The following is a 144,179-nucleotide window of genomic DNA, read 5'->3' as shown; positions in this document are numbered from 1 at the left end:
GCAAGTTATTTCTTCCTTTGCGAAACACTTACCGTCCATAGTCTGGCAGCACGGTTTGATGATCGTACAGGAGCAAGTCTTTAATCTGGGTCATGATAGCAAATTTCCAGTTGTCCAGAACATTGGTGAGGTTTGCACACCCTCGTATATTCACTTTCTTGGCTATTGATTAAAAGCACAATGTAATTAGAGTTTCATTATTTCTCATAAGGTCACCAAGGTAGCATCCACTCATTCCAGTCTCCCATTCACTTAATGCAGAATCAAAGAACAGTTCTGTGATTTAAAGCCTATTATTATATGTAGAAAATATGATCAAAAAGAGAGACTCTGACAAGCCAGATAGATAATGTTGGGGAAAGGAAGAAAAATCCTGGTATGTTAGAGAAAATTTTAAATTATTGGACATTTAAGACACTGACAGAACTCCCAGCATTAAGGTAAATGACAATAAGCTAACAAGGGAGCAGTTTGCACACATGTGAAATGCAGTAAGAAATTTAAACAAGAGGTAATGATTTAAAACATATATGTTGATATTTTGAATGTATTAAATGACTTTCTAAATGTATTTTATAAAAGTCACTGTTCACTTCAGCCAAAGGCAGATTGTGGCGAGACATGATGGTAAAGGGCATAAGGACAAGCACCACATTCTAAGAGAACAATGAAAAACCTTAAAAATGTGCAAGCTTTATCAATAAAGTTTCTAAAGGCAGAACATTCAAGGCAATTTCATGAATAGGATCAATTCACTGCCCAGATAAGATGGACGCGGGATGATGTATTAGTCTGGTGTGGCAATGACCGAGAGGGGAACTTTTGGGAATGTTAACTTTGAACTTAGTGGCCAGGCGTCTGGTTGCCAAGTAATACAGGGGGTTGAGTTAGCCAAAAGGGAAGGACTAATTATGGACTAATGAAATACCTTCATACCAGAGGGTAAGATGCAATTGGCTAGAGTATGTGCCAGGTTATTTTAATGATTTATGTATATTGAAGATGATTGATTCAAAAGGTAATGAAAAGGTGAGAGAATTTGATAAGAGAAGTGTATAATTTTTCTATCTTGAACTGTATACATTGGAATTTATTGGAGATGTCTGGCTGCTCTATGCCTGGAGGGTCCAAGATGCTTCAATAATTTCTTCCAGTGATCGCTGGTCAAATAAAAGATACTTCTTTGAAGTGGGACATTGGCTTTTGAGAGTTTCATATTGCCTGAAGTTTCGGTGATACCCAGCCATACCTCACTACAGATAATCTGGTGCCAGCTCTCCTGCTACAATCCTGTAGGTTAGCTGCTTGGTGGTCACAAAGAGAAGTCATCTTTCTCTCCCTGAGGAGCAATTTGGGATTGTGTGTCGAGCTTTCCAATATTCTGATCTAGAACAGGACTATAATCCATTTGACCAACCGGGCTTGGAGTTCAAAACCAGAATAAATCCCTGCTACCTGAATCACTCAACTGATTTGCTCATTAATGCCTGCCTAACTCTTTCTTGTTATTGGCCTCAATTACTCCCCTAGATAGTCATAGAATCACAGAATCCTTACAATGTAGAAGGAGGCCATTCACTCCATTGAGTCTGCACTGACTCTCCAATAGAACATTTTACCCAGGCCCTATTCTCGTATCGCCATATACTTACCCAGCTAATCCCCCTAATCTATATATCTTGGGACAATAAGGGGCAATTTAGCATGGACAATCAACCTAACCAGCACGTCTTTTACTTTTAGAATAGACCTACCATATATTAAGCTGATCTTTCTCTACACCTTAACTGTGACTGCAATGCTATATTCTGCACCCTGTCCACCCCATGTACTCTAGAACAGTATGTTCTGTCTATATAGCGAGCAAGAAACAATACTTTTCATTGTTCCCCAATACATGACAATAATAAATCGAGTCAAAAATCAAAATCTTTGCATGTGGGAGGAAACTGGAGCACCCAAAGGAAATCCGTACATACATGGGGTGAGCGTGCAAACTCCACACAGTCATCCGAGGCTGGAATTGAACTCGAGTCCCCCATGTTAGAAATGGGTTAACTGCAACCTTCCACCTTGGACCTAATTTGTATGTTAATTGTTTAATAATACTCATCAGGATATATAAAGGGGGCATTGGGTGTTGGGTTTGGAGTTGTAAAAGAGAGTAAAGTGAGTTTGTGAAGAATCTGGACTTGCAGCATCTTTTATTACTGGACTGCAACTGAGAAACTTAAAACCTGATGCTGTGAGGCAGCAGTGCTAACCACTGTGCTGCTCTACTAAATGTTCATTCCAAACGTCCAACCCACTTTGTGTGAAATAATTATCTGGTTCAATTCAGTAGTCAATCCTCCTGAAGCTCCATTTCAGAGTCCCTTTGCTGTCATTCTGCGAAAATCTCAGGGTTCCGTTATGCAGAACAAGTAGGGTAGATAGAGACTAAGTATTACCACTGTCAGGGAAGTCTAGAACAAAGGGAGCAAAATCTAAAAATTAGAACCAGACCTTGCAGGGGTGTAAGTCTGAAACCGGTCTGCACACCCAGGTAGCTTAAAGTTTGCAACTCCCTTCCACAAATGGCGATTGATGTTCAGTCGATAAGTTCAATCTGAAATTGATAGGCTTTTGTTATCCAACGTTACCGATGATGTGGAAATGCTGGTGTCGGACTGGGGTGGGCACAGTAAGAAGTCTCACAACACCAGATTGAAGTCCAACAGGTTTATTTGGAATTACAAGCTTTCAGAGTGCTGCTCCTTCATCAGGTGAGTCCACACATTGGCTCCAAAAGCTTGTGATTCCAAATAAACCTGTTGGACTTTAACCTGGTGTTGTGAGACTTCTTACTGTGTCCAACATTACCGAGGGATAAGACCAAATGTGATTATGTAACAACTCAAGATAGATATACTTGGTCTTTTTTGAAAAAGAAATCACCTGCTTCTTGCATGAAACTGCTTATTATTCATCAAAATACTTCCATTTGAATCTGGGAACACAATATACCTCTGCTACTGTTGACCTGATTATCTGAGATTGAAGGCAGGGAGGAAGCTTTCAGGAAGAAAAGGAAAAGCCTTTTTGGGGGGGATAGAATGAAAATCAAACAAGGTATTTAGCCTCCTGGATTTTCCATGACACAGAGGAATGTAAGATGGATGTGATTACAAAGTGTAGGTGCAGTGAATGGGTTAGAGCTTGCTTCAAGGATTCAACTTTTTTTGAAACAGATGTTGAAGAATGATGGTTGACTTCAGACAAAGCACAATCTTCCAGCTGCACTATATTAAAAGCAGAGGCAACTTGGCCCAAACGAACAGTTTATGCATCAACCTGTCCCAGAAAAAGATCAGCAAATGCAACCTGAAATGAGATTAAATTCCAGCGAGCTGCTGGACTCCTTTTCAGGAATGTGATGTTCTGTTTAGCCAATAAGTCCATCTTCCTTCTTTAAAAACTAAAAACAACCCAGGTAGAAATTGACAGCATTCCCCTCGTGCACTTTAACCTTTTCAACTATTCAAGCCATCTGGAACTTGCATTGCCTACTATTAACTAAAGCAAAAAGCAAGAGCAAGCTTTGTCAGTCAGACTGTGGGATACTGCGAGCCCTGGCGTAGACATTTTCACTTTCAAAGCATTCACCTCTCATCTGTTTGGGAAGATATTAGCCTTTCTGAAAGGAGCAGGAATCAATCGGAGCTAGTGCAAAGTGTGGAGAAGTTTATAGAAAAAGGTTCCACACAGAGGGTGAGATTCCCTCTCTCTCTTCCCCCACCAGCAGCATGTATTCTCATGGTGGAGGCAGCTCACCATGGATGCTGGTGGGATCTTCCCATTCATTGAACATAGAATAAATGATCATAGCATCCCAGCAGTGCAGAAGGAGGCCATTCGGCCCATCAAGCCTACACCATCAACAATCCCACCTAGCCCCTATCCCTGTGACCCCACAAATTTACCCTGCTAGTCCCCCTGACACTAAGGAGCAATTTAGCACAGCCAATCAACCTAACCAGCACATCTTTCAGACCGTGGAAGGAAACAGACACAGGGAGAAAGTGAAAACTCCACACAGTGACCCAAGCCAGGAATTGAACCTGGGTCCCTGGCGCTGTGATGCAGCAATGCTAACCACTGTGCCACCATGCTTTTATGTTTTATTTCTGTGCTTTCTCTGCTCTAACCATTTAAGGGCTCCATTGATGTTAACGCCATTTTGTGTGGCTCGCCTGGCCCACCACCAGCCCCAGAGAGATTGTCTTTAATAGGACCTGAACAGCGTCAAGGGCTGGGAAATGCCACCCTAAATGTTTACGTCTTTCAGATTCTGGCTAATTTGTTGTCTATTTCTACGTTTGACTATGAGGGGGGGAAATCATTGTAGAATAACGAGTTAATAGTGATGTTAATAAGGTCATGATGATATTCATAAAATTATGGAATTCCTACAGCCCATCAAGCCTGCATTGACTCTCTGACAACCTCTTACCCAGGCCCACTCTCACCCTATCTATCTCTCTAACGCCATACATTTACCCTGCTAATCCCCCAACCTATACTTCTTAGGACATTATGGGGCAATTTATCATGGCCAATCCACCTAAGCTACACATTTTTGGACTGTGGGAGGAAACCAGAGCACCCATAGGAAAACCATGAAGACACGGGCAGAATGTGCAAACTCCACACATACAGTAACCCAAGACCAGAATCAAACCCTGACCCTGGTGTTGTGAGACAGCACTGCTAACCACAGAGCCACTCCTTTAACAATGTAACTGTGACATCAGGGCCATGATTTTACAAGCCCTTTTACCCAGTGGGATATTACAGACCCCCTGAAGTAACAGAAATTTAAATGGCCCAGCCCATTTGCCTGAGAGAGACACACCATTGCAGGGCCAAAAGATCCTGGCTCCAGGATTCATGTGACTAAGAGGCTCAAAGAGAGATAAGCACAGAACAGTCTGTGTCCTGAAGACTATGTCTTTGTAAATTGTTCTTAATAAACCATTTGCAGTTAAACTATAGCGACAATCTCAAGTGTGTCATAGCAGAAGCAAAGCCTCATCAAGACACAGTAAGCCAAGAGAACATGATTACAGTAAAACCTCACTCAAGCTCAGCAGCAACACTGAAACTAAGATTTTACTCCTATCTGTAGAAAAATATTAAAGAGTTATGATCATACTCCAAGTGTCAGAAGATGAAGCAGTTTATCTCGCTATCAGCACGGGTTTACAAACCAGGCAATAACAAAGGTGAGGTTGCTTGTTTTAAAAAAAAAGCAAGTGCTCAAACTTGGCCACTCTTAAACTGAATTTATTTGTTCTTTTGAAGCAAAGTCACAAAGACACTAGAATCTTGAATCAGAATTGATTATTGTTTCAGTGGAATGGTAATCAATTAAAATGATTTAAATTTGAACCCAATTTAGTGGCATGGGGTCGATACTCATCAGGTCCAATTGAATATCCAAGTTAATGACAGACTGGTTCTTCCTTACTGGAATAATGTCACCTCAGCTTTAAACTAATTGTTAAGTTTTAGACTTACAGTGCTCTGATAAACCATGGCAGAGTTCTTCTGCGGTTTCAGAGATACTAATAGAATTGTCCCTTCAACCCTCAAGGTCCTGGCCAGAACCACCTCAATCCAGGAGACCACAATGCTTTCTCTCACATTGTAACAGCCTCCAACCATGCACTGCTGCAACACTAAAGCCACAGGATAAGAAGCCCCTACCATGGATTTGTTAATCCCTGCTGAAATTTTACTTTGTTTTGCGGAAGCCTCTGCAAAACTGGAGTTCTGGAGTATTCAGATCCTGGTTTAGCTTGTGGCTGTCGCAATCGACTGCTGTTGAATTTAAGTTGTGTTGTGCTAAATACAAGAGGAATTTTGGTGTCAACATTGTTTGGTGCTTTTCTTCTAATTATATTGGTGAAATAGAGGTTGCACTCTGCAGATTAAGCAAATGGACATTTTCTTCTAGGGACTACATTGTTTTTTTTAAGATCAGGATTGTTGGTTTAAGTGATGCTTTATGTTAATGGACCAGGCCATTAAGGTCCGACATGTGTCAACCTATACTTGTGGTACTCTTATACCTGCCATTGGTTTCATTTCATTCACAAGCAGTGGGGACAAAATTGCTCAGTTACCTGGCTACAGATGGGGTTTGCCCCATCATGAAGTAAAGTATTGGATTCTTCATGTGGTGGACTCTAAACTGATGATGCCAAGGTAACCTGTGAAACTTTCACATTATGTTATATTGTTTTACAATTTGATTTTAAAGATTGATTGAGCCACTTCCTCTGCTTTAACATCATGACATGACCCCAGGGGTTTTCCTGTTTTACACACACATGTCAAACCATTAAGATAAAACTTGAAAACTGTGAAACTACTCATATTGGTCTTTATACATTTTTCCTCGAATAATCACATGAAGAATCACAATTATGGTTTGACTTTTCCTGCATGGGTTGCACATGGAATACTTCTGGAAGTAAGAAAGATTTGAATTGGTTTCTGTAGCTTGTTTGAGAGCCTCAGGTTTACAGACAGAGGTATCACACTCATCTTTGAGTTAGCAGAAACCCCATTTTCAAAACCTAAGCGCATAATCCATGCCAACAATGCAGTGTAGTACAGTAACATTTTGTTATCCATCTTTCTCTATTAACTGGTATTTTGAGGTCAGATCTGTTCTTTGACTGGTTTTGTGAAACTCACTGACTGGAAATCTTATCACCGTTCATGCCAGCGGGATTTTCCCATCCCGCTGCAGTGAACAGAGATTTGGCTGGCCACCAAATGTGCTGACGTTGTGGTTGCCAGAGTGTGGCATGAACAGCAGCTAAGATTGCGCCCACTGGTAATGGTTATGAGCGGCCTGTCCTGGTGCCCCAGTCTCAGCCTCCCATTGTTCTACAGTACAAATCTCCCCTCAGCACCACTCACTAAATTTATATGTTCATGCACCTCTTGAGGCCTCAATTGCTACATCCTGGAGCTTTCTCACTGAATGAAAACAGGGAAGTCACTTCACATTTCAGTTAGCCAAAATATTTTGATTACCCTGCTCCCCCGCATTCCCAGAGCATGCTGGATAACAGAGGTTTTTCTGCATGGGGGGAGTGATGCAGTCTCGGAGGTGTCATTTCGCAGATGAGATGTTAGACTGAGTCTGCCCTCTCAGATATTGTAAAAGATCCTGTGGCATCATTTGAAAATGAAAAGGGGATTTCTTCTTGTCTTCACCAATGATTATCCTCCAACCAACACCCAAAATGGCGATCATGCCAGCCAGTGATCTCCTCTCAGGCAGTATAAATTGTTGCTTCCTTTCTCACCATGGGCAGCACAGTGGTTAGCATTGCTGCCTCACAGTGCCAGGGACCCAGGTTTAATTCTGACCTTGGGTCACTGTCTGTGCAAAGTTTTCTCCCTATGTCTGCGTGTGTTTCCTCCCATACGCCACAGATGTGAAGGTTAAGTGGATTGGCCATGATAAATTGCCCCTTAGCATCAGGGGGAGTAGCAGGGTAAATACATGGGACTGTGGGGATAGGTTCTGGGTGGGACTCTAATGGGTGCAGGCTTGATGGGCCAAATGACTTCCTTCTGCACTGTAGAGTTTCTACGATTCTTTGAGATTTGGTATTCTTGCAAATTTGTCCTGATGAGTACAAAATTGAAAGCTTTGACAGCACGTCTCATATCAGAAAATTTCAAATGCTTTTTAGGGATGGAGCAAACTATAATTGAAATGTATTTTTTATTACTGAAAATTTCCCTGAGTTCAGGATGTAGAGGGGTGCAAAATTAGCATTGGATCTGCTGCCCGATAAATAGAGCACAAGATTAAAAATTAATGTCATAATATTTCGCACACCGTGCCATTATATGTCAACTCTTAGCTCCTAAAGCTTTGAGAATTCTAATCAAAACAAATCAATTTAAAAAAAACAAACCTGTTTTTCATTCTGTACATGTTAGACAACTTTCTAGCCAGTTGGTTGCTGGGTCTTAACTCTCTACAGAATAAATATTTAAACACACACTTAAGAAAAACAAATTATGCAGCCATAACAAGTAAATCCAAAACAAATTTAAATGTTAGCTGGTGATTGAAAGGTTTCTAATAAACGCTGCAACTATTACATTTTAGGCAGTGATGTGATCAACTCAAAAAAGGTGATTTTAACAGGAATAACTTTAACAAAACCACATGGACTTTTAAGTGTAAAGTTTTGTTCAACATTAAAATACCAGGAAAACCATAATAATACTGTTGATACAACCAGCTTGGCTCAAAGTTTATTAGTCACAAGTAAGCTTACATTAACACTGCAATGGAGCTACTGTGAAAATCCCCTAGTCACCACACTCTGGCACCTGTTCAGGTACACTGAGGGAGAACTTAGCCTGGCCATTGCACCTAACCAGCACGTCTTTCGGACTGTGGGAGGAAACCCTCGCAGACTCGGGGAGAACATGCAGACTCCACAAGGACAGTGACCCAAACAGGGAACCAAACCCAGGTCCCTAGTGCTGCAAGGCAATAGCTCAGATAATATGAATTAAAATAAAGTCTAATTGTAACGATTTATTTTGAAGTAAATTCTCTGCCAAATATAACTCATTGGAATGCTTATCTAACAAATCTACTCTCCCAGTTCGGTTAAAGAAGATCCTCACCTCCACTTGATACCTCTTAAATTCAGTTTGTGGGCAATCAGAGGGGAGAACCCAGCCTGACATTCTGCTTAATCATATTGATGTTGCATTAGTCTATGTATGGCATACTATGGGGGTTACCCTATTAAGTCCTAAATATGTAGCAAATTGGAACTATAAATGATTTTTCACTTCTAATTAGCATCACAGTTGGCAATGAGACTGGCATTCACCCCTCAAGGAATAAATGAGCAGAAACATGGTGCTTTTTCTTCAATGTGTGAACTCCCTCCTGTTTTAAAAGGAATCAGCATTAAACTATGAAAATTATGCAGATCTGGATATTGAGATTTTAAAGATACCTAATTTATTTTAATCCTTATCATAAGTGCCCAATCCCTATCAAATAGCATTGGGAGTGCAGAACAGTAGTCTGCTAAGACACACTTGCTCTATCCTCCTCAATGCTTATGCCAATAGATCTGTGTTCAATGTTCCCATTACATAAAATACATTACGTTTTGATTCATTTTCTTGGTATTCCAAAACAGATTTGGCGCATGACCGCCCCCCCTCCACCTTTAATGTTTCTTTAACCCTGTTTTGAAATTGACCCACAGGAGGAGTCCTTACATTAAAGGATTTTGGTGATACCAATGTTACCAATTTCCAGTTCCCTCCCACATCGCAGCGGTGTGAGGGTGAAGTTATTCAATTGCTCGTGTCTTTTTGTTCTGGGACTAACATTTCCACTGCACAGAGTCAGAGGATAATGCGCCCGCCCCCCCACAAGGCACTGAGCACTGCCACTGCTCTGTAAAAGTTGACAGTGAGGTCTCTTACCATCTGATCTGTAGTCCCATTCTCGGCTCCTTCGGGCGGAGGCGACTATGGCCAACAGCAGCAGCAGGAATAGCAACTTTTCCATCTGTCCCTGTGTGTGTGAGAGAGGGGGGAACAGCTCGGTTCAAACTGTGTCTGATCTCTCTCTCTCAATCGCTTCGCCACACTCATACAGGGTCGCCAGTCAGCAAATTAACATTAACTAAAACCGAGCGCCTCCCCACACCGTGAACCGAACTCAATCACCTTTACCTTTCACAACTCCCCCGAAAGTCTGCCCTGTAATTATTCCTCCTTTGATTTTTGTTTTAAAAAAGGAAGGGAACTTATTTGAATAGCACGGTTCTGCTCTATAATTGTTCTCTCACCACCACTAAACTTTTTTTAAAAAACAAAATAGCTGGCAAATAATGACAGCCCCCTACAAGTAAATCACAAACAAACCCCGGCTCCCATTGAGAAGATGTCAGGGAGATAATTGCAGATCTCTTTCCCTGGGGCTTCTGTGAGCTGCACCAGTCCCGGCTCCTCTCTGCCCGAGTCAGGCACTCCCCCTGCTTTGTTTCCTCGATTCAGATGGAGGGTCGCCAATGTTAATATACCCACTGGAAAAGAGATGAAACACGTGTCTCCAAAGGGCCAAGTACCGAGGCAATGTTTCTTGCAGCTCTTTGGAAATTAATTCTAACATTAATAAACCCTATAAACCAAGAGGGAAAATATAACTTGAGCTTGGTCAACAGATCTGAAACATGCTGCGAGGTAGCGTTAAATTTGAGTTTATTTGTTAGTGTCACAAATAGGCTTACATAAACACTGCAATGAAGTTACTGTGAAAATCTTGGAGTAGCCACACTCTGGCACCTGTTTGGGGACATTGAGGGAGAATTTAGCTTGGCCGGTGCACCTAACCAGCACATCTTTCAGACTGTGGGAGGAAACCGAAGCACCCAGAGAAACCCACGCGGACACAGGGAGAACCTGCAGACTCCGCACAGGCAGTGACCTAAGTTGGAAATTGAACCTGGGTCCCTGGTGCTGTGAGGCAGCAGTAATAACCACTGTGCCACCATGCCACTCCTTACTATTAATAAAATTCTCATGACTCAGAATATTCAATATAATAGGAATAACATCAAACTCATCAATCTGTTGCTTTTGTTACCTTTAGACTTGACTATTCCAACATACTACTTGCTGATCTTATTCAGCCTGCCCTGTCGAAAACTAAAGTCAACCCAACACTCTGCTGCCCCTGTCCTCACACCATTCTCACCATTCACTGCTGTGCTCACTTATTCCTATTGCTTCCCACTTAAGCAGTACCTCAATTATGAAATCATCATCCTTATTTTCCAATTCCTCAATGGCCACATCCCTCCCTATCTCTGCAACCTCCTCCAACCTCCAATTCTGATCCACATCCTGAATCCACTATTGGTGATTTTGTCTCGACTTGTTATTTGTGATACCCCAAGCACTGGAATTCCCTCCCTCTATCTCTCTTTCCTCCTTTAAGATGCTCCTAAAATCCTGCCCCCTCTGTCTGCACTTTTGATCATCCACCCTATCATCCCTTTACATGGCTTGGTGTTAAATTTTGCTTTATAATGTTGCTGTAAAGTACCTTGGAATGATTTATGTTAAAGATGCTTTAAATGAGAATGCGGTGATCCTGTTGGACTTGGGGAAAATCCCCCTGAAGTAACTTTTTGGAAATCTCTTTTGATAAGAATTTGTGATTTGATTTTGCTTGATTTAGCCTCATAGTTCCTGTGTTCCTGGAGAATATAGAAAAGAATCCTCACACACTGCAGCCAAGGAAAATATGCGTTAAAGGCATTATTGTTAAGGTTTGCACTTGCAACTAATGCTCTTTTCCTTCAATTCATAGTGAGTTGCATCTCCTGTGCTCAGAAACTTACAACGCTATGACTTTGGCACATTGAAAACAATTACTGCTCTTCACTTTTTCATTTAGTTTTGAGTAGTGGAAATCCAGCTGTACTTCTCACCATGTGCTCCTAATTTTTCTGAAGGATAGAAAACATGAAGAGAACATGCTCTTCAGGCTAAAACTGTCAATTGTGTTGATATAAATTTATAGAGAAGCAAAGAATAAGAACATAAGAACATAAGAAATAGGAGCAGGAGTAGGCCATCCAGCCCTTCAAGCCTGCCCCACCATTCAATAAGATCATGGCTGATCTGTCGTGGCTCAGTTCCACATTCCCGCCCTCTCCCCATAACCTTTAATCCCCTCTCTTATCAAAAACCCATCAACCCGCATCTTAAAAATATTTAGCGAGGCAGCCTCCACCACCTCAATGGGCAGAGAATTCCAGAGATTCACCACCCTTTGAGTGAAGAAGTTCCTCCTCAACTCCGTTCTAAACCGCCCCCCCTTTATCTTGAGGCTGTGCCACCTAGTCCTACTGTCCTTTCTGAGCGGGAAGAGTCTCTCCACCTCTATCCTATCCATCCCATTCATCATCTTATACGTCTCAATGAGATCTCCCCTCATTCTTCTAAACTCTAACGAGTACAAGCCTAGTTTATTCAGCCTCTCCTCATAGCTCAACCCCCTCAACTCCGGTATCAGCCTAGTAAACCTCCTCTGCACTCCCTCTAAGGCCAGAATATCCTTGCTTAAGTACGGCGACCAAAACTGCACACAGTACTCCAGCTGCGGCCTCACCAATGCCTTATACAGCCGCAGCAAGACCTCCCTACTTTTATATTCAATCCCCCTCGCTATGAAGGCCAACATCCCATTAGCCTTCCTGACCACCTGCTGCACCTGCAGGCTGGGTTTTTGCGACTCATGCACAAGGACCCCGAGGTCCCTCTGCACCGTTGCCTGCTGCAGTTTTTCGCCCCGTAAGTAATAGTCCTTCCTACCATCATTCCTACCAAAGTGGACCACCTCGCACTTGCCAACATTAAATTCCATTTGCCATTTCCTGGCCCATTCGCCCAGCCTATCTAGATCCTTCTGCAGACTCTCCACACCCTCCGCGCAATTTGCCGTTCCACCAGTCTTGGTGTCATCAGCAAATTTCGACACCATACACTCGGTTCCCTCCTCCAGATCATCTATATAATACAAATGTATAACCTGTTGTCAGCTATTTGACTTACACAATACTTGCATAATAAGGAAAGTCCAAAACCTTTAACAGTCTCTTTATGAAGTGAAGTCAAGGGTTATGAAGGGCAGAGAGCAGAGTGAAATTGAGGTCACAACCAGATTAACCATGATCTTATTGAAATGTGGAGCAGGCTTGAATGGCCCACTCCTGCTCCTAATTCCTATATTCCTATGAACATAATGCAGGTAAATTCAGGGATAAATTTTAAAAATCTCCCATTGCCACAGCACACGTACTGGCAATGAGATGGGGAACTGGAGAGCAGGGATAATTATCACCACTTGCACTAATCCAAGAAGGCTGGAACATGTCACATTCAAAGCAGTTTGTTCTCTAGACAAGAAATGTTCTTGTGATTATTAATCAGTTAAACCATTAATCAATGCGGCAGATTTCTGGTCATCTCGGTGGGCTGATTGCATTTGACATCTGATTTGGATCCAACAAGACCCTGGAATGTCTGACAGACATCTGGAAGATTTACACGCTCTAATATTTCAAGATATGAGCATATTGCTGAAGCGATTAACAAGTAAGTATATCTAATGACTTCCCTCCGTGCCACTGGCTAATCACTTCCTTTAAAACAGGTAGCCATCTGTCGGCAGATTTGTCTGATGATTTACATTCCTCACATAAAGTTAATAACATAAAGCTCATAGAAGTCCAAGCATAAGCTCAATAAGTTGACACATTTTAAATGTCATATGAAAGAGAGAATGTGTATTAAGTTTGTATCTTTCACAGCCTCAGACCATCCCAGAGCACTTCACAGTCAATGGAATATATTGCATGTATTGTCGCCGGCAGTCAACTTGCACTTAGTGGTGAAGTACCACAAGCCACAATGTGATAATGTCCACATAATCTGTTTTTGTGATATTGGGGATAAATATGGATCAGGAGAACTCCCCTGGTTTCCATCAAAATCGTGTCATGGGATCTTTTACACCCACCTGAAAAAACAGATAATGTCTCAATTTAAGATCCCACCTGAAAGATGATACATCTGACAGCACCACACCCCTTCATTAGTACATTGACATGGCAGCCTAGATTCTGCTTCATATTATTTGAAAGAGTTATAATGCACAGAGTTATCTGGTTTTGTTATTCATTTCAGGATACTTGAATTAACTTCCTTACCATACTGTATAAACTCTTGCCCTGAGGATATTTCCATAGTTCTTGCTTTCAAGGAGAAATGATAGCAACTGTAATAACATGAAATAATCTAGATCATATTTCAAAAAAATCTAATGCCTGCAGCATGCCTTGTCATTTTTGTCTGCAATGGCATCACCAATGGAAGTGTGTAATTACAGAATTACATGTTTGTATAGGTGGTTCTTCAAAAAATAAAATATGCACATAGTAATTTGTAACAACAATGTACAAATAAGGGCAGAATGTATGACTTTAAAATGGGTACTAAATTATTTCCATGTGTTGTGGGCCAATTATCCCCTCTCTTTTAATATTACTTCACCTGAAGACAACACTTAATCATAACTTTCCAAAGCCAATTTCCATTTCCTTGCCTGCTCAGTTAGCATAAACAGGACATTAGTGAGACATACATTTTCCAAGACCATGTCAACTTTCTGCACGATATATGTCCAATTCACCATAAGACAGTCGATACTTCCACTCAGAGCCTGGTGGCTGCCCAGTAAATGTGTTCAACTGAGGTCCTATGACATTGTGAAGATCCAAATGCTATTTTTGTGTCAACCAGCTCTTCTTCCTCAACTCATTCACAAATCATGTGTGGTACGGAATAAGCCTTAATTAATCTCTAAATACCCACCAACTATTTATAGCTCAGAAACAGGCCACTGAACCCAACAAGTACATGCTTATGTTTATGCTTCAGATGGACCTCCCCATATTCATCATTCTTTCTATATAGTTGTAAGGAGAGGCTGGATGGGCTGGGACTTTTTTTCTCTGGAGTGTGAAAGCCTTAGGGTGATCTTATAGAAGTCTGTAAAATTATGAGAAACATAGATCAGTTAGTCAATATCCTTACCCAAAGGTAGGGGAGTCTAAAACTAGAAAGCATGGGTTTAAGGTGAGAGAGGAGAGATACAAAAGGGTCCAGAGGGGCAATTTTTTCACACAGTGGGTAGCGAGTGTCTGGAACAAACTGCCACAGGTAACAGTAGAGGCCAAACGTGGGCAATTGGGACTAGCTTAGTTGTTAAAAAAAAGGTGGCACGGAGAAGTTGTGCCGAAGGACCTGTTTCCATGCTGGAAACATCTATGACTATTTCCATGCTGTAAACTTTTATGACTCCAACCCTAACACCATATCCTTCTATTCCATTCTCCTTCTTGTGTTTTATCTTGCACTGCCTTAAATGCTTCCAATATTCACCTCAACTACTCCTTGTGATAGCAAGTTCTACATGCTAACCAAGCTCAAGTTAATGTGGTTTTTCTTGAATTCTTTTTGGAATTTGTTAATGATTATCTCATGTTTCTGGCCTCTCATTCTGGTTTCCCCAAAAGTGGAAACAACTAATACATTATTGATCCCATCAAACCATTCCATAGTCTTTAAGACATTGGATCACCCCCGTCCTTCAGTGTCTCTGAATATCGTGGGTACCCTACCTAGCACTTGGCATTCTTTACTTCCCATGCAGCAGTTTGTTTCACTCTCTATACATTAGCCATTGCACAGGAACCAGCTGAAGAAAACACTGTTTACTGTAATGGTACATATGCCTGAACATGATGCTTCAACAGCCCAAATTCTCCACCTCACCCATAGCTGGGATTCTCCAGTCCCATTGCAGTGAATGGAGATTCAGCTGAGCGCCAAATTCTCCATTCTTACCGGCAGCAGTGGCAACATCAGAAATTTCCAGCCAATATCTATTTCTACACAGTGATTTTTAAAAAAAACCTTATTTCCTTTAGTCAGTCTGCATGTAACAGTAAGGGAAAAATAATGTGGATATGAGGTAACCACAAGAGACTGAGTGGGCGTAGGCATTATTTTAGGCACGCAGGATTGGAGTTTCATTTTCAGCCCAGTAAGGTCCCAAATTTGGAGTTGCTTCAGAAGTCAGTCCAACAACGTGAGGTGAATCTCTGCAAACTCACACCTGGCTCATATATTCAATATTTCAGAAGGATGGATTCATATAAAGGCCTTTCAGTCTGATGCTAATTTGGAATATTAAATTCATCAGGAACGCCATTCCTCCCCACACAATGTACATAATTATAGGAAATGACAAATCTGGAGAGCAAGGGCAGATTATCAAGTAACAGAGTGAAAGGAAGAATGTTTTAAATTAACCTTTGCAGTGATGAGTGAGATGTTTAAATGCAATTTGCATCAACATATAGACCTTTTCTGAAGGAAGTTAAAATATAGACTTGATAGTTCCATCTGGGCAAAGTCCATTCATTAGTCACTTACATATTTCTATTATTGTTTTGTAACTGTCTCCTTTCCAGGTGCTTTGGTATGTTTCCAAACTTTTTGGCATCCATTCTTCATAGAATCCTTACAGAACAGAAGGAGGCCATTCAGCCCATTGAATCTACACCGATCACATCCCACCCAGGGCCTATTCCCGTAACCCCACTTGTTTACTCTGCTAATCCCCCTGACACCAGGATCAATTTAGCGTAGCCAATCAACCTAATTTGCACATCTTTGTACTGTGGGAGCACCTGGAGGAAACCCACGCAAGCACAGGGAAAAATGCAAACTTCACACAGATATAGTGACCCAAGCCAGGAATTGAACCCAGGTCCCTGGCACTGTGAGGCAGCAGTGCTAACTACTGTGCCACCTTGCTGCCCCATGTGTATGCTTAGATGCCGAGTGGAGGTAGATTATTTAACCATGAGGACACCACAGCTAAACTGTATTTTGTCCTCATACGTGTATACGAGCAGACTCACTGGATTGTGATCAGGGTGGGGATGATTATCCAGTATAGAACTGGAGATACAAGTTCAAATCCCACAGGAGAATCATTTGAACTTCGATTTTATTTATTCTGTTTGTTAAGGCAAATTTAAATTTGGTTCATTAAATAAATTGGGATCATGCAGCTATTTTTTCAAAATTCATTCATGGGGTGTCACTGGCTGGGCCAGCATTTATTGCCCATCCCTCATTGCTCATGAACTGAGTTGCTTGCGAAGCCATTTCAGGGGCATTTAAAACTCAACCACATTGTTGTGGATCTGGAGTCACACATAGACCAGACCAGGTAAGGATGATAGATTTCATAAGACCATAAGACATAGGAGCAGAATTAGGCCACTCAATCCATTGAGTTTGCTCTGCCATTCAATCATGGCTGATATTTTTCTCATCCCCATTCTTCTGCTTTTTCTCCATAACCCCTGTTCCTCTTATTAATTAAGAACCTATCTATCTCTGTCTTAAAGACACTCAATAACCTGGCCTCCACAGCCTTCTGCAGCAAACAGTTCCACAAATTCACCACTCTCTGGCTGAAGAAATTCCTCCTCATCCTGGTTTTCAAGGATCGTCCCTTTAGCCCGAGGTTGTTCGCTCTGGTTCTAGTTGTTCCTACTCATAGAAACATTCTCTCCACACGTCCATTCTATCAAGGCCTCACATTTTCCTGTACGTTTCAATGAGATGAATTCACATTAGTGAACCAGATGTGTTTTTATGACAATTGACAATAGCTTCATGGTCATAATTAGTCTATGAATCCTAGATTTTTTAAAAATTCAGTTGGCGGGATTCAAACCCAGGTCACCAGAGCATTACCCTGGGTCCTGGATTACTGGTCCGGTGACAATAACACCACACCACTGCTTCCCCTATACTGGATGATTATTAAAATACCCTATCCTATTGGGAATAGATTTCTGCTGTCCTTATCAGGCCTAAATATGGTTCCAAAGCACGTAGAGAAGACTGTTCACTGTGATATCCTCGAGGGAAATTAAGAATGAGCACTAAATACTGGCTTTGCCAGCAACACTCACATCCCATGAATGAAAATATAACAAACCTAGCTAAGGTGTTTGGAGGCTAATTCCAGCTCCCAACTATTACTTCAGCTAGGATTAACTGATCTAGAATAGACCAGTGAATTTGGGATGTTCTGATGGAAATGACTGATGGCATCTACTTGGCCTTTATGCACTAGGCATGGCATGCTGTAACTTTTCAAACTATTTTAGTATTGTGTCTTCAGATTTCATTTCTAGCTCTTTCCCACAGAATGGATGGAAATGCTTTTCCAAACCCAGTGATATGTCAATATTGTGTCCAAGCTGGGAATAATGATAGGTTATATTCTACTTTCTGGAAATATGTTTAAAAGATAGTCTAAGAGGAGCATTTGGAAAGACATTGACTCTCAAAATCTCATGTGACAGATGGGGAGACAGTTCCAAATATCAAATTACTTGGAAGGAACTGTGCCAGGGGTAGGAAGAAAGGATGAGGTCAATTCACTTTGCTCAGGAACAAGAAGCTGCAGGAACACTGGGAGCCAGGCCAGGCTCACTGTTGACTAAAAGAATCTTAGGCAAAATGAGTTTAGGAAATGGTTTAGAATAATTCATAGAAGCCTACAGACCAGAAGGAGGTCATTCTGCCTATCAAGTCTGCACTGACAACAATCCCATCGAGACCCTATTCCCAGAACCCCTCACACCCCACTAATCCCTCTGACCTACACATCCTGGGACACTAAGGGCCAATTTAGCATGGTCAATAAACCTAACAAGCACATCTTTGGACTGTGGGAGGGAACCAGAGCACATGGACAAAACCCACACAGACATGGGGAGAACGTGTCAATTCCACACAGACATTCCTCCCCTAAAATGGCAGAGTCTCTATGTTCAAAGTTTTCTGCAGGCACTGTTTGGCTTGAAGTGCCATCCACCTCACAGTATGCCTGGCAATAGATGGAGTTTCAGTAAACTGTTTCACCATGCAGGCAACATAGATCAACCCAATCTTGTTCTCACCTGAACAACCACACAAGGTATTTTTCAGCAGAATGCCACTGAATTGCAACTGGGAGCAATGACTCAAATTAATTGTCATTCTACCCTAGCTAGGAGATGCTAACGTTAGTCATAATATCCTGCCAGCTTAGTTGCACGCAGGCACCTGGGATGTTCAGTAGCTTTGGCACTACAATGGACAACGAATGCTTTTAGTCACAGAGGACATTCAATTTTTAAGAAAAATGTTGAAGAGCTAAAAATGTTGCTGTTTTTAAAGCAATTTCTCTTTTTTTTAAGCTTTGAAATTCCTTATAGACAATGAGTAAACTCTCTTGTTTAGCCCACCTTTCTCCATGAACTCTCATTTACAGATTAACAGGGAGACATGACAGCAAACCTGTTGCTGGAAATATGGCCAGGTTATAGCTGGCAGAAACAAGTGGCTCAGCCTCCATGTCCTAGAACAGCATGAGGTACTCATCCTCAAAATATTTCCTTTGTGAAACTCATGACCAGGCATGTAACATGTACAAGTGCTGCTGCTGTTTTATATATACCATGAATAAAAAAGAGTCGAAATTGACCTACTCATTCAGGCGACGATCTGAATTATACATTTGTTTTTGGCCCTTGGCTGGATAGGTCAATAAAACTGGAGCACTACAATAACTTCAAAATTAAATCAAGATGTTGATCATTGAGAAAACATACAAGTTTAAAAATAAAAGAATGATACTTGTGCATGTTATTGTAATATAACGTGCCTGTTTTATGTGGTGAAAAACACATTCTTGAACTTAATCGTCACAAACTTCTGCCCATCTGCTTGTTGCATGATCTACATACTCCACTTGGCTCAGTTGCTAACATTCATTCCCTGAAGCAGAGGTTTTGCATTTAAGGCCCACCCCAGATTTGAATATATAATCTGATGCTGCCATTTGTGCAATAATGAACAATGAGCTACATAGTCTTCAATGCTGTAATTCAGGAGATTTCAAACAAACACCAATTCAGCTAGACTTTAAAGATCCCATCACACTGCAAACAGCACAGAGTTCTTCTGTTCTGACTAACATCCTTCCAAAATCAATTTGTTCTTCATTCAAACATCCCTGCCATTTGTTGAATCTTTACACACAATTTCTATGTAAGGAGGGAAGACAGTGGCATTGTTGTCACTGGACTAGCAATCCAGAGACCCAGGGTAATGCTCTGGGAACCCGGGTTCGAATCCCACCATGGTGGATAATGAAATTTGAATTCAATAAAAATGTGGAATTAAGTCTACTGATGGCCACAAAACCATTGTCAGTTGCCATAAAAACCCATCTGACTCACTAATGTCCTATAGGGAAGGAAATCTGTTTTCCTTACCTGGTCAGGCCTACATGTGACTCCAGACCCACAGCAATGTGATTGACTCTTAAATGCCCTCACAGATGGGCAATAAATGCTGTAATAAATAGACATCCACATCCCATGAATGAATAAAAAAACCCCACAATGTAGGGGGTACTTCAAAAACAATGATATAATTGACCTTAGCTGAAGAAAGTTAATAGGCCTATATGACTCATTCCAATTGTTGCTGGATCACATACTCATGCACCAACTTTTGCCTTCCCCAGCTCCTGGGAGGGATGAAAAAAGATCTTTTGAAACGATAAAACATTAAAAACCTTTCCCTTAAAAAGTTGGGTCTCTTATGGGCAATAACCAGAACCTCTTGCATAACTATTTTAACCAGATTAGTTCAGAGAATGCAGCCAAGACCAGTTCCTTTTAAAAAATTACTGCATTGTTTGAATAAGCATAAAAGTAGTTTTTTGGGGCAGCCAGTATCTAAAAGAACTGAGCAGCAATTGCAATACTGCATGGTTAAAATTGAGGGCAATTTTTTCAGAGCTAAAAATCTGCATACACAACAGCTCATCAAATCAGTCAGGGTATTGAAAAATACTTCACACCAGTTTAATAAATTATTTTCTGAAATAACTTTACATGAATTAGACGAACGAGGCATCCATTTTGCAGAGTAACATTTCACAAAGAAATTTAATGATGAGATAGGTGATCTCCCTCCTTCTCTTCAAATCGCGTCTATTCACATTTTATATCCTTCTAACAATGCTGCACTCTCTCATTGTGCACTGACATGCACGTAGAGGTCATGTGCGTAAGCCCAGAAGGCCAGTTTAAACGCAGACTGGTAACACATGGACTAAGAGTTATGTCATCAAGAGCAACAATTAAGAAGAACAGAACATTACTTAGCAGCCACGTTACACTCCTTTTTGGGATGTAAACATAAACATTCATGTTTAGTTTAGAAAGAAAATGACACTGAGCATGGCACCGGTCTATCTCTTAGCAGTTCAATGATTGTCGCATTATTTCCAATCGTCGTGAAGGAATATCAAAACGATTCTCGGTAAAAGGTATATTTCAGGCAATAGTTTCCGCTTGCTTCTGCTGCGTTCTTAAGTTCCATTCTTGGGCCCTGATTGCTCAACGATACAGTGCTTCCCTGGCAACGTTGTCACTAAGTATGAAGCTGTTAAGCATAGACGTGCTAACGACAGCTGGTTTTACCTTTCCAACACCACTCAGTTGGGATTGCTGTAGTCCTGTCTTAAATCGAGGATGAGTTAATACCATCTTCCATTAAACACTGGGAAGTCTGAAGCCATTTTATTCATCTCATACTATAATCGTACAGGAGTGCTTAAACTCCTTCCACGTTTCACACTCGAGCTAAATCCGGCTCTGCATTACCTTAGTGTCCTAAATTAAACTTTAAAGCCAATATCCTGTCACCAAAGCCGCCCGTTTTCCGTATCATTAAATTGCTTCTTCTGTCTCTACCTCGTGCCAATCATTTCAACCTCAGCCACATTTCCATCACCTCAAAACTTGGTAACTGGCGAGTATGATGTTTGACCCAATATAAGGGCACTAAAAGAGATTCAAGTAGCTCCTTAATCCTCTCCACAGAAAGATCATCCTATTGTAGACCTCTACATAATAACCCAAACTGCCCAAATTTACCCGAGGTTGTTGGGTGCAGGATCAGTCAGGGATTCAAAAGTTCATCTCTCGCCCATTATCGTACGTCTTTAAACGTTACTGAGGCACGGATAAATTAATGTTATAATAAACATAATATCCCCGTGCGTTTTGAGCACTGCTGCCAAGGACAAGACGACTGCAGCTGACCAGGCCACATTAATGGCAAAATCTTTACATCCTGCAAATCTCATTTAATAAATGAAACCGGCATTTGAGGCTATTTTCAATATTTCTAATGTGGTCACCCATCTCTAAATGGTGTAATAGTGTAGCGCAACCACGGCAGGGACTTGTGCAGGCAAGGAATAACACGTAGTAACCTGTAAGGCAATGGACCAAGAGTTGGAAAATGGGGTCAGGTTGAAGGCTTGCTTAGTTGGTCTAAATGTCATCCGTCTGCGCAATGAATTTGCTGTTTCTACGTACAGGATTTATAATGTAACTATACATTTTATAATTGTTATTTATATATTCATTAGCAATGAGGAGACAGACTGGGAAAGTGAAGAGCATAGGGAACACAAGGAAGAGTTAAATATTACATGTGCATTAAGGTACAACTATTAGAAGCCACTTTATGGTGTCATTTACATTAGCTTTAGCATTACTGGAAAAAAAATGGTGGTCCCATGCAAATTGATGGCATATATCCCATGGCATTATTTCAGAGTAGAGCATTTCTCTCTAGTAGCCTGGTCAATACTTATCTCAATCTAACTTCACTGAAATAAAGTATTTAGGCATCACCTCATTGCTGTTGGTGGGGCTTTGCTTGTGCGTGGGACTTCGCTGTGCAGAAATTGGCTGCTATCTTTCCTATTACAAGTGACTATTCTGCAAATATATACCTCTGGCTGTAAACCACTTGGGATGTTTTACAGGCTGTGAAAAATGTTATTTAAGTGCAATTTTTTTCAACCAATTGGCAATCTAAAGTGTAATAAAGACAGAAACCATCGAAGGGAAACTTCATACTGATTTTTTTATTACTTTGTTTTACACTCAGCCACTGCAGAAGCACAACTTCAGATGGCAGTGTTAAATACACCTGGGTGCAAAGTGAGAATGTCCCCACATTTAATTAGAGAATAGCAGTGTCCAACTTTACAGGATTTTATGCTTCAGATCATGTTGTTTTGACACTTTCGCTAGTTGAGAGATCGCTTTAATTTTTATTGCGCATACCCAATATTTTAACTGCATAATATAACACTCTTCACTCCAACCCTACAGTTGTTACTCGGAAGCAGTCACAATTTATTGCACCCTTAAACATGCTCAGAGGGTTAATAGCAGAAATCCATTCTGGGTCCTTGACAATCCCCCATACTGCCTTCTCCTACTGAAGGTTCTTGACACTGCGCAACTGCCTTTGTTTGGCAGGACGAGTAACATCATTCAATCCTCAGGAGATGAGGGCAAATATTTAACTGGACATTCAAGTCAACACCATCCATTCACAAGTAAACTTTTGAGATCCATATCCTGGATGAGATTTTGCAGGGCAAAATTGGGTTAAAATACATGACTAGACAACTTGTATCCTCGGCAGCACTGGTATCTGTGTAAGCACCTAAACATTTAAGTTGATCTTAGAAAACTAGCTGAACTCCAATGTTACTCACAGGGACTGGAGGTAGCAAGATGCCAACATGTTGGTGCTTGTCTCTGGCTGCAAGGACCTTTATCTGCAGAGGGTTTAAAGATCATGAACAGGGAAGGGGACCAGGAGATCCCACATACGAAGATAGATTAATAGGAGCTCTATGATCGAGAAAAAAATCCAAGGGTAGAACTTCTAAGAAAGGGGATGGAAATGAATTAATTGTCAGATGTAATGAAAAACTGCACTGGCAAGTTGTGCAGAGCTAAAATGTTACATGCATTTACCATGTTTCATTATTATTTGTGGAGTTACTGTCTATTCCATTTCAGTCAAAATTGCTAAGCTCAAATGAGGCTAATTTAGATGGAAATTGTACAAAAATGCCCACCACACTATTCAATTAAAAGTGCTTAAATTGTACATCTGGTTAATGCTCAATTGTCATGGAAAAGATAACCTTGAATAGGAATAGAACATCCAATAACATGGATAAGCAACATGCCTAGTGGTAATTTTTCCAACACCTTCAAGCAAATGAGTTATCTGGAAATGCGTCATATTTTTGGATCACAGATATGCCTGGAGTGCAATGAATGCAAAGCTTGTAATTATATAGGCTGATGAGCAATTTATACTTAATTTTCTAATTATGCATAGAGATCCCTCTAAATTGCACTGCAATTAGAATAAGGAGAAAGACATCTATGAAACTAAAGTTGTTATAAGGGGAGGGGGTGTGGTTACGAAGATTAACTTCAAATTGGCATTATTTGAATCAAATGAAACTTCTACCTCCAGGATATAGGTACCAAGTGTACAGTCGTCAAATAAAACAATGACACAGTGCACTATTATAAAATGGATACTAGTTAAATCGAATGCTGACCTCTTTTAACTGTTAAAGTCCTGTTCTTTTTCTAAGAGTCAAAGTTTCAGCTGCACACACTGATAATGGAGTGAGGGCTGATTTATTACTCTTGTAAATGATGGGCATTACTTTTTCAATAGATGGGAAGCTCTGAAATACTGAACTTATCTCTAAAAGACTGTGTACAATGGAAAACTTCCAAAACAAAACGGGAAACACACCTGCCATCAACTTTATTTGAATTCTTAGTTTCAATTTGTTGTTCTACTCGATGTCTTATACCTGCAAGCAAGTGAAATTACCTAGTTAGAGGGTGTTACTGAAAAAAATATACAAACTAGCCGTCAACTATCACTGCAACAGATACCATCTATTGTTCCAGTTTTGTTCACAAACAAGGAACTCCCAGAAAACACAGGCAAATCTCCCATTTCTTTCCACATATTAATTATTGCAGCCTGAAATCATTTTAAACACTGCATACTGCACCCACCTCTTCTTACTGGTCTCAAATAGTACTGAAAGTTGAGGAGTGACCGAAGGGAATTTCAATCAGCATTAGAATGGAGTCTGGAGGTAGCCAATGTATTTAACATTTTAACATACATGTATTTATTGAGCCTGCTAGAGGCTGTACCAATTTGGAAAAAAAAGGCTAAAATACATTTCCTCTGCATATTACCTATCAATGCTGGGGAGGGCAGGAGAGAGAAGTGATCTTTCTCTCCCTGCCCCCCCACCGCAGCCCCCCAAAAAAAACCTTCCATTTACCTCTCACCCAAGAGATCTGACCTAATTTGGATCAGTACTGATTTTGAAAATCAAATAATAATCCTCTGGGAAAACTGCCTGAGCACTGAAACTGTCAGACCGCTAAATACAGCAAAGTTTGGGAATTGATTTTACCCTCATGTGTCCATCTATCCATTTCACTCTGCCTTTAAAAAGATATTCTGGTTAACCTTTTTCGGCAATCAGTAAGGAATGCAGGTGAGAAAGGTTTCAATGTGAATGCCACAATATCTCAACTGACAGGCACCCTGGTCAAAAAGTGGCAAATGATGGCTCTTGAACTGTAAGGCAAATATTTTGTATCCTGAAATGCAAAACAAACTAACACAAGGATAGAATCTTACCTTATGCAAGGTGGCCCCAAGTCTGACATGGAATATCCTCCCTTTCTATGTCAGTGGGAAACATGCACCGTAGGACATCAAGTTTTACTCCTCTGGAGATTTTGCTATACGTGAGTCTTCCTGTTTGAAAACTCTCACAAATCATGTGGAAAATGGATTGAAGTGGCAGACACAGTCAGGGGTCTATGGCATCAGGGCTGTGTATAGGGAGAATCTTATTTACCACTTTACTGGGCCAGATCATTAAAAATAATTTTTATCCTGCTGGGATATTAAAGCAGCATCACACTTTTTTTTGACATCATGCTCAGATACAGAATTGAAAATAAATAAATAAAATGAAGTGCAGGTTCATATCACAGCTTTAAAAAGCTGTAGTCTCTATGAAACAACTAATTGTTACAAACCCCTTAAAAGAAAGCCAACACTGAAGCTAATTTATAAAGCATGCTTTGGCAAAGTGAAAGTGTAGGGAAATACAAGTCATATGGCTGAATTGAAATCTGCAATGATACATTTGTACCATTATTTGCTGATGTGCAGTCTAGTTGTAACAAACAATATTCAAACTTTTCTTGTACTTGAAGTTGTATCCCAACACACTCAGGTCACCGGTACAGTATAAAAATGGATATGCATCAGAAGGCAATTGGACAGATTACTTTAAAGCAATGCAAACTAGTTTGGAAGGGCATAGTACTAGTTAAATATGTCATATTTAAATGACACATCTTTGTATGTTCTATTCCACAGAAATACATTTATCTGCACATACTCTCAGACAGCCATTTCTTTCTTAAAACGTTGGTTCTGATATTTTTCATGGGAAAATGGAAGGAAAAGGCATGGTCACAAAACTAATTATTGGATTTCAAGTTGCTTTAAAATTCATTGTCTGCTCCAAACACCGTGGTTATCTCAAAATCATAAAGGCCAACATTCAATTGCACGACAGTTTTAAAACCTTCAATGAAAGGTGCTAATGTGAAGACTGGGGAACATGTCACGGATTAGCAAAGTAACACATACGAAGTAAATATGTTCAATGTTTAACCTATCTTGCCACTGCCTGAAAGGACAGCCGTAACATGTTCACACAGCACTGAATCTTCAGCATGGCGGGCTTTATGCTCATAGATAACATCTGACACAGCGTAAAGCAAAACCTGCCAAACTCAGCAACTTTTTTTTTGGTACTGTTTTTGGGGGGCTATCACAGTTTTACATCACATATTTGAGCAATGCAGGTGACTGGCTAAATTCAACTCATTTGAATCCCTTCACATTTAGTGAAAGCTAATAATAACCAGTTGTTCCCAAGCTGGATGCTAGATTTTGCTCTCCAGGATGAACAAGACAACTGTTTCATTATTACCCCACCCCCCATAGAATTTGTTTTGTACAGAGTGAAATTTTCTCAAAAACCATTCAATTAAAACATGGAAGAAATTAAAAGTCCTTGAAAATAAAAGTTGTATTTAGTAATTTTTTCATTTTAATCTCAATTAATAAAGTCCAGGCAGATCTCAAGAGGACAAGTTCACTTGTAGAATGTTCTTGCTGCATCCAGAGTGCCCTGGCAGCCTCGTCTTCCCAAATGGACATAGGGTCAAATGGTATGGCCAAATCCGGCTTTCCTTTGCTGCTGGCTAGGTTCTAGGAAGGTTGCACATCTCACATTGGTCAGTGCCTGGATGGTTCATAAAGGTGCAGTGTCTACAGGACCACATAGCAGTGGGAGCAGACTGCTGAGATCCCCCCAATGCACCATATTCTGAAGTACTATGTGGCTGAACACCCACTGTACCTGTAAACAGAGAGCAAACTGATCAGTATGTAGGCCTTAAAGAATAAAAACACAACAAGTGTACATGAATAGGTCCACTCAACATACAAGTTCATTTCGGTGAAGTTAAGCATGAGTAAGATGGTTACGATGAGTGACAGTGTGACACAGAAGCACACCAACCTCCAGAGTTATTCATCAGCAAGCCATGCTACATTAACATTGCTTTCACAATCAGATTCTGTTCTCTTGTTTACTTTGTTACCAAGCAGCAGTACAGAATCTATGAGGAGAGTTATTGTTCCATATTCAGTAAAACAGGACATGATTGGACATCTATATAAATCTAATCAAATGGCACCTATTTTAGCTTTGTGTAAACCGAATGTAATGTAAATCTTAAGGGAAGTAGTGTGTTTAAAGTTTGGTTAGGTAAAACAATATTTAGACTTTTGGGTATATTCATCATATTCTAACTTATGTGGAGAAGACATTAGCACTTAGAAAGTGAGGCAAAGTTTATACAGAAAATTCCTGCATGATCAGCTTTGCAAGACTTCCATCAATATCAGACTTAGAAATATATCTGTGCTTCAAACGATTTACTCTTGGGATGAAGTAATTCTGCATTGGAAGAACATATCCACCTCACATCACACCTACAAACTAGTTCACAGATATATTAAGAATTGATAAGTTGTTGATCTGCCATCTCAGTTATAGAAAGTATGTAACGTGAAGCCCACAAAAGAAGTTAATTACAAATGCTAATAACCACTGGTCATTCTCTCTAACTAGCAATTTCCCCTGTTATCAAAACTCTAACCCTATGTTAATGAGATTAAAAATAATTTAAACGTGGTAACAATGGCAAGGTTTCTATGTTACAAGTGTTCCTGCAAGGTGAGCATCGCTGGCAAGACCAACATTTGTGGCTCATCCCTAAATGCCTTTTTCAACCACGGTACTCCACATGATGTAGGGACATCCACAAAGGGAGTTCCGGGATTTTGATCCAATGGCAGTGAAGAGACAGCAATATAGTTCCAAGTGCGCAGCTTATAAAATACTTCATTGGTTGTAAACAGCTTTAGAAGATGTTGTAAAAGGCACTACATCAATGCAAGTTCTTTCCTTCTCTTTTATCATTTATTGCCCTTCCCTAGTTGCCTTGATAATTAGCAGCAATTATTTTTAAACCGTGTGGGCATTCAGCATCAATTATGAAATGTGGGCCAAGAGACAGGTGTATGTATGACAGGCTGGGTAACAGCGGCAAGTTCATTTTCTCTAAGCAACACTAATGAACCAGCTTTTCTAGCAATTATTTACTTACAGGCTGCAAGTTAAAAAGAATTGGTGAATTCAAGTTCACAACTTCTGATTGTGGAATTTGAGGATCTAACTTTTGGACTGCTAGTTGGGTACTGTAACCACTATACTACCTTTTCACACCTTCCCTTATCTGAAGGCATTCATTCTTTTGTGAAACTCTCTGACATCTTTGCCTGGCATATATTATTTAAGTTTGAGTCTCACCACTGGGAGAAAACATTCTGATTGAGTTAGGTATGGCTCTCAGTGGATTGTCACATTCAGCAGTGACAACAGAATTATTTTTCTGTTTCTCCTTCAAATGTGTCAACTGAGATCAGGCTTTTAAGCTGAGACCAAGGATCAAGCCTATTAGATATTTGCTTCCAACTACTCAATGTCCAACTCACTAGTGACATGCTTTTTTTAAAAAAACGCCTATCGTTTAAAATTAGGATTCAATTGCTAAAACATCAAGTTGCTACAACACACGTTATATTCACAAACTATTACTTACAGGCCTATTTTAAATGCAGTATGTCAGGTGCTAAGACCTCACTCTATTTTTTTTATAAAAAAATACAAATTATGGCTAATTTATACATTTTAAAAACTGGACAAAAGACTTGAAGGCGACTGAAGCCATGGCTAGCCCTAACTCAAAACAAAAGGAAATTTCTGACATTCAGAGAAGCTGATGCCTCGTTACCTTTGAAGTGGCACTAATGACCCTGTGACTACAGAGATCAAATTCAAAGGGAGTAACACAAGGGCCATTTACATTTCCTGGGCCAAACCTAGCCCAGTAAGAAGTCTCATAAAACCAGGTTAAAGTCCAACAGGTTTATTTGGTAGCAAAAGCCACTAGCTTTTGGAACGCTTGCTGCTCCTTCGTCAGGTGAGTGGGAGCTCTATTCACAAACAGGGCATGTAAAGACACAAACTCAATATACAAAATAATGGTTGGAATGCGAGTCTTTACAGGTAATCAAGTTTCAAAGGTGTAGACAATGTGAGTGGAGAGAGCATTAAGCCCAAGTTAAAGATGTGTATTGTCTCCAGACAGGACAGTTAGTGAGATTTTGCAAGCCTAGGCAAGTCATGGTGGTTACAGATAGTGTGACATGAATCCAAGATCCCGACTGAAGCTGTCCTCATGAATGGAACTTGGCTATCAGCCTCTGCTCAGCGACTCTGCGCTGTCGTGTGTCGTGAAGGTTGCCTTGGAGAATGCTTACCCGAAGGTCAGAGGCTGAATGCCCGTGACCGCTGAAATGCAAAGTTTTGTAAACTGAGTTTGTGAATTTATATGCCCTGTTTGTGAATAGAACTCCCACTCACCTGACAAAGGAGCAAACACTTGGAAAGCTAGTGGCTTTTGCTACCAAATAAACCTGTTGCACTTTAGCCTAGTGTTGTGAGACTTCTTACTATGTTTACCCCAGTCCAATGCCAGCATCTCCACATCATGACCAAGCCTGGCCAACAGAGATGGCCAACTTGCTAGGACGAAGGACTCTGAAAGTTCTTTTGCAATTCTTAATAGTTGAAATATTAACATCCTTAGGAATCGAGACCCAGGAATATATATCCTTTGTTAGAATAGCAGGAGTCATGCCACACCCAACCACCCCACCCGGGGAGCCAGTTATCCTGTCTTGCTGTACTGCCCTTTGGTTTACCATGTTCCACCTAGTGAGCAACAATTTAGAATCAGAGCACTGTCCAAGTTTAAACACCTGACCCCAGTGACACTCTTTCTACTGGAACCTCTGAATTTCTACACAGAATTTTTATGCAACAAGACTAATTCATTTCTTTGTGCCTATCCCATTGTGTGAGTCTCAACTGGAATAGTGAACTATCCAGCAGTCTTCTGCCTGCTGACTCTGTGAAAGACTACATCATTGGACTTTGATTCTAGACTCAGGTGAAACAATAATTCTTTATTTTGTGATTTTTGCCCAGTAAATCAACATTTTTTGATTCGCTCTCTCATTGTACATGTGAAAAAAGGATGCCAAGTTGTATGGTTGAGCGAGTGTGAATAAATCACCAATCTCTAACGTGTTTCTGCAAATCTGGTGTCAGATGTTTGGATCACATCAAAATTGAAGGGTTGAAAAAATATACCACCTATAAATGAGGAAATCAAAATTCTGCTTATGGATGGGTGATTAACCTCCCTCCTGTCCATAACAATTGCTCAATGTGAAGATCGGGCAACAATACCAGTAAAGACCGCTGTGTAACTGAAAGTATTCAAGAAATTGGCGTTCTATATGATGTCTACAAACATAATAACAGATGTCTAGCTACAATGTCTGAATGTTAACTTTAAGGTCTATTATTGGTTAGCAATAGCTAGACAATTCATATATTTTACATTACTGTTTAGTTGCCATCCCCTCTTTTACCCATCCCCTCTTTTTCTCCTTACTGCAGAGCTGTTCAATGGTAGCCCATTGCTCCGATCTCTTCCAGGTCTGGGCAAGTTCCTCATTCCGTGTTTTCACTGCTTCCAACAACAAGTTGATACTATCCTGTTAGAGATAAGCAGTGAAGGTTACATGAGAAGATACATAGAATTGTCATTTTACAGATCATTTGGATGCAACCTATTGCACAAGAATGAACACCTTTGAACAAGAGATGAGAGAGGACTTTAATTAGGCTGTTCATAACAGCTTCAACAGAATCCATTTACTTCAAAGCCAACTTTAAATAACCAGTGCAAACTAGCTTTTAATTCCAAAGTGTCATTTGAATGTTATTTTTGAACAGAAGATTTGATCCAGCTGATGTGTTCATGAGGTAATAGATAAAAAAAACAACTTGGGACTAAGATAAAGCACTTAAATAACAGCACTGAGTCATCTATTTGTCACCTTCATGCCAGAAATTCTAGTTTACACACGTATTCATTGAGATTCGAGCACAATCTCTGCTCAGACTCTTACATAACCATCCCTCAGACTTGTAGCAATGGGACCCACTTCATATTTATCAAAAAAATAATTTTTTTGAAAAAATACAAAGGAATATTTGTGATTTGAAGAGTTTTATGAATGCATATATAAACATAAGAACTGTACAAAATAGATATGTCCCAGTCAGAATAATAATTATTTTAAGAAAGGTGCTGTACCCATTTCTCTGTAAAGGGCAGACTTTGAAGAAAATATAACAACTTGACACTTCTGACATAATGGCTCAGTTACTGAAACGTTAGTTAAATGTAATTCACATTAAATAAAAAGATATAAATATTTCATTTGAACATCAAGAGTTTTTCAATACGACAAATACACTTTGTAAGTACCTCACAGTCCAGGTAGATGTGCTTGGGCTAAGACATCAATGTTTGGATATTTTGCCAAACACTCAGTAGAGTGCAGGATTATGGAAAACAATTTTGTTTTTAGATAGCAAAAACTATAAATTCATCAAGACCACCAAAATAATATTAATCTAAATGTAAGAAAAAAAAACACATGATTAACCCTTTCATTCTTAGGAATGAATAGTTAGATGACGAGGCATAATGGTTTTTTAAAAATGACACCAGATTTGCAGAAATAAATATCCATACTCAAGAAATATAATTCCATGATTTGGCAGTAGTGAATAGCAACTCGCATTACATCCATGTTTTCCCAGTATATTTTGGAATACTGATGTGTTAATCTTTTACTAGGTACAATTTGCATCTCCTTGCATCTGGCTTTCTGTGGTGGATACCTAGCTGTAAAAGGCTTGTTACAAGGGTTGCATAATGTGCAACTAATATGTAACTAAACGCATTAGGATACTATAGCCCAATGATTTGTGAAGTATCAGTGGTTAAGAAAGACATGTCAGCCCTGCTCCCAAAATTAGGGAATCTCTCAGTGGTCCAAAAGCAGTCTTATCTAGAATTGCACCAGGTGCCAGTTAAGGGAATTTCTTGCTTCAAGTATGATTTATTGTGTTCTGATAAGTTTCTTCATGGTATCTTACTTCCTTAGGGGAAATTTACTTGTGGCTGGCAGATGCTGGTCATAGTACATTTTGAACAAAACCCTTGATTATGCCAATATACAACTGACATCTTTTCATAATGAGAATTAGTTTTCTTTTTTGCTTTAAACACATCTGCCTTCAATTAGAAGATATTACTTCCAGATATTTTGAATGTTTAACACTAATACAAAAGGAACTTCCTGTATTCCTTCATTCATTGTAGTCTCTCAATAAATGAAAACGATTTTTATCTTCAAATGTGCAATAGTTACACTTTTATGCAAACCCAGACGTGAACATAGTTCTGAGATCTTTATAAAGGGATTTATTCTACTGTTGTCCAATTTGGATGACAGGTTTTAAAAACAAATAGATTTAACTGCTGCACAAGATATATGCTCAATCTTAAAATAATTATTCGACACAGCATTCCCCTTATCTTGGTGATTCAGAATATTAGTTGCATCATTTTACTAAATTTCAAGAATGCTCTGCATGAAAAAATAAATCTGTTAACAATATTCCAAACTATTGATAGCTTTCCAAAAATCAATGGTAATTTAAGTTTGGCAAAATCATAATAAGGCAAAATTTACAATCTATATTGAGAACATTAAATTCAATCCCAAATGGGATATGATACATCTTAAAATATCTTGTATTGTGGCATTTATTGATATGCAATTGCACCGTTCAGTGTGCCTGTCAAGGTTAATATTTTAAAATGTGATTCGTATTTTTATTGCTAAAGGTGAAAATTAATATTAATTGTAATATTCATCACTAGATAGAACACATCGATGACTGATTATTTGAAAAGGAAGACAAGTATTGAGCCCTAATCAAATGTATGACAAGACGATGCTCCAAGTTTCAAGCAGGTCAATATTTTGATTGATCCTGATCTCCAGTTGATCACTGCCAACCAAACTATTCTACACACACACGCACACATTGTGCTTGCTGCTGAGCTAAAAGGTAAGGCCTGGAAATGGTCTGAGCAGATATTCATTTGATAATATGCCAAGATAGCAAGCTGCTTCTGACTCAAAATCAACACAGGGGCTGCTGCCCTGCCAAAAATATGCACACAAACAATATACTAAGAGTGTTGTATCATAACTAGGTTGCAAAGCAATTCATTACAGTAAATATTTGAAGTACCGAGGAACATTAAACCCCCCTCAAAAAGAAAATGCAAATTATTATTGGTGGTCAAGTAATCCAAAAACTACAATAAGATTTCGGGAATAATTTTTTCTTGGAGAATACACAACAGTGTACAGGAGGCAAAGTTTTCTAAAGGAAGATGAACGTAATAGTGAACAGCAATATCAGAGGACAGGGTAGCTTTCTACATATTGCTCACAATGTTAGTGTGCACTTAATTTATTCCCTTTTGCAGCTTATTTGTGTAACACATTCAAGTAGTAAATATATTTTTCATGGGTGTTGCAAAACAAATTATGCAGGCAATTTTTCTATCATACTGAAATTGACAGAACGGCCACTCAGAAATTTGCCCTGTCCACGTCCAATCCCAGATATTATTACACTCTGGCTTTCATTTGTTTTCATTGGATTTCCTTATTCCAATCCAACATCTTGATTAAACAAATAATAAGGCTGCTTCTAGATGTGGGCACAATGTCAGACAACATAGGCACTTTTAAGTGGGGATTCCAAACTGTTAAAGTATGTTCAGGGGCTGTTAAATGATACTCACCCTGAGTGGCATAACATCATTGGTTACCAGGAACAGAAGTAGATGGAAATCGGAGATGACATCAAGAAAAACAGAAGACTGATTCTGCGATAAGTAGGTGGCCAAAGTATGAAAATCCTACAGAAAACAAAATAAATTACTGTGTAACCATATAAAAGGATAAGAATAAAACTTGTATTGAACGGTACTTATTTTCTGAAACTGAGAAAAAAAATCAGTGTGCAGTGGGTAACTGGTGTTATACAGGCCAGAGTGGTTGGAGGTTTATACAAGTGTCTGAATGAGTTAGCTGTTCTGAACCAGGGAACAAGAATACTACGATAATAATCGTTCCTCTGCTCACCATATCATGGCAAAGAAGCAGCCAGCAAGGATTTCTATTCCCTACTGCTTTTGAATGGTTTGTTCTGGCAAGTGCACATGCTTAGAGAGTGGGTGAGGGCAAAAAGGACTCTGCCACAATGCACTCCATGGATGAATATATGGAGTCAGACATTTAACCTACCTGGGAACATTCCTCAGCAAGTCAACACCTTCAGGAAGGGAACAAAAGATTGAAGGTTCCACTCTTTAGTCAAGAAAATTAGGCTGACAGAAATTCTAATTTACATGATAGAAGGTGGTGGTTCTACTGGGATTATTCAGCTTCACTCAAAGGTCTAGTTAAATATCACAAACACCAATGCAGACTGTGCAATTAAGATGCTTATATCATAGCACACCCTGAATAATCATCATTTAAACCTGACATTTTCTACTAGAATTCTGTTAATATTTTATTTCAATATAAACTTGGATCACGCTTTTATAAACTTCGATCACGCTTTTATAAACTGCTTACGCAAACTCAATTTAAATTAGACCATCAGTTCAAATGATCATTTTTAAATGAGACATTAAAACCAAAAGAAATTCTAAACATTTAAATTTGATCCCAATTAGCAGCCTCAAGGAGAATTCATTCCCATGCAGGATACTATGCAGCTTAAAGAAACACAAGAGAGAGTATTTTCTAGCAAGATTTATTCAGGTGAACCATATCATCAAACACCACTGCAATCCTTAGGACAATAAGCACGGTATAAATTCGTGGTATGGGGATTAAATCCCACTGAGTCAAGCTGAAGTAGCTTGAGGGAGTTTATAACATCAGAAAGCAGGACATAAAAATCCAATAGATTTTTATGAAGGGGGAGGGGGAATAAAAATGAGAAGATGAGATGTTCATATTGTTGTGAAGCTGCAGAGCATTATGCACTAAAATTCATGCATAACAGTTCTCTATGACATTATTAAAATAGGATTGGTAGTTAGAGTTTGGATCATCAATAAACCCTGTTTTTTTTTGCCAGAGCTTTGCATTAGTTTTTGTTATACTGCAATTATTCCCTAATTTATATGTGACCACTAATTGGCTGCATCCATGTGCCTTTGCCATTTCCTACCACCTTTTTGGCAGAGGAGTTTGTGTTCTAAAGTCAAACACATCAACATCAAAAGCAAGTGAACTGAGGAAATGCAAGAAACAAATCAGTTACAGTGGTTGAGGCAGTTTATGTTATACAGAAATTGTTCTACAAAATACTACTAATTGTTCTTGGAAGAACGTCAGCCAGTTTCTCGCCAACAGCTCAATAATCCTGTAATAAAAGTCAGCGGCATAGCAAATAAAAATTGAAAAGAATTTACTCGTCAGTAAAACTTCAACCCACGTGTTGGCGTTGCATTTTGTGCTCATTCATCTCAATCGCATACAATTCAAATTTTAATGTAATGCTAAACTGTTCATTACAGCAGCAAGGCATTTACCTGTGTTTCTCCGACAACATCTCTGTTCACAACAGAAAAAGGGTGTGGAGATGAAGCAAAAGTGTAAACAGGATCCTTTGGAAAAGTTGTGGGAATCTATATTTGAAAGAGTAGATCAGATTTATGATTATAAAAATAGAAAATTGAAGAAACATCTAGAGAGAGAAATGCAGACTGGTGTTTCAGGTATAGACCATTTGTCAGAACAGTTCCATCTTAGTCTACACACAAAACATCACATCACCTTGCAGTCATTGAAGCACAAGAGGAGGCCATTTATTTGACCTCTGTAGAGCAAGCCAGTCAGTACTATTGCCCCACTCTTGCCCTGTAGGCCTGCACAGTTTATTGTCAAGTGACTATCCAATTTCCTTTTGAAATCAGGTATCGCGTCTGTTTTTAACCATCTTTGCTACAGATTCTTCTGCTCTACCTTTGTTCCAGAGTCCAAAATTTTTACTTAGTTATTTTTACAGATAAATTTGTTTCCATATTTCAAACAATCTTGTAGAAAATGATCTTTAAGAATGAGACAGACCAAATTTTCTACAAGACAATAATAACTTGCACATTTATAGCACTTTCAACATGGAAAAGGTGCCCTAAGGTGTTTCATATGAGCGCAAAAGAAAAGGATGCCAAGGGAAAGAAGTTAAGGGTAACTAAAGCTTTCATCAATAGATGGGTTTCAAGGAGCATCTTATAAGGAGGAGAGATGGATGGATTTAGCACAGAACTTTTAGAATGTGAAACCTTAATGGCTGAAGACAATAGCTGCCACCAATGTGTCAAACATAAGTGGGATGCACCAAATGTCAGTGACAGAGGAGTGGAATTTTGGCCAACATGTGAGGGCTTTCAAGCTGGGGAAGGCTGCAAGGGTAAGGGAAGGCACAGGGAAACGCTGGATTTAGCCTAAGGGAGAAAATTTTAAGTTGAAGGCAACAACGGATCAAGAATTAATAAAGGTGAGCAAAGCAGGGGTGATGAACGAGTAAGATACAGGCAGTGGAATTCTGGATGAGTTCAAGTTTACAGATTGTAGAGGATAGGAGGCCAATCAACTGCATATTGGAAAACTGAACCTGGAAATGATAAAGGCACAGACAAAGTTTACATAGGAATAGGAGGCCTTTGTGTTTTGAGCCTGTTCCACCAATTGGGCTGAGGCACAGCAGAGAGCAGACTGTTCCAGAAGTGGAAGTAGGTGGTTTTTGAAAGAGAGATGAAAAATAACTTCCATTAATATAGCAGTTTTTAATGACCATCAGATGTCCTGAAGTACTTTACAATCAATGAATTTATTAAGTATAGCTAGTATATAGTATATAGGAAACAAAACAGCCATTTTACAACAACAAGCTTCCAGAAACAGTTAACGTGATAAAGCCCAGATAATCTGTTTCTGTGATGTTGATTCAGGGATAAATATTATTCAGAACATTGAGGATAATTCCCTAGCAGGTCCTCAAAATAATGACATTATTATGTCTACCTGAAAAAGCATATGGAGACTCAGTTTAATGTTTCATTCAATAGTGCAGCACGTCCTCAGTACTTCACTAGAATGTTAGCCTTGATTTTTGTTCTGAAATCCTAGAATGGGACTTGAACCCACAACTTTGTGTCTCAGGAGTGTCACCAACTGAGCTAAGGCTGACACCCATGGGGCTAGAAGGTCAGCCTGGAATCAAATAGCACACCAAAGGTGTGAAAGGTTGGGTTTTAAGGAGATACCAGCTGTGAAAAGGGAAGAAATTAGTAGTGAAGAAATGGATTTCATTGCGGTGGGGGTAGGTGAGTAAAGATAATGGTTAGTCTTTCCAGTGCTTAACTGGAGAAAATTGTAGCTCATCCAGTGCCTCCACTGCCCCCACCCATCCCCCCGTATCCTTTGATCCATTTAGCTCCAGATGTATTGGTGTAGGTCTGATCACACTCAAAATCCTGTTGTTAGTATAGGGGATATCTGAAAAGCAGTCTGACAACATTCAGGCAGTGGAAGGTTCAAGAAAGGTGGTGAAGATGTAGAGCTATGTGCCATTAGTGTGCTGCTGAAAGCTAATCCCATGTCTGTGGATGATGTTGCCAAGGGCAGCATGTAGTGGAGGATAGCCATACTGTGATTGCTGGGATTTGATATGGTAATCCCCAAGGTGCTGTACTAAGGCCTCAGCTTTTCATTATATTTAATCACTGTAAAATGGATTTTAATTGCTCCACTGGCTGCTGTGCTGTCAGCTGCGTAAGCCCTGGAATTCCCTCTGTAAACCTCTCTGCCTCTCCCTGTCCTTTAACATGCTCTAAAAACCAACCTCTGAGCAAGTTTGTGCTCATCTCTCTTCATATTGCCTGAAACAGCTCGATGTCAAACTCTGTTTGATAATGCTCCTATGAAATATGCTATACAAAGACAAGTATCACATTTATCAATGACATGAATGAAGGAATAGAGAACTGTGCCATATATCCAAGTTTGCAGCACTGGGAGGCACAATAGCTAATAAAGCAGCTAGTAGGAGTCACACAAGAACATAGGCAGATGATGAGTGAACAACATGTAGTAAATGAAGCTCAGTCTAAATTGTAATATTTACAATTTACAATGTAAATTGTAATATTTTCTCAAGGTGAGAAACTAAGCAGTGTGGAGGAACCAAGAAATTTGGATGTCCCACATACACCAAAGGTTCATTGACAATTACATAATTTACACCAAATGTTGTAAATGCCAAGAAAGGCAATATTACTTCCCTCAAAACAAAGGTAACAGGAATGGAGCAAGCATTATTAAGCAGCAAGTATAAATTGTGAAATGCTGCTTGTAATGAAATCATAAACACTGTCATTAGTTGTTTATGCTGACAAATTCTGAACTACTGCCAATCATAAAACTCTGCATGCTCAGAAGAGTGACTAATCTGGAGTTTATACCGGCAGCATTATTTTACATGTGATCAGACCTACATCAAAACATATGGGGGCAAATCCAAAATAGGTTACTGAGTCGGATGATCAGCCACGATCATAACAAATGGTGCAGCAGGCTCAAAAGGTCTAATGGCTTACTCCTGCTACTATTTTCTATGTTTACAAATGACAAAAACTAAATTGAAGGGCAAATAACCTTGGAATGGTTTTACTGAATTCAAATTAAGCTGATTTAAACTGTAATTTTGTAAGCCACCATGCCTTTTATTCCACAAAGGGAAGCTCCACAAGCCATATATAAAGTACTAAGCAAGAGCAAAAAATTGCATGTTCCAAATAAAACATTCAATTGGAAATTTTGGCTTGCCCTAAATTATTACATTAAATGGATCTGTTGCCAGTTGCCAGAATCACTGCTTGCTGTTGTCCGACTAGTTATATACAGAATTCTCACGTGGATGAAAAATAACTATTAATAGAAAAGATTATTCATGTCCATTTTTATACCTGAGTTAACATAAAGGGTGTAACTGCAATCTACTTTTCATTAGAAAAGGCTCACAGAAAAGGGCCACAAAAATTTAACTTAAAACTCAAGAGCATTGCTCTCCATGGCAATCTTTACTAAAAGGCAAAAGATTTAGACAATCTGAAGAGAAATCATAATTTTAATAAATGCTCCTTCTAGTCTGTGGACAAACCCAGAAGGAACTGCACAGGACATTCACAAGTCATACTCTTTAAAATACTGTGCCTTTGCAGGTGCACAAAAAAAATTTAAATCATCAAGCATTGAAAATAACAGGCTATTCAAAATGACAAAAAATGAGAAAGCACATGAACCATAATTATTTTAAACCATTGTTTGCATGGATGAAAGGCTTTCAGAAAGTTGCAAGCAACTATTGGGGCACACTATTGCTAACACAAACCAGCATTTTCAACACCTGCACAGGAAGCAGTTTTACATTCTAAATATTTCCATGAACTGGCAGATGCTGGGCTGTCTATCCATCCTGTTTCATTTAGATTTTACTGCAGTTCATTGCCTTGGCTACTGTATTCATAACACTGCTGACACATTGTATGACTCTTTATCTGTCACTTCTCAAGAGATTAATCAACTTGTTGGGTTGGTTACCAAGAAGTGGAATATAATTTTAGGTTTAAAAATAGACATCCTTGATCATTTGACATCTGTATATTCTTTACAATTGACGTTCAGACAGAAGGCTAGAACTGTGTTAGACTATAAACATTTCTAACAACACCTAATCACCTCTCAAATGATATACAATGGCATTTGCACTACCAAGCCCCCCACATCAACAGTCAGGGATGGGGGTGGGGGTGAGGGGTGGTAGCTTCACCGTTGCCTAGAAATTCAATGAGCCTGCTACTTTTCTCCCTTCTGTTCTTTCCCAAGAACACTGACTCATTGTTTGGGTGAGAGTGTATAATTGCTGGGTTCCCCAACAGCCATTTTCACCTGTGACCCTGCCAACAGTGAGTATTAGTCAGCATGTTCAAGCACACAGCGCATCATTAACAAGCCTAATCATGTCCCAGGAGCTGGGAATCTAGTCAAATTTCTCCTTCTCTAAATAGCCTGAAATGCTGAAACTAAGTGTAGTACTTCAACTGCCACTTGGCTGGCAGTAACCTATTCAGCACAATTGGCAAACTGGGAGGAATAGTTTCCTAGTTTGTGTGGCTCAGCTACTCAGCATCTTAAGTAAGCTTCAGCCAGAAACTTTCCTAACCTAATTTTTTAAAAAAACTTTTTAAAACCAGACACAAGAATTGGTACATCATATTGCTTGAGTACAAGAATTGCAAATCATGTTGCAGCTATATTACACCTTGGTTAGGCTGCATTTGGAGTATTGCATGCAGTTCTGGTCACCACACTATCAGGAGGATAAGGAAGCTTTGGAGAGTGCAAAGAAGGCTCATCCGGATTTCGCCTGGTCTTGAGGGCATTGACAGTGAGAAGAGGTTGAATAAACTAGGATTGTTTTCATTGGAAGAATGGAGGCTAAGGGGGTATGTTATAGAGGTCTACAAAATTATAGACAGGGTGGCTAGTTAGAGGCTTTTTCTCAGGGTGGAAGCGTCAATTACAAGAGGACACAGGCTCAAGATGAGAGGAGGAAAGTTTAAGGGAGGTGTGCAGGACAGACTTTTCATACAAGTGGTGGGTGTTTCAAATGCATTGCCAGATGAGGTGATGAAATCAGGCACATTAGCAACAATTAAGAGGCACCTGGATGGGTACATGACTAGGAAAAGAAAAGAGGGATACAGTCTGAGTAAGGACACTTTTTTTTAGTTTAGTTAGGGCATCATGATCGGCATGGGCTTGGAGGGCTGAAGGGCCTGCTCCTGTTGTTTGTTTTTTTTCAGACACACAGATGTTTGGTAAAAGTGCTTTATTAAAAAAAGCAATACGGATTCAGAGTAAATTAAGTATACTTTATTTTTGAACGACTTAGCATTGAAGGGGAGTGGGGTGATACCCACTCTCACATATCCCTGGCCTCAAACTTAATCAACATATATGCCATTAATATAATTAAATCCATTTCAGGACACGATGCCTACGTATAGGCAAACTAGTTTTTAACTACTTGATGCAATTGCATTATTTTTATATTGCAGTACCGGCAAAGCAAGACAAGAATTAATAGATTCATGGTGTGTTTCTGTGCCATGCTTCAATGCTCCCTTGCTGCATTCCAGGAAAAATGAAATGCATCGAAGATCAAAATCAGGATTAAAAATATACTTTATACTTACATCTATGATCAGGTACTCAACCGGCAACGGCCTTGCTAACTGTGTGATTTCATTACCAAACTTGTCTATGTCCTACAAGAAAAATCACAAGGATAGTTTACATATATATTTATTCACTTCACCATGTGGACTTAATTCACTGCAATATAATCGCAGAATAGAATAATAGAACTCCTAAAGCATTGAAATTATTGCATCTACAGGTAACAAAGCGATGGTTGAGGGGTCAGCAGCAGCTTAAAAGGGTGAGGATACGTATTGATGCAGTAATAGTAGTGACCTTGGTGATGGACAGGTTATGGGCTTGGTAACTTGGTTCAAGGTCGAATGGAACTTCAAATTGTAAACAGTCTGGCTCAGCCTCATTGGAATGAATACCCAAGATATTTTGAGTGGAAAAGGACCTCAACTAGGCTGAGCAACAACTTTTCTCAAACATGAACAAAATCAAACATTACATCAGCAATAGATCATATATCATAGAATGCCTGTAGTGCAGAAGGCGGTCATTCGGCCCATTCTCACCCCTCTCCTTTCCCTGTAGTTCAATGTATTTACCCCACTAGTCCCCCTGACACTTAGGGCCAATCAACCTAACCCGCACATCTTTAGACTGTGGAGGAAATCCATGCAGAGACGAGGAGAATGTGCCAACTCCTCAGACAGTGACCCAAGCTGGGAATCAAACCTGGGTCCCTGACGCTGAGAGGCAGCACTGTTAACCACTGTGCTGCCCCACTTAGTTGACAGACTCCTTTGGAAGCACATATTTTGAGACGGTTTGAAACTCTAGTTTCCTTACTTGTTTTGAATAAAACTGATTGAAGCCTACAATGCGAATTATCTTCATGCATAATTTATTGTACAAAAGCAGAGTGTCACCAGCGATTCTACCAATATTTAATGCCCCAATCCCAGGGGACCAAAAAGTTCAAATTCTGAGAGTTTTCCTGAATACAATTTTCCATTAAAAAGGGAGAAAATTAAAAAGCAAGTTGTTTCTGTAGGTAATTCATCAGGGTGGAGAATTATCCAGTGGCTGGTGTTTCCCTTCCTTTTCCAGAAGCTCAAAAACAGACTCAGATTTGGGCACTTTTCCTCTAACAACACATCAGGTTCTGATGGGTTATCCAGAGGAATTCCGATGCCTAAAAAAAAGACATGGCATTGGCACAGAGCTGAATTTTAGTTTTACTCCCAAATTCCAACCCCGAATTTCTCAACTTTCTTTCTTCATTTGCCCAACACAAGACAGAGGCTTAGTTCACTTCCACACGATGAGTGCTACCTAATTGTGAGGAGTGCTTTCAGAGTTGGGTGAAAACAGGAAGTTAGGAACAGGCAGCAGGGGCTAAAGAGAGAGTGCTGATTGGTCAGTAAGTGTCATTCCTGATTCTCTGAAATCGACAGCAAGTTTGGACCAAAACTTAAAACTGATATTACATGTGGGCTGTGATTTAATTGGATAACAGAGCTGCACTAAATTTGAAATCCCATTTAAATTACTGCTTCGACATTGCATTGAGACTGAAGTAACAAGGTGATATATAATTTTTAAAAAATTAAAAAATTTAAAACACAAATTAAAACTTAAATTAAATAGAGATAAAGGGTCAGGTAATGTGTTGTCCATGCATGATGTGGGAGCTGGTGGACCCCATTATGGTTCCCACTGAGCATGTCTGTAGTGAGCGTTGGTTGCCTGAGGAACTCCGACAGAGTGGATGAGCTGGGTTCTGAGATGCTGCGAATGCTGCGACACATCAGGGAGGGGGAGAGATAGCTGGACACTGTGTTCCAGGAGACAGTCACATCCCTTAGATTGAATTCAGCCGGTGGACAGGGACAGGAGGGTGTGGCTGCAAGTGAGGCAGGTAGAGGGATCCAGTAGATAGGATTGCAGGAGATTCAGTCGCTGAACTTGTCCAACAGGTTCGAGATTCTTGCTCCCTGTGTGGACGGAACGGGTACTGCAGGGAAGATGACCATGGCACCACGGTGCAGGCACCATACTGCTCAAGGTGAGGGGAGATTCTTTTTTAAAAAAAATTTATTTTCTTTGCTTCCACTAAAATACCCCACTGCCTTTTCTCCTTTCTTTCCATGAATTATAAGGCTGACCATGGTAGCAAACAAGGAGGAATAGTGAACGTGTAAAATTGATCTGAACAATTTGTATTTGTCAAATTGTACGGTAGCACGTAATGTGTCATAACACGGACAGTTAGGTAGTTACCTTGTAGAAAACATCAGGGACATACTGTTCACTAGAAGACTCCTTTACATATCCCAGTTCTGGTGCATCTCTGCATGGCAGAAAACAGTCATCGCCTACGAGAGCCATACACTGATTGGAAACCTGGTAACCTTCAAAATGAACCTGATTATCTGGGCCACCTAAGGAAAGGAATAAAGCAGATTTGCAATGGAAAATGTGCATGATGCTTAGGTGTGACAGCAGATATTATTATTTCAAGATTCCAATCCTACTTACTTCCTTAAATAAACTTGCTTATTCTTGTCGTATTTCCGATCCACATAAAGAAAATGTGAAAATACTATCTTTGCAAAAACATATGTTTGTTCTTCGTAAGTTCATACCTTTTTCAAACCTGGACATATGCAGCTACTGTCACAAGACATGTAAGATTTTTGCCAATGCCTGATTCATTTCCAGTAAAGCAGCCAGAAAGCAGGGAGCTGCAGGTGGCTTCTTATACTAAGAACGTGAAAATAAACTTTCGCTAGGTGTTATACTAGGCATCAAGCTTAGTGGGTAAATTTTGTTTGCGTTAACATGCCTACTAGAAGTGGTGCAAATGGTATTCCCTGTTCTGCATTATAAACTGAGATTTGGTCCTATCAGCTCATACCTGTTGCCAAGACAGTAACAAACTTGGATCCAAAATGATTATCGGGAGATAGGCGGCAAACGTTGGGGTGCTTGTTCTGGAAATCTCCTGCTGTGATGCACTCCTCCGCACTTAGGAAATGTGCATCCTGATGAAGAAAAACAAAATCCATTAGCACTTCAAGCGTTCCAAGCATAGATCATCAACAGCATAAGTACGGCAGTTCTGAATTATCTTTTGAATTCCAATACCAAATAGCATCATGCTGTAAGCTCAAAACAATAGTTACCATTTCAACTCACTTAGTTCAGGACCAGTAGCTGCTTGAGAGAGGGGCAATTGCTCTCTCTCTCTCCACAACTCCCTAAGAAGCTATTCTTTATTCAGGTTCGAAAGTATGATAGTGACTCAACCATATCTCCAAAGGATCTAGAAAGCCAATCAGCCTTGTGTGTCTGCACTAGCTCCTTGGTAAGTAACTTTTTTCACTATTCTCTTTTGCTTCCTATTTTTCTTTATTTCAAATGTTATCGACTTTTGAAAATTTAATTGTCTTTGTCTCAACTATCCCTCCTGAAAAAGCATTCAATTTCAGTAAACCTCAAGTAAAGGTGGTCTCATTTTCCTTTTTCTCAACACCGAATGTTAAAATCAACAACTGCCCATCACAGATTCCGAACAAGAGTCGTTCGATGTTCATCTCCTAGCCTTTCCTTTCCCAGGAAATAGTTCCAAAATCTTAAGTCTTTCCTCCTAACTGAAGCTGCTCATCCTTGGTGTTTCCAAGTAATATACTCAGCCCCTATTATACTCCTTATACATCTATGACTGCATGGCCAAATTCCCCTCCGATTTGATTTTCAAGTTTGCTGATGACACCACCGTAGTGAGTCGGATCTCAAACAACGACAATACAGAGGGCGGAAATGAGATAAAAGAATGTGGTGAACTGGTGCAGTAACAATAATCTCTCCCTCAATGTCAACAAAACAAAGAAGATTGCCATTGACTTCAGGAAGCGTAAAGAAGAACATGCCCCTGTCTACGTCAATGGGGACGACGTTGAAAGGGTCGAGAGCTTCAAGTTTTTAGATATCTGGATCACCAACAACCTGTCCTGGTCCACCCCATGCTGACACTATAGCTAAGACAGCCCACCAGCGCATCTACTTTCTCAGAAGACTAAGGAAATTTAGCACGTCAGCTAAAATTCTCTCCAACTTTTACAGATGCACCACAGAAAGCACTCTTTCTGGGTTGTATCACAGCTTGGTATGACTCCTGCTCTGCCCAAGACCACAAGGATCTACAAAAGATCATGAATGTAGCCCAATCCATCATGCAAATAAAACAGCCTCCCATCCGTTGATTCTGTCTACACTTCCCTCTGCCTCAGCAAAGCAGCCAGTATAATTATGGACCCTACGCATCTTAGACATTCTCTCTTCCACCTTGTTCATAAGAACATAATAAGAACATAAGAAATAGGAGGAGTAGGCCATCTGGCCCTTCGAGCCTGCCCCGCCATTCAATAAGATCATGGCTGATCTGTTGTGGCTCAGTTCCACATTCCCGCCCTCTCCCCATAACCCTTAATCCCCTCTCTTATCAAAAACCCATCAACCCGCGTCTTAAAAATATTTAGCGAGGTAGCCTCCACCACTTCAACGGGCAGAGAATTCCAGAGATTCACCACCCTTTGAGTGAAGAAGTTCTTCCTCAACTCCGTTCTAAACCGCGCCCCCTTTATCTTGAGGCTGTGCCCCCTAGTCCTACTGTCCTTTCTGAGTGGGAAGAGTCTCTCCACCTCTATCCTATCCATCCCATTCATCATCTTATACGTCTCAATGAGATCTCCCCTCATTCTTCTAAACTCTAACGAGTACAAGCCTAGTTTATTCAGCCTCTCCTCATAGCTCAACCCCCTCAACTGCGGCATCAGCCTAGTAAACCTCCTCTGCACTCCCTCCAAGGCCAAAATATCCTGGCATAAGCACGGCGACCAAAACTGCACACAGTACTCCAGCTGCGGCCTCACCAATGCCCTATACAGCCGCAGCAAGACCTCCCTACTTTTATATTCAATCCCCCTCGCTATGAAGGCCGGCATCCCATTAGCCTTCCTGACCACCTGCTGCACCTGCAAGCTGGGTTTTTGCGACTCATGCACAAGGACCCCGAGGTCCCTCTGCACCGTCGCCTGCTGCAGTTTTTCTCCATGTAAGTAATAATCCTTCCTACCAAAGTGGACCACCTCGCACTTGCCAACATTAAATTCCATTTGCCAGTTCCTGGCCCATTCGCCCAGCCTATCTAGATCCTTCTGCAGACTCTCCACACCCTCCGCGCAATTTGCCGTTCCACCAATCTTGGTGTCATCAGCAAATTTCGACACCATACACTCGGTTCCCTCCTCCAGATCATCTATATAAATGGTAAATAGCTGAGGCCCCAGCACCGACCCCTGAGGCACTCCACTAGTCACCAACCGCCAATCCGAATAGCACCCATTGACCCCCACTCTCTGCCTCCTATTTGACAACCAGTCCTCTATCCATGCTAACACCCTACCCCCAACTCCATGTCCCCTGACCTTCTGCAATAACCTCTTGTGAGGTACCTTGTCAAATGCCTTCTGAAAATCCAGAAAGACCACATCCACCGGCTCTCCTCTATCCACCACCCTAGACACATCCTCATAGAACTCCAGTAAATTTGTCAGACACGACTTCCCCTTAGCGAAACCGTGCTGCGTCTGCTCTATCAAGCAATTCCCCTCAAGATGCCTCGCTATTTCCTCCTTGATGACGGATTCTAACATTTTACCTACAACAGACGTTAAACTAACCGGCCTATAATTCCCCGCATTTTGTCTGGCACCCTTCTTAAACAACGGCGTAACATTAGCCGCTTTCCAATCTTCCGGCACTTCCCCGGAATCCAGCGACGTCTGGAAAATAACCACCAAGGCATCCACTATCACCTCCGCCAATTCTCCGCATTCCATCCGGTCCTGGAGACTTGTCCACAATCAGCCCCCTCCAGTCGAGCACCGCCTCTCTAGTAACAGTAATGTCATTGAGACCCTCCAGTCCTACCACCTTTCACAACAGTCTAAGGTCATGTACCAATCGACTTGAGAATAGCTTCTTCCCTGCTGCTGTCAGAATTTTGAATGGATTTACCTTGCATTAAGTTGATCTTTCTCTACACCCTAGCTATGACTGTAACACTACATTCTACACTCTCACTTCCTTCTCTATGAACAGTATGTTTTGTCTGTATAGTGCAAAAAACAATATTTTTCACTGTATGTTAATACATGTGACAATAATAAAGCAAATCAAATCTTTAAACACTATTAATGAATGCCTTTTCCAGAATGTGATGTTCTGAACAACACAGTAATCTTTAACTGTGGTCTAAATACTCCTGCGGCAAATTTCTCTCTCGTAGTCCATGCCTCTGTTTTTGTCACCTCTCCACAAAATGGCACAAGATCACCACTCTATCTTTCCCAGTATAAATGCAGAAGGTAGTGAATGTAAGAGATAAACTTAATACATTGAGGTCATGAACTTGTTTTGAAACTTAACTGGAGTATATGAAAGAGATTTTTAAAGAACATATCTATTTTTACTTTGTAGTATATAGTTACGGGTTACAAACACTTTTTTCATATTCTGGATTCTGTAAAAATCAAAGTAGCCCTTGCCAATAATTTTAAAAATATATTTTTCAGAAGATAAAGTAAATATCCTATCAGTTTTGTGCTTGACCGACACTTCAAAATTCAAGCAGAGATACGAGTTGATTGTACTCAACTGGGGGAAGATAAAAACATAGGAAATAGAAGCAGAATAGGTCATATGACCGTTAGAGCCTGCCACTCATTTTGATCACGCCTGATTATCAAATTCAATATCATGATCCCACCTTCCCCCCATATCCCTTGAGCCTTTTCATGCCAAAATGGGGATATCCATGTGTGTTTGCACTGGTTGTCATGATTTCTGTCTGGGAGAGATTTCTGGAATGCAGCATACATCTTAAGGGGAAACATAGTTGCAAACGTTTTCTTCACTCACCTAATTGAATTTACACTGAAAGCGTTATACATATCAAATAATCATTTTCCTGTAATGTTACCTAGCTCAATGCAGTACAGACATAACTTTAATATCTAAGAGTTTATTGGGAATGATACTAAACAAAAACAATCATATTTGGAAAGTTAATTGAGTAGTAATAAATTAGCAAATCTGCAATCCAGCACCTATTCCTAATATTGCTCTTTATTATCAGCCAATAAATTTGCTATCGCAGATAATACTTTTGAAAAATAGAAGTCAAATGGATTCTTCTGCTCTAAACCTCATTTATCTGATGGTTGTGGTATCAGTGAGAGAGCTTCAGTTTACACCAGAACTGCAGTCAAGTGCAGCTAGGATATAAATTCAGACTTGACCTTATACTATGAGGAAGCAGAATAAGATGTTTTGAGAGAGGTGTTTCACTCCATTGAGTCAGTATGATCCCTCCAATTTGCTTTGAGTGTCAAATTTAAAGCTAGCATGAAGCTCTTCTGGCTTCATAGGTTAAACTATGGCAAATCTCCAGGTCTGAATAAATTGTGTCTCAGGCTGTCATAGGAGGCAGGGGAGGATATTGCAGGGGCTTGGAGCCAAATTTTTAATTCCTCTCTGGCCACAGGGGAGGTCAGTAAAAAGTCTGACAACACCAGGTTTTAGTCCAACCTATTTATTTGATAATATTCTCACAAGCTTGAGGGGTTACCCTCTTCGTCAGGTGAATGGAGAGTTCTGGCCTCAGACAGAGCATATAAAGCACAGACAGTTTAGAGATGTCTGTGCTTTATATGCTCTGTCTGAGGCCAGAACTCTCCATTCACCTGACGAAGAGGGTAACCCCTCGAAAGCTTGTGAGAATATTATCAAATAAATAGGTTGGACTAAAACCTGATGTTGTCAGACTTTTTACTGTGTTTACGCCAGTCCAACGCCGGCATACCCACATCATCACAGGGGAGGTGCCAGAGGACTGGAGAACAGTTAATGTGGTTCCGATAGGATGAGAAAGGAATTGGCGAATGTAGATTGGGGATGCAGATTGGGCGGTAGGACTGCTGAGGAACAGTGGAGGATCTTTAAGGAGATCTTTCTTGGTGCTCAGCAGAAATTTATTCCGATGGTAAAGAAGGATCGTAGGAGAAGGGATAATCAGCCGTGGATAACGAAGGAGATAAAGGAGAGTATTAAAAGCTGATGCATTTAGAGTGGCTAAAAGTAGTGGGCGAGAAGAGGATTGGGAGAGGTTTAAATATCAACAAAGAATGACGAAGAAGTTGATAAAGAAAGGAAGGATAGACTATGAATCTAGGCTAGCGCTAAATATAAAAAAGAATAGTAAGAGTTGTTATAAATATATAAAGAGGAGGAGGCTGGCTAGGGTGAATGTTGGACCCTTAGAGGATGAGAGTGGGGTTTAGTGGTGGGGGATGAGGAAATGGCTGAGGCCTTGAATAAGTTTTTTGCTTCGGTCTTCACGGAGGAGGACACGAATAGTTTGCCGGGTATTAACGATGGAAAGATGGTAGGTGTTGAGGGCCTGAATGAGATCATTGTCACTAGAGAGGTAGTGCTCGACAGACTAGTGGGACTGATGGTGGACAAGTCCCCAGGACTGGATAGAATGCATCCCAGGGTTCTGAAGGAAATGGCGGAGGTGATAGTGGATGCCTTAGTGATTATTTTCCAAACCTCGCTGGATTCCGGGGAAGTGCCGGAAGATTGGAAAACAGCTAATGTTATGCCGCTGTTTAAAAAGGGTAGCAGGCAAAAGGCAGGGAATTATAGGCCGGTTAGTTTAATGTCTGTTGTAGGAAAAATGCTTGAATCCGTCATCAAAGAAGAAATAGCGAGGCATCTTGAGAAGAATTGTTTGATACGAGCATACGCAGCACGGATTCGTTAAGGGGAAGTCGTGTCTGACAAATTTATTGGAATTCTATGAGGATGTGTCTAGTGCGGTGGATGGAGGGGAGCCGGTGGATGTGGTGTTTCTCGATTTTCAGAAGGCGTTTGATAAGGTGCCGCACAAAAGGTTGTTACAGAAGGTTAGAGGGTATGGAGTTGGGGGTAAGGTGTTAGCGTGGATAGAGGATTGGCTGTCAAATAGGAGGCAGAGAGTGGGTGTCAATGGGTGCTATTCGGATTGGCGGTTGGTGACTAGTGGAGTGCCCCAGGGATCGGTGCTGGGGCCTCAGCTATTTACTATTTATATAGATGATCTGGAGGAGGGAGCTGAGTGTAAGGTGTCGAAATTTGCTGATGACAAAGATAAGTGGAAAAGCAAATTGTGTGGAGGGTGTAGAAAGTCTGCAGAGGGATCTAGATAGGCTGAGTGAGTGGCCGAGGACCTGGCAGATGGAATACAATGTCGGCAAGTGAGAGGTTATCCACTTTGGCAGGAATAATAGTAGGAAAGACTACTACTTACAGGGCGAAAAGCTGCAGCATGCTACGGTGCAGAGGGACCTGGGAGTCCTTGTGCATGAGTCACAAAAACCCAGCCTACAGGTGCAGCAGGTGGTCAGGAAGGCAAATGGGATGCTGGCCTTCATAGCGAGGGGGATTGAATATAAAAGTAGGAGGTCTTGCTGCAACTGTACAGGGCACTGGTGAGGCCGCAGCTGGAGTACTGTGTGCAGTTTTGGTCGCCACACTTGCGCAAGGATATTTTGGCCTTGGAGGGAGTGCAGAGGAGGTTCACTAGACTGATATCGGAGTTGAGGGGGTTGAGCTATGAAGAGAGGCTGAATAGACTGGGCTTGTACTCATTAGAGTTTAGAAGGATGAGGGGGGATCTTACTGAGACATATAAGATGATGAAAGGGATGGATAGGGTAGAGGTGGAGAGGTTCTTCCTGCTCAGAAAGGACAGCAGGACTGAGGAACTTCTTCACTAAAAGGGTGGCGAATCTCTGGAATTCTCTGCCAGTTGGAAGTGGTGGAGGCTACCTCGCTAAATATATTTAAGACGCAGGTAGATAGGTTTTTGGTAGGCAAGGGAATTAAGGGTTATGGGGAGAAAGCAGGAAAGTGGAACTGAGCCACTTCAGATCAGCCATGATCTTATTGAATGGCAGGGCAGGCTCGAAAGGCTAGATGGCCTACTCCTGCTCCTATTTCTTATGTTCTTATGTTCCACTATTTTAGAAGGGTTGTAGAGATAAGACAGGAGACTACAGACCAGCGAGTCTCACGTTAGTGATAGGTAATCTATTGGAGAAAATTCTGTAGGAGAGAGCATCAATTTCCATCTGGAGTAGCAAGGCTTGATCAGTGATAGCCAGCATGGCTTCATCAGAGAGAGGTCATGCCTAACAAATTTGATGGAATTTTTTGAGACGACGACTAAATGGGTGAATGAGGGCGGTGCAGTTGCACAGTTTATATGTATTTCAGTAAATCCTTTGACAAGATCCCACATGGGAGACTTATAAAGAAGGCAAATGCATATGGGATACAGGGTCATTTGATAAAGTGGATTCAAAATTGGCACAGTTGCAGGAGATAGAGGGTGATGACAGAAGGCTCCTTTAGTGACTGGAAGCCAGTGTCCAGGGACGCACCACAGGAATCTTTTCTGGATCCCTTATTATTCATCGTTTATATAAACGACATAGATGGCTATGTAGCGGAATAGGATTAGTAAGTTTGCAAATGACATAACGACTGGCCAGTAAGCGAGACTGTCTTGGGCTACAGGAAGCCATTAACGGGATGGTGAAATGGTCAGATAAGTGGCAAGTAGAATTTAACCCTGAAAGTGTGAGCTGATACACATTGGAAGAATTCATTTGACAAAGAAGTATTCAATGAATGGCATGACACTATGAAATTCTGTGGAACAAAAGGACCTTGGCATGTTTGTCCATAGATCTCTGAAGATTGATGGGGTTAATCTTTATCAACTGAGGCATAGATTACAAAAACAGGAAAGTCCACTGGAGTTGTATACAAGTTTGGTGAGGCCACAGCTACAGAACTGTGCGCAATTCTGGGTGTCACATTATTGGAAGGATGCGATTGCACTGGAAGGGCTGCAGAGGAGATTCACCAGGATGTTGTGTGGGGTGGAAGATCCAAGTTATGAAGCGAGGTCAGATAAGCTTGGATTGTTTTCGTTGGAGTAAAGAAGACTGAGGGGCAACCTGATCGAGGCGTACTAGGTTATGAAGGGTATGGACGTGTTGTACTGGAGAATTTCTTGTTTCCCGAACTGTGATAGTAAAACTTAAAAGTTTGCTTTTTTAAAAATCAACTAGTTTTTATTATCACAAGACTGCATGCAGTATATGGCCGAATCTTGGAAATGGAGAGCAGTCCACACTAACTGCTGATTCTAACCCAAGACTGCGCCCACTACAAGGATCAATTCAATAATTATACCTTTTCTTATCAGCTTACATGATTTTAGTAATACAAGCAGTGGTACATCGAACGAAACAAATTCCATGACTCTCTCATCCCCGACCGTGGTTCTGTGACTTCTTTATGCCTTGTTTTTTGTAATAAACAAATTCTGTGACTCCCTCATCCCCAACCTTACCTAATGTCTCGTATGTTATCTCACAGTATTTGGAGTCAACCTTGTTAAGACAGGCTTTCCTGGTGTTAATCATGTCTTACTCAGGCTGTGCGAAGTCAACCTTATCAAAACAGACTGAGGCCAAGCATCTGGCCTTCTCTGGTTGTAGTCATTCCTTTGTTCAGAGTCAGTTTTACAGGGGTCTGGCATTTTGAAATGGCTCGGTCTGCTGTCCTTATTTCATACTAAATACTTGACCATTTTTCCCATCATGCCACTGCTTCATTCGTACACTATCACAGATGGGGGATAAGGAGCAGCTGTTCCTCTTAGTTGAAAGGTCAGTCACGTGGGGACACAAGTTCAAGGTGAGGGACAGGAGGTTTGGGGGAGGGCGGTGATGGGGGGATGTGATGTGAGGAAAAAGAAAATTATCCAGAGGATGGTGACAGTCTGGAATGTGCTGCCTGGAAGGGCGGTAGAGGCAAATTGTCTCACACCGTTTGAAAAGGATGAACACTCAGCACATCATTACACTCAAGGCTGCGGGCCAAATGCTGGTAAATGGGATTAGGTGGGAGGTCAGGTATGTCAACGTATCGGTGCAGATTCCATAAACCAAAAGGCCTCTTCTGCACCCTATGATGTGAATGCTCTGTAATTCAGTGGAGGATGGATGATGAAGGTGGAAGGACAGGAAGATTAAAAACAATAAGCATGTTCAGCAGTACAGTGCGATGTATTTGAAAAAGCTCAGCAAGGTATTCAACATAAAAATGACAAGTACAATCACAGTTCAAGTGTTTCTTCTAACTTACTTGTTTTTGAAATTAGTGGGAAGAGTAAAAACTGAAGGAATAATAATCAAGAATATTGCTAGTTTGAAATTAAATGCATGTTATGCTAACTATATGTCAGATCCCCTAAACAGTGGAGAAAAGGAAAATTCCTGAAGCAAAAAGAAATGTATGAAAATGGAACAAGTCAGCAGTCCAATTTTCTCTCAGAACTACAAACACATTTGAAAAACTGCTTAACTTTTAAAAAGTTAAAAATGCAACAAGAGGTAGTTCTAAATGGCAGAGCTGTAGTAATTCTAAAAATTCTTTTCAATGAACATCAAACTCCTTGCCTTATTCCTGATAAATTTGACAGTGCCTTTCCTCGTGTCCTCTGATAGGAGGTCTGTGAATATCCAGCCAACCTGAAACAAATATTAACACAGCAAGTCAGCAACAAGTCCAAATGGTGAGAGTTGAGTGTTATGATGTTTCCACCATATGCCGTAAACTTCTATTTAGCTTTCAATTAGAAGTCCAGGACAAACTGAGTTGACTTGTTAACCTCTTTCCCAGTGCTCTTTTGTGCACAGCCAACAGATGTACTTATAAACATTGTAAAACTAATAGCGCCAGATTTTTCTTACCCATCTGGACTTATCCTGAGAGCAAAGTTAGGAGCTCCATGAAGCAATACAGCCATAAAAGCAGTAACTGAAGTTGGCACATTTGGTATTATTCTAAATCAATATTTTGTTTGAACTAACAGAAACAGCTCTGATACTTTAAAAAAATTCAAGTATATTTCATTATCTATTGCTGAATTTGACAGTGTGGACACACTTTACAGGCTAATAAATGTAAAAGTATTCAATTATGAAACACATATTAGAGTTACAACTGCACCTTCTACTGAAACATCATGGGAATAGTTTTGGAGGAATGTACACCCCATCCCACTATCCAGCTAAAGGAGAGGGTGCAGTGGGATAAGAGCAACTTGGGAGTATAGAACTGCAGAGAAAAAACTGCCAGTCAAGAGTGTTTTTCTTATTCTATTTGTGTTTTTGTTTTCACAAGTTTTTTCCATATTAGAAACTGTTTTTGCCAATAAAATGTAAACTCAATTATCTATTTTTAATACAAGAGAACATTGCCAATTTTAAAAATGCACTTCTACTTTTCTATCAAAAGTTTGGAAAATTTAACTGTTCAATTCCACACACAGACGCAAGTTTATATTTGGTGCCTATTACTAAATGATTATTGTCCAGAAAATGTTTCTATTTAAATTCAGGAACACAAATCTCTCTGAATTTAAGATCTTCCTTTTTCCACTCACATAGGCCTGGAAGTTAAATAAACTTAAGATCTACTTGCATGTAGATCTTATGTCATTCTGTCCATAGCAGCTGGAAAACATTACTTCATTTACTGTAAAGCAATGTTCCACATCTGTTAATTGTTAATATAACAGAAAAACAAAGCAAGCTCCAACTGTTGGAAGAAGATTGTTTTTGAATGCAGAGCATAAAATAAACTTGCTTTTTAATGAACAGGTTACTCAAAAATGAATTAGCACTATTTTTAATTTTAAAAACAACCAACTGATAGCAAATCATAGTTTCAGAGAGATTGTTTGGTAATAATTAAGACTTGGCATGCCATGAAATTTCACTTAGGCTTGAATGAACAAATGAACAATCTTTTTTGGCAAATTTAGTCAGTATCAAGTGGGTTAGTACCACTACTTCACACCCTGTTTGAATGGCAAACTGTTTCAGAAAGTATTGATGTAATAAAGCTTTTGGAGAAGAGCAACTTGGACAGCAACATCCCAACTTTCGCATTTAACATATGGGACACCGGAAATTGTTGTCTGATTGTACTTAATTACGGTGACTGTTGATAGCCGTTCCAATGTTCCTACAGCAAAACCTGGACCACTGACTCACCTTCCTCAATCCAAGTTTTGAAGCAATTTCATCTACAACTTCAGCTTTTGGGTCTTCCAAAAATTCTAGGCTGTTTGCTGTGCCAATCTACAAAAAGAGGAAAACCAGTCAGAAAGTAAACAATATTCAAAAGCTATGTTCTTATTTAGTAACTTTTTAAGGAATCTAGTCACTCATTCTCTTGTTCTGAAATTGTGAAAGAGACAATAATGGAATATTCCTTCATTAGATTCGGTGCAACAGCTCAAATACTGTATTGGAGGGGAAACTTTAGTTTATTTTCTTTAGTTTAGTTCAAACTATGAGCTCAATTTAGATGTAACCACCATATTGACCTCAGATATAACTGCCCCAAACTAATCTGAACAAGGGTCACAGAATATCAGTACCATTTGCCATTTATAACCTTATCAAACTCGATTTCAGCTGACAGGAGGGATGCTCTAAATGTCGCACTAAACACCTCTGGAGTGGTGTTTCACACTCTCCATGTTATCTTGATACTGTGCCTTTTAAGAAATGTGATTGTCTTGATTCTTGTCATGAGAGAGAGAGAGTAGTGCCTCCCTTTTCCTCTCCTTGAAGTTGCAGACTGGAATCTGCCAGGAGCTAAGTCTCCTCCTCTGAGATTCTGCTGTACAAGAGTGGATCTTTCTCTGATAATTGCTGTCTGGAAGCTGAGAGAGATATCCCTTCCTGTCTCTGAAGTCTGGAGACTGGGAGCTGCCAGATAGTAGGTTTACTTCTTTGAAGTTTTGCTGTTTGAGGATCTATCCTTCTCTGGAAACTGCTGTCTGAATCTCTGTCCAGAAAATGTTAAAAGGCTGTAAATCTAGCACCACATGAGCATACTTGTTGCTTTATGCTAACTGATTCTGAAAAATGATGTATGACTGTGGGGACATTCCTATAAATTGGAACTACAGAGTTCATTGTTAAGAATTATACCCTGTCATGTTTAAGTATCTTAATTGGCAAAAGTTATGCTAATTCTTTTTGCTACACTCTCACTGTGCTTTTAAATAAAGTTTGTTTTGATAAAAGTTTTTTAGTGGGTCAATTGCATCATACTGGAGCAAAGCACCTTACACTCATGCTAATGCCAAAATCAAAGTAATCATTGGGGTCTAGGCTAACTTCATAATATATCTTGGGAGTTTCTGATCTGGTTCCCAATCATGTCAAAGGTTTTTGCGAAGATATGAGCCAAAGCCATGTCCACAAATCATGTCCTCCAACCAGTGAGATCCAAGAGATGCATCTGACTCGAGAGTTAATTGACAATGAATTCCTCCCCTGGGAAGCAGGTCAGGGACAAGAAAAAAGAACCATGGATTTCCAAGGCCAAAAATAGTTTACCAAAATCAATTTCATCCTTTCTATCCGGATCATTTGAAAAATCCAGGAGATCAAAGTAAACAAGCAAAGAAATCTACTTCCATACAGAGTTCATGTCCAAGCTCTGGTTTGGGAGCAAGAGAGACTAAATTGTCTGTTGACACAAATAATTCCATTTTCATCTAATCATAGAGCATTAACATATCCAAGGCCAGCTTGAAATGGATCACTCATTCAAACAGGTGGATTAACTGTAGTTACTGTTGATTGAATTGTCTTCCCAGACAGGTGCTTGCCAAGTATAACTAATCTTTAAAATTAAGTACCAATGAGATATTGAGGGGGGTAGAGGGGAGGTTGAAGTGCACGTCTACAGGTCCTTGAAGGTAGTAGCACAAATAGACAAGATGATCAAGAAATCAGATAGAATCTTTCCTTTACTGGGCAAGGTATTGATTGCAAATCTGTAATATAATGATACAACCACATTAGGCGATAACTGGAGTTCTGCGTCCAGTTCTGGTCACCACATTACAAGGAGGATGTAATTGCTCTGGAGAGAGCGAAGAAATGATTTACAAAATTGTTGCCATGGCTCGAAAGTTGCAGCTATGAGTAGAGATTGGATAGGCTAGGATTGTTTTCCATAGAGAAGGCTAAGGGATGACTTAATTGAGATGTACAAATTTATCAAGGGCCTCGAAGGAGTAGACAGCAAAAGCATGTTTCCCTTAACTGAAGGGTCAATTACCAGGGGGCATAGATTAAAGGTGATTGGTGGAAGGATTAGAGGGGACATGAGGAAAAACATTTTCACCCAGGCGACTGGAATGCACTGCTTAAGTTGGTGGTTGAGGCTCAAAACGTTCAACTCATTTAAAAAGTACCCAGATCTACATCTGAAGTCCTGTAACCTACAAGACTATGGGCCAAGTAATGAAAATGTATTTCTCTTTTCTGGCTATCCCAGACACAATAGGCTGACTAGTCTCTTTCTGCAACGGTTCTATGGAATAAGTTGTCCAGTGTCCCAGAGTGGAGCGAAACAGATCCCATCTTGCTTGTAGGCATCTGAATGTGTGCCTGCCCAGAGGTACATTGATTTGACAATGCTTTGAGTTTCAGTTAGGTTCCTAAATGTGGTGAAAATATTGCCACTGCAATCCTTATACTAGTGGACATTTTCACAATGCATGTGTAACAAGATATTATATTTTGTTTAAACTTCATTCACAGAGTCTTTGGTCACTAGTTGAAGTATTCATTTATTCTAAATTGCTTAAGGTTAGAATTGGCCTGTAACAATCACGGTATAGTCGCATAGTGGCTACTTTACTGGACTAGTAATACAGAATTCAGGACTAACGATCCAGAGATATGCGTTCAAATCCCAGCACAGAAGCAATTTAAATCCAATTAAACAAATCTGAAATAAAAAGCTGGTTTCCGTAATGGTGACCATGAAACTACCAGATTGTCATTAAAACCCATCTGGTTCACCAGTGCCCTTCGGGACAGAAATCTGCTGCCAGGTCCCATCAGGCCAAAAACTGTCTCCAAACTCACAACACTGTGGTTGACTCTTTAACTGCCCTTTGAAGTGGCCTAGCAAGTCACTCAATTGTATTTTGGGCAAGAAGTGTTGGCCAGACAACAATGGCCAATGAACCATGAATAAACCATAAAAAAAAACACACCCCCTAAACATAAATCTGCTCAAAAGTAGCACAGAGTATATGTATTGACACATCAATAAAATAACTATGTAGAATGAAAAAAGAGCTTGCAGGTGCAGCAGGTGGTCAGGAAGGCGAATGGGATGCTGGCCTTCATAGCGAGGGGGATTGAATATAAAAGTAGGGAGGTCTTGCTGCAGCTGTATAGGGCATTGGTGAGGCCGCAGCTGGAGTACTGTGTGCAGTTTTGGGCGCCGCACCTGCGCAAGGATATTTTGGCCCTGGAGGGAGTGCAGAGGAGGTTTACTAGGCTGATACCGGAGTTGAGGGGATTGAGCTATGAGGAGAGGCTGAATAAACTAGGCTTGTACTCGTTAGAGTTTAGAAGAATGAGGGGAGATCTCATTGAGACGTATAAGATGATGAATGGGATGGATAGGATAGAGGTGGAGAGACTCTTCCCGCTCAAAAAAGACAGTAGGACTAGGGGGCACAGCCTCAAGATAAAGGGGAGGCGGTTTAGAACGGAGTTGAGGAGGAACTTCTTCACTCAAAGGGTGGTGAATCTCTGGAATTCTCTGCCCGTTGAAGTGGTGGAGGCTGCCTCGCTAAATATTTTTAAGAAGCGGGTTGATGGGTTCTTGATAAGAGAGGGGATTAAGGGTTATGGGGAGAGGGCGGGAAAGTGGAACTGAGCCACAACAGATCAGCCATGATCTTATTGAATGGCGGGGCAGGCTCGAAGGGCTAGATGGCCTACTCCTGCTCCTATTTCTTATTTCTTATGAATAAGATCTCAAATTAAAATGCAACTAATGTACAGCTTTTAAAAAAACATTTGTATGTTCTAAATGAGAATTGAATTCTATATGGTTCAAATTGACATGATAATGCAGCTAATATTTATCACGTTTCATTTACTGTGAATATATTTACTGTTTAAGAGTAATCAATTCAAATCATACGAAACAACATTCCACTGTTTGGAGAACAGGCAATGTGGGGCCATCTAGTGGATCCAAGCTGCCTTCACTGAGCCACTGGAAATTTACTCAACACCACACAAGTTCTCTTCTGGAGTAAGTACACACAAAAGGCAAATCACTTTTTATCTTCTGTAACTATATTACATGAAAAACCAGGTTATATTCCCTCTTTCACATGAATTGGCAGTTTATAGTATTTAGGGCTTCACAAGCTTTATTGTTATATATTTGCATTTAATGATATTTAGATTCAAGAGTATTTCATATTTCGCGAATTCAACTCTCTTCCTGTAAAGGTTCTAAGCCCCTGTATTGGAAGTACAAAAGTACCAAATACAAATTAAATAGGAAATGGGTACCATAAGATACAAACACAGCACAGGCAAAGCGATTCATTCTTATGACCATTAAATTTTGCTAATATACTGAGTTTATCATTTCTCCTGCATCCTCAGACCTTTTTGATCACAGGAAACTGTTTATTTCTCCGCTCACTTCATCTGTTCTTGCAAATAAACCCACTCTAAAAAATGTACAGATGTGAAATATTGTTCAATGCGCAATGAACAAATATGCCACATCTATTTTAGAATCATAGAATCCTACAGTGCAGAAGGAGACCATTTGGCCCATCGAGTCTGCACCAACCACAATCCCACCCAGGCCCTATCCCCAGAACCCCATGCATTTACTCTAGCTTATCCCCCTAACACTAAGAGTCAATTTAGCATGGCTAATCCACCTAACCCGCATATCTTTGGACTGTGGGAGAAAACCAGAGCACCCGGAGAAAAAACACACAGACACGGGGAGAATGTGCAAACTCCAAGGCTGGAATTGAATCTGGGTTTTGATGCTGTGAGACAGCAGAGCTAACCACTGTGCCAACATGCCACTACGCCACCACGTATTAATAAAAAAGATCTCTTACCTGTGGAGGTTCATAGATGGCAGCAACCTCTGCTCGAATGCCTAGAGGAATGTCTGTGTGTTCAGTGTAGCGACCATAAAGGAATCCAAGCCGTTGGTTTCCTGTTTGACGCCAGAAGTTGAGGAAACGATCTGCTATTGTGTGGTTTTCAAACATTATGTTATCCACATGTCTGTATTTCTGTTCAAAAGATAATTACTACATAAGAGATCTTGGTAATAATTTCCTAATTACAACTGCTAAGGCTCTTAACATTCAGAACTTTTTAACAGCAATAATATGCATATCAGAGATAGCCATAATGCGCAATGTACAATTTTCAACTCACTTTAATTGCAATACTCCAGTGGAAATAAGGTACACAGTCTCATCCTGAGAATTCCAAATATTGGATCATGAATAATTTTGAATTATCAATGTATTTGCGGCACTGTGGCACAGTGGTTAGCACTGCTGCCTCACATCGCCAGGGGCTTGGGTTTGATTCCCGGCTGGGGTCACTGTTTGTGTGGAATCTGCACGTTCTCCCCTTGTCTGCGTGGGTTTCCTCCGCATACTCCAGTTTCCTCCAACAGTCTAAAAGACATGCTGGTTAGGTACATTGGCTGAGCTAAATTCTCCCTCAGTGTACCCAAGCAGGCACTGGAGTGTGGCAATAGGGGATTTTCATAGTAACTTCATTGCAGCATTAATGCAAGTCTACTTGTGATGCTAATAAATAAACTTTAGACTATATTTGAACAGTATAAATTTAACTTCTCATTCTTCTACGCTTGGAAATACAAGCTAAGTAAGCAGTTAAAAGATCAACGGATAACTAGGGTGGACAGAGAAATTATTCTCCCTGGTTAAGGAATCTAGATCAAGAAGAGACAGGTTTAAAATTAGTATCTGGCCATTTAAGAGTTTTTAAAAAATTATTTCATGGGATGTTGGCATTACTGAGAAGGTCGCACTTGTTGCCAATACCTAATTGCCCTTGAGAAGATAATGGTGAGCCACCTTCTAGGATTGCTGCAGTCCATCTGGTACAGGTACCACAACAGTGATTTTAGAAAGGGAATTCCACGATTTTGACCCAGTAACAATAAAGGGATGGTGATATACTTCCAAGTCAGAATGGTGCTTAAATAGGAGCTTTTTTCACATAGAGCACAGTGGAATTATGGAACTCAATCCCACAAAAGAATTGCGAAATGTTGGGTCAATTGAAATTTTTAAGAACAAGTTCAATAGTTTTCTAATAGGTAAGAGTTGAGGTTCAGACCCCCTGTGATTTGGCTGGATGATGGATAGACTCAAGTGGCTGAAATGGTTTACTCCTTATGTTGACTCTGTTTTGATAGATTTATAAAGCTTATCTTCATTACAGCAAAGCACCTCTGGGCTTAAAGGAGCTGGACAGAAACCAAAATGTATTTGGAGGGAAGCAAAGATAGAATTTAAAAATGTCTCAGACATTAAAAGGTGCTGTGTAAATATAAGTAGTTGTTATTGTGAAAAGTCCCAAGGCACTTCACAAGAGTTGGGCAAACAAAATTGGGCAAAGTTACAGAGAGAGGTATTAGGTGAAATGATCAAAAGTTTGGTTACAGGTAGATTTTACTCAATGTCTTAGAAAGGTAGAGAGGCAGAAGATGCTGAATTCTGCAACTTAGGATCTAGGCAAGGGGAGCCACAGCAAAGGACAAGAGACAGAGGGTTTTAAGGTACGAAGAGATTACAGTGAAAGAACAGGTCGAAGCCATGCAGGGATATGAAAACAAGGATCATAAAATTTAAATTTGTGTTGCCACACCAGGAGCCAAGTGGCGAGAGGGTGGAATGGGTGGCAGTTACTTGGAGCAAATTAGCCTAGAGGTAACATCAGAGCTTAATTCAATGTGTATCTTTGCCGGAGAAAAGTTAATTAGCCAAGGGATCAAATTAAGACATTTTATCAAAATAGCACAACAGGCATTTTTAAGCATACCTTCAATTTAAATTAAAAATAGGCTACAAGATTTGCTTTTAAAGGTTCCCTGTAGCAACCCCCACAAGAATTAAATAATATAATAAATGACAAAATGATGGTTTTCGCAGTTTCAAATTTGACCACATTGCTCCAAAGAGATGCCAACGTTTGGTGCCATTTTATGGTGATTTGTAACAAACAACCAATTCTATACTTAAATTATTTAACTGGATCCAAAGTGCCTCCCACCCCTCACCGAAACATCCATTACTCACAATGAGGTTTGCAAATCCATGCCGCAACAATGAATTTATACTTGCCTGTCTGTTCAATGTTATAGCACTTGGCTGGCACTTTGTACAAATTCCATCAGGCCATGGGGGATGCCCTTCACACCCAGACTTGATTTTGCAGCTAATGTTTTCCAAAGCAACAAATTTGCCTCTGTGAGCAGAACGACAATCATAATTAAACATTTCAACTTTCCAATAAGGTTGGGAAGTGAAGAAACATGAGCCCTGCACAGCACTGACACGTAGTACTTGAAACAGAATAATTAGCAACTTCAATCCAGATATTAATCCTACTGGGCTGATGATGAGCTCACCAGTTTTAGTAGAGTCAAAAGGTCAAGCTAATAGAGGACCCAACATTGATGAGGGAAAGAAAGTTAATTCTGGTTGTTTTAACAATACAAACAGATTAACCTTTAAGGATCTGGCCACCTGATTAATAAAAAGATGCTTCTGGATGATTTCTAGTTCAGACATTGAGTCAGTTCTGTGGAGGCACAAGACATTGGGTTGGTAGAGATGGAATAATTTGCCTTAATGATCCCAGGTTTTGGGAGATGAGAAAGAGGAGAGAAAAAAAATGGCCAGTAACTAACTTCAGACTAGGAAGTAAGTCTGACTCTAGCCTCTAAATTTAAAGTTAAAAATTACAATTACTTCAAAATTCTATTCTCAATGTGAATGGAATTCTAACATTTTTAAAATAATTAAAATCAGAGAAACTATTGTACAGTGTTAATCATTTAAGTACTCGCATCTACTTTAAGAGTCATTTTTAATGCAATGAATGAGTCAAAACCACAACTTGTCTTTGTAGATGAATGAACCATTTCTTGGAACATAGGTCTAAATTCTTTTGTATTATTCACATCTTAAAAAACTAACTATAGGAAGCAACTTTATATCTTTGAATATGCATTATTTCAGTGTGGTCTAAAATACTATAGACCATTTGTCTCCATTGATCTATTGGTAAATTCTATTACGTAAGTTGGCCCAAAAACGCAATGTAGGAGTCCAGTGTTTATTTTGCAGCACCTATAAATTTTAAAACGCTGTAGATTGGAAAAAAGGTTTCAAAGTTAAATAGTAATGTAGGAGGCACAGAACAGGCCATCAGTGTGCAGCTAAATTAAGGTAGTGGCTAAGATATTGTGCACAGTAAGTAGTCTTGCCTCTCAAATTCCAAGGAAACTACAGGGTATTCCCAAAAGGAATGGATTTTGAAGCTGAATTTCAGCAATATCACTTTCATATACAAATATCATGCAAGGTTGCCTTTAGGGTGTAATGGAGAGAGAAGTCAAACACTGCAAGATAGATTACAAGGAATTTACCTTTTGGAGATTTGGATCTATATCTCTAACATCACTTTACATGGGTCAATAATAGCATCTAACGAGCAGAATTGATTAGGGTAAGAAGAAAATTCAGAACTGAACTGACAATCAGGAGCAGGCTGCTTTGAATATTTATTGATTGTACCAGGATAGTCTGGATAAAATTTAAAAATCCACTACTTAGATAACTTCATTTAGTTTGCCCTACCCAATATCATGATACTTTGGCAATTTTAAACCAGCACACCTGAAAATAACGTATGAATCATAGGCTCGATTAGAACTACTTTTAGAAAATAATTATTATGGAAAATCTGAGAATTTCTTTTTCCAAAGAGTACTTACTTGTCAGCACCACCAGTCAGTTTTCGGATGTATGCATGGAATGACATATGTTTAACAGGGGGGTCCAAATGATTGAGATAATCCTCATCAAAAGGCTAAAGAATAAAAAGCATAGTCCAGAAAATAGATGAATGCAAACTATAGCTTATTTCCAAAGGATAAGAATTATGTGTGTGTAGAACAGAATAAGCTTTCACATTTTTCATAAACCACCATTAGACAACTACTGAAATGTACTTATTGCAAATAGGAGTATTTTCAATTAAACAGAATATTTTAAGTGCCAGTGTTGCCATAAACGTGAAAATGTGTCAGGTATACAAGTGTTTTATTTATAACTGGAATCACACCGTGAAGACGGCAATTATTATATCCATTTGCTATTCACATCACAAATACAACACTTCCCTTTGATAAATCTGCCAATCAATCAATGCTTCCTATTTGAATGTTCCCGATTCAAACAATTCAGAACTAGTATAAATATAGTATCAGTACTAGGATTTTCACTTCTTTTTTAAGGTTATTTGATCATTAACACTTAAAATATTAATATAAACTCACTCACCCACATACTGAAGTACATTTATCTTTCATATCTACAGAATGTTTTTTATGGGGAAATTAAAGACTAGAGCTATAACAGATAAAATAACCCTGTATCTCTGTCTGCTTCAAGTATTCACTCATTCTTTCCTTCAAAGATGCAGTGATCTTTCTCTCTTTCACACAAATGTTCCCCGAGGCAGAACATTGTATGCTTCCATTTCCCTCTACATTACAAAATTCTTCCATCACAGCAACAATTTCAAATTGTGGCCTCTCATTAGGAAATCCCCAATCAGTGGAAACAATCTTTCCCCAGCCTAGTTAACATATCAAAATCTTTTATAAATTTAAAAACCTCTATTAAATTTTCTTGTGTGACCTTTTCTGCTCAAATAAGATCATAAGATAAGAATGAGAGAATTCCCAATACCCAAGCCTTTCAATTATGGTTTTATATCTCTGGTATCACCCAAGTGAATCTTCACTGTACACCCTCTTTCACTGTAATGTCCTTTCTCATGATGAGGCAGTAAAACTGCATTCAGTGGTCTTATCTGTGCTTAACCATTACAGGAAAAATGTATTTTTGCTTATCATTTATTCAACTACTTCTAAAAACCCAAAATACTCTTGGCCACATTTGTGCCTTTAATATCCAACTGTTTTTTCAAGGAATGCGTGTTTGAACACCTTGCTCCTTCTTGTTGAAGCACACTCTCAAGTGTCTTTCTACTTCTTGGTGTCCCCCCCAAAATGCCTTTCTTTGTATTAAATTGTACCTATCAATTGTTCAAGGCAGCGTATCCTACGCCCAAGTCCGTAGCTGATTCACACCTCTACTATTACAGCCTTTCCTCAAGTTGAGCAAAACCCACTAACTCTGTGAATCAATTTTCTATCTTGTTGCCGTATTTCCTTTCATACTACATATCTGAATTTTGCAACATACCTGCGAGACACCACTTCAAATGTTTTCTGAAAACCACATACACATCTGCTGACTTAAATATTTCTAATTGGTCATTGCTTTTAAAACACACACACATGCAACTCAATTTGTCAAACATGACACAGGCCTCTTGGTCTTTGGACACCAATACTATGCCAACCAAGCTCAGTAATAGGATGTCGGCCTTCTCCTCAGCACTTTATTGCTCTCTAGCATCTCAGAACTTTTAAAAAGGGAATGTGGATCTGTGGAAATTCTGGAGCAATGAAGCCAGATTAACACACGTGCATATCCTTTGTTTTAACACAAAGTTGGTGGAGTGCCAGCGGCATCAGCCTGTTTCTATTCTCTTTTCTGGATCTACTGTGTGTGTCACCAGCATTTTTTATTATAAATTCAAACACCCAACATCGAATTTCGGACGTTCCCTGCAGCAATCCCACCTTCTCTTCTTGTTATAAGCTTTTATCATGCTTTCTACTGAGCTACCACACATTTGGCCGACATTCTAATGTATTTTCATTGCTTATGATTTTTCATATTAACACACTAATTTCTTTATTTCTGTTAATTAATGTGATCATTTTGTTTTCATTTATAGAGTATCTATTGTCTTCTCTCCTACCCAACAAAACTGCTCAATTATCTTTGAATTTTTATTAATCACCCTTCCAGATTCTGCTTTTATTCCCCTTCTTTTGACGGCTTGTTCCATCCCCCATTTTGTTCTCGATACCAATCTTTTTTCCATGCCTTCAAAGAAATTGACAGCATGCACAGCAAAGGGGTTTAGGAATAAGGACTGATGTTTTTTAAACCAAACAATGATGAATTTTCTATTATGTAGGTAAACGACAAAGAAAGATGTAAGCATTTACTATAGTTTGCTTTTAGCTGAATCGAAAACAATGGAACATTGAAATATTATACTTCAGGTTGATAAATATACAAGCATGCCAATAAGGAATTTTGTTACACGTACTTGAAAAACCTTGAAGAACAAACTATATCTATCATAGGACACTTAACAGATATGATAGCCAAGACTGCATTAACGGCTTATTAAATTATGTATTACAATCAATTGTTCACTAAATTCCATTATTATAAAAAAGACTAATATGATGGCATCAAAATTCCTGAGAAGGGATTGATTTTCCATTTTAAACTGATAGCATGTGTCTGCACATAGCGCTGTGAGAAACAAAATGCAAAGAATCGATTTGTAAAGGGGGACGATAAGTGCATGCTAACTGAATAACAAATAAAAATGCCAAATGCACAGCACTCATAAGTGGTTTTACAATTATTTTGCCAGCACATCAGAGTGCCTCCAATTAAAAGTTAAGTAGATAAGAAGCGTGGGCATGTCTGTGCTACAGACTAATGAGACAGAATGAAAATGCCCAGCCTCCATTCTTATGGGACCCTGTATAGTTTGCATGGTTCTAAATACATGTGTACAGTAACATAATGGTCAATGACTATCCTAGGCTAATTTTTAAATGTAGTCTTTTTAAACTACAAGTTGCAAGTATTAATTTAAATCATTTATTGCACTAAAAAAGTTGAGTGTTCTTTAAGATTCCACTGACATCGCTAGAAATGTTGGTTTGAGAACTTAATCAAATAACACACTTCTGAATAAGGACCAGTCAGCAAAAAAAGTTTTTAGATATTCATAATAAAAATATCAAAACCTACAAATCTCGTCACTGGCTGATTTTAATAATGCCCAACATATGATAAAGCATATTATATTACTATCTCTAGGTTCTAATATTTTCATCATTTCACTTGTTAAAAATGACGATTTTAACATACTTGATTTACAAAATATCCCCCCCTCTATTGTATGAAAATAAAAATGCCATATGCAGTTACAGTAATGCATGTCTTTTAACTGGACTGCTCTGGAGAGAAATTTGATTTCATGCTTAGTATTAACAAATCAGGGTAATGAATTAAGAGTACCATATAGTCAGACTGTCTTTTCATCTGTCCACTATGTTGAGCAGCAAAAACTGCCTCGATCAATATTCTTGGACAATAGTATGCAATGATTTCCAAACAGAATGATAATACTGCTGTGACCTCCTTACCTCCAGTGGTACACAATGAACACATTTGCCCAACGCACCATGCCGACACCTAACAAAAACACAAACCCAAAAGAAGTTTAACAAAAAATGTAATTCTGAAAACAAAACTGAGTTCTTGGTCTAAATTTTGTCTTTGTGACAGTGTACAAAAGGGCAATTGCAAATTGGTAGCATATTTTGTATATCCCTCTATTATTTATGTTGAGGTCATGGGAGGTGCAAACCAGGCTGCCAATGCACTATAACTTGCTATGCACTACCATACAAAGTCATGATCACCCCCTTATGTTTTAAGCGTTTTCCACAACAGAACAACAGCTATTTATTACTGGGATCTTCTTTACCATTTTTTTGTGGATTGTTAATACAAGCCTATTATTTCATTTGTGAGAACCTAATAATCAGCCAAGTTATCAATACCAGCCCATCACAGATCAATTAGGTTTGTTAAATCTTTAGAGCTATCCATCAATTGAGAGAATTCTCCTGATCACACTACAAACTAACTTCATAAAACACTTTCTTAAAATCCAAGTGGACAACAAAAACTGCATTCTTCTCATCAATATGCTGTTATATCATAGAATCCTACAATGCAGAAGGAAGCCATTCAGCCTAACCCTGCACCGACAACAATTCGTTCTTATCCCCGTAACCCCATGCAGTTACCCTGCTAATTCCCCCGACACTAATTTACCATGGCCAATCCACCTAACCCACACATCTTTGGACTGTGAAAGGAAGCTGGAGCATCTGAAGGAAGCCCATGCAGACAAGGGGTGAACATGCAAATTCCACACAGACAGTGACCCAAGCCAGAAATTGAACCCAGTCCCAGCTGCTACGAGACAACAGTGTTAACCACTGTGCCGCCCTTATGAAAAATTCAATTAGATTAGTCAAACATGATTGGCTGTTAATATGTGCTAGCCCTCCTCAACCCTCTTCAAGTGTCTGTTTTTTTTTCTTCGATTACTGTTCTGAAAGCATACCAACCACTGATGTTATATTGACCAGCCTGTAGTTCTATAAATGCCCTATGCCCTTTCCTCAGTAAGAGTGTCACAGGCCACTTGACAATTCATTGGCAATTCTTTTGTTTAGTGTGAAGATTGGAATGTTATGGCAAGCACTTCTGCTATCCCCATTTCTCCCGAGTAACCTGGAACACAGATCAGGTACTTACCCATTTTAAGCATATCCAGCCTTTCCAATGTACGGCACCTATCAATTTTCACCTAATCCATTACCTCTGTTTCTACGAACATTTTATCACTGACTTCCTTGGTAGACAGTGATACAAAGTACTCATCAAGTTTTCTACTCTGCCTCCAAACATTTATTACCCTTTTTGGCCCTAATATGCCTCATCCCGCCTCATCCTACCCACTTATTATTTACGTGCTGGTAGAAGATTTTTGGGCTCACATTTATGTTTATTGCCATCCTATTCTCATATTCTCTCATGGCCAGGCTTACTTTCCTCTCTTATTATATTGGACTGGTTCTCGGTTGAAGAATTTACTGACAGGCATTGTACACACCCCTTTTCTTAGTTTCATCTTATTAATTTAAATTGTTGACCAAGGAGTCTTGATTTTGGTTTTTGAATCTTTTCACCCTTGTTGAACATATCTAGCCCGTTCGTGAAAGAGATCCTCCTTAAAGAGCATTCACTCTTCAGCTGCAGTTTTGGTTTCATTTTACCCTGACTAAACATCTTCACGTCCCATGGAAATGATTCCTCTTCCAATTTATTTCAGATTTTTTTCCCTTTCTCTTCTTATATACCAATCTAAACCTTATGTCCCAATGATCACTCTTAACCAAGTGTTCGCCCAAAGGCATTTCATCCACTTCATTCCCCAGCACCATTACCATTATGAACAAATAACCAACCTTAACTTAGGAACTATTTTATTTAACCTCCTACTGTTTAAATAGGATGTCAAACTTTGTCTGAATTGTATGTTGCGTCACATATTCATCTTGCTCCAGCAGTGCTATTTATTTATGCTCTCACTGTATTGGGACTCAGAGGTGCAGCAGAACCATCACCGAAGTAACACTGAACACAACTAAGATTATCTCAGTTCTGTGCAGAAACATTAAGTACAAATCAGATAAAGGCACAAACCAAAGGAATGATGATTGGAGGAGAGACTTGTGCAATTGTAGACTACTCACTGAAGATTTCCCCAGAATCAGTTTGAAAACCACGGGATTGATCAAGGAGCAGGCCATGTAGCCTCTTGGATATCAGTAAAAAGTTAAAGAAGGAAACAATTTAGAGGGAACATTACCCCCTCAAGAAGTTCTTTGGATACAGAAGGTTTCCACAAATGCTTCTAGAGATCATCTCTTACTAATTTATAGTGATGTGAACCCAGTCAAGCAATGTGAACACAGTCAATGCTATAATTTATAAAACGTACATATTTAATACTATTCTATTGGTTTCTGATCAAAAAGTCTTACTGTTGCTGGTCCCTGTTTCTGTATATCTTTCCATCCTGTTTCATTAGATACTGGTCAATGTCATCCTCCACAACAGGCACTGTAGATGTGGTTGAAACTCGTGACCCTCCAGGCGCTTGGGCTGAAGTCTCCATAACTTGAGTGGAAGTCCCAGCGTCGCTTGATGGAAAGAGGAATAACAGGTCTCCATGTCTAAAGCAGAAGATGTTAAGGACAAATTACTTGGCTTACAGCTGTCAAAATGTTGAATACTGTAGTTAAATACTGAAACCAAGGACATATCAAACTCATGTTGCATTAGCCCAAATTAAAGCATTACTGCTGACAAAGCAACTTTGATATTTTTAGGAACCTAAGTATTCCTTCAAATAGCCACACTAGCCTGACACTCAGAGCTGATGAAGAGTCATCCAGGCTTGAACCATTGGCTCTATTTTCTCGCCACAGATGCTGTCAGACCTGCTGAGATTTTCCAGCATTTTCTGTTTTTGTTTCAGATTCCAGCATCCGAGTATTTTGCTTTTACCGTGGTATTTAACTCACTGCTACTTCTCTTCCAGGAATGCCTTCCCTGAAAAAGTACTGCTCTTCGCTCTGACAGAGTTTTCAGTTGTCTCTCTCACCCTGAGCACCATCACTGCTTTCCAATTCCCTCCTAGTGTTTGACAAAGTGTTTCCTCAGCTTGCAGAGCCATTTTTCCTTCCTAAGTGACTGCCTCTGTCTCACCCCACTTGGATTCCAAATGAAGCTCCACCCCATCTTTTGTATCTACCCGGGATTATAGGTATCTCCAGGACATACAACGCTCCTCGGACCCACCCTGAGATTCATCCTGAGATCCACCCTCAGTGCCATGCACCACAATATGCACACCCTCGATATCTCGATGTCGATGGTTCTATTTACCATTTATATAGATGATCTGGAGGAGGGGGCTGAGTGTAGGGTGACGAAATTTGCTGATGACACGAAGATGAGTGGAAAAGCAAATTGCGCGGAGGGTGTGGAAAGTCTGCAGAGGGATCTTGATAGGCTGAGTGAGTGGGCGAGGACCTGGCAGATGGAGTATAATGTTAGCAAGTGTGAGGTTATCCACTTTGGCAGAAATAATAGTAGGAGGGATTACTATTTAAAGGGCAAAAAGCTGCAGCATGCTAAGGTGCAGAGGGACCTGCGGGTCCTTGTGCATGAGTCGCAAAAACCCAGTCTGCAGGTGCAGCAGGTGATCAAGAAGGCGAATGGGATGCTGGCCTTTATAGCGAGGGGGATAGAATATAAAAGCACGGAGGTCTTGCTGCAACTGTACAGGGTACTGGTGAGGCCGCAGCTGGAGTACTGTGTGCAGTTTTGGTCGCCGCACTTGCACAAGGATATTTTGGCCTTGGAGGGAGTGCAGAGGAGGTTCACTAGGCTGATCCCAGAGATGGGGGGGGTTGGACTATGAAGAGAGACTAAATAGACTGGATCTGTACTCATTGGAGTTTAGAAGGATGAGGGGGGATCTTATAGAGACATATAAGATAACGAAAGGGATGGATAGGGTACAGGTAGAGAGATTCTTCCTGCTTAGAAAGGATAGCAGGACTAGAGGACACAGCCTCAAGCTAAGGGTGGGGGGGGAACGCAGTTTAGATCACAGTTGAGGAGGAACTTCTTCACTCAAAGGGTGGTGAATTTCTGGAATTCTCTGCTCATTGAAGTGGTGGAGGCTACCTCGCTAAATATATTTAAGTCACGGGTAGATAGGTTTTTGACAGACAAGGGAATTAAGGGTTATGGAGAGAAAGCAGGAAAGTGGAACTGATCCGCTTCAGATCAGCCATGATCTTATTGAATGGTGGCGCAGGCTCGAAGGGCTAGATGGCCTACTCCTGCTCCTATTTCTTATGTTCTTACCTCTCTCCAGCAGTACCAACTCATTCTTTTCTCAGTGCTTTCCTGGTCCCCAGTTTCACTTCATTCTTCGTCTCACATGACGCATTAACAAGAAACAATCTCTCTTCCTTTTAGGTGTTAAGGGACGCAAGTTTCAACAACTCATCAATACCAGCACCCATCCAGGTCCCTCCACCTCTTTCCCCCCTTCAGATCCCATCCCTCGCCACTTAATCACCACGCCCTCTGACCTTCCCCTCTCTGAGGCTGAGTGTACTGTTTTTAAAGGCTTCGTACCCTTACGTCCTCACCTCAACAAATTTCGGGCTCAACATGATGCTGAACTCATCTTCCACCACCTTTGTCTCCATGCTCATTTGTTTGGGCAGGAGCCCTCCCCTCTAATCAGTAGATCCTTTCACTCACCGCCAGCATTCCCTCTCCACCTGGACCCCTCCCTCTGGCCTCTTACCCGCTCTTCATCTTTTCATCGAGAACTGTCTGCGTGACATTGGCCTTCTCAATTTCTCTGCTCCTCTCAACCACTCTAACTTGTCTCCTTCTGAACTTGCTGCACTTCACTCTCTCAGATCCAATCCTGGCCTTCTCATCAAAACCGGCAACAAGGGCAGTGCTGTTGTTGCCTGTTATATGGATTTCTACCTCGCAGAGGCTGAGCACCTACCTCCCCCTGGACCATGACCTCACCACCAATCATTAAGCCACTGTTTCCAGGACTGTCAATGCCTTCGGAGATCTTCCTTCCGCAGCTTCCAACCTCGTGGTCTCCCAACCACAGACAGCCCACTTTATTTCCACCCAAAATCCACAACAGGACTGCCTCAATAGGCCCAATGTGTCAGTCCGTTCCTCCCCACTGAACATATTTCCTCCTATCTTGACTCCATTCTCTCTCCTCTTGTCCATTGCCCAGTCCCTACCCACCTATATCTGTGATTAATCCAATGCCCTAACAACTCCTCCCTGGCTCTATCCACCTCCTCCTCACCATGGATGTCCAATCTCTCTATACTTCCATTCCCCATCAGGATGGCCTCAAAGCTCTTTGCCTCTTCCTCAAACAGAGGTCTGAACAATCCCACCGCCACCACTCTTCTCCATCTGGCTGAACTGGTTCTCACACTCAACAATTTTGCCTTTAATTTGTCTCACTTCCTCCAAATGAAAGACATGGCCATGGGCGCCTGCATGGTCCCAGTTACGCCTATCACTTTATGGGTTATGTGGAGCATTCCCTGCTCCAGTCCGACTCTGCCCCCCTCCCACAACTCCATCCTCAATACATTGATGACTATTTTGGTGCCAGTTCATGCTCCCGTCTGGACCAGGAAAAGTTTATCAATTTTATTTCCAATTTCCGCCCCTCTATCACCTTCATATGGTCCAACTCTGACACTTCTCACCCCTCCTTGACCTCCCTATCTCCATTTCTGATGATAAACTGTCCACCAGTATCCATTACAAGCCCACTGACTCCCATAACTACCTTGACCACTACACTTCACACCCACATCCTGCAAGGTCTCCATCACATTCTCTCAGTTCCTTCACGTCTGCCGCACCTGTGCACTTGATGCCACTTTCCAAAAGAGTGCTGCCGATATGTCTTTTTCCTTCCTCAGTCGTGGTTTTCCACTCTTGTGGTTGACAGGGCTCTTGACCACATCTCATCCATCCCCTAGGCCACTGCTCTCACCCTCTCCCTGCCCTCCAGAACTAGGAGAGGGCCCCCTTTGTCCTCACTTTTCATCCCACCAGCCTCCACACTCAAAGATCATCTTACACCATTTCAGCATTCCACACGGACACCATGGTCTAATCCTCCATCACACCCAACACCTCACCCCCTGCCCACAGCACCTTTCCATGCAATTACAGAAGGTGCAACACCTACCCCTTTACCTCCTCCCAGCTCACCATCCCAGGTCCTAAACACCTCTTTCAGGTGAAGCAGCGCTTCACATGCAACTCCTTCAATTTATCTATTGCATTTACTGCTCTCAATGCACTGTACTCTACATCGCAAAGATCAAACGCAGACTGGGTGATTGCTTTGCTGAACACCTTTGGTCCATTCACAAGCAGGGCCTGTTGCTTACCGTGTCAACACACCACCCTGCTCTCTTGTCCACATGTCCATCCATGGTCTTTTGCAATGTTCTAGTGAACCCCAACAACTCTGATGAAGGGTCACCCAGATTCAAAACTTTGACTCTTCTCTCTCCACAGATGCTGTCAGAGCTGCTCAGATCTTACAGCATTTTCTGATTTTGTTTCAGATTCCAGCATCCACAGTATTTTGCTTTCACCCGAAAACACATCAGTTCCACACATAAGCAGATGATACCCAGCTTTCCCTTGCCATATCTCTTGATCTTTCCATTGTCTAAACTGGCAATCTTGTCCAATATTTAGATCTAGATTTCCTCCAATTAAACTTCGGGAAAATTGAGGCCATTGTCTTTGGTTCCAACCACAACTCTGCTCGCCCGCAACTCCATCCCTTTTCCTGACAATGGACTGAGACTAAATCAAATGATTCTTAAACTCATATTTACCCGAGAGGTGAACTTTCAACCACATATACACACACCTCAAAAGATGCCTATTTTCCCCCTTGCAACACTGCTCAACTCCACCCCTGCCTCAGCTCATCTGCTGCTGAAATGCTCATTCACAACTTTGCTGCTGCTAGACCAGACATACGCTATGAATTCCTGGCTGGCTTCCCACGTTCTAGACTTGAGGCCAGTTGCCTAACTCACAGCAAATCCAATCTGCCTATCACTGTTATGTTCACTGGCTTACACTGGCTATTAGTTATGCAACACCGTGATTTTAAAACTCTCATCCTCATTTCAAATCCTGTCTGTCATGAATGGCCCCTCCCACCACACAACTCTTTGAGATAAGTTTATTTATTTATTATTGTTACAAGTAGGCTTACATCAACACTGCAATGAAGTTACTGTGAAAATCCCCTAGTCACCACACTCTGGTGCCTGTTCACTGAGGGAGAATTTAGCATGGCCGATGCACCTAATCTGCGCATCTTTAGATTGTGGGAAGAAACCAGAGCACCCAGAGGAAATCCATGCAGACACAGAGAATATGCAGACAGTGACCCAAGCCACGAATCAAAACCGGATCCTTAGCGCTGAGACAGCTGTGCTAACCCATGTGCCACCATGTCGCCCCAAACTAACTGCAGCAAAACTCTGTGAACTGATGTGATCGGAGTTCCTCCAATTCTGGCCTCTTGAGCATCTCTGAATTTAATTACTCCATCTAAGCTGCAAGCGCTGAAATTTCCTTCCTACATCTCTCTATCTCACTTTACTCCTTGAAGGTGCATCTTAAAATCTTTTATCATCGGTCTTAATATCTTCTCTGTCATGTATTGTTTTATAACGTCTCTGTGAAGCACATGGAACATCTCTTTAACATAAAGGTTCTATACTAATTTTTGCTGCAAGTTTTATTTATTTATTTTTTGCTCACAGCCAATCTAACGCAAGAAGGGGTTTTTTGTAAGGTGTTCCAAAACTGAAAATAGTTATCATAGCACAATAACTATAACCATTATTTCCAGAAATTCAGAATAATTGTAACTACTAAGGAGGAACTGCTTTTCTTTGTGAACCAACTGTCTTTTAAAATATTTTTTCTACTTACAGGACAAAATAAAAGCTTATAGCTCAACAGCGGCAAAAAAATCCCTTTCAGCTGCTTACTCATTCTTCAGCTACTCCACCTATAAACAAAGTAGTCTACTGGCACCTATACAGGTCAAATGTTTCCATATAAAGTTAAAGTTTATTTATTAGTCACAAGTAGGCTTCCAATAACACTGCAATTAAATTACTGTGAAAATCTCCTAGTCGCCACACTCCGGTGCCTGTTTGAGTACACTGAAGGAGGATTAAGCACGGCCAATCCACCTAACCTGCACATCCTTGGACTGTGGGAGGAAACCGGAGCACCCAGAGGAAACCCATTCAGACCTGGGGAGAACGTGCAAACTCCACACAGACAGTGACCAAGCTGGGAATCAAACCTGGGTCCCTGGCACTGTGAGGTAGCAGTGCTAACCACTGTGCCACCATGCTGCCCTAATCATGAAAGGAGAGCAAAAAACCAAATACGAAATTGGGCACCTTATTGTCTGTATTCTCTACGGCAATCTCAATCGGGCAAACCTTCTGTCTTTTTTCCAACTACATAATAATTTGACAAGAAATGTTCTAAATAGAGCCATTAGTTTATAGAAATTGAGTGAAGGAAAGTCTTTTTTTTTTTAAACATAGTATTTTGGTGATTGCATTCCACAATTCTGCAAATTTTCTAAGAGTTGCAAATGAGTAACACTACTCTCAATTTCTGGTATAAGACTTACTTGATTAATGTTATTAGAATAAAGCTACTTTCTCATCAAAGGTTGTCAAGTTTCAATAAATTCAAAGTTTCAAATGACTAAAGTAATCAGAGAGATCTATGTCCACTTTGACATTGCTTATATGTTCAGCACCAGGAACCCATTTGTTTGCATCTCAAGCTTCCCTTTCCCATTCATTTCTTTTCACAATGTCTAGACATTGAAAAAAGCGTTCATTACTATTAAAAATGGTTAAATACCAGTACGTACTTAATTTTAAGCAAAGAGAGTGATTTACTCGTTGGGGAGATCTCTCCAGTTTTATTTCTGTTAAGGTATACAGAAAAGCCATTGTTAGAACAGCCAAATTCCTTTGCAACCTAAAAAGAGAAACAAAATTAAATTATAATTAGAATGTGAGAAGTAAAAACTTGAGGACTTCATGCATTTTGATCTAAATGTGCCGTTACTGATCAATATGTGACCGCTCTACCATTCCTGAGTTGCGACAATAAACCAAGGAACAAGCTTCTTCTGCTGTATCAGCCACCTGACGTAGTCATACTCACTGAATCATATTAATCAGCCAATGTCCCAAACTTCTACATTGGTATAACTGCCCAATGGCAGGACAGACCCATCAGAGGTGGAGGAGTCACAGTGCTGCACATCATGGGATGCGGTGTCTGTGGGAGTCCTCAATAATAACATGGATCCCAGGAAGTTTCAAGGCATCCAATGAAATATGGGCAGGGAAATCTCCTGTGGATCAGTCTCTCCCAGATGATGAACCAGTACTCCTCCATGTTGAAGAAACAGAAGGTAACAAGAGAATGACTGTACTCTGGGTGGAGAATTCCAATGGCCATCACAAGTGTGGCTTGGTAGCACCACCACAAAGCTGAGGAGTCCTGAAGGGCATAGTTACCAAGATCGGGCCTGCGGCTGGTGCTGAGAACACGATCACAATGGCAAAACCTACTTGACCTTGGAAATACTGGTAGGAGTGACTATTGCACACAAGACCATAAGATGGAGGCTTTTCGGCCCATTGAGTCTGCTAAGCCATTCAGGGATATATTAATCATGAACTCCACTTACCAGCCTTATCCCCATAACCCTTAACTTCCTTATTGATTAAAAATCTATCTCAGCCCGAGTACAGTCCAGTGGAGATGAAGTTCTATTTTCACAATCAGGGCACCATCGATCGTGCTGTGTTACACTATCACTGTGCCAAACGAATAAGTTTCAGACCAGATCCAGCAGCTCAAAACCACGGCATCCAAGAGGTACTGTAGCTATTAGCAGCAACACAACTGTATTCCCCTACCATTTACCCAAGCACTGGTATTACCATTAAGTCAGATTCAATGAGGAGTGTAAAAGAGCATGGCAGGAGCACCACACAGGCTACCAAAACATGAGATGCCAACGTGGTGAAGCTAAGCTGCACCTGGACTACATGCATGATAAAACAGTGGAAGCAGCCAGTGATAGGCACAGCCAAATAATCCAACAACCAACAGATCTAATCAAAACTCTGCAGTGCTACCACATCGAGTTGTGAATGCTAAATGACAATTGAACTGAGAAGTGAAGGCTCCATGGACATCTCCAACGATGGTAGAGCCCAGCAGATCCAGCCCAGCAAAAGACCAAAATGCTAAAGCATTTACAACCACCTCAAACAAGAAGTGTCAAATGGAATGAAGACTCCACCCTTCACAGAAGCCAGACTTCAACTAGTTTGATTCATTCCATGTGATGCAAACAACATTCTGGCTGTAACGCTGAAGACTTACTCTCCCCAACTAGCTGCATCTCTTGCCAAGCTGTTCCAGGACAGCTAATGACAGTGGCATCTACACAAAGTGATAAACTGCCCAGGCGTTTCCTGTTCACAAAAATGGGATAAATCCAAGCCACTCATTTTGGCCCCATCAGTCCACTCTCAATCAATCAGCAAAGTGATGGATACTGCTATCAAGTGGTACTTATTCACCAATAACCTGTTTATCAGGACACTTAGACCTTAACACAACGTTCCTCCAAAATTGGATAACACAGCAAAATTGTAGAGATGGGATGAGAGTGGCTGGTCTCAGTATCAAGGTAATATTTGACTAGGTGCAACATTCAGAAACCATAATAATATTAAAGCTGAAGGGTATTAAAGGTTGGAATCATATTAACTACAAAGCAAGATGGCTGTGGTTGTTGGGAGGCCAATAATCTCAGCCTAGGACATCATTATAGGAAGTCAGAGTCTTAGACTCAAAAGATCTTCAGCTGCTTCATCTAAGACCTATGCTCCATCATAAAGTCAGAACTGGTTTGATCTCAACTGGAGTAGTGTCCCCAATTCAGTGTACTGCACTTTCAGAAGAATGTAAAAGCATTAGAGAGGGTGCAGAATATATTTACAGGAATGCTTCTGAGACATTTCAGTTACATAAAAAGACTGAAGGTTGTTCTCCTTAGGAGGCCGAAAAGGAGATTTGATAGAAACATTCAAAATCATAAAGCTTTTTGGGTAGCACAGATAAAGAAAGATTATTTCCATTGATAGACGGGTTAAGGACCAGTGAATAGATTTAAGGTGGTTGGCAAAATAGGATGAAAAATTTATTTGTGCAGCCAGTGGTTACAATCTGGAATGCACTGTCTGAAACAGTTTAATGATGACTCTTAAAAAGGGGATTGGATAAGCACCTGGAGGGAAATAAATTAAAAAGCTATAAAGAACAGATGGTACCAGCCAAATTGTTCTTGTCTATGCCAGAGCTCTACATGATGGGTCAAATGGTTCCTTCTATGCCATTATATGACTCTAAATAACATGTTTGCTGATGATCGCACAGTTCCATAACAATGAAGCAATCTATCTGCCTGCATTCAGCAATACCTGGACAACAACCAGGCTTACACTGTAAGCGATTAAGGGACATTTGCACCACGCAAGTGCAATGCAATGACCACCTCCAAAACAGAAAGTCTAACCACTGCATTTCAACATGCAATGGCATTACCATCATTGAATTCTCAGCACTGTGGACAATGGGAGGGTCATCACTGACCAGAAACTTAATTGGACCAGCTACATACATGCTTTGGTTACAGATCAGGGGTGGGAATTAGGAGGCAACTGGCCCAGCTTTTGACATACGGAAACCTTTCCACCAACTACAAGATGCAAGTCATGATGGAATACATTCCACTTGTCTGGACTGTGGGCTCAATCAATAATCAAACTCAACACCACCCAGGACAAAGCAGCTCATCTGACCGACACTTTACCTGTCACCTTAAACATTCACTTCCTCCGCTGTTGGTGAGTCAGGCTGCAGTGTGTATAGTCTACATATTTCTAAGCCGCACCTCTCCAACTTGGAAGAGCAAGGGCAACAGATGCACAAGAATACCACAAGCTGCAAGTCCACCGTCCAACCCCAACACCACCCCCCCCATCCCCTCCCAAGTCACATGCCTTATGATTTGGAAATATATACTGTAACTGGGTCAGAATTCTGGAACTCCCTTTCTAACAGCACTGTGGAAACACCTTCATCCCACAAACCAGCAACTCATCACCACCCCATCTGATTCATAAATCTAGTGAATAAGAATACGCCCTTCTTCATTTGTCCAACTTCCTGAAGTCTAACACTTGTCCATCATATCCAGTAAATGCAGATCTTGGCCAAAACCTATCACAACTCAGCTGACAGATTTCAGCTGAGAGCTATACTTCAGGATTCAAAGAGTGCAAGTCCCTTAATTTCAAAGCAAATCAGATGTGTCCTTCTTTTCCATTGCTTTTCTGCATTTTCAGCCACACTCTCTCTCATCACAGAATTTTTAACAAAATGTGAAATACCAAATAATTGATTTTCCACTAAATTTATATTTGAGATGGTAAATTTGAAGCTCCATAGAACGGTTCAGGGGATGGAGGGGGGTGTGGGAGGAGAGTGAGAGATAGTATTCTGCGACCTCAATTCTCTCACCAACCTGCCTCATGGCTGCTTTGCAGAAACTAAATAATAACTGAATTCAATATTTTTCTAACTTCTATTTTTGTTTCAAATAGTGGAGTAATATCTCTTAGAATGGCAAACACCCTGTGATATTCAACAGATAACATGATTCAAGAATAATCTAGTACTTATATTTTCCATTTCTTTAAAAACAGCATAATATTTTAGTCTTTCTCAATATCATCTGGAGCAGGATTAAGCAGTCTGTGAAGCAAGGTAGGGTGTGTAAAACAATATTCCCCTCCAACAGCCCTACGAGGAAGTGATATCTCTGGTATGCTAAGAAAAACACAGCCAAAGCCACAAGGTGGAGAGCTTTTATCTGTGAGCCATTTGTAGTAATATTAACATAAGATTAATTTTATCATTTTGCTACAAACAGAAGAAAGCTTTCTTCAAGAATCCAGAGGTTTGACCATTGTTCTGAGCCATGCCATTACTAATAGTCTTGCCTATGCCATTAGTGGTCACGGCATTGTTTTTCCACTGGTGAACAGAATATTTGTCTCACCTTTTGCACACATCTGGAATTCATTTCTGTGCTATTCTATAGGCTCAACTTCTTACAACTACTGCTGATTTGTAATCCGAATCAAGATAATCAAACTTTGGGAATGCTTTTTGAAGTTGCATTTTCTCAATCTTTTTAAATATTTAACCAATTTATTACTATATTTAGTTCATGTTCTTATACTATAATTGTAAAAACTAACAAATCTTGGCACGTTTTAAAGTTTCAAAGAAAGTATTTTATTCAGAATTGCCATAATCTTAATTGTCTTTTCATTTATAGATGCTGACTGACTTGCAGTGCATTTCCAACAGCTTGTGCGTTTATTTCAGATTGCCAACATTTGCAGTTTTCCTTGTTTTACAGCTTTAGATTGAGGGAACAGGATGTAATGCACAACGTATTATGTAATGGGAAGAGAGTTTAACTCCACATCCTTTCCGAACAGCTGTAATGAGTTAGTCTCAAGGAAAGCTTACTGCGGCCAAGGCAAGTCTGTGTTGTGTGTGATGTAAATCGACATATCCCAAGATCAATTGTCCCAAGCTGATGCTGAAAGAATTTTGCAGATTGGCAGCTGTATGCAAATGTCTTACTCTTCCCCTCAGACAGGCTACCCGTTCATCATTTGACATCCTGTTTGCTCAGCTGTGGTTTGTTGCTGTTTTATTGATGTGGCTTCAGCCACAGGCTTGCATCTTGGAAGTACAATTTCAAATGTACAGATGAGACCAAAATGAGGCACGTAGTTGATACACAAGATAAATCCCCCACAAAGACATTAATAAGCATGCAGAATGAGCATGTATGAGTAAGGTAATATACATGTGTCTAAATGGGATAGTGGAACCAAAGGATCTTTTCCCTTTCTTTACCCTCCAGTGGGATGTGGGCATTGCTGGCAAGGCCAGCATTTATTGCCTAATGCTAATTGCCCTTGAACTGAGCAGCTTGCTCAGCCATTTCAGAGGGCAGTTAAAAGTCAACCACATTGCTGTAGGTTTGGAATCATATGCAGGCCAGACCAAGTAAGGTTGGCAGATTTCCTTCCCTAAAGGGCATCAGTGAACCATATGGGGTTTTTCAACAATAAATAGTTGTCATGGTCACCATTACAGAGCCAACCTTTATTATTTGAATTTAAATTCTGGCAGCTGCCGTGGTGGGACCTGAGCCCATTGTCCACAGTAATAACCTGGGCCTCTGGATTCTCTTAGAATCGTTGAATCCCTACAGCGTGAAGAAGGCCATTCGGCCCATGAAGTCTGCACTAACCACAATCTCACCTAGGCTTTATCCGCATTATCCCACATATTTACCCTGCTAATCCCCTGACACTAGGGTCAATTTATCATGGTCAATTCACCTAACCCACACATCTTTGGAGTATGGGAGGAAACTGGAACATCCAGATGAAACCCATGCAGACATGGGGAGTGTGCAAACTCCACAAGACAGTGACCTGAGGCCGGAATTGAACCTGGATCCCTAGCACTGAGAGGCAACAGTGCTAACCACTGTGCCACGGTGCCTGCCCAGTTGATGTCACTGGATTCTAATCCAGTGACATCAACAACACCTCAATGATCTGGGGTTACAGATACATGAGTTACGACAAGAGGGAATGCAAGTTAATAAAGACTTGAAACAAAAAGGCAAACAACTCATCAGGGATCATTTCCAGAGGGATGGAATTCAAAAGTAGAAAAGTCACTTTGTACAGATAAGTACTATACAACGTTCTGGTCTCTATATTATAGCAGAAGACAAAGGCATTGGAAAATGTGCAAAAATGACACCAGAGCTGAGAGACTACTCCAACAGGGAAGAGTGAACAGAACAAACATTCGTATTAGGAGCCCCTCAAGGCTGCTCTGCCATTCAGGAAGATCATGGCAGATCTGATTGTAATCTCAACTCCATATTGCCACATACTACAATAACCTTTCACCCCCTTGAATATTTTTAAAGCAGAGGTAGATAAGCAAAGGCTCAGCTTCCACCATCTTTTGAGGAAGAGTTCCAAAAATTCATGAACCGCCGAGAGAAAAGAATTCTCCTCTTCTCTGTCTTAAATTAGTGACTCCTCCTTTTAAAATGTGACCCCTAGATTTTCCCACAAGAGGAAACATTATTTTCATATACATGCTATCAAGACCCCCTCAGGATCTTATGTTTTTCAAACAAATATACTTTCAATCAGTAAACTGGGGCTCTTCTTTCTAGGAGAGAAAAATTAGGGTGACTTTATAGAGCTCTGTAAGATAATGAAGGTTTTGATTGGCTAAACATAGAAAGGACTCACCACTTGCAGGTGAAACTATAACAAGGGACAGTAAATATAAGGTAGCCATCAACTTTTTTAGCCAGAAAGTGAATAGTCAAGACAGTAGAATAGATGCATTTAAGGGGGGGGGGATTGTATAAAAGGAATTGAAGGATACATTGATATTATCAGTTGGAAGAAAGCTGGGAAGAGGCTTGTGTGGAGCATAAACACATTGGGCTGAATGGCTTGCTTCTTAGCTGTTAAGACTTTGTAATGCGATGCTACAAGACAGACTTGCTAGATACAAAATACATACATAATTATTAGCAGGCTTCAATGCAACAAGTTATACAAAACTGTGAAATTGGGGTCCTAAAATTGTGTAAATGTTAGAAAGGAACAGAACTCACAAAGAGAATTCAGTTAACAGCAATAAAATAGCTGGTGAAAGTGACCTAATTCTTTCAACATAAAACTTACCGCAAGTACTCAGGTTAAACTAAAAAACTTAAAGGATAAAAAAAACCAATAAATTTAAAAGAAGTTTTCAGAAACAAACTCCCCTTGAAGAAGTTAACTCGTTTACCTTTTTCAAAAATTGGGCTCCTGTTTCTCGTTTCCCCACATTAATCCGTTTCATACCATGTGGTGACTGGATACGAACAATCTAAGAAAAGATTAAATAAATATTTTCATTCTTTTCATATCCATTTCAGCCATGCATACAGCTGCTAACATGTATTCTAACATATCACAAGTACAAAATAAAAGGGTGTATGATGCGTCATCATATTAAAAAGCATTCCTAAAATAGAAAGGCATAACAGAGTTTAATTCCTTCCCATAATTATCAAATACCAATACTATAAATGTTTTTTAAAAAAATCCGAATAAACTCTTATGTCCCCAGAATTGAATTCTAATGTATGAAGTGTTTAGCCATGGCCTGATATAAGCTACCACAATTCTGTGACAAAGCAACCCCACTCAGTTCATTTTTAATAATTGATTGTTGTCTGTTGTGAAAGCTTTAAGAACAAATAAAAGTACGGGACAATGCCACAGCCATAATGCTTGACCAATCGGCTCCTCCCAACTGGCAAGCAACTCAAATTCCAAGACTTTCCCTACGTTGTAAGTGTGTCAGTTCATATTGGATCGAAATAGCAGGTATTACTTCTGAAGCCATTCTGTTCGATACTCAGATCAAGAAGACAGTGACAAGATCTGTAAAACATTCATCAACTAAGCCATCATAATTTGCAACCGGTGGGGAAAATATGGATAAAAGCAAAATACTGCAGATGTTGGAATCCAAAACAAAAACAGAAAATGCTGGAAAATCTCAGCAGGTCTGACAGCATCTGACGAGAGAGAATTGAGCCAACATTTTGAGTCAGGATGACCCTTTGTCAGAGTTCTGACGACAGGAAAACACAGATCTGGTTTCAGAGACAAAGGTTGCAGAATTAGATCTCAAATAAATGTTGCAGTACTGCTGCTATAAGTTATGTCAATGATCGAGAGTGAATTATCACCAAGAATTGTCCAGAAATGTCAAGTGGCTCCCCATACCCAAGAAGTTACATAAATCAGCCTGAATTTTGCACTAAGGATAAGGGTGAGACTAATAGCATCCACAACTACTATGGAGCAAATTGGACAGCATCATCCAGCCTTCGCACTTGCAAAGTTAAATCTTAAAATCTGCAAGCGATTTAATTTGCCCTGCTCAGCCAGACAGTGCTGCTATATTACCTCACCAATTGACTCAGCATTGAAGTCTATGAAAGGGTGTAAAAATGCTATACTTATCCACTAATTAGCCATTAAACATGCCAGAAAATGTTAAAGCTGGCTGGGATAGGGGCAAGTGATTATCTAATGGTGTGGTAAGTCTTAATTATTGCTGAGGAGTTTCATTTCTTCAAAATTCACTTACTGCTAAGAGTTTTAAAAATATATTCTTTTTAAAAAAAACTTGGCTTCTTTTATTGTTTTCCCGCAATATTGTATTTCTTTCCCTTTCCATGTTACTTTCTCACACATGGTCCAGATCTCCTATTAAGCATCATGCTGATAAGAATCACAAGTGATGGTAAGTTTCCGCTCAAAGGAGATGTAAAGATTGTAGACAGCTTAAACACGATGAAAGTCAATCATTGTCCCTTTACCACTGACTGCAAAATATTGGATCACTGTACTGGCAGGACAAACGTGCCTGGTTTTGAGATTACGTGCATGGCAAGCAACAGATAAATACAACGAATTAAAAACGATATTTTGCAGAAATATTTAAAAAGCGCATAGGAACTTATGCAGTGTTGACGTTGGATTGTAGCGTTGCATGATGAGTAGAATTACAGTCAAAATGTCATCAGTTAACCATTACCTAACAGTTGATAGATCACAGGCAGACAGTAGGTAGCCAGTGAGCAAATCCTGTGGAAGTGTTTAATAATGCATTAAATTCTGCATTGCCTGAATAAAATGCAGATAAAAGAGCAGCAAGTTAGGTTGCTCTCAGTCCGTATCGCACTAAAACGGTTGCCTTGTAGTAAGTAAAAATGCATTTATTACAATGTTCTATCTCTCCTGCAACTTCTTGTACAATATTCAAATCTATGTTATTCAGTAATTCAACTAGTCTCTATTATTGAGTTTGAATGTTGAAGTTTGAAAAAAAACAAAGCTTGCATTCAGAAGAATTCTTTCCCTATAATTCAATCTGTCAAAATCTTGCAATTCAACAGTTTATAAGCAACTACAACAGAAACGAAACGGTGGCCCAATATTTAACATTGCACTGGCTTCTTTACTTGTATCATGTAAAAATAGTTTAACTCAGAATAACATCCCAAATTTAATTTGATACAAATGCCTTCGATGTTACATACTTTAGTTGTTTTTTTTTCAGGTTGGCACCCAAGGGAGTTCGCCAAGCTATTCAATTCAAATACAAACATCTTTTGAGATTTGTTCAATGTTTAATTGGCAGCTTTACTTCGAATTCAACTGATAGTTATTTAAATTTCTTTGGTCCCAGATACTGTCCAGCTATTTCACATTATTAAGAGAAATGTAGCCAAGTCAGATTACTCCATAAATAGTGAGAAATAAAAATCCACACAGATCAACGGTAACACCAAGGATATTGACTGTGGGGGGATTAAGTTATGGTAACACCATTGAATGTCAAGGGGCGGTGGTTAGTGTCTCTTCCTGATGATAGTCATTGTCTGGCATTTGTGTGACACGAATGTTACTTGTTAGGGAATTTGTTTAAGTTGTGATCTAGTGTAGTATTATTCTGCTGCCTTCCAGACCCGAGGAAGAGCTAAGGGCACACAGTAAAAACCAATAAATCAAAGTATAGAAAACTCTATTCATTCCAGAAAGCCACAAATTTAGTATTTCACTAGCTGGGCAAAGAGGGGTATTGAAAACATGTTCGCCCAAGTGGTGGTTTGAGACACTGAAGCCAAAATAGCCAAAAAGTAAAGCAACCAAATTTATGAATTAAAAAGCCAAATACTGGGGACACTGGAAAAACTCAGCAGGTCTGGCAGCAACTGTAGAGAAAGAAACAAAGTTAACTCTTTAGTGGAGAGAGGTAAAAATGTGATAAATTTCATGGAGCATAACAGAAGATTGTGTAGACTGGAGGGAGGGAGAGGTTAAATGACAAGAATATCATGGAACACAAGACAAAGAGAGTGGTAATTGGTCCTGAGTAAGCTTTAGTGGCCAAATAAAGGTTAGCACTGTCTGAAAATCACAGAAAAAAGGGTCAGCACTGTCTGATCGCAAAAACATGAGAGAACAAGATAGACTGGAACTCTGGGAGAGTGGGGGGGGACTCAAATGAAGGACAAGATTCATGGCCTGAAGTTGCTGAACTCAATACTGTAAAGTGTCTAATTGGAAGATGTGGACAGCACATTGAGAGGTGGTCACATCCCTGCTTAAGGGCCTGGAGGCAGACAGGCATTGGGCCATCCAGGAGAACTAGGCAGGTGGTGCAGGAGTCCCCTGGGGGCCCAGCTCAGAAATCAGTTTTCCGTTTTTGAACCTGTCTTTTCAGAGGAGTGCAGTCAGAGCCAGGTCTGTGGCACCACAACAGGAAGTGTGAAGGAAGGAAAGAGCAATAGTGATAGGGGAATTCATTAGTTACGAAAACAGATAGGCATTTCTGTGGCTGTAGACATGACTCCAGGGTGGTATGTTGCCTCCTTGGTGCCAGGATCAAGGATATCGCAGAATGGCTGCAAGACATTTCTCTGGGGAAGGGTGAACATCTGAGAGATCATGGTTCACACTGATACCAATGACTTAAGTAGGAAGGGGTATGGAGTCCTGCAGTCAGAATTTAGGGAGTTGGATAGAAAGGTTCAAAATTGATAAGGAGAAAGTATTGAATAGAATGGTGGTACTTAAGGAACACAAGACATCTGGACTGGATAAGATGCATCCAAGGATACTGAAAGAAGTGAGAATGGAAATTCCAGAGGTGCTAGCCATAATCTTCCAATCTTCTCCAGACTCAGCATCGGTGCCTCAGGACTGGAGAATCACAAAAGTTGCATCCTTTTTCAAAAAAGGCTGTAAGTATAGCCCCAAGTTTAACGTCAGTGGTGTGCAAGCTTCTAGAAATAATTATTCAGTATAGAATTAGTCCCTTGAAAAATGTGGGTTGATTAGGAAGAGCCTGCATGGATTTCTAAAGAGGAAATTGTATTTAAATAACTTGCTGGAGCTTTTTGAGGAGGAAACAGAAAGGGTTGATGAGGATAATGCTGCTGATGTGGTGTACACAAGGTATCTAATACAGTACCACACAACAGATTTGAGAGAAGTTATAGCTCCTGGAATAAAGGCAACAGTAGCAATGTGGGTACACGATTGGCTAAAAGATTGGAAGCAGAGAGTAACGGTCAATGGGTAGTTTTGGGCTCAAGGAAAGTTTCTAGTGATGTTCTCCAGGGGTTAGTATTGGGACCCCTGCTTTTCCCGACAGATACATTATTGATCTGATAGATCTTGGTGTGCAGGAGACAATTTCAAAGTTTGCGGATGATATAAAACTTGGAAATATTGTAAACTGTAAAGTGGACAATGTAGAACTTCAAAAGGGCAGATAGGTTGTTGGAGTATGCAGATGGATGGCAAATGAAGTTCAATGCAGAGAAGTGCAAAAGTGATGTATTTTGATAGCGTGAACGTGGAGAGACAATGTAAAATAAGGGGTGAAATTCTTAAGGGAGTACAGGAGCAGGGGGATCTGGATGTATATGTGCATTGATTATTGAAGGTGGCAGGACAGATGGTGGGAGTAGTTAACAAAGCACATGTATTCTATGCCCTAAAGCCCAGAATGCTAAGAGCAAGGAGGCTGTGCTAAATTTATTAAAGAACACTAGTTAGACCTCAGATGGAATATGGTGTATAGTTCTGGGTACCACGCTATAGGATGGATGTGAACACATTGGAGAGAATGAAGAAAGGGTTTACAAGAATAGTTCCAGAAATGAGAAACTTCAGTGATGAGGAGGTAGATTGGGGAGGTTGGGGCTGTTTTCCTTGGAGAGAGGAATGCTAAGGGAATATTTGGAGATGTCCAAAGTCATGAGAGAAGATAGGGAAAAACTGTTCCCACTCACAAAAGGATAAGGAACAAGAGAAGGCATAGGTTTAAAGTGATTTACAAAATCGTGATGTGAGATGCACACAATGAGTTGTTTAGATCTGGAATGCACTATCTGGAAATATGGAGGAGGCAGGTTCAATTGAGACATTCAAGAGGACATTGGAGTAGAAACAATGTGCAGGGGTATGGGGAAAAGGCAGGAGAATGACACTAACTCATGATGCTTGTTTGGAGAGCCAGTACAGATTCAATGGTGCAAATCGCCACCTCCTGCACCATAACAATACTATGTTTCTATGAAGTGTAATTCCTCTATGTATTATATGGAAAATGAAGTATTTTCTTGGTTTTCTCTGCCAGTGCTGACTTTAAAGAGACAATCTTCCCATTGGCACAAATTTTAAAACTTCAAATCAGGACAGCAACTGTTCTGGTGACAATTAAATGCACTTTTGTTCAAAATGCTTTGATTGTTTTTGATGGCTCCATTAAGGAGTATAATTGCCTGATCAACTTTGCAACTTGCAAATATGCTATTTACTAAGTAAAAATGTGTCAACACATGAAATGAAAAATCCAAATAAATGAAACAATACATTATATTGTAAATAATAGCTTAGCAATCAAGTATACTTACACAAAGCAACTTTGGCTTTATGTCAACTAATCATTCTACATATTTGTGAAAAATTTGGAGCCATTTTTTTCTGGAATTTGGTGCAAGGAATTTTGTAAAGGTGGATTAGTTTTAAGATCTGCTAAATACAAAATGCTATATCTTACATCAATCCAACCTAGAAACAAAGGGTTTGTATATTTTACCAATTCCTCAAAACCAAACAGCAGTATAGTAGAATGGACTGGATTTTGCAATGAACAGGGTGATTCACTTGAGTGCTTCCTTAAATTAATTTAATTATGCACTGATTATTTGGTCTTTATTATTGATTCTCTTGATATGTTCTTTTGGGAAACACCAAATGGAACAATAACTTCTGTGAAGAGTTTAAGGCTGAAGATGACCACACTGCAATGACAAAGTCACCATTGTAAACATATTGTTACGGGCGCCAATTTATCTACACTATTCGCTGTTCAATAATCTTCACAGCCAGCTCCCCAATAACATCAACACTCTCTTTGCATATTCAGAAAGATCTTTTCTTGCCTAAAGAAATATATATATTTTCCTTAGAGGGGGTTCATTTCACTCATTCTTGGAACGAAAGGGTTATCCTATAAGGAAGGGTAGATAAAATGGGTCTATATTCTCAGGGATTTAGCAGAATGAAGGAACTGATTGAAAAGTAAATTTTGTTGTTTAAGAGGGATTGTCAGGGTAAATGCAGAGATCATTTCCCATGGAGAGTCTAGAACAAGATGTCACAGACTCAGAAAAAAGGGCACAATTCCAAAGACTCACTGCCATTTGGAATCCTATATCCTCGGTTTTGGTAGTCAAGTCAATATGTTCAGTACAGAGGTGGATAGATTTTTGGGCACTAACGAGAAGAGAGATAAATGAGGATATGATAGGAAATCGAAGTTGATGTAGGGGTCAGCTATGACCTTACTGAATAGTGACGTAAGTTCGAAGGATTCTAGGCCCCTCTCCGAATTCTTGTTGGTACATATGACTTATTTTCAAAGGAATGAAAATTGCCTGATCGCCTGTAAACAAAGATCATACAATATATGTACTGACCAATTCTTTGACCCGCATTTATACAGCTCTTCACCATCTCCAGGTGTCTCAAAACATTTGACAGTGAATGAAGTACTTGTTGAAGCATAGTGACTGTTGTCATGTAGGACAAGCAACAGCCAATTTGCACACGACATGTCCATGTACAATTAATCAGTTTTGTGTGGTGTTGATCGAGAGATAAACATTGGCCAGGACACGAGGCATAACCTGCCTGTTGTTCTTCAAAATATTGCCATGGGATCTTTTACATCTAAGCAGACAGGCAGATAGATGGGGCCTCAGTTTAACAGCTCTCTCAGGACTTCAATGGGGTAACACATGGGTTTTTGTGCTCAAGCTCTGGAGTGGGACTTGAACCTGGAAGCCTGTGAATCAGAAGCCAGAGTGCTCCCACTCCAGCTGGTGATACTGGAGTGCCTATGTTGCACGTTTCTCAACTTCTGAACTTTTATTGCAGACACTCAAGCTCCATTTCCTGCTTGCAGCGTTTTGATCTTTTTAAACAATGTAAAATCAAGGTATTACGCAAAAGCAGGACTGCATCATGTTGAAGAATTCCCAGCTAAAACTTTAACTTGTCTATTCTCTCCATGGATGCTGTTTGACCTACTGAATGTTTCCAGCAGTTTATATTTTCTGCTATTGGAACGATTTCTGCGCCTTGGTACAATTGCCTCAGTTTCCACTGGACTACTCTTGCACCTGATGTCACAATCGCAAAGCTACAGCATTCTGACTACTTATGCTTTCAACTGCCTTTTACTCAAACATTTTTAAATTTATTTGCCCCCCAGCCTTATAAGCCACATTGATGAACACATACCAGTCTATTAAATGGGGAAACAGGTTGCGCAAGGTCATTTGTGCTGTGTAACTACTCCTGTCTTCCATGAAAATTCAGAATAAATATACTGCCTTGTTCCCAATCTCCCAACTAACTCATTTATTTGACATTTACCAATCCCATCCTAAAAACTGCATGGAATGGCAGCTAAATCCAAAAATGACTACTTATGAATCTAGCACCTTTAAGTTAAATGCCCCAACGTATTATAAAGAAAAACTATGAGCCACATGAAGAGATACAAGGGTGGATGTCAAAACACTTTGTCAAAGAGGCAGGTTTTATGGAGCATTGTAAAAAGAGGCAGGGTGGTTTAAAGAAGGAAGTCTAGAGCTTAGGGTATCGAATGCATGACTATCAGTGTTGGCGCTGTCAACATCAGGAAGAGCTCAATAGACTAGAGTAAGGGCAGTGCAGATAATTCATTATTGAAACTCTGGATAATCATTTTTATTCTCATGCTGGATACAGTGAATGGGTTTACTGAACTGCTACTGCCTGAAGTATGCAAATGCACCCAGCACTTTAGATTGAAAGCAATTTCTCCACCACCTTTTCTTAGACTATCTTCAATCTGCAGCCTCCTTCCAAACGCAAAGGCAGCTACAAGATTATTTTTTAAAATACAGCAGGTTGTCCTAATATCACTGCATTCATCATCCTCTGGCTTACTTCCTCAAACTATGCAGACATATTAAACTGCCTCCCCACCTAAAATTGCTAACTCATGCAGGGGTATGGATCCACAGAGGGCAGCAGCACCTTTGCTCAAGCCAACATTCGTGTTCACATCCAAGAAGGCCGAGATCAGCTAACTTAGCAAAGACCAGGCACCCAGGGCCAACATGACTCAGTACAAGCAGTCACTGAGCAATCAGATGAAGCTTCGAATGTCAATCCCACAAGAAAATGAAACGGAAAAAAACCTAATGAGTCAGAGGAGCAATTCTGAAAACTGCCACTAAAAAAAAATCCCCAAAACTATAATGGTGTTGTTAAATGTGACCATTCGTTCTGTTGCTCGAAGTTTGACTTTCCAGCAGTGTCTACTTTGTATTTTCCCAGTTTTCAGCAGAGGCCCGAAAATACAGGTTTTGTCCACGTAGAACCCAGTGCCTCATTCATACAAACAACTGCTGACAGTGTACATTTTCTTTAAAAAAAAGGATTAGGCAGTAACAGAAGGCTGGATTCTCCCAGGGCAGAAAGTTGGTCAACATAATGGGGCAGTGACAATGGTGAAGGGACCGACTTTGAGCGGAGTGATCGTGTCGAAAGCTGGGCATATTGATAAGATGTCCATCCCAACGTTGCTGCAAGTCACGATAAAGGTTGTTATGCCGTGGTATTTGTTTTTTAAGAAATGTTCCCACATCTTTCCCCGGCCCCCCTCCCCCCCTCTATCTCCCTGGTTGAGGCCCAGGGGTGGTGAGGGTGAGGATGAGGATGGAGAGGGGGGGGGGGGGGTGGAGAGGGGGGGGGGGGGGGGTGGAGAGAGAGAGAGAGAGAGAGAGTCTGTGCCCAATTTGCTGCCTCACTGCTCTGAACACAGCAGCGATCGGAGGCCGGGAGAGAGGGAGGGGGTGAGTCTACCCCCGCTCCATCCCATCCCGCTGCCCGGGCCTGTCCAGACTCTGACCCCGGGAGACCTGAGTGACCCCCCTCGCTGGGCCCGGCAGCAGCGCTGTGTCCCGGGGAGGGGGTAAAGGGACGGTCCGCCCGGGGTGGAGAGGGAGAGGGGGAGGGGGAGGGGGGGGAAAGAGTCTGCCCTCCTGTCCCAGCTGAAAGGAGTTCCCCCGGAGGAGGAGGAGGAGGGGGTAAGAGGGGAAGCTGAGCCGAAGCGGTTACTCACGATGTTTTCCGCCATGTCGCTGCCCCCTCGAGCGGCTCCTCCGCCTCTTTACCGAGAATCCCCCCCCCTCCCCTTCCAATTCCTCCGCGTGTCACCGCCAAACCCGTCCGACGCTGCGCACCAGAGCCGAGTAAACAGATCCGCCGCACAAACTGTCCCTCCTCCTGCACAGTGCAACAAATCATATCGCAAAACACACACACACACACACAAACTCTGCCTGGGTGCAAACTGTAATACACTCACTGCACACAATTACATTTGCCTCATTTACCCATAAATATTCTAATTTCCATTTAGCTTTCCAGACAAATATAAAACAGCATAGGTAATTTTTTTCTACCTCCATCTCTTACACTATTTGATAAAATGAGCATATGCTAATATCACGTTTCTCTCCAGCTGGGTGTGCAGAGTAAAGTTAAAAAGATGAGGCTTGGGGATATTCCACCAATGGGGCTACCTCCTGCGGATAGGGTCGATGGAAAGTGGCAAGCTTAAAAAGTTTTGCTTATCAGAGATAGGCACAAAAGACAATATGGGACTGGCTGAAACTGCCAAGTTAAATACCCCCAATCGTTGCAAAGCTTTTAACAAGAATTATACATTTCCATTAATGCTTAATTTGTAGAAATTACAGCAGAGAAACAGGTTATTCACGTTTATGCTTTATTTATTGATGTTTATGCTGCACACAAACCTTCTTATTACCTTACTTCATCTCATTCTATCAGCATAACACCATTGTACATTTATCTAGCTTCCCCTCAAACACATATGCTATTCACTTTCAACCACTGTGCACCAGTGAGTTTCGCATTCTCACCACTGTCTGAATAAGTACATTTCTCCTGAGTTCCTCATTGGGTTTGTAATTGGCTACCTTACAGACATGGCTGTTCTTTTGGACTCCCTCACAGCCACCTGATTTTTCATAGTTTTAAAGACTTTTGCATTCTGTCCCTCTTGAAAGTGCTTTGTTTGTATCTTATAACCTTGATTAACAGATTGCTACTTTAAATGCATTGTGAATCTCAGTGCCTCCATCTCTATGTGTGTTTACCCTATTGACAAGTTGCCTCCACATTTGTCCTACCACCTCAGACTATTTTGTATTGAAAATTAACTTATCATTTACCTGCCATTCTGCAAGTTTGTTAACATCCTGTGTATTATTGCAGTCTCCAGCAGTATTATCTCTAGCCTGTAGTTTGATGCATCTAATTCTGAGTCCAAATCAATTATGTGAATGGTATGCAATAGTTGTCTCAGCACCCATTCCTAGGGAACACTCTTCCCACCTTCTGCCAACTGAGTAATATTTAATGAACTAATCACATTTTTATTATATCGAATTGTATCTTCTGACTTAAAATCTGAAGAAAGATGTAAAAAATAAAAGTACTGGAACCTGAAAATTAACCCATTTTTAATACTGTTTAATAGAGTCATAACCTTCTGTGGTTGCTTCAGTGAAAAAATGACACCAAAAGATCAGAGTAAGGCCCTGTTCTGAGTCAGGAATGCATTAATCTGTTCAACCTCTCAAAGGCTATTTACCAGTTGAGCTTGACACTATTTGTCCTATCTGATTGTGTAGCCAAACCTGATATAAAAATGATCTGAGACCTCTTGGGCAATTTATAACCTTAAACGGTAATTTTTATATATGTTTTGAGAAATTTCAAGCAATTACTGTCCATACATTTAAAATTCATCATAGAGAAGCTCTCTTCTGGGATGTTGAATGTGATGCAGCCTGCAGCATAACTCAGGTGTTGCCAGCAATGACCCAAGCTCTGTAAGTCTCAGTTTCAGAATGAAAGGATAATGTAACTACAGCCTAAATTTGAAATGGCTAGAGATGCTTTTTGATTCTTTTACAGCTGCAGAAGTTGGACAATTTCCATCAAGGTGCCACATGTAGGACATATAGTTTGCCCTAAATCAGATTAAACGGCTTTCTCAAAACTGCATTCCCCTGAGAATGCTCAAAGGAACTGTGCTAAGTGACCCCTTACTTATCTATTTAAAAACGCTCTGATATCTGGGATTGCTCCTATGAATTGGTAGAGCCTAATTCTGTACTTCTTTTGGGAAAGGTAAATGTGTCAGAAACAGGGCCATCAGCTTGACATCAGTTGTTGGAAAATTAGTCAAAGAGGCCATTCAAGATACTCTGTAAGACTACCTTGAATGGGTAATTAGAGACTCACAATATGGGATCTGGAAAAGAAGCTTACATTTCAACAATCTAGTTGGACTTTTCAAATAGGCTGATGGATGAAGGTAGTCCAATAACAATGGACTTTTAAGAAAAGTTTCTGACAAAGTAGCAAACAATAGATCGTAATAGAAAACAGACTCACGTAGAATTTGTGATTGGGTGGAAAGGGAATTGGTTAGAGGCAAAGATTTATTATTAATGATAGTGGAGACTGTTGCTAATCCTGCAGAAACTGGTTTGTGACTGTTACTTTCCACAATCTGCATCAATGGTCTGGATTGATGTCAACAGATTGTACCAGTGTCAGAACCCAAACTGAGAAGAGAAGAATCACAAATAGTCATTTGGTATAGAACCGAACTTGAGCATTGCTGAGAAAATACATTTTGTCAAAGCTTTTTGTCTTGTCATCAAAATCATGAAGTGCCCGTAGGTCAGAAGTAGCAGTGCAGCAACTCAGTAACTCACCTGACAGACAGACTTTAAAAAGAAGTCAGACTTGCCAGACTGACATTTCCAACTGTTTTTTAAAGCCAGTCTTTCAGTTCTGTGGCTCACTTGAACAACAACAAGAACTCCACTTAAAACACAGAACTTGCCCAGCCCCGACCCCAGGCCATGGTGTTTGGCATTGTCTGCACCCCCTCTCCCAGCCCAGCCATTCAGGAAAATGTCCCATAACAACCCTGACCTTTATTGTATAGAATATGGAGAAACTTTGAGTCAGCAGTCTGCCCACACCCAAAAAATATCCAGTTTCTTTGGAGAGGAGCAATCTCCAATGAAGCAGTATTGTCAGGTTATAAATAGAAAATAACAGGGTTAAGAACTTAGTCATAATTCAGAAATGATGACACATACCTGCCTTTCCTTAGTCATATTTATTGATTGGAACAGGGTTGTGTAAACATGGAAGTATCTTCTCTGGATCACGTGTTTGACTTTAAACATGATAGAAATTAAGCATTTTTAAAAGGGACAGACAAATTTAGCATGTCAGAGAAATGAAAACAATGGATGTCTGGATGGAATGAATACACTGTGCAATAGCCTTAGAAGACAAGAATCAGAAACGTTATTTTCATTGAAAAATTCAAGCTGTGCTAAAGAATTCTGCAAAATAAATAAAATGCAAGTGACATAAAGCAGGATGTACCAGAAAATGCTGCATTTGAAAATGTGGGAGTCTGGGCCTGAAATAGACTGAGTTACGAAGATATGCCTTTTAAAGATATAAGCTGGAATTTGCCATCTGCCCCCCCCCCACCCAACTCCCGTGTAACATATGAACAGTGGTTGCAGCCTAGTTTATTTTTTGAGAAATAGTTTCAATAAATTCATCTTGTGCTGTGTTAAACCTGTGGAAACCTGGCTGGACAAACTTTTACAACCTCAAAACATAAATAAACGGGACTTCGTTGGCAAATCACAGCTCTCTAAGTTCACTAAAAATCCTTGATGCAGTCAAATGTGGAGCGGGAGAATGGGGCGGGGGGGGTGGGGCAGATATCATTTCACACCTCCTCACATAGTTGCAAAAACTGACAAAAATTAGAATGTAATGAATTTCAAATGACTTGAACTCTGAAAATAAAGGGAAAAAACAATTGTAACTTTCCAAAAATGTAGAAGCTGCCTTTTAAACAGCATTCAGGCAGTTAAGTGGAGCAGGAAATGTATCTATGAAGATTAGTAAAAGTAAAGTAAAAACTGACCGAATTGCTGCATGTTTCTAAATTTTTCTTCATTTATTTCTGAGGTTATTGTACTGACATTTAAAAACATTGAAAATGCTGATAAAAATCCATCAAGGAGTCAACACAAGAGCTTGAGTTCAAAATGTAGGGTTGAAATACGTACTTTAAATATCCAAAGCATGTCAGTGGAAAAGAGCTCATGTACTACAAAGGTGAATGAATTTTAATTATATGTTAAAATAAAAAGGATATATTTTATCTAGCCATTCGATATTCTTCACAACTGGACACAATGAAATATTCCAGCAGTTACTCATAAGCAATAATATTCATCCTCCATTAGGGTTGATAATGACATGTGGGGTTTCACACATTGCCTACTCAATAACATGAAAGAGATCTCGGCCAGAATTCTCCGATTTCATTCGACCGCCTTCTGTTGCCAGCCAGAACAGGGAATTTGGCGCTCAGCCAGAACTTCATTCACTGCAGCAGGACCAGAGAATCCCAGCTGTGGATGAAGTCAGAGAATTCTGACCCTCATTTTTATGGAAGTATATTTTTCCCCTTTAGGAGTGGAGTGTGATGTGCCAAACATTTAATCTCCAGTCACCGATACGCTATCATCTCTGCTTGAGAAAACTGAATGCTAAAAGCACAGTGACAACTGCACTGTCGCCAATGAAGAAATGGCAACAATTTCTTCATTCCCATTTAACAGGTCCAATGATTTTCTTTACTGCTTTGAAAAGTCGCCATGGAGTCCCTATGTGTTGCATCATCATAACTTACGGCAAATCAATTGCAACAAACTGAAAGATGTAAATTTCCAAAGTCAAGTCTGATTCACTGCCACAGGAAGTAATTGATGTCAAAACATTGAATATATTCAAGAGGCGGCTAGATATAGCACTTGGGATGAATGGGATCAAAGATTCTGGGGAGAAAACAGGATGAGGCTATTGAGTTGGATGATCAGCCATGATCATGATGAATGGCAGAGCAGGCTTAAAGGGCCAAATGGTTTCCTCCTCCTATCTTCTGTTTTTCTATCTAACTCGAGTGAAATAAAGTAGTCTGACATGAAGTATATATCTAGTGAGGTGTCACACCTCGGTTAAAAAATGATCTGGGTGCCTGTTAAACTACCTGAGCACATTTTAAATCAAGCTTAAATGTTCAGAGAGTGCATATTCTCCCCTCGCCTTTTGTATCTGGACAAGAGAATTTGATTTCCAGCCAGGCAGGAACTAAACTATGTATAAGAATTCCCCTGAAAAACTGCTGCCTCCAAGACCAACTTGGTAAACACTCACTTTTATATATTTACACAAGAACACAAGAATTAGGAGCAAGAGTAGATCATTCAGGCCCTCGGTCTTGCTCTGCCATTTGATAAGATCATGACAAATCTGATTGTGGCCTCAACCTTACTTCACTGTCTGCTCCCCTTGACTCTCTTATTGATCAAAGAATTGTATAACTCAGCCTTGAATATATTCGATGGCCCAGCCTCCACTGCTCACTGTGGAAGAAAATTCCACAGGCTAACAAGACCCAGTGGGGGGAGTTTTCCGGTCCCACCCGCCATGGGAATTGTCGCAGGCAGTGGGGTGGACCATACAAAAGTTCATTGACTTTGGGCAAGATTTTCCAGTTTTGGGGCAAACATGGTTGGAAAATCCCACCCGGTATGTCTGGATACGTATCAGTTATACGATGAGTGAATAAAACCTTTTGTAGTTGTGGTACTTCTCTGAATTTGCATGCAGTGCCCACAAAATGCTATATGTTCATGTTACCTCATGGGAAAACCTGTTATCCTCAGAACTGATATTTATTAATCTTTGGCAAGATTTGACATTGATTCCATTGATTGGATTAGAATCCTATTCAATTGGTTCTCAATCTGTATTCTCAGAAACTAATTGTCTGGGGAACTGACAATACAGACCGATTCCAGCACAATTACAGAATAAAATTAATAAGCAACTTCAACGATCGTGCACTGCAGATCACAAAAATAATCATTTAAAATCACTTTTTCACGAATTAACCTACAAATGTTAGAAGTGCCTGGACCATAGAGTTCAAAATACTTTTATTTGTTTATTGACTGTGTTTGAACTGTGGAAGTATTTATCATATATCATGACTGGCCAGGTCAATACTGTGATAGAAAGCAAAATGAAAATCAAATTGAATTTTCGCTTTTGTTTTCTTGTTTAAAACTAGGCAAATTGTTTATTGTCAACATTGTATAATAAGGGATGACACAATACCAGAAGAGAACTATAATACAATTATGTTTAAAAAGTGGATGATTTAATATCAAAATTCATAGCTATAGTATTATTTAATGGCAGTATATTGCTCTTTATAAAATTGCAATGATTTTGCTGTTATCATCAACCCATCAATTATCATTCTCTTCTCTTTCTCTCTTCAGGTTCCAAAGTCTAAGAGGATGTTAGCCATCATGGACTTCCATGAGTTGGTCCATGGAAATGCTTGGTAATATGTGGCAGAGATTTGCCCTTGTCATCTGCAGGTTCTGGCTGATCAGGAGATTCTTATGCTCGTACTGCCTGCCATTGGCATATTGGAAGGATTTGGAGATTGACACTCAACCCATTCGACCATGTTATGAAAACACCTTCCATGGCCATCAAGTCTTTAATTGGATTCCTGCCTTGGGTGACTGTCTGTGTGGAGTTTACACATTCTGCTCCCTCTTGTAGGCGTGAGTTTCTTCTGGGTGCTCCAGTTTCCTCTCACAGTCCAAAAAATGTCAAGGGTAGGTGGATTGGCCATGGTAAATGCACAAGGATGGGGCGGGGAGGTGGGGGGAGCTTTGTGTAGGGGAGGTGGGGGGGAGGAGGGGTGGGCCTGGGTAAGATGCTGTTTCGGAGAGTCAGTGTGGACTTGATGGGTCAAATGGCCTCATTCTGCACTGTAGGGATTCTATGGTTCTACGGTTCTATGCAACTCCAACTTAGAGCGTCTGGCTGAGGGGTAGGGATACCATCCACTGCACCAAAAGACAACCCCACATAAATTTTAGCAAAAGGAAACAGAATAACACAGAGGCTGTTGGTGTCTAACGTCACACTCAATTATAATAATACAAATGACTTGACTGACGTGTAGTGGAAATCTTAATCTTCTGAATTTACCTCAGGGTTAATAAACTTTTAAATGTTTGCATTTATGACATCCCCCAAATCCTTCAACTAGATTATTATTCTGTAAGTGGCCCAAGATGTTCATCAATCTCCATTTAATTACAGTAAGTAGTCTCATAACACCAGGTTAAAATCCAGCAGGTTTATTTGATAGCACGAGATTTCGGTGCGCTGCCCCTTCATCAGGTTCATCTATTTAATTAATCCACTGAATACATTTGGATTCCGAAGTCCCTGAATAAGCCTTGTGGATAATTTCCACCATCCCACCTCGAGCAGCAAACTAAGCAGAGCTGATCATCACTGAATGGAGAACCTGCCCGACTCTTATTTCCAGTAATGTCAATGGAATTGAAAACTGCCTGCGTTCTATATGAGTCAGGCTTTGCTGATCTACTGCTAAATCATGAAGGTTAAAATTGCACATACTCTCCCCCTCCCCATCCCCCCATCACTGTTTTTGATCTTTGATTACTACTTTCCCCTCTTATCCAAATGTATACACAGCAATGTGCTGCTTGTTCCTTTCGATTTGCATGTGACTTACATCACAAATGTTAACTTTTTTGCCTGCATGCTTGAAGAAATAATACCTATCTTTGCATTTTTTAAACCAGAGAAAGTAACTTTCCAAAGGCCTCTGTCATTGCGCATTGAATGTCATTCACATCTCAGTTTACTGAAATGCCTGCAGTTCCCTTGTATCGCCACTCAGTGTCAGTGCAGTCAGCTTTATAAATTATGGCACCTTGACTGAGTTTCAAACCAATGACGTTCATCTGTGTTCCCAGTCAACTTTTTGGTGCTTTTCAGTGTATTAGCTCCTGTGTATATACACTCCACGTCACATACTACCATGGTACTTCTTCGGCTGGGACATTGAGTACATGTTGGGAAATCATGTTGCAGCTATATAAAACCTTGGTTAGGCTGCATTTGGAATACTTTTAGCTCACCACACTACCAGAAGGATGTGGAAGCTTTGGAGAGAGTGCAGAAAAAGTTTGCCAGGATGTTGCCTGACCTCGAGGTTATTGGCTACGAAGAGAGGTTGAATAAACTAGGATTGTTTTCACTGGAAAGACAGAGCCTGAGGGGAGACCTACAAAATGGTCTACAAACATCTGCAAAATGATGAGAGGCATAGACAGGGTGGAAGTCAGAGGCAAAAACAGAAAATGCTGGAGACTCTCAGCAGGTCTGACAGCACCTGTGGAGAGAGAATGGAGGCAATATTTGGAGCCTGGATGAACCTTCATTTGAGCTGGTAATCAGCATTTTGCAAGGTATTACAAGTATCTTCTCTGGAAGCACAGGGAGGGGTGCCATTGTTGCTTAGAGAAACTCCTGCAGCCATTCCTGTCAGTGGCTAGTTGTATAGTCTCAGCCATATTCAGTGGCTGTGTCCATTTATAAAATATAAAACTCAGGTTCTCTTCAAAGTCCAAAATTTCCATATATAATTATGGATTTTTGTCCATCATCATAACACAGTATTCCCTACATTATAGTAGTGACTATATATCAAAAAAGTAATTTGTTGGCTGTAAAGTATTGAGAAACCTGGTGGTTCTGAAAAGTGTTATATAAATGCAAGTTTTTTGTGCATTCACTGTAGTGTATATGTTATAATACTGTCTACATTTTAATAGTGTCTACATTATATTGTGTATGATTATGATAGTATTTTCCTGCTTGACCATGTTGTACAAAGAAAAATTATCTTTTAACTGAGCCTGTAGTCAATTGCCTGAAATGCTACCATCCATATAGTATAAATTAATAGAAATATTACTCATTCTAAGTTATACCATGTAATCCATAATGTATTGGAAGGCAGAGCTGTTTTTAACATGAACTTTCACTTTGCAGTCACAAAAAGTAACAGCAGAAGGCATGCATGTGAGATTAATGGCCATTTGAGAGAAAATAAGAAGTTTACAGAATAGCATTTCTATGTAAATTCCCAGCTCCGGCTCAAAGGAATCCTGCCTCAAATGACAGCCAATATGTTTTTGACGATTTGAAGTGTGTACTATCTCCCATGTGATGTATGAAGTGTAATGGACTCAAAGCCTTCATATTTAACAAATGTATCTCCAGTAGAATTGCTCGCAGAGAGATGGATGATATTGAGCCCAAGAAACCATAAATGTGTTCTGCCCCCACAACTACAGAGAATCTGTGAAAGAAAGAAGTGTTTGACTCTATCTGCTATGCCAGGGACAGGCAATTTGAAGGTTTTTGCTAGGTCCCCTGCTTTGTTATCAACACAGTAAGTTAGGTTGAGGAGGGTCAGGGAAAGGCTGCAATTGACAGGAGTTGTATGATGACATGGGATTTCAGCTTTGAATGGTGGATGGAGCTGACCTGTCCAACTGAAGACAAGGACAAAAGCCAGAGACCCTGGAAAGGCCAAATTCCCAATGGCAGCATTTGTTTCTCTTCAGTGTTCCAGACCACATAAGCTGCTAGAAATCAGTTCCAGTTTCACGGAGAGGCACACCATTCCTGCCAGTTCGATAGCAACGTGGAAAATAGAAGCAGGAGTGGGCCACTTGGCCCTTCAAGTCTGCTCCACCATTCACTTTGATCATGGCTGATCATCAAATTCAATATCCTGATCCTGCCTTCCCTCATATCCCTGAGCCCTTTAGCCCCAAGAGCTAAATCTCATTTCTTCTTGAAATCACACACCGTTTTGGCCAAAACTACTGCCTGTGGTGGGGACCAGAATTGGTGGGAATTCTGGCAAGTAACATCGAAATACCTGTCCCAACTCCCTTTATTACTTGAAGCTGGGAAGCAGTTGTAACAACAGCCGGTCTTCACACAATCGGAAAAGACCAACAACAACAGGATGGAGAATCGGTGTCATCAGGTCCTATCGTAGCTTCTGTCACAAGGGTCTTCAGTTGCCCTATATTCATTGAGAAGAATACGAATGTTTTGGGGACCAATGTTTTACAAGGAGAGAAACATTACACCATGTGATGCACAATGTACTACTCTGCTACTGTATTTAAAATGGCCTGTCTTTTTAAGGTCACCAAATTCCATTCCTGTAATTCTAAAATCAATTTGAAGTTAATTGTTACCCGTAAAATCCTTGCAGCTTTTAAACTCACAAGCCAAATTTGGACAACGGAGGTTATTGAGCCCATATTTGCTCATCCATTAATTCACTCAGAAATATGCTGCACTTCTCCCATCAGGACATCAAGTTGTTCAGTTTTAAATGTTCCAGGACTTTTGCATCAAATAGTGTCGCAGGAAGTTAAATTCATGTGCTGATCAATCTTTGTGTAAAGCAGAATATCCTGGAATCATTTGTGCGTCACCTTGTCCTATTTTCACAGTTTACCTTGAACTAATTTTCAGGGTCTACTTGTTACATACAATTAATCATCACATACATCCACAGTATAATCTTCACGGTACTTGTGGGAATGCTTTGATTTTTTTTACTTTGTATATGTTTCATTTTACAGTTAGTCAATTGAAGGCAATAAGCCCACCTAGCAAAACTGCATTTAGTAGTCTGCTGTACTGAAAGCAAGTTAGTAATTAGCTTGGTGAAAAATTGTTGGAGACAATGAAGATAATCCTATTTGTTCAGCAGGGATTACTGCAGTAGCTGGGGAAGTGAAGAGGTGGTTTAGAGATTCAATGCTCTTTACATCAGCAGTGTTTTAAATCAATAATTTTGTTAAAATTTCCATGCTACATTATAGTTGATGAGTGGAAGGCAATGGCGCATTGGTACTGTCACTGGGCTAGTAATCTAGAGACCCAGGGAAATACCCTGGGCACTTGGGTTCAAAACACATGATGTTGACATTGAATTCAATAAAAACTGGAATTAAAACTCTAATGACAACCATTATTGTAAAATCTCAGCTGGTTCACTCATGCCCTTTAGGGAAGTGATTGTACTTTTGCCAAGTTTGCAGATGACACAAAAGTAGGTATGAATGCAAATGATGAAGGGCGAAATGTTACCAGCACGTCCGCCCAAGGTTCATATGATCCCACATGAGGCCAATGGAAAATGCTGCTCTCCAAGCCTTGCCCACCCTTGGAATTGGGGCAGGTGTGCCAGTAAAATTCCGGCCAAAGAGTCTACAGAGGGATGTAGACTGATAAAGTTAGTGGACAAAAACTTGGCAGATGGAATATAATTTTGGGTAATGTGAAGCTATGCACTTTGGTAGAAAGAATCAAGGAGCTGAATATTATGTAAACATAGAAAGACTGCAGAAAGCTGCAGCATAGAGAGAAATTTGGAGGTCTTTGTGCATAAATCATGAAAAGCTAGCACGGAAGTTCAACAGGTAATAGGGAAGGCAAATTGAATATTGGCCTTTATTTCACAGGGAATGGGGTAAAACAATAGGGAAGTCTTGCTAAAACTATACAAGGCACTACTTAGACCACACTTGGCATGCTGTAAACAGTTTTGGTTCTCTTATCTAAGGAAAGATATACTGGCATTGGAGGCAGCCCAGAGAAGATTCATTAGGTTGATCCTGGGTGTGGAACCATGATATGGAAATGACGGTTTTGGACTGGGGTGGGCAGAATATGAAGTCTCACAACACCAAATTAGAATCCAACAGGTTTATTTGGAATCACAAGCTTTCAGAGCACTGCTCCTTCATCAGTGAATCTCAACCTGGTGTTGATCTGGGGAATTAGTTAATCTCCTCTGGGACAGCTTTGAGTCAGTACACTGGTCAATATTTAAAAACTCAGCAACCAATCTGAACGAGTAAGCCACTGCAGTAACTGACTTCATTAGTAAATATATAGAAGACTGTGTGCCAAAGAAGCAAATCCGTGTGTTTTCCAAACCACAACCATGATGAACAGGGATATCACTGCTTGCTGAAGCCCAGGTCTGAGGCATTCAAGTCAGGTGACCCTGACCTATACAAGAACTCCAGAGATGACCTATGGAAAGCCATCAAAGATGCCAAAAGACAGTACTGGACCAAGCTAGAGTTCCAGGCTAGCCACATGGATTCCCACTGACTATGGCAAGGTCCACAAGGCATCACAGGCGACAAGATGAGGGCATGTAAAATCGCCAGCACCAACACACCCCCTCCCCAATGAGTTCAACGCATTCTATGCTCCTGTTGAACAAGATGTCAGCCAAAGCATGACTTCCACCCGGAAGCCTCGGCCGAACTGGTATCCGAGGTCACTATTGCAGACATCAGATCAGCTTTCTCAAACCACAGAAAGTGACTGGCCGGATGGGGTACCCAGAAAAGCACTCAGGTCCTGTGCCAACCAGCTGGTGAAAGTATTTGCAGACATCTTTAACCTCTCTTTACATCAATCTGAGGTCCCCATTTGCTTCAGGGAGACGACCATCATCCCTATCCAAAGAAAGGCTTGCTTTAATGAGTATCATCCAGTGGCTCTGACATCCATCATTATGAAATGCTACAAGGGTTAATCATGGCACGAATCACTTCTGGCCTCTCAGTCCACTACAGCTCATCTATCACTGCAACAGATCCACAGCAGACACTATCTCCCTGGCCCTACAGTCTTACGCCAGGCTTATGTTAAACTCTTATTTATTGATTACAGTTTAGCTTTCAACACCATTATTCCAACAAAATTCATCTCCAAACTCCACGGCTTTGGACCCAGCACCTCCCTCTGCAACTGGATCCTAGACTTTCTAATCCATAGACTGCAATCAGTAAGGATAGGCAACAACACTGGTGCCCCACAAGGCTGTATCCTCAGCCCCTTACTATTTGTCTTATACACCTATGACTGTGTGGTCAAATTCCCCTCCAACTCAATTTTCAAGTTTGCTGATGACACTACTGTAGTGGGTCAGATATCAAACAATGATGAGACCAAGTACAGGAAAGAAATAGAAAATCTGATGAACTGGTGTGATGAAAATAATCCCTCCCTCAATGTCAAGAAAATGAAGGAGATAATCATCGATTCAGGAAGCGTAGTGGAGGATATGCTGCTGTCTACATCAATGGGGACAAAGTGCAAATGGTCAACAGCTTCAAGTTTTTAGGTGTCTAGGTCACCAGCAACCTGCCTTGGTCCCACCAGGCCGATGCTATTGTTAAGAAATTCTAGTTTCTCAGGAGGCTAAGGATATTTGACATGTCTGCTACGACTCTCATCAATTTTTACAGATGCGCCATAGAAAGCCTTCTTTCTTGTTGCATATAGCTTGGTATGACTCCTGCTCTGCCCAAGATCGCAAGAAACTACAAAGGGGTCATGAATGAAGTCCAGTCCATCATGCAAACCAACCTCCCATCCAATGATTCTGTCTATACTTCCAGCTGCCTCAGAAAAACAGCCAGCATAATCAAGGATCCCACGCACCCCAAACATACTCTCTTCCACCTTCTTCCATCGGGAAAGATACAAAAGTCTCAGATCACATATTAACCAACTCAAGAACATCTTCTTCCCTGTTGCCATCAAAATTTTGAATGGACCTATCTCATATTGAGATGATCTTTCCCTACACCCTAGCTATGACTGTAACACTACATTCTGCACCCTCTTGTTTCTTTCTCTATGTACACTATTGTCGCACAGAAGAAACAATACTTTCACTGTATACTGATATATGTGACAATATTAAATCAAACATTGATATAATATTGAGGAAAGATATTAGCACAGATAATGTGGAATCTGTATGGATCAAGTTAAGAAACACCAAGGGGCACAAAATATTTGGGGGGGCAGGAGTGGTACACAGACCACCAAACTGTAGTGATAATGTTAGACAGGAAAGCAGAGATGCATGTGATAAAGGGTGATTATGGGTGACTTTAATCTGCTTATCAATTGGATGTGTCAAATTACAATAGAGGAGGAATTTCTGGAGCGTATATGAGATGGTTTTCTGGACCAATGCGTTGAGGAATCAACAAGGGAACAGGCCACCTTGGACTGCGTATTGCACAATGAAAAAGGATATATTTGGTAATCTAGTGGTGAGAGAATCCTTGGGGATGAGTGACCATAATATGATAGAATTCTTTATCAAGGTGGATAGTGAGGTTATTGATTCTGAGACCAGGGTCCTGAATCTGAATGAAGGTAAATGTGATGTTATGAGACATGAATTGGCTGTGATAGAATGGAAAACATTACTGAAAGGAAGGACAGTGGACAGGTAATGGCAGACACTCAAGGAATGAATAGATGAACTCCAAGTGTTTTTTATTCCTATTTGACAGAAGAATGGAAGGGGAATTATGGCCAAACCATGGCTTACAAGGGAAACTAGAGATAGTATTAGATTCAAAGTAGAAGCACAAAAATTGACAAGAAAAGCAATAGAACCGAAGATTGTGGGAGGGTGGGGGGGTGTCTTTCGGGTAAGAACTGAAGATTGGGAGTAGTTTAAAATTCAGCAGAGACAGACCAAGGGATTGATTAAGAAGGAGAAAATAGAATATGAAAGTAAGTTAGCAGTGAACATGAAAACTGAATGTAAAGGTTTCTATAGATATGTAAAGAGAAGAAGATTGACAATAACAAATGTAGGTCCCTTATAGTCAGAAACAGGGGAATTCATTACAAGGAATAAAGAAATGGCTGAGGAACCGCAAATTGCTTTTGTCTTCACAAAGGAATACATGAATAATGTACTGGAAGTTCTGAGAAACACAAGTTTTGGTGAGGAGCTGAAAGAAATTAGTATTAGTAGAGAAATGGTTTTAGGGAAAATAATGGAATTGAAGGTGGATACCTTTCCAGGGCCTGATAATCTTCATCCCTCAATATTTAAGGAAATGGCCCAAGAAATAGTAGATCCATTGCTGGTCATTTTCCAAAGGGCCTTGGACTCTGGAATGGTTCCCACAGTTTAGAGGTTAGGTAATGTACCCCACCATTCAAAAATGGAGGTAGAGAGAAAACAGGGAGCCATAGATCAGTGAGCCTAATGTCGGTAGTAGGGAAGTTGCTGGAGTTCATTATCAAGCATTTCATTGCACAGCATTTGGAAAGCATGGTATAATCAGACAAAGTCAGCATGGATTTACAGAAAGGAAATCAGGCTTGATGAATCTACTGAAATTCTCTGAAGATGTAGCTAGTTCTCCCTGACGAGGGAGAACCCGTGGATGTGGTTTATTCAGATTTTCAGAGGGCTTACAACAAGGTCTCACATAGCAGATTACTATGTAAAGTTAAAGCACGTGGGATTGCGGCTAGTGTCTTGAGACGGATAGAAAGCTGGTTAGCAGACAGGAAGCAAAGAGTTGAAATAAATAGCTATGTCAGTCATTGACTGGTGGTGTATTGCAGGACCCCAACTGTTCACATTGTATATTAATGATTTGGACAAAGGAACTAAATTTGCTATCTCCAAATTTGCAGGTAGTACAAAGTTTGGTGGGAGAGTGAGCTGTGAGGAGTATGCAGAGGTGCCTCACCATGATTTGGACAAGTGAGTGGGCAGATGCAGTATAATGTGGATAAATATGAGGTTATCCACTTTAGTAACAAAAATAGAAAGGCAGATTATTATTTGAGAGAGTGGATACTCAGTGAGACCTTGGTGAATCAATTGATGACAGTGAGCTCACAGGTACAGCAGACAGTAAAGAAGGCAAGTGATATGTTGGCTTTCACAGCAGGACAATTTGAATATAGGAGTAGGGATGTTGTACTGCAATCATATAGAGTGTTGGTGAGGCCACACTTGGACTATTGTGCGCCGTTTTGGTACCTTTATGTGGGGAAGGATATCCTTGCTATAGAGGGAATGTAGCAAATGTTTATCAGGCTGATTCCTAGAATTGTAGGTCTGTCACATGAGGAGACATTAAGTCGGTTAAGATTAAATTCATTGGAGTTTAGAAGAGTGAGAGGGGAACTCACAGGAACTTATAAAATTCTAACAGGATTAGACAGGATAGTATCAGAAAGAATGTTTCCAATAGTGGAGGATTCCAGAACTAGGGGTCATAGTTTGAGGATAAACCTTTCAGGACTAAGCTGAGGAGTAATGTCTTCAGAGACTGGTGAATCTGTGGAATTCACTACCACAGAAAGCAATTGAAGCCAAATCATTGATTTCAAGAAGGAATGATGTATACCTCTTGGCTAAAGGTGCCATGGAATGGGGCCAAGGCGGGATCAGGAATTTGATGGTTGGTCATGATCGTGGTCAATGGCAGAGTAGTCTCAAAGGGCTGATAACCTACTACAGCTTCTATTTTCTATGTATGTTTTAATATCACATTGATCACATTGAATGGCAGAGCAAATCCAATGGGTTGAGTGGCTGGTTTCTGCTCCTATGGTCTAAATCTACCTGGTCAGGCCTACACGTGACTCCAGATCCACAGCAATGTGGTTGACTCTTAAATGCCCTCTGAAATGGCCTAGGAAGCCACTCAGTTCAAGGGCAATAAAAGATGGGCAAGTAATGCTGGCCCAGCCAGTGATGCCCATATCCCAAGAATGAACAAATAAAAGAAATTTCAGTGGTAGATTTATTTTGTGGTTTAAAGATCATTACACTGCATCTGGTCTCAGTTTAAGAGTTGGCTCTAGCCAGGCAGCATAACATATACATGTCCCAGTTGGGTTTCTGATGTATGTTCAAAAAGAGAGCTCTCTGCTTGCAGAGTTACATATACACACAGAGACCTTGCCACTAAAGTACCTGATGGATGTGCTCAGTCTGACTGCCTGTCAGTGCCTTCAGACACTGCCAACTCTGTCTGAGCAGACAGAAACATGTCTAGGAAGTCCAAAAAACTCCCTGGGCATTTATAAAACCCATGTCTTCCAGACCTTGCCAGACACATGTTCCATTGCAATGTCAAATCTCGTCATTATATCCAACATTATCAGAGTGGGCAGAAAACAGAACTTTCTTAAGGTGAGTCTCTTTCTTTTTTCCTTTCAGCATCTTAAAATCCTGCCTGGGTAGGGACAAGCAGCTCCTATTTACTGGTCTTCTTCTCCCCCACCAGCTCCATGACCACATCACTGGAAGGCTGCCAAGAAGACATCAGCCTCCTAAATTCCTGTCAGTTCCACTTGTATTGTCCCTGCTCGATGTATCCCTGCATGAGGCAGGTATTCAAGCATGCCAGGGTTGGATTTGGGTGGGAATGGAGCCTAGCATTATTCAAAAAGTAGCTTTACTGACAATATTTGACTGCAGAATGATCAACTGGCATTGTAAAAATAGAAAATACGAAATGCTGCCTTTGCCAAAAAAAAAGATTTTTAGATAGTGGAGTCAGTTGGGACAAAGTGCAATAATAAAAAAATACTCATAACCCTAACAAACTCCAAGAATATCACTCACACAATGCAAATGTGCTTGACCTCAGGATTTGGGATGGAGTGAGGGGTGCTTCAATGGGACTGGAATTAAATTTGCCATGGCACAGATTCCTCTTCTTGAGGAGTCCTGAAGGGGAAAGCAGGCAAGTGTATTCATTTGTTCCATTAGTAAGAGGGAAAAATGATCAGCCATGATCAAATGGCATAGCAGACTCAATGGGCCCTAAATGGCTTAATTCTGTTCGTCTATTTTATGGTCTTATGAAAATTCTTCATAAACGGTTTGTTATACCCTGAAATGTGAGTGTTTTATTCACCAAAATGTACTAATAACATGGCCAACCATGGCGACAACAAAGTTCCTGGAGATTCTTGTGAGAACTACATTAACAGTAATTCTCAACCCCTTTCCTTCCCTCCCCACCCCTCCTCTCTCCTTCCCTCCATTTCCCTCTTGCCCCACCTCCCCTGATCCGTCCCCATTGCCCTCCATCTTCACCCCCACCCCAAGTGGGTTTGGTCATGTAAACAGCCAGGTACATATGTGGAGGTGGTCATATAAATGTGCAAGAACAAATACAATGGGGGTGATTTTCCCAGCCTGCTGTGTTGCTTTTGATGTATTATACTGACGATGCATTATGTTAAATCCAGAGAGATGAGTGATCAGTCAGCAATCTATGGAACATGCTTTTGGAGTTTCCTTGCCTCTCTTAAGATTAAAATTTCACTCAGAAGGATAGGGTGGATAAACATTATGAAGCACACATTGACCAAATACAAGTAGTATTCAGCTCACATGGGGACTGTTCTATTTGCTGTTCCACTATTTTTTTTTAAGTTTATTTACTGGGTACAAGTAAGGGTTACAATAACACTGCGATGAAGTTACTGTGAAAGTCCCCAAGTCGCCACAGTCCGGCACCTGTTTGGGTTAATGCACCTAACCAGCACGCCTTTCAGAATGTGGGAAGAAACCGGAGCACCCGGAGGAAACCCAAGCAGACATGGGAAGAATGTGCAAACTCCACAAGACAGTGACCCAAGCTGGGAATCATACCTGGGTCCCTGGGGCTGTGAGGCAGCAGTGCTAACCACTGTGCCACCGTGCTGCCCCAACTGGAATTTCCAACAACAAGTCATAAAGAGCAAGAAATACTGGAGATACTCAACAGACCAGGCAGCATTTATGGACAGATAGGGGTAGAGTTTCACGCATTCAGGGAGACTCCATGCAGGTGTATAAATGGCAGCCAGGGCCAGATGCTGGGATTCCCAAACTCATTCCCAATGTCCCCAATTTTCATCAGTGCGGGTTAAAGGTGCAGGCTGGTGGGGGTCGCAAGTCTGCAACCGAACTCCCAAACTGTCTGGCTGTAATGTGGGACTCAGGACCTCCTAACCCTCTGCAATTATCATGGAGTCAGGGCAGCTTTTAAAGGACACATTGCTCATGGCAGCTCAGAGGTGCTGAGGTTGGGATTCTGGAAGAGCAGAAGGGAGAACAAAGGGTATGGGTAGGAACATGGAGAAGTGGAAGAAAGAAAGGGCTGGTAGCCTGGGTGTGGTGAGGGTGGGGGGAACAGTCAATCAAGTTAAGAAAATGAGAGGCCTAAAGGAGAGTGCCAGTGCTTTCCAAATGTGTGTCCATCTCAGACTGTTGATGGCAGGGTCCTTATAGGGCTTTGAATTCATCTGATTGATTCAATGTTCCCCACTGGAAGTGATTGCAGCAATGTCATAGAATCGTAGAATCTCTATAATGCAGAAGGAGGCTATTCAGCCCATTGAGTCTGCATAAGCCACACAATCCCACCCAGGCCCTATTCCCGTAACCCCACATATTTATCCTGCTAATCCCCCTGACATTAAGGTCAATTTAACATGGCTAATCAACCTAATCCGCACATCTTTGAACTGTGGGAGGAAACCTGAGCACCCGGAGGAAACCCACATGGACATGGGGAGAATGTGCAAACGCCACACAAACAGTGACCCAAGGCCGGAATTGGATCCGGGTCCCTGGCAGCAATGCTAACCACTGTGCTTCTGTGCTGCCCCTTTACAATGCATGAAAGGGAGAGGCAGCTGAACTTGTAAGTTCAGTCATGACCCCTAGAGTGTCAAAAATAACACTGGGCAGTAATGTGTACGATTGGTAAAGAGTGAATGCAAAAACATGACATTGTTTCTTCAACAATAAAGGAATTCCCTGACTTCCTGGTAACTATCAATGCACCAGTCATGAACTGAATACATTTCGCTTTTTGACTAAGCTAGTCTCAACAAGTAATAAGGATATCCGCACGAATAAAGTGAAACCAATGGAATGCAAAATTTAATTTTGAAAAACCCCCCTGCCATTTTTGTGCTCTCAAGCCTTAGGTTACTGGTAATGGAGTTGAGCAGGAAAGCTTTGCCCCTGATTGTGGAGCCTCTCTCTTTGCCCAGGAGGCTCTTTTATAGCCAGCCTGACCCTCCAGCTTTGTCTGACAACAGCAGATTTCACCAATGAAAAGCATCCCCCTCCCCCCCTCCCCACCCACCCGTCCCCATCCCTGACCCTGAATCATGTGTTTCTGGGTGCAGGCCACCAGCGCTGTCAACTTTAATTGTAATTGTGTGGAAAATGGGAAAAGACAAGAGATGGTAAGTGGCGTACAGTTCAGGAATAGCATGGTATTGACAAAATGCCCATGTAGATGTTCAATTCACCTATTACTGCAAATAATTGAGCAATTAGCGGAAGATTCAGAAACTTAACATGGTTAACACACATGAAGGAAATCGTAAGTTTAAACACGCTTCACTATATATGTAAAATATAAAGTATATCATAGAATCATAGAATTCCCTACAGTACAAAAGGAGGCCATTCAGCCATCAAGTCTGTACTGACCACAATCCCACCCGAGCCCTACTCCTGCAACACCACACATTTACCCTGAAAATTCCCCTGACATAAAGGTTAATTTGGCATGGCCAATCCACCTAACCCGCACATCTTTGGACAGTGGGAGGAAACCGGAGCACCTGGAGGAAACTCACGCAGACATGGGGAGAAAGTGGAAACTCCACACAGACAGAGAATCGAGGAATTGAACCTGGTTATATATTAAAACAAAGTGTTGCCTTGTCCTGAATGTGCTCCCACAGAACCTAATATTCTCGTGCCTCAGAATCTGAGTGAGACGACTCCTGAAATTGGCTTCATGGTGGGGAATTTTATTAGTCGTACCTTTATACTCTGAGCAGAAATTTCACTTAATCCACAATATGATCAAAAATCCTTTGTTCAGATAATTGGTGACAAAGTTTGGGCTGGCGTAGTCTAGCCTCAGGCACCAAGCCTAGTATAATTGAATTAATCCCACTAACCATCCTTCAGTATCATATCTCTGTTATGATATTGTGCAAAGTATATTATCACGGAGGGCTGCAGTCTCCCACTTGTTCTCCCAGTTGACAAAGTTCCTTTCCTAAGTTTCTATTTTCTCTCCTGTACAGTGGGGTTTTTTTTCCATCAATTCAAGCCAAAAACAGTTCCTGGCTTTCGTCACTCTCTGCTTCCAAACAAGCAGATACTCTTGTTTCTGGTAACCTTACTTCAAGTTATTCATTGTTCATTGTCACGTATCATATTCTCCAGATAAATATTTGGACATGTTTGGTTGCTACAATTGAATTTCAACGCAAGCACAAAACAGGCTGAGTAATTTCCCCAGCCCCCTCCTGCCCACACTCCAGCACATTTGAATCAAAACTTCTGCGAATCAAGTAGCATCTTTGAGAAGAGTTTCACATATGGAATCATATGTCAGTGAATGGCAGATTACTCATCAATGATAAGTACAGAAGAACAATGGGAGCTATGGAAAAGCAAGACTGCCTTTCACTGAAAGAGAGTTTGATCTCCCCCCTAATCTCTTGGCACTGACTCTCACATGATTCAGAAACTCGTGAGTAAAGGTTGAGTTTCTCTTCATGTTTCTCTCTCTCACTTACTTGCTGGCGAAACGGCAGCATTGACTTTCTCCGAGTACTTGCCTTTAACACTGACCACTAATTGAATTGAACTCTGGAGGAACAGACAATGAAAATGATCCAGTGTTTGAATTTTGTCAGGAAGAAAGATGTGGGTGAACTCAGTCCTTTGATACTCAAGGTAACGGTCAAAATGATCAATTCAAAATATCATAATCATAGCTTTAATAAGCAGTTTTTTGATAATGATGTGCCCTTTCGCTGCACAAATCCTGATTATTGCTTCTAGGCAAGCATTTTAAGTATCACATAGTTACAATATCGCTTCAGAATAAAAACAAAAACTGCTGAAAAAAAGCTGATTAGGTCAAGCAGTATGTGTGGAAAGGGAAATATAACTAACTTTTCAGGTCAATAACCTTTCATTAGAACTCTCTTCTGGGGCTTTCAATGAATGTCAGCAAAAGAAAGGAAAGACAAATGAAAGGATGTGATCAGGCTATAACATTAGAAATAAAATTACCATCTAATAACCAGCTGCATGAAAGACCTTTACAATAGAGGTTCAAAAGTAAAAGTATAGTCTCCTTAGTTTAATATCTGCATTATTTTCTTTTTTGGTCATACTTGTGTTAGGAAAATAAAGGTAGTTTTTATTTGTACTGGTAAATATTAGAGGTAAGGTAAAAGCAAAATACTACAGATGCTGGAATCTGAAACAAAAACAGAAAACGCTGGAAAATCTGAGCAAAGTCTGACAGCGTCTGTGGGGAGACAATAGAACCAACGTTTTACATAAGAACATAAGAACATAAGAAATAGGAGCAGGAGTAGGCCATCCAGCCCTTCGAGCCTGCCCCGCCATTCAATAAGATCATGGCTGATCTGCCGTGGCTCAGTTCCACATTCCCGCCCTCTCCCCATAACCCTTAATCCCCTCGCTTATCAAAAACCCATCAACCCGCGTCTTAAAAATATTTAGCGAGGCAGCCTCCACCACCTCAACGGGCAGAGAATTCCAGAGATTCACCACCCTTTGAGTGAAGAAGTTCCTCCTCAACTCCGTTCTAAACCGCCCTCCTTTTATCTTGAGGCTGTGCCCCCTAGTCCTACTGTCTTTTCTGAGCGGGAAGAGTCTCTCCACCTCTATCCTATCCATCCCATTCATCATCTTGTGCGTCTCAATGAGATCTCCCCTCATTCTTCTAAACTCTAACGAGTACAAGCCCAGTTTATTCAGCTTCTCCTCATAGCTCAACCCCCTCAACTCCGGTATCAGCCTAGTAAACCTCCTCTGCACTCCCTCCAAGGCCAAAATATCTTTGCGCAGGTGCGGCGCCCAAAACTGCACACAGTACTCCAGCTGCGGCCTAACCAATGTTCTATACAGCTGCAGCAAGACCTCCCTACTTTTATATTCAATCCCCCTCGCTATGAAGGTCAGCATCCCATTCGCCTTCTTGACCACCTGCTGCACCTGCAAGCTGGGTTTTTGCGACTCATGCACAAGGACCCCGAGGTCCCTCTGCACCGTCGCCTGCTGCAGTTTTTCACCCTGTAAGAAATAGTCCTTCCTACCATTATTCCTACCAAAGTGGACCACCTCGCACTTGCCAACATTTGAGTCCAGTTTTGAGTCCAGATGTCAGAATTGAGAGCAAAGAGAATCAGCAGAGATTCATACTATGAGGGTGGGTTTGGGGGGGGGGTGTGGAATGGGACAAAGGGAATGTAAATGAGGATGCAGAGGCAGAGAAGGTGCTAAAAAGTATCCATTAGGAGATCAGAGCACAAAAGCAAAAATGCTTGAAAATCTCAGCAGGTCTGGCAGCATCTGTAAGGAGGGAAAAGATGTGATGTTTCAAGTCTAGATAACCCTTTGTCAAAGTGATCAGAATGTGTGGAAGGCAGGACAGAGATGCAGTTCAAAGACTGCCTGAGGAACGTGGCAATTGGCCTGAATGGTGGGGGTGGGGGGGGGTGGCTGGGGAGGAGGGTTGGGGGAGAAAAGTGAAAAGAAGGAAAGCTGGAATGGAAAGTGGAAAAATGGAGGTGAGAAAGAAGGATGTTAAAATGAATGAATAGGATGAAAGAAAATGTAATAAAATAAATGGAAATGGGGTGAAGGTGGAGGAGAGAGTTCATGCTCTGAAGATAAAGTACAGTTTTAAGTGGGTTTAATTTAATGTTCCTTTGCCTGGAAGAGTAAAACCTATAGTTAGATTCATGCTGGACAGAGGTGTTTGTATGTGTGGAGGTTGGTTAAGTCCCAATTTATTTCTATTGTTCTTAGAAAGGGTTACAGTGTGAAGAGTAAATGGAAGTAGCAGTTGTTGCTTAGAAACTGGAGGCACTTTTAAGGGCAGAAAAGCTTTAAAGTTTTAGTTTTAGCTGGATATATTGCAGCTGGGGACGGGATATCAGAGAGTAGATATCTTTCAACTTTGTCAGGAGAAGCTGGACAAAATAAGGGAGTTGCAAAGGTGCAAGCTTCCTAAGCAAAAAGTTACAGTTCAGATAACCAGGGAATTGGGACAGAAAGAATGTCTAAGATGACTGGAGTTAAGAGAAGAGACCAAGATATTGTTCAGAAGAATTCAACAAAGAGTACACAAAGGGTCTGAGTTAAAGAGACAATTGTAGTAACCAGATTTAAAGTTGGACAGCAGACTTCATTGGTAAATGAAGCATTTGATACCAGTTTACTAGTGTCTGGGAATTGAGAGCTAAAGCAATTGTGAACAATTTGTACAATTGCTTTAACTCTTAATTCTCAGACTCTAGTAAAATGATATCAAACACTTCATTTACCAATGAAGTCTGCTGTCCTATTTTGATGTGGGGACACCGGCGTTGGACTGGGGTAAACACAGTAAGAAGTCTCACAACACCAGGTTGAAGTCCAACAGATATATTTGATAACACATGGCACTAGCGTTCAGAATGCTGCTTCTTCACCGGGTGAGTCGGTTTTCAGTTCACAAACAGGGCATATAAAGACACAAACTCAATTTACAAAATAATGGTTGGAATGCGAGCCTTTACAGGTAATCAAGTCTTAAAGGTACAGACAATGTGAGTGGAGAGAGGGTTAAGCACAGGTTAAGGAGATGTGTATTGTCTCCAGCCAGGACAGTTAATGAGATTTTGCAAGTCCAGGCAAGTCGTGGGGGCTACAGAGAGTGTGATATGAACCCAGAATCTTGGTTGAGGTTGTCTTCATGTGTGCGGAACTTGGCTATCAGTTTCTGCTCAGCAAGTCTGCGTTGTCATGTGGACAGGATTACAGAATGTAAACCGCTAAGGAAAAGCATTATTACGAGAGAAGATTTCAAAGTGTGTTTTTGGGAGTGGAGTTTAGAAACTCTTATGAGTCCAAAGATGTGCAGGTTATTGGCCATGCTAAATTGCCCCTTGGTGTCCCAAGATGTGTAGGTTAAATGAATTAGCCAAGTAAATGCACACATTTACAGAGATAGGGCAGGAGGGAGATGGCCTAGTAAAATACTTGTTCAGAGAGTATGTGCAGACTCGATGGGCCAAATGGCCTCTTCTGCACTGTAGGGTCTCTATGATCCTATGTGACAATGATCGGGGAAAATCTGAGGATAAATCCATGGACACTGATTTGTCTTCGGAGTAGTGTGTGTATTTGATACAGTCATCTTGTGTCCTTCAAATGGACTTTGTGTGCTAATGAATCTATTGTAACTTAAGATATACTTTGTAATCCATGTTAATCTTAAAATCTGTGTGTATGTTTTAAGCTGAAGGGGGAGTAAAGGAGTACGGTATCATAATCCAATTTTTCATGTTTAATAAATGTTTTTTCTTGTTGCCATGATGTGGAGATGTTGGCATTGGACTGGGGTGGCTTTTCTTGTTGGTAAAACTAATTAGTGGTCTTGTGATTCTGTTCCTCCTCGTTTTACAAAGAAAAGTAAAAGTTACGGTCTTTTGAGCCATGATTCCATTCTGGGATCTTCCCATCCAATTATAACATCAACTGGGATTGTACTCTCCACTATCTTTGGCTGGGTAACTACAAGGTAAAATAGCATTGGCAGTTCATCTAAATAGCTGGGGCTCAATTAATGATGTTATATCTATTGTTACAATCAGTGCCTCACAATCTTTAGCTGAGTACATATGTGAAGTGAATCTCAATGCACAGCAGAAACACACACATTTGAAGATTACCTGTGATAGAGTGTTTCCAAAAGTTGAAAATGCTTTTTTCTTGCTGTAATGTTCTGAAGAATATGTAGCACCCAGGTCAGTACATTAGATATACAGTCAATCCTGAAATGAAGAACTGGCAAGTGAATATACTCCAACAAATTGAAAACATCGTAATTGATCCTTGTTTCATCTGTTGTTTCTCAGAAAGAATCAGAAGTTGTGAGTTCAAGCTTCACTCAAGGGCTTGAAGACTTTTGCCTGTGTTACAGTCAGCACACAAGTAAGGGAGTGCAATGCTGTTTGTGCCTTTGATTGAGAGGGAAAAGAGAGGCTGCAGAATGTAGTGTTACAGTCATAATTAGGGTGTAGAGAAAGATCAACTTAAGTTTTGGTAAGTCCATCCAAAAGTCTGATGGCAGCAAGGAAGAACCTGTTCTTGAGTCGGTTGGTGCATGATCTCAGACTTTTGTATCTTTTTCTTGATGGAAGAAGGTGGAAGAGAATATGTCTGGGGTGCGTGGACTCCTTTATTATGCTGGTTGCTTTTCCAAGGCAATGGGAAACACAGAGGGAGTCAATGGATGGGAGGCTGGTTTACATGATGGACTGGACTATGTTCACATTCCTTTGTTGTTTCTTGCGGCCTTGTTTAGAGCAGGAGCCATACCAAGCTGTGATACATGTGGAAGGGATGCTTTCTATAGTTTATCTGTAAAAATTGGTGAGAGTCATAGCGGATGTGTTGAATTTCCTTCCATCCTGAGAAAGTAGAAGCATAATCAAATGCCGGGGCAATTAATTGCTAAGTTCACCTCCTGTCAGCAATTACTACCTTCCAAAATAATTAACTGTGCATAAAGCAATTTGAGATGTTACTGAGATTTGTAATAAAGTGCTTCATAAATATCCTCCTTTCTTCTTTCAAGATTGCATGGTTTATCTTCAGAGATCAACATTTGTGACATTGGTTAGGATTGATTTGGTGCTGCAGGATGGACAGAAACTAGATTGGAGAGATTGAAGGGATTTGCCGAAGAGATGGGCATGTATCTGAGTGAATGAAAAGATGTTCAAAGTGTTGTAATATGCCTTTAAGGTACCCAATATTTTGTGATCTATAATGAAACACAAACACTCTATTGGCAGTCTTTAACTATGTACAGATCCTGCTACTGCCATGCATACATGTTTCATTCATGTTCTTTCTACACTGTTCTCTAAGTCTATTTCCATCATACTGGGTGCAGTGTTATTCTCCAATTCCACCTAAACTCCTGGCCTGCCAAGCACTTTTACATTACAATGACATGCAGGCAAACACAGCATCATACAACACTATCCACATTCATTCTCTCCACCTCAGTGCGCAGGGGCAGCAGTATGTCTTGATTACAAGGTGTATTGCAAGGCTTCATCAATAGCACCTTCCAACTCTATGCCTTCTATCATCCAGAAGGACAAGACCTGTAGATACATGGGAACTCAACACCTGGAAGTTACCCTTTAAGTCAGACACCACCCTCCCTTGGAACTATTTTAACACTTTGTCACTATTGCTGTGTCAAAATCCTGGAATTCTTCGCTAACAGCATCATAAGTGTACCTACAGCACATGCAAGAAAGCAGCTCACCACCACTTCTCAAGGGCAATTAGGAACAGGCAACAAAATTTCTGGCCACGCCAGTGATGCGCACATCCTGTGAAATAATCTTTTAAGAATTGATCTGGTACATTTTGAGAAATGCAAATGACGGCAGCTACAAGAAGAAACAGCAAAATATTCTACACCACACAAACTATTGCAAACCATCATGGAAGGAAGGCCTGATTCAATTTAGCATTGTCACAAACATGTGAGACCCTTTTCGCCTTATTGCAATTAGTCAGGCATTTCGTGAGGGGTCATATTTAAAGACAGGTACATCATCATATTGGAATCTTTGTGGTCTAATTTTCTTCAACAACTTTATCTCTCACACATGAATGTAGATCAGATAAGAAAACTTACAAGAGAACAGTCTATTGGCTGGTATGAACAATGATATTGAAGTCAGCATCAAAAGTTAGCGAGAATAAAAACTTTCGAGGCTGAATTTTCAAGTAGGCCATAATGGTGGCCATCTGGAAAGGAAGGGAAAAAGATACCCAAGAAAAAGACCACTTACAAGCTAACCAAACATGACAACCAGCAAATGATCTTGAGTTTAGTTGAAATGTGGTCAAAAGGCAGACGATAGACCTTATGGATAAAAATGCTGAGAAAGGCCGTGGGGAAGATGGGGAAAAAACTAGAGAGAGATGAGGGTTCAGAGCTACTCTGATAAACAAAATAGGGAAAAAAATTGTGACAATGTAGCCTTTAATGTAAAATAGCACCAGTTTGGTACTACAATAATCTTTCAGTTTAGAGTTATACAAATGACCTTTAATCTTATTAAGAAAGTCCATGGAACATGATCCTATGATCATTACGTAGAAATGAATACAGAGAATGCTTTGTTAATTCTATGTCGTGAATCGCTAAGACTATCAAATGATCCTGAAACCTCATTCTATTTCTGAACATTTTTTAGTTTCAATTTACCGAAAAGAATTTTAAAGAAAAATTAATAAAAATGGAGTGAACGGTTTTTTACACCAATACACCTGCAGAATTGCACAAAAGTCCACAATGCAACGTTTTATTTTGCTACAATTCAACATGATATCCACACAACTTTTATCAGTGGTTTACTGGTGAACAGGATAACAGACAGCTTCATTTCACATTGAATTGGACATTCTGGCCTTGGAATCCCTTTCATTTTATGGATATTATGAAAGTGATCCTAAAACAATTATTTTAAATTATTTTTGACAAATTATTTTGGCCTTGTGACATGTGGTTGATGTGGTGATAAATATGCCACTAAGTATTTCAAATATGGTGGCTGATTCCCCAAAGTGATAGGCAAGAAATTGGGACTCATAGTAAACTGCATCGCTTACAGATTCTTTGACATAAAATGTCACCATAGCAATGATGCTATGGACAGCAGGGTGGCACCGTTTGTTAGCACTGCTGTCTCACAGCACCAGGGACCCAGGTTCGATTCCCAGCTTGGCCACTGCCTGCGCAGAGTCTGCACTTTCTCCCTGTGTCTGCATTGGTTTCTTCCGGGTGCTCCAGTTGCCTCCCAAAGTCCAAAAGACGTGCTGGTTAAGTGCATTGGCCATGCTAAATTCTCCTTCAGTGTACCCAAACAGGGGCCAGATTGTAGCGACTAGGGGATTTTCACAGTAACTTCATTGCAGTGTTAATGTAAGCCTACTTGTGGCACTCATAAATAAAACTAACAATGGTAACATAATATAAAGTTATATAACTCTACAGAAAAGACAGGGAAACTGATAGAAGGGGAGGTGTAGCCTGAGTGATTAAGGAGCAGTTACTTCAATGCAAAGAAAGGTACACAGACAAAAGAGACTTTATGGGTACAATTAAGAAATAGGAAAAGATTTATACTTGGAATGTGAGCTATGTGGATGCTCCCTAGTTGCAACTATGATACGAGATAATGTACAAATGCAGGGATTAGACAAGCTTGTAACAAAGGCAGAGTGATTTTAGTGTGAGATTTTAACTTATAATTAGATGGCTTATTTGGGGAGGCAGTGATGAAGTGGTATTGTTGCTGGACTAGGAATCCAAAGACCAAGGATAATGCTCTGGGGACCTTGGTTCGAATCCCACTATGGCAGAAGGTGAAATTTGAGTTCAATAAAAATCTGGAATTAAAAGATGACTACAAAACCATTGTAGATTTTCATAAAAACCCATCAGGTTCACTGATGTCTTTTAGGCAAGAAAATTTTATGGTCTGATGATGCATGATATTTTATCCAAAAGATAAGAAATGTGCTAAGCTGCAAAGTTCAAACAATCTAATAAAAACACTCACTACCTCAGAATGACAGGTGAAGAATGAAAACTTTGGTGAGTGATGAAAGGGCAAGCTTTGCCGAAGGAATTGTAACCTCTCCACATCTCTATAATCTCCTCCAGCCCTTCAACCATCCAAGATCTCTGTGTTCCTGCAATTTGAACCTGTTATGCATCTCAGGTTTTCATTAATCTACCACTGGCAGATGTGCTTTCAGCCATCAAGGATCTAGGCTCTAGAATTTCTACCGTACACCTCTCCACTTCTCTGTTTGTCATTCTTTAAGACATTCCTTAAAACCTACCTCCCTGATCAAGCTTTTAGTCACCCAACCTAATATTACCTTGTGTGGCTTGGTGTCAAATTTCATTCACTATGCTCCAGTGAAGGATGTTGGGCCATTTTTACTGTATTAAAAGCAGCAAACAGCATGCAAAGTATTGTGATTCTGTACACCTCAGTTTGAATTCAGCCAGTCTCCATCATCTTCAGTTTTTCCCTGTTGAAGATTTTGTTCTGCTCTATTCTAACAACTTCCCTCCAGTCAGGTGACAGCCTGAGATGTAGATGGTTATCAAAAATAATTACAAACTTCTTGGAATGCTGTTGCCCTTCTCTCAGGGTTCCAAACACCTAGGAAGGACACAGAACAGACTGACTGTACCCTGGATACCTTAGTGTTCTGACCCTGAAAAGATTAAGATGTCTATGGGGAACAACTGAAGTTCTTCACTGCTATTGCATCAAGGGGCAGCAATCTAACAAGCACACAGACTAGCTTCCCTACTGGGGTTGGGAACAGGATTCTGCTTCCTAGTGATCAATGGTTGAATGGATCTCACGAAATTAGAAAAAATACTAAATTCCTAGGAGAGTGAGAACCAAATGTCTTATGTCCCTCTGAGATGCTGCCCTGCACAGTTTGTAATTTGGTCCGCCAAGCTCCAAAACCCTTCATTCAGAGATTGAATTGACTGACTGTGTCAGAACTCCCATGAAGTGGATGAAGATTTGTAGGTGCTTCTTTCTCTATGCTGCCCTGAATTCCTCCCAGACATTGGCACACAACATGGTAATGGGCTGCACCAGCATCCCAGCCATGCCACACATATTAGAAGCAGCCATACTGAATCAGATTATGTGTTTTCTGACTTTGCAGTATCCTTTTCTTCAATGGTAGGATCTCTGAGACTATCACCCATTAGTTCTGCAGCTAGGAACTGAAATGTTAATGCTCAACTACACTAGGCTTTACTTCCAACTGCATATCCTTTACCATCTTGGGATGATCTGAGATGATAAAAGAATAAGTTTTTTTTCTTCTTTTTGCTATTTTTCACAATATGTCAATTCCTCCGTCCATGTTCCTTCTCCTGAGAATCTATAGGCTCCTGTGTACAGGTGAGAGAGCTAGTGATTAGTTCTGGTGACTGTTGGTATTGCCAGTGATAGAAGGGACACCAGACATCCTGGCTTGCTGGAGAAGAAAGCAAAGCTATGAACTTTGCTCTAGTCCCCACAAAGCCATTAAGGAAATTCTACCCACTAGGTATCTCTGGATCTGGAAAGTTTGTGCTTGTTGCGGCAGACTCCATCAATCACCTGGACTGATGGAGTGTATACACAAGGTCAGCTGTGGATTATCCGTGTCCCCTTTTACTGTTTAATATTGGACTTTAAGGAGGAAACAGCATGGCCACTGAAGGAAGCTTGAATGTGTCTTCCACAATTTAATTGCGGTGGCTGAAAATTTCATTCAGTTGGAGTTGAAATGGAATGAGAACTTTGATTGGGTGGTATTGTGATAGTTTCTCATCTTTGATTCGTGGTTATTCCTATTTTAGATAATTTCCATTTGATTGATCGAATGCTTGAGTCAAACGGTCTGCTAGCTTAATGGGAAATAACTGGTCTTGCATTCACTTGAATATGATGTTCTACATACTTAGATTACATACATTACTACTTCTTCATTTACTGCCGCTGGTGACAGGTATTCCCAGCTAAATCAATATACCTGTTCAGTATAATCTCAACACAATGTCAAACCGTGCCCTTAATCAGAAGTTTTTAATTTTTACGGCAGACTATCGAGATTACACATTGCTCTCGCTTTACTCCTGATAAATGTAGGGTTAAGAGAGAAAAAAGGGCGGATAAACATGTTAAGAATACAAAAACAATGAAATGAATATTATATCACTTTTGTCAGTTTTGAACTCCATCTATCTAATTCTTTAAACTGCAACTCAGCTGTCCTACGTTAATGATGAGCTGTGAGAGGAGTGAGATGAAGTGAAGCGATGTGTGTGTTTAACTGAAACAGTGAGAGTGAAAGTGTGTTTTAGAATGACAGCGGTTATACATTTAGCAAATGTGTAATAACTGCACTGTTATGTCCGGGTAAATGGCAATGTGTGTATATGATCGAGTAACTCGAGTGAATAGATGAACGATTTGTCGGTGGGTGTACATGGGTGCCGCAGAGTTTGACCTTTGAGAGTACGTTTGGCTGCGTGTGTGTGTGTGGAGACCCCACTCTGAATGCATATATGAGTGACAGTTCGTGAATATGTGAGAACCAACTGATGGCTGGGTACATGAGAGTGGAAATTCAATTTCCCACAATCAATGAACAGAACAAAGTGGGATATACCTCATTGTTTAGTGCGTGCTTCTAAAGCTACACGTTAGTAACAAGATCAGATGTCGTGTAAAGCCTATTTTTGTTCAGCTTGTTATTTAATGCTGTAACGATCAGGGCTGGGAGGATTTAGCTCCGGACTAACCTCAGGTACTGTATGGAGTGTGCTCCTTTATGGTCACAGCTCTCCGGCGTTCTCCAGCGGCAGAAGCACATCTAAATATCTGAAATTTAGTGATTCTAGTCTCAATAATCCCCATCCTGTTTTTTTGTTCTCCCCCTTTCCACCCCGTCTCCGCCACCCTAAACAGAAAGAGAGGTTTAGCAATGATGAGATGATGCTGGCAATGTACAGTCGCTGTCCCCAGGCTGGTGGTGCTGAAACGGAGAGTGATTTGCGGTTGGAGCCGAGCAGCCAACAAGTCAGTTACCAGCAACACCGTCAGCGCCCTCAAGTCCACAAAGTCAACGGCTGCATCAAGTACACAATGTTCCTGTTCAATTTTATCTTTGCAATCCTCGGCTACTTGATGCTTGGGATCGGCGTGTGGGGACTCATAGACAAGGAGTCTCTGGACTTGGATAGGATCCGCAATCTGAGTACGGACCCCATGCTGGCGTTTGTGGTTCTGGGACTGGTTGTTGGCACCATGTCTTTCTCTGGATGCGTGGGGGCCCTGAGGGAGAACCAATGCTTGCTGAAATTCTTCACAGCCGGCATCCTAACCTTGACGACGGCCGAGATAATGGGTGGCATTCTGGTCTATGTCCTGAGCAACAGGATAGAAGAGTACCTTCAGAATGGGATGATCCTGGGTGTGAAGCGGTACCAGGACGACCCAGACCTCCGGTTCATCATGAACGAGATCCAACAAGGATTAAAGTGCTGTGGAGTTGAGTCCTATCAAGATTGGCAACTAAACCTGTAAGTAGATAACAGCGGTATTTACAACATCTTTTGTCCCGTTTTATAACCAGTATTTATTCTGGGTTTCAAAATAACCAGATCTCCATTCTGCAAAAAAATACGTTTTGATGCAAAGTTTTATGTCCAGTGCAACCTGTCTTTTTGGTGACTTTTTTGAGGGGAAACTATTAATTCGAGAGGCATTTCCTCCACACCAACTGGTTTCTGGTCCGCGTGAAATTTCGCTTGCACGGAATCCTACAGAGCAGAACGAAGCCATTCGGCCCATCGAGTCTGCACCGAACACAGTCCCATTCAAGCCCTGTCCCCTAACCCCATGTATTTACCTTAGCTAGTTCCCCTGACACTGCGGGGCAATTTAGCATGGCCGTTCCACCTAACCCGCACATCTTTAGTCTGTGGGAGAAAACCAGAGCACCCGGAGGGAAACCCACACAAACACGGGGAGAGTGTGCAAACTTAACACAGACAGTGACCCCAAGTTAGGAATAGAACCTGGGTCCCTGGCTGTGAGGCAGCAATGCTAACCGCTGTGTCATTGTGCCGCCGAAGGTGACCGCTGAAAAGGTCCCATCATGTTAAAATACCCTTGTGTTTGGATGTAAGCTATACAGGTATATCTTTAAATCTCTTTATTTTAACAGCCTTCTCCCTAAAACTATCAATTTGACCTTTCCAATATTGAAAGCATTTCAAAGTCCGTTTTGCTGTAACATATCACATCAAAACACCAGCCAAGTATTTTGACAAAGATAGACGAACTATTTGGTAGAAAGATAGATATCTTGTTGGGATTGTTAATGGCTGTGTTGTCGGTATTAAATCTCAGAAAATTCACTGTTTTCTGACTGAGGAGGGAGTTAATTACACACAGTGCTTTAACAGAGACGTTAGAGTTCACCATCAACTGTTCCTCCCTCACATTTTCTTACCTATGATTTAATTACCTAAAAACACATCATCCTAAACAATAATCTTCCTTTTTTTCAATCGTCAGATATTGATATTCATCATTTATTGCCAACCACAGTGGAAATTTTGAACATTAATAATTATTTGAAACAAGCTGTTACAATGTTTATTTAGTTCCACGTACTGACGTACAGAATTCTTCAATCCTTTGTTTGCATGTTTATCCTTCCCCTATCTGCATCATGGGGACATTTAGCCCTTCGAGTCTGCTCCACCATTCAATGAAATCATGATAGTTCTGTGACTGAATTCTATTACCATTTCCCTCTATCTTTAGTGCCTTTACTTAACAAAAAACCCCATACCTAATAACTCAGGAAGGCTGATTTTGATTTTGATTTGATTTATTATTGTCACATGTACTTGTGATAAAGTGAAAAGTATTGTTTCTTATGTGCTATACCAAGCAAACCATTCATAGAGAAGGAAACGAGAGAGAGCAGAATGTAGTGTTACAGTCATCGCTAGGATGCAGAGAAAGACCAACTTAATAAGAGGTAGGCCCATTCAAAAGTCTGATAGCAGCAGGGAAGAAACTGTTCTTGAGTCAGTCATTATGTGACCTCAGACTTTTGTATCCTTTTCTCCACAAAATAACATGGACCAGAGAATGTCCGGGGTGCGTGGGGTTCTTGATTATGCTGGCTGCTTTGCCTAGGCACCAGGAAGTGTAGACAGTGTTAATGGATGGGAGGCTGGTTTGCGTGATGGATTCGGGTTTCTCCAGGATCCTAAGGATCGCCAAATCTGTAAGAGATTGAATTAGCGCATTGTTAGAGAGCTTAAAAGAGTTAGAAGACGTTTTAGAAGCTTAGAACGAGAGTAAAAGATAGAATTAGAAGATATGCTGAGCACAGTTTGCAAGAAGTCATCTCGCTCTGGCACTATCTTGGAGAAAAAAGTATTTTCTTGAATGGAAAGAAATGGTATTTATTGTTAAACACAAATTAAAGCCACCACTCCGTGCCTTACATACAAGTCCCAACTGGGACAATAATTCTTCAGAACCTTCCTGATATCTGCTTTATAAAGGACTCAGATGAAGTTCCACCTAGGCAGACAATTGCCTGTAACCAAAGGACCTCGTATTCAACCAGCCCCATAGGGAGATCAATTAGAGATTCCCATAGAACTCAGGGGGGGTTATCACACCGTCTCTGATTTAAAATTAACAACTGTCCTAGCATCATTTGCCATTTGTAAAGAAGGCTTACAAACTTCCATCCAAGATGTTGAAGTGTTTGACTTTCAGACGTTGAAGTGTTTGACTCCTCAAAGGACTGCGTCTCCTTTTTCATCTATGCCCTCTAATCCTAGCCTCCCTAATCAGCAGAAATAGTTTCTCTCTATCTATGTTATCTGTTCTCACATAACATCCTGTAAATATTAACAAAGCACCGTTTATCATTCGAAATTCCAAAGATTACAACCCTAGTGTGTGTAATTTTTTTCTTGCAATTTAACCTTGGCATCCAAATATTCTGGCAAATCTAATGCTGCCCCCCCTCCAAGGTCAATGCATCCTTCCTAAGGTGGTGCCCAGGACTGTTCATAATACTCCAAATACGGCCTAAGCAAGTCTTTGTATTGCTGGACATAGCTTTGATCTTCTTGTATTCTGGATATAAAGATAATTTCTTTAACCCTTTTGATTATTTTCTGTATATTTCCATATCATTTTAATGATCTACATACATGGACCTCTGACTCTCTTTGGACTTCTACTGTTTCAAGCTGTTCACCATCTTGAAAATATTTATTCCAGTTCATTTCAGGTCCAAAGTAGATCATCTCACAATTGCCTAGATTGAGTTACATTTGCCACAGTTTTGTCTATTCACTCAACCGATTGAAATCTCTTTCTAATTTGATGATTCCATCTACATTACTTACAATGTCACCTATCTTTGCAATATCAGAAAACTTGGATACCTGGCTTTCTATCCCATCATCTAAGTTGTCAATTAATATAATGAATACCTGTTGCCTAATGCACATATTTGTAGGACACCATTAATCATATCCTCCCAGTTTGAGTACTGATCCATCTTTCCTGCTCTCTATCCCACTATGCCCCAAAATAAAGCTTTAGTCCATCAACGCATTTTAGTTCTGTGTCCACCCTTAATACCATTTTTTTCATCCTTTGCCATCAACATTCTGAAGTTCTCTCTTTGGCCATTGCCGTTGCTTAAGATGTGAAGTAGAGGGCAACTGCTTCCACATTGGGAGGAATGAGAAATTGATGGAGAAATTAGTCCAAATTATAATTCTCATCCATTACAGAATGTTGTGCGAATCATCTCCCATTATTAATTATGGACATTGGATCACCACTGATGCAAAACAGAAATCCAGATATTACTCACACTGACCTTTTGTTTGCTGGAGCAGACGAGTGAAGGAGCAGAGAGAGAGCTAAGATTTTACCTGTTAAAAACCTGTTTAAAATAAGTTTAAAGCACTTTGTTCTTTGTAGAACTGTTTAAAGCATTTATTTATTGTATTTACTGCTTTAAGAATTCTGAGGGAGTGGTTAGCAGGCAGTTGTGGGCCATCAGCTTTAAATCAGCGCCAGGTTTAAAAGGAGGCCTGGTGTAGACAGCGGGCAGCGTCTGAGCGGGCAGCGGAGTGAGTGGGAAGCAGAGTGAGCTACTAGGGCTTAATATCAAAAAGGGCTTGAAGGAAAGAAGGCCAGGTGAGTTCGTTTGAAAAACAAAAAAAAACAAAAAAATTTTTTCAAAACTACTACAGTGAATAATGGAGGGGCATGTGATGTGTGGTTTCTGTATGATGTGGGAACTGGTGGACCCTAGGGTTCATCCCAGTGACCATGTCTGCAGTAAGTGCAAGTTGCTAGAGGAGCTCCAGCTCAGGGTAAATGAGCTGGCCTCTGAGCTACAGACACTGAGGCTCATCAGGGGGAGAGAGGGTGCCATTGTCAATGGGGTGCAAGTGACATCCACCCCCCCTAGACTGGCTAACTCTAAGGGTCAGGGACAAGTGGGGGCTGCTGGGAGGAGGAAGGGGGGTGAGGAGCGGAGGCCTCAGCCTCTTAATATGCATAACAGGTTTGAGGTTCTTGCTTCCGGGCTGGACGAGAACGAGGCAGGTGAGGTTGGTGAGCAAGCTGCACACGGTACGGTGCTGCAGCAGAACATAGGCAAAGAGAAAGGGAAAAGGAACGTAGTAGTGATTGGGGATAGTGGGGTGAAGGGTATTGACACTGTCCTTTGTCACAATGACAAAGTGCACAGAAGGGTGTGTTGTCTGCCTGGTGCTCAGGTCCGGGATGTCGCAGCTGGGCTGCAGAGGAACCTGGAGTGGGAGGGTGAGAATCCGGTCGTTGTGGTACATGTGGGTGCCAACGACGTAGGCAAAATGCGAACTGAGGATCTGGGGAGGGAGTATGAAAAGCTGGGAATGGAATTAAAAAGTAGAACCGACAAGGTGGTTATCTCTGGGCTACTGCCTGAACCGTGTGCAGATGGGCGTAGGGTTGACAGGATAAAGGAAGTGAATGGGTGGCTCAGGGATTGGTGTGGGAGGAATGGGTTTGAATTTATGGGACATTGGCACCAGTATTGGGGTAGGTGGGACCTGTTCGGGCGGGATGGGGTTGGTCTGAACCGTGCTGGGACCAGAGTGCTGGCGAATCGAGTAAAGAGGACTGTAGACAGGGCTTTAAACTAATTGGGGGGGGGAGGGTGCGAGGGTAGGTGACCTTACGAGGTCTAAAGTTAAGGAGAGTGTACATGTAAGGGAAGAGGCCGAGGATGTCCCAATAATAGAGGGAGTAGGGGGCGTGAGTATAGTTGGTGGCGTTGCGGCAAATAGGGTCCAGGTGAAGGCTGGGATGAAAGCACTTTATCTGAATGCACGAAGCATTCGGAATAAAGTGGATGAGCTGATGGCGCAGATCGACACAAATGGATACGATCTGGTGGCCATTACAGAGACGTGGCTGCAGGGTGACAGGGACTGGGAGCTGAATGTACAGGGCTATCAAGTGTTTAGGAAGGATAGGCAGGAGGGAAAAGCGGGGGGCGTAGCTCTGCTGATTAAGGATAGCATCACGGTGGTAGCAAGGGATGATATTGGAGCCAAGGAGCAGAGGGTGGAATCGTTGTGGGTGGAGATTAGGAACAGCAAAGGGAGGAAGACGCTGGTGGGTGTCGTCTATAGGCCCCCGAATAATGATCTGGAGATGGGGTGGGCTGTTAACGCGCAAATAAGTGCGGCGTGCAGGAATGGGAAGACCGTAGTTATGGGGGATTTCAATCTGCATATTGATTGGTCAACCCATGTTGGACGTGGGGGGCTCGAGGAAGAGTTCTTGGAATGCTGCCGGGATAGTTTCCTCGAACAGTGTGTGTTGGAGCCGACGAGGGAGCGAGCTATCTTGGATCTGGTGCTATGTAATGAAGCGGGTAGAATTAGGGACCTTGTGGTGAAGGATCCTCTTGGGGAGAGTGATCATTGTATGGTGGAGTTTCTGGTGCAGATGGAGGAGGAGAAAGTGGGTTCCCGGACACGCGTCCTTTGTTTGAATAGAGGGGAGTACGGTAGGATGAGAGAAGAATTGGCGAATGTGGACTGGGAGAGCGCGTTGGAGGGAGGGTCTGTTGAGGAGCAGTGGAGGATCTTTAAGGAGATCTTTCTTGGTGCTCAACGGAAATTTATTCCGATGGTCAAAAAGGATAGTAAGAGGAGAGGTAATAAGCCGTGGATAACGAAGGAGGTGAAGGAAAGTGTTAAACTAAAAGCGGAGGAATTTAGTGTAGCTAAGAGTAGTGGGCGAGAAGAGGTTTGGGAGAGGTTTAAATGTCAACAAAGATTGACAAAGAAGTTGATAAGGAAGGGTAGGAGAAACTATGAAGCTGGGCTAGCACTTAATATAAAAAAGGATAGCAAGAGTTTTTATAAATATATAAAAAGGAAGAGAATGGCTAGGGTGAATGTTGGTCCTTTAGAGGATGAGAAAGGGGACCTAGTGGTAGGGGATGGGGATATGGCTAAGGTATTGAATAACTTTTTTGTTTCTGTCTTCACGGAGGAGGACGTGAATAATTTGCCGGGTGTTAGCGATGGAAAGGTGGTAGGACTGGAGGGTCTTAATGACATTACTGTTACTAGAAAGGCGGTGCTCAACAGACTGGAGGGGCTGATTGTAGACAAGTCCCCAGGACCGGATGGAATGCATCCGAGGGTTCTGAAAGAAATGGCGGAGGTGATAGTGGATGCCTTGGTGGTTATTTTCCAAACGTCGCTGGATTCCGGGGAAGTGCCGGATGATTGGAAAACGGCTAATGTTACGCCGTTGTTTAAGAAGGGTGCCAGGCAAAAGGCGGGGAATTATAGGCCGGTTAGTTTAACATCTGTGGTAGGTAAAATGTTAGAATCTGTCATTAAGGAGGAAATTGCGAGGCATCTTGAAGGGAATTGCTTGATAGAGCAGACGCAGCACGGTTTCATTAAAGGGAAGTCGTGTCTGACAAATTTACTGGAGTTCTATGAGGATGTGTCCAGGGCGGTGGATAGAGGAGAGCCGGTAGATGTGGTCTTTCTAGATTTTCAGAAGGCGTTTGACAAAGTGCCTCACAAGAGGTTATTGCAGAAGGTCGAGGGACATGGAGTTGGGGGTAGGGTGTTAGCGTGGATAGAGGATTGGTTGTCAAATAGGAGGCAGAGAGTGGGGGTCAACGGGTGCTATTCGGATTGGCGGATGGTGACTAGTGGAGTGCCCCAGGGGTCGGTGCTGGGGCCTCAGCTTTTTACCATTTATATAGATGATCTGGAGGAGGGAACCGAGTGTAGAGTGTCGAAATTTGCTGATGACACCAAGATTGGGGGAATGGCAAATTGTGCGGAGGGTGTGGAGAGTCTGCAGAAGGATCTAGATAGGCTGGGCGAATGGGCCAGGAAATGGCAAATGGAATTTAATGTTGGCAAGTGTGAGGTGGTCCACTTTGGTAGGGAGAATGGTAGGAAGGACTATTACTTACGGGGCGAAAAACTACAGCAGGCGACGGTGCAGAGGGACCTCGGGGTCCTTGTGCATGAGTCGCAAAAACCCAGCTTGCAGGTGCAGCAGGTGGTCAGGAAGGCGAATGGGATGCTGGCCTTCATAGCGAGGGGGATTGAATATAAAAGTAGGGAGGTCTTGCTGCAGCTGTATAGGGCATTGGTGAGGCCGCAACTGGAGTACTGTGTGCATTTTTGGGCGCCGCACCTGCGCAAAGATATTTTGGCCTTGGAGGGAGTGCAGAGGAGGTTTACTAGGCTGATACCGGAGTTGAGGGGGTTGAGCTATGAGGAGAGGCTGAATAAACTGGGCTTGTACTCGTTAGAGTTTAGAAGAATGAGAGGAGATCTCATTGAGACGTATAAGATGATGAATGGGATGGATAGGATAGAGGTGGAAAGACTCTTCCCGCTCAAAAAAGACGATAGGACTAGGGGGCACAGCCTCAAGATAAAAGGGGGGCAGTTTAGAACGGAGTTGAGGAGGAACTTCTTCACTCAAAGGGTGGTGAATCTCTGGAATTCTCTGCCCGTTGAAGTGGTGGAGGCTGCCTCGCTAAATACTTTTAAGACGCGGGTTGATGGGTTTTTGATAGGAGAGGGGATTAAGGGTTATGGGGAGAGGGCGGGAAAGTGGAACTGAGCAGCGACAGATCAGCCATGATCTTATTGAATGGCGGGGCAGGCTCGAAGGGCTGGATGGCCTACTCCTGCTCCTATTTCTTATGTTCTTATGTTCTTATGCTAGAATAAACAAAAGGAGGAACTGGTATTTGTTTAAGAGAGCAGAACTGACAGAGATTTGGCTGGAGAGTGGTAGATGGATTGTACAGAGCTAACGTGACTTAGAAAAGTTAGAATAAAATCAGCAAAAGGGAAAAGTTGATACATGTTTTGCATGTTTATTTCTAGTGCACAGTTAGGCGGCCGTTAAACCAGTCTTATGTAATGCACTATGTGATATGTATAGTACAGAATCATAGAATCCCTACAGTGTAGAAGGATGCCATTCAAACCACTAAGCCTGCACTGACAACAATTCCACCCAGGTCCTATCCCCATAACACCAAGTATTTACCCTGCTACTTCCCCAATGCTTAGGGGGAATTTACCGTTGCCAATCCACCTAACCCACACGTCTTTGGACTGTGAGGGGAAACTGGAGCACTCTGAGGAAACGCATACAAACATGGAGAGAACTTGGGTTCCTGGCACTGTGAGGCTAAACACTATGCCAGCATGCCATCCTATGATTCATAAGTCTTGCCTCTTCAAACTTGCCCCTTGCCTGAGGTCTGGTTCTCCTCAGGTTAAATCACAACCAGTCAGTACGCACGATCATCTGGGACCACGGGCGGAATTTTCCTGTCCCATCCACCATGGGAATCATAGCAAATGGGGGTGGACAATGCAAAGGTCCATTGACTTAGGGTGAGAATTTCTGGCCTACATGTCAGTTGTCCCATAATAATAAACTGCATGTCCAAAGCCTCTGCTTTGGTGTCAGCAAGGAAAAGTCATAGGTATAGTTAAAAAAGTCCTATCATTGCTGAACAAAATATATTTAATAAAATGTCATTTTTACTGATCTTGTTCTAGTTTTACAATTTGTGTAATATGTGAGAGAAAGGCTGCTTGGAATTGTTAATGAATTTCAAAAGTCTACTTTTCTTTTGATTAAACTTTTGTGGCCTTTACTTAAATTCCACACAGGCAGTGACCTGAGGCTGGGAATCGAACCCAGGTCCCTGGCGCTGTGAGGGACCAGCGCTAACCACTGTGCCACTGTGCTGCCCACAAATCTCTTATAGCAACAGAGGACTTGGGAGCAGGAGTAGGCCAGTCAGCATTTTGAACTTGCTCCACCATTCCATAAAATAATGCCTGATTGTGGTTTCAACTCCACTTTCCTGTCGCACCATGTTTCACATATTTTATTGAGTTTTTTGAAGGGGTAACCAAGAAGGTAGATAAGAACAGTGCAGTTGATGTTGTCTACATGGACTTTAGCAAGACCTTTGGCAAGGTACCACACGGTAGGTTGCTGCGTAAGGTTAAATCTCATGAGATCCAGAGTGAGGTAGCCAAATAAACACAAAATTGACTTGATGACAGAAGACAGAGGGAGGTTGAAGAGGATTGTTATTTAAACTGGAGGCCTGTGACCAGCAGTATCCCTCATGGATTGGTGCTGGCTCCGCTATTATTTGTCATTTATATTAATGACTGAATGAGAATTTAGGAGGTATGATTACTAAGTTTGCAGATGACACCATGACTGGTGGCATAGTGGACAGTGAAGAAGGTTATCCAGGATTGCAATGGGATCTTGATCAATTGGGCCAGTGGGTTGATGAATGGCAGATGGAGTTCAATTTAGGTAAATGCGAGGTGGTACATGTTGGTAGATCGAACCAGGGCAGGACTTATTCAGTTAATGGGAAGGTATTGGGGAGAATAAAGAGATCCTGGGATACAGGGTCATAGCTCCTTGAAAGTGGAGTCACAAGTAGACAGAGTGGTGATTGATGAAGACATTCAGCATGTTTGGTTTCTTTGGTCAGAACATTGAATACAGGATTTGGGACGCCTTGTTGAAGCTGTACAAAACATTAGTAAGGCTGAACTTGGAATACTGTGCATTGTTCTGGTCACCCTATTATAGAAAGGATACTACTAAATTAGAAAGAGCGCAGAAAAGATTTACTAGAATGCTATTGGGTTTTGATGGTTTGAGTTACAAGGAGAGGCTGGATAGACTGGGAATATTTTTCCTGGAGCATAGGAGATTAGGGGTGATGTTATACAGGTCTATAAAATAATGAGGGGTATAGATCAACTAGATAGCCAACATCTTTTCCCAAAGGTAGGAGAGTCTAAAACTAAAGGATGTAGGTTCAAGATGAGAGGGGAGAGATATAAGAGAGTCCAGAGGGTCATTTTTTTTCACACAGAGGGTGGTGAGTGTCTGGAACAAGCTGCCAGAGGTAGTAGTACAGGTGGGTACAATTTTGTCTTTTAAAAAGCATTTAGACAGTTACATTGGGTAAGATGGGTACAGAGGGATATGGGCCAAATGTGGGCAATTGAGACTAGCTTAGTGATTAAAGAAAAGGGATGGCATGGACAAGTTGTGCCGAAGGGCCTGTTTCCACGCTGTAAATCTCTATGTCTCTATAACTCTATTCATGTCAACTCTATAGTACATACAGCTTACTTTTAAAATGCACAAGTTGATTTGCAAATTCATTTGCACAAAGATGTGCAGGTTAGGTGGATTGGCCTTGCTATATTGCCCCATAATGTTAAGGGGATTAGCAGGGTAGATTTGTGGGGTTACCGAGTCTGGGTAGGGTGCTCCATTGGAGAGTCAGTGCAGAATTGATGGGCTGAATGGCCTGCTTCTGCACTGCATGGATTCTATGATTCTTTGATTTGAAACTGATAGTGTTACACTATGTCAAAAAGTGTTTTAAAAGCTCAAAGCATAATCTCTACAAGTTATAACTTAATGTCAAACCTGGACTGATTCTCATTGCCCATTTGATGGTTGTATGCCTGATTCACTTTGGTGGTTGCTACTCATATCTATAGCTTTATTGATGATAAGTTTCATAACCAGCTAGTCAATGGAATATTTCAGAAGAGCAGACAGTTTCAGTGGCATTGCCTGTCTCATTTCACAGTAAGTTACCTTCCTAATAGTGTGTAACATCAGGTTTTGACAATAGGTATGGAACAGTTAGAATCATGAATTTTCATGCACTTTTTCATTGAGAGAAGAGAGGCATATGGGGGGCATAGGTCTTGCATAGAAGTTGGATAAGAATGCAAAGAGTGTATGTTTTCTCTGTTTAGAGAAGAAATGCATGTGTTTCGAAGCTGCCTGATTTATATTTTCTTTTTGCAGGTATTTTAACTGCAGCTCCCCAGGTGTCCATGCTTGTGGAGCCCCTGCGTCATGTTGCATCAATCCTCAAGAAAATGGCATGGTTATGAACTCTCAATGTGGCTTTGGCACTTTACACATGGAAGAAGTGACAGCACAGAATTACGTTTATCTACGTGGTTGTATGTCACGTCTCACTAGCTGGCTTGCTAGTAACGTAGGTTCAATTGGTACATTTGGTGTTATTCTCATGGTTATTCAAGTTCTTGGCCTAATTTTTGCAACAAAGATATTGAGTGACATTGAATTAATCAAGGCCCATTGGTAGCAGAGTGAAAAACAAGGCATCCCTGCAATCCTTTATTTTAAGCTTCCAACAATGAATGGGAAATACCCGTTGAGTGTATGATTTTTACAGATGCATCATAGAAAATATTCTTTCTGGTTGTATGGCTCCTGCTCCACCCAAAACCGCAATGAACTACAAAAGGCTGTGAACGTAGCCCAATCTATCATGCAAACCAGCCTCCCATTCATCGACTCTGTCTACACTTCCCGCTGCCTTGGCAAAGCAGCTAGCATAATTATGGACCCCACGCAACCCGGACATTCTTTCTTCCACCTTCTTCCGTCAGGAAAAAGATACAAAAGTCTGAGGTCACGTACCAACTGACTCAAGAACAGCTTCTTCCCTGCTGCCATCAGACTTTTATTTGGACTTACTTTGCATAAAGTTAATCTTTCTCTACACCCTAACCATGAGTGTAACACTACATTCTGCACTCCTTCTCCATGAACAATATGCTTTTTCTGTATAGCTTGCAAGAAAAAATACTTTTCACTGTATGCTAATACAGATGACAATAATAAATCAAATCAAATCGATTGAACTGTTCCAGAAATTTGTTGGCACCCAAGTCTGACATAACCCACATATGAAATGGAGTTTTAAATAAATTTAGGCTCACTTTGTTGCCCTTGACTAAATCTGCCTCAGAAGTCTACCCTAAGTTTTTCTGTGACTTTATTACTTATACGACTAAGGATCATTATGAATGGAATAACCAGGTTAAGTGTACTGAGCAGGTTTAGGTAGATGCAAACCGAGAGTGATTGTACATATTATGGCCGTGATCCTCCCATCCACACCTACCTCTTTACAGGCAGATCCGGCCAGAAGACGTGCGTCTGCGGCCTTGAACAGGGATTTGCATGTGCACGGAGAATGCATGAACATCTCCCAGAACCAGTGAACAGTCGCTGGCCAAACCATGCTGGGAGCCAGCGAAAAGGCAGATAAGTCATTTAAGTCTTTTTAAAATCTATTTTAAATCTGCAGATATGTTAATTAATGGGACCTTTCAGGTCCCGATTGAATCTCCCACCCTGCCAGGAGTACTTCGTTTCCACGTTTGGGAAGCTAGCAGAATGAAGGGGGGGCAATCAGGAGCTCCCAGGGGGCCAGTCGGCGGGGGGATGGCACCCCCTGGGCATGGACAGTACCAGCCTGTGCCCCCTGGCATTGCCCAAGGGGCAAAGTGCCCATGCCCATTGGGCAGGGCCAAGGGGGTTGGGCCTAGGGGTAACCAGCGAGGATGGGGAGGTCCCACTGCCACTCTGCATTGGGATCAGCCTAGGATGGAGGGAGGGCAGCGACTGGGACAGGCTGGGGGAGTAGTCTGCCAGGGGGCTGCCAGCATAGGGTCTGACCTGGGATGGGTCAGTGAGGGTGGGGGGGGGGGGGTCTGCTGGGGTGAGGAGGTGGGGGCTTCACCACTGCTGAGAGGTGGGGCCTGGGCACCAGGGTGCTCCAGGACAGGGGAGGTTCAGGGAAATTGTTGTGAGGGCTGCGAACGGACCATGGGGGAGGGGGATAGGGGGTGCTGGAGGTGCAATACTGCGATGGTCCAGGGCTGGCCAGCAAACAGGAGTTTGACAGTTTGGGGCCACTGAGCATGCGCAGAACTCCAGAACTGTCAAACTCTGGTGCGAATAGGCTTCGCCCCTAGGTTTTTACTGGGATTCATGACTGGGCCCTCTACATTGCACATAGTGTGGAGATTCAGGTAAGAAGCTGAACTGTCAAGACTGGCAGGATCTAGACCAGTATTGCCACCAATTCAGCATTTTTGGGAGAATCGCTCCCCAAATGTCTGACAGCCATTTTGTATTCTGACACCATGCATATACAGCATTGTTCAACTTTTCTCTCAACAGATGTAAACCGTATCACAGCGCTTATCCGACACAGACAAGCAGGGGATCTGAGATTCACAAATTCCAGATTTATCAGATTACACTGCCCGTATCCAGAGGTAATATTATCTCTTAACAAAGGTTCTGCCTATAACAACAACTCAACACATAGGTAATATTGAGAAAACTAATATGCTTGTGAAGGCTGTTGTGTTAGCATAATATTTTAACAGCTGTTTGTGTGAGTGAGACAGGAATAGTGTGGGCTGAGTGTCAAAACAGAAAACACTGGAAATACTCAGCAGGTCAAGAAGCGTCTGTGCAGAGGGAAGCAGAGGCCTGCTGAGTATTTCCAGCATCATCTGTTTTCATTTCAGATTTCCAATCCCCACAGTATTTTGCTTTTGTGATTTAAGAGTGTACGCTGAAAACCTTCGTGCATGTCATCCGGTGTACAGGTCTGTGGAAGCTTCACTAATCAAGTTAACAATCAACAATATCTGATGACATTTAACAAGTTGGCCTGCATAGATATGATGACCCATAACAAAATGCATACTGTTCATTGAACCAGAATGACTTCAACAGAATTATGCTTTCACCAGAAACACACAAATCTGTAACTATTATATCCTTTGGGAGTGGGGAAATGAGTAGCTGATATTTTTTAAAGCAACCATTACTCAAAGCATGGGTAAAATGTTATTACTATTTATTTGTTTGTTTATCACATTTGTCTGGATATTTGTATCAAGTAATGCATTTAAAATGAGGCGTGAGAGAGGGACAAAAAGGAAAATAAGAAAAGAATGAAGGAGAAAGGAAAGGGGAGAAAGAGTGAAAAAGAAAATGTTACAGAAAAAAAGAAGGGAATCATTGAATCCCTACTGTGCAGAAGGAGACCATTCGGCCCATCAAGGCTGCGCCAATCGCAATCCCACCCAGGCCCTATCCCCATGCATTTGCTGTAGATAGCCTCTCTAACACTAAGGGGCAATTTAGCATGGTCAATCCACCTAATCCAAACATTTTTGGACTGTGGGAGGAAATCAGAGCACCCAGAGGAAATCCACACAGACTCGAGGAGAACGTGCAAACTCCACACAGACAGTGACCCAAGCCAGGGTACGAACCAAGGACCCTAGCGCTGTGAGTCAGCAGCGCTAACCATGTGTCACCGTTCTATCCTCAAGAGAAGAGAAAGCAGAAATGACAGGACACAGGCCTGTGAAAAATGTCCTGACTATTACAGGTGAAAGAAAACTGGAATTTATTCTGAACAACTATTGAGATTTTGTTTAAATTTCAGATTTTCCAAGAACTTGTCAAGATTTCACATACAGCTCCCCTCACCACAGCTCAGTGAATTTATTCATGAATGGGGATTGGGACAGCAAATAAAATACACTGTACTTGGTCTCTGTGTTAGGGAGGAAAAAAAAGATTGGCCTGCATTTCCACTCATTATTCAGTAGTAATCACTGGAAGAAGGGTATGGACAGTGTGCGGAGACAGGATTGAGCTCAGGAGTCAGGCATGGTGATCCCTGGAGACCGACTCTCACTGTCAAGACTCATGAATAAATAATGACCATTTGCCGGAGGCACAGGAAGCTGTGGACCTCTATTGCAATAGAGTCAGTCTGACAGGGAGGCATGGAGAAAACTGGCAAGTGGAAAATTTGTTAAAAAGTGGTTTACATAAAATTAAAAATGGTACACTGATTTTCAGCGCAAAATATCTAGTGAAGCAAACACAATTGGGGGAATAACAATGAGAATATTGATACGGTGAAAGTTGTAGAACGACATTGGGCCTGATTTTAGCATGAATCAAAACCCACACATTTGCACTGACACTAAATCAGGTCCAATAATTCTAAATTGTTTCTTCTGGATTATGCATTCAGATAAGCCATTTTCCCCACTTTTAAAACGATTACTTTGTGAAATGTCTGTCTTGGGCAACCTGATTTCATCAAAATAAATTCTCTTCATACTGCTCAATATTTTTGCCTCTGCACAGTGAGGTGTTAGAGAAAGGAATTGCAGCTTTGCATTTTATCAAGCAAATACAACTCTTTTTAATTCTTTATACTTTGGTTGGAGCTTTTTTCAGAGGCTCAATGTTAAGCTGGCTTTCACATAAGGGAATTTCCCTTATTAATCATGGCTCAACTAACACAAAGACTTGTGGAGAGAGTATTTTGGTTAAAGACGTAGCTTTATTTTCCAGGCCTTGTCAATGTACAAAGGAGAGAGCTTTGGAGTGTTCCAGATCACTCTGAAATTACATTACTGTCAGTATTACAATTAAACAATTTTCAAAAGTCATTTGCCCTTACTTCTGCTCACCCTAGCAGGATATGCACCAATTATTATTAGTATTGATTATTTACCTTGGTAAAATAAAATTTACCCTCTGGCAGCATGGGAACACGCGAGTTCATGGACTTGGAGAGTCTTCCTCACAATCTGCTAACATTCCCTAGACCTTCTTATCTGGTGTAATGTCTGATCTATTCATTGACCTAGCTGAGATTTCTAGTACTGTCTTTGGCTTGAGAATATTCTATTCATTAGGACTGTCTAGAGATATTGATAAGAATTGCTTTCTCTCTTCATACATTAGCTGTATTGTTCTGAAAAATCTGGTTCTTTTTACTTGACTACATCCCATCATGCCTTAGAGTAGTGTGTCATCAGTGAAGGTGTATGCTTTTAATATAGAATATCATATGTTGTCAAAATATATGTTTATATTCTCTAACAGTGGTTATATGTGACTCTATGCAAGCAGTACATTTCTAAAATATATTCCAGACACTTTTTGACTTTCCTATACTGTATTCACTCTGACTGTTATTCTGAACTTTCCCCTTACACATTCCCTCTTTAGGTCCTTGGCCAGCCCAAGAGTAGGCCACTAATTGTACATTTTCAAATATGTATTCTCCAGAGGGTTGTTTGGCAATGGGGATACTCCTGTCTCCACACAGATTGCCATTATTGTTGCTCCACTCTTTGTGACTGTTGACTGCTAGTGCATAGCAGCATTTAAGCAATTGCAGAATTACATCGATTGATAACATTGATAACAACTCTGTGAATCTCACCAGTTAGCTATGCATGGGTCTGCCCAGTGATGATCAGTCTTGTAATGTCTCTTATTGCTTCAACATGACTAACACCTACCCGACTCTAAATGGCATGTATTGGATTTGCGGCCATAAGGCATACTCCCTACCAGGTGGAAGTGGTCATGTTGCCTTGGATATGAGATCCCATACATTTATCATTTTCCCTGTTTTTCTTCTCTGGTGAGACAGCAATATGTCATCATGGGAGCAAGACGCTTCTTTTCCATCATGCACCCTGAAAAAAAGGAAAAGTTTATTTCACGTCTTAACAGTTGCATAGTCAGTCCAAGACTGGCTGCCCAAGCTCCACCCAGGGTTCCCCAGGTTGTCTGACCCACTCTCTTAAAGGAGCAGTGCATACCCCCCACCTACATCTCTAACAGGGCCATGTTTTCTTTTCTGATACCTTTTATTGGACCTCTACTGAAGTTACAGAGCAACCCTCAAGAACATTCAGAATCTGGGGATTTAGTTTTGTATTGAGTCAGCAACATTATGCGATGCATTCTGCCAACAACGCAATGTAAAAGCTTGCAGAAAATTCTGCTTCATCACTGAAAGATTGTCTATGATGCTACATTGAATAAAAATCTTTCTGACCAGGGGGAGTAAAAACGCACGATACTAAGCGATAGCAACAGTCCCTCTCTGGTGGTGAAAGAATGCAATGTTTCCAGCTGGATTTCTCCCAGGTGGTGAACTGAAATAAAAGACATCGTCTAGGAAAAACTCAGCCGCCAGAATTCTACTGTCCCACCTGCCATGGAATCAGAGTGGGTGAGGAGCGGACAATGGAAATGTCCGTTGATCTTGGGCAGGAATTTCTGGTCTGGTTCGATCCAGGTATAAAATCCTGCCCTGCAGGCCTGGCATTAAG

General features: G+C 40.9%; 3 protein-coding genes and 1 non-coding gene across 5 annotated transcripts in view; 1 reads left to right on the top strand and 3 right to left on the bottom strand.

Annotated features, from left to right (window-relative positions):
- The window catches only part of LOC145356466 (uncharacterized), a 14,359-nt gene extending 4,308 nt beyond the window's left edge, over nucleotides 1-10,051 (bottom strand). Inside the window, exons 1-3 of one of the 2 annotated variants that reach the window (XM_080209202.1) lie at nucleotides 9,979-10,051; nucleotides 9,535-9,625; nucleotides 33-162 (exon numbers count right to left, since the gene is read on the bottom strand). In XM_080209202.1, the coding sequence (XP_080065328.1) occupies nucleotides 33-162; nucleotides 9,535-9,625; nucleotides 9,979-9,990 (233 nt within the window). In that variant the 5' untranslated portion in view covers nucleotides 9,991-10,051. Of the gene's footprint in view, nucleotides 1-32; nucleotides 163-9,534; nucleotides 9,626-9,786 lie in introns of both variants that reach the window. The other variant, XM_080209203.1, reaches the window with a different exon arrangement.
- A 16,745-nt stretch (nucleotides 10,052-26,796) lies between these two features.
- nploc4 (NPL4 homolog, ubiquitin recognition factor) lies at nucleotides 26,797-94,088 on the bottom strand. The gene is made up of 17 exons (XM_080209597.1): nucleotides 93,992-94,088; nucleotides 84,527-84,607; nucleotides 77,391-77,500; nucleotides 70,849-71,040; nucleotides 68,371-68,419; nucleotides 64,771-64,865; nucleotides 63,113-63,236; nucleotides 60,839-61,018; nucleotides 55,908-55,994; nucleotides 54,306-54,377; nucleotides 44,582-44,708; nucleotides 43,945-44,105; nucleotides 41,709-41,780; nucleotides 35,979-36,074; nucleotides 34,170-34,286; nucleotides 30,882-30,984; nucleotides 26,797-27,148 (listed from the first exon to the last, which is right to left on the bottom strand). The coding sequence occupies exons 1-17, from the start codon at nucleotides 94,004-94,006 to the stop codon at nucleotides 26,991-26,993; spliced, it is 1,839 nt and encodes a 612-aa protein (XP_080065723.1). The 5' UTR covers nucleotides 94,007-94,088; the 3' UTR covers nucleotides 26,797-26,990.
- On the bottom strand, nucleotides 39,464-39,578 carry LOC145356728 (U5 spliceosomal RNA). Its single transcript, XR_013889201.1, has one exon. It is a non-coding gene; the product is annotated as a U5 spliceosomal RNA (small nuclear RNA).
- A 21,349-nt stretch (nucleotides 94,089-115,437) lies between the features above and the next one.
- tspan10 (tetraspanin 10) lies at nucleotides 115,438-138,852 on the top strand. The gene is made up of 3 exons (XM_080209201.1): nucleotides 115,438-115,585; nucleotides 126,466-127,079; nucleotides 137,989-138,852. Exons 1-3 carry the CDS (start codon nucleotides 115,514-115,516, stop codon nucleotides 138,293-138,295), a joined length of 993 nt encoding a protein of 330 aa, XP_080065327.1. The 5' UTR covers nucleotides 115,438-115,513; the 3' UTR covers nucleotides 138,296-138,852.
- Nucleotides 138,853-144,179: the final 5,327 nt, after the last annotated feature.

Source organism: Carcharhinus amblyrhynchos, chromosome 21 (assembly GCF_965287045.1).
Source record: "Carcharhinus amblyrhynchos chromosome 21, sCarAmb.v2.hapA, whole genome shotgun sequence".
In the NCBI taxonomy this organism is placed as follows: domain Eukaryota; kingdom Metazoa; phylum Chordata; class Chondrichthyes; order Carcharhiniformes; family Carcharhinidae; genus Carcharhinus; species Carcharhinus amblyrhynchos.
The sequence above is the reverse complement of the archived record's forward strand: the minus strand, read 5'-3'. Positions and strand labels throughout refer to the sequence as shown.

Bases quoted from the DNA above. Each gene is read 5' to 3' on its own strand.
- tspan10 (XM_080209201.1), top strand. From the start codon at position 115,514: ATGAAAATGATCCAGTGTTTGAATTTTGTCAGGAAGAAAGATGTGGGT. The intron at 115,586-126,465 runs GTAACGGTCAAA...CACCCTAAACAG, and splicing joins TCAGTCCTTTGATACTCAAG to AAAGAGAGGTTTAGCAATGA. The intron at 127,080-137,988 runs GTAAGTAGATAA...TTCTTTTTGCAG, and splicing joins CAAGATTGGCAACTAAACCT to GTATTTTAACTGCAGCTCCC.
- nploc4 (XM_080209597.1), bottom strand. The intron at 44,106-44,581 runs GTATGAGCTGAT...TCCTTTCCTTAG, and splicing joins TGTTACTGTCTTGGCAACAG to GTGGCCCAGATAATCAGGTT. The intron at 34,287-35,978 runs GTAAATGCCTTG...TGTTTTCTGTAG, and splicing joins ATGTTGTCGGAGAAACACAG to GATTTTCATACTTTGGCCAC.